We start from the raw sequence: 143,406 nt of genomic DNA, 5'->3' as shown, positions 1-143,406 counted from the left end.
GCTACAAATATCCGCTGCACAATAGGTCTTCATTTTTTTCTTAATGCTTTTAAAGGAAATAAAATTGTAATTGGTTAAACGTAGAAAGAGATCTTGTGTCTCTCACAAAGTACTTGAGCAACATTAGTTGTCTATGTGAGATGGAAGAGGATGAATTTTTTGCCTTGTCAAGTAAGAATGAAATTGCACGACTGGCAAAGTCATTAATGAAAAGACTTTTTAAAGGAACATTTACAGCAGAAGAAGTTCCAAGAAAAGAAATAAAGGATGTCCTTACAGAGAGTTCTGACATTAAATCAGAATCTGATCTGAAGTATGAATTGACTAAAGGAATATCAATTTCGACATCAAAGCCCAGCCTTACGCATGCAGACAAAATGTTTGCTTCTCTAAGGAAGGAAAGGAGCTTATGTGAAGCAACGCATTCTCTCACTCCCAGCTTGAAGATGCTTTTAGACGCACTCATAACAATTCGACCAACATCTACAGACAATGAAAGAAATGTTTCCACATCAAGTGTATTTGTTACAAAGTGAAGATCACGATTGTCTGATCGGGCAATTAATGCTCTATGTTTCTTAAAGTTTCATTTTAAAAATGACAAATAAAAACTATTTGAAGTATTTTTTTTAATTTTCAAAGGAATAATATTTGCATTTGTTTTCTGTTAATGTGTAATTTAATAAATAAAATATTTAAATGAGATTGGGAATGTTAACACATTGTGTGATATATGTAAAAGCTCACTGTACACTATAAGGTTTGGTAAAATAAAGTTTGTGTTAATTACATTGTTTATATTTTGAGAAAGTCTGAAATATAACAGAAACCTAGCCAAAATGATACCGTAGCGACCCGTTTACAGCGCTCAGGGCAAGAGACGCACTAGTCGTGAAATGTGAAATTCCGCTCGACCTCCATTTAGGAAATTTTATTTACTTGAGTTTTGCATCGACCTTTTACATATAGGAGTGTCTCGAAACCTCTGAAAGACTGAGCCGGGGCCATGAACCCAGGTTGCCCTACCTTCTCTACAGTTTTTCTGTTTATTAACATTTACTGTTACAGCCATTGTTACAGATGATCAACGAAAATTAAATAAAAAAGATTATTTGGGGAATTCTTAAGAATTCTCGGGAAATACGATTTCCTGTTCTTGAGTCCCAAAGGTTCCAAAATGTTGGAAATTTGGAAACCCTACGGAAAGGGGAGGGAGCAAGACTTTCTTCTGTGTACATTTGCATACTACTTGATCTTTGAACCATGCAAATGTATTACCTGCCAAAGTCTGAATGTTAAAAACAGCTTACCCAAGATCATGCACTATTTCCCACATTTGTGAGATGCTTTTACCTGGTGAGGTGTAAAAGGCTTGGGGGTGGTGTGCAAAGTGAATGTAACCAATGCACAAACACAGCACTGAATCATACGGTGAGAAAGACGCGTCTTCCTCTTTCGTTTCTCTTCAGTCTTCTGAACTCATCAAGGAGCATGTCTCTGTGAGATGCGAGTGGGATTTTAACACCTCTCTAACTCCTGGTATACTTACTGCCTTTTTAACAAAGAAAGCAGGCATCAAGCTTAGAGCCGTGGCCAACAGCAGTGGCTAGCTAGCTACAATGGAATCCTGTTCTTTTCTCTTCCTGAATTTACTCGTTCTAATTATCTACTATGAATGGCAAGCGAGGCTGGCTTTCCATTTACAAGTCACATGAAGCTTCCTTTTCCAGATAGGTGTAAGTAAAATGTGAGTTTCTCTAAAGAAATACACTATGTAAACCCTAATACCATTGCTTTGTGACCATGGTATTATCAAGAGCTGACCCTGTGCCAGAAACTGCTAAGAGCTTCCCAGGAATTAGGATTCTCCACCTTCCCGCGCCTGTGAGGTGCAGAGGAGGACATGGCAGGGCAGGGCGGGTGTGGGCTGTGCCCCAAGGTCACTGGTTAGCTGGAGGTGGAGCTGGGAACTTGAGCCCAGGCGTTTGGCCTCCCACAGCACGCACCCCCTCCACACACCCCCGAGGGACCCAAGCCGGGGGCCTGGTGAGTGCAGACCAGCCTCCCGCTGCACGCAAGGCTCAGGCTTCATGCTGGACAGCTTCCTCTTCTTCTTCCTCCCAATCTCTGGCTCCCTAAAGCCAAATGGTTTCACCTCTCTCTCCACCCCCAAACCAGAGTCACACACACACACACCTTCTGCAATTCCACCCAAGCACCCAGTCTCCGAGAACTTTCTCTCCCTGCACTTTCGGGCCCTAGGCAGTGGCACCAGGAGGACAGCTTTGCTTCTCCCACTGCCATGCCCTGCTGCACAGGCTGCAGGCTTCTCTCTCCATCTAGTGTTGGCAGCAAAGCCCTCTGCTGCCCCCCTCCCCGACCCACACCACTGCTGCACAGCCCCTCAGGGCCTCTGTGCAAGATAACTGGATTTCCCCTCTTGTCAGTTTGCAATGAAAATGTCATGTGTTCAAGAACGCAGGGAAGAGGGCTTCGCCCCCACTCAGTGCCTGCAGCCTAGAACTGGGACGCTACAGAGGCCACCTAGCCCCGAAGCTACAGCCAGCACCTCATATCGTCCCTGTGACCTCGGCCCTCACAGAGCTGATCTGGTGTCACAGTGGGTCCCAGCAGGCAGGAAGGCCTGTCCCCTCCCTGTCTCTCTCTTCTCTGAATGAGCATGGGTGACTCCCCTCCTCTCTCTGGGCCACCAGCACCCTCTGCACAGTCAAGGTCCAAACGACCCCCATCCCCCCTGCCATCGAAACCACCTGGAGGGCTTTCCAAGAGGCAGGCTCCAGGTATAACCCTCAGCACGTCTGAGAAAGGTTACAGGGCGGCCTGGGAGCCGCACCTGTACAAGCCTGTGGGTGACCCTGACAAGCAGCCAGAGGAGCGGCCGTGCGGTCTTAACACCATGTCAGTCACACAGCAAATCCACCCTGTCCTGACTCCCGAGACCGGCAACAAGCCTCTCCGCGTCCAGGACCACAGAGAAGCAGCTGCGCTTCTTCTCTAACAGCTGGGGAGGGGGTGACACTGGTCTTAACCACCTAGTACTACCCACCAGGGGTCCGACGTGCCCAGGACATTGTGGCCACTTGGGCCGAAGCCCACAGCATGCGAGCGTCTGTGCAGGAGGTGCCAGGGCTGGGGTGGCCCCTCCTTCCCATGTCCTCTGTCCATCTCTGTCACCTACCATGCCAAGGGTGGTCCCCAAGGCTCCGGGAGGCAGGAGGGGTGCAGATCATCACCCCTTCTTAGAGATGAGGAACAGGGCTCGAGAAGCTAAGCGAACCATCAGAGATCATGGACCCACAAAGCAGGGCACGGCCTGCAAACAGGCAGCCTCCTCGAGGGCCCAGCCAGCCAGGGTGGGGTAACGCCAGGTCAGGTATCTGAGGGCAGAGGCTGTGTCTCTACACCAAGGCTTCTTCCTCAACCCACCGAGCTCGAGTCCCCAGTTAGGGAGTCCAACACCCTGCTTCTGCCAAAAGACCAAGTCTGGCCCCAGTCGCAGGGAGAGGGGCAGCCGAGAAAGGGCTCCTTGGGGAGCTGGCAGAACTGGAGCCGCTGTTCTCAGGCTTGGTGTCTCTTCTGGGGAGATGGAAATGTTACCCCCACCTGCAAGCTATCTGGAGGGTGTGGGAGAGCTCAAAGAGCAAAGAGCTTGGAACTTATAGAAGGAAGGGCCCAGGGGACCTGGCAGTCCAGGAGATGGAATAGGACCAGTCAAACCCGGCAGCTCTACTTACCAGGAGGCCCCAACCAGGGAGTCAAAATAACTCCATGGAGGGGAGGGGCTCTCCTTTCCAGCCCCCCAGAGGCATCGAGGCCTGGTGGGATCCAGCTGTGGCTCACGTTGGGTGGTGTGGGTAGGGGCAGCTCTCCCTGAGGCAGCCAGGCTGCAAATCCAACCTGACACAGAGACACAGGGCTTTGCGGATTAGCCCTGGAGATTAACAGAAACCTCCCCAGAAATCTGCCCTCAAGGCAGCCCAGTCTGGGGGGTCCTGTCACATAGCTGGCGGGGGTCGGGGGGGGGGGTAGGGTCCTAGGCAGAGGAGGTCCCACCCTCCTCAGTAGCCTCCAGCTAGGACACCCACTGGGCGAGGTGGCCCTCGGCCTCACTCAGAGGCCCACCGGGGTCTGCATCAGGCCGCTGGAGTAAAGAGCTGCCACCTGATCACGCCACATTGGCACCGGGATTCCTCAGTGCGCAGGGGGCACCTCTGAGGGTGTTCACACAGGAGGCGGGGAGCTTACAGCGCACACAGGCTGCACCACCCGGGGGCCTCCCCTCCACACGCTGCGTCGGCCTACAGGCCAGGCCGTGCCAGCACACTTTCAAACCCTGGACTTCGAGAAGTGGAGCAGAGCAGAGGTTAGCAAACTCTGCCAGAGCCCGGGGGGCACAGGGAAAGTAGGTTGGGGAACGAAAAGTCAAGAGGTGGGTCACTGGGGATTGTGTCATTTATGATGGAGCTCACCCAACAAAGAGGGCAAGACACGGCACTTCTTTCTCAACTTCCTCTGAGCCCAAACCACTTCCCGTAGGCTGGCAGACAAGTCTCTGGGGAGGCCGCCTCTGCCCCAGTGTGGCCACTGCTGCCCGGGGCTCATCCTGCCTCCCAGTGCCTGCTGGGAAGTGAGGCACAGGCCCTTCTCCCCACGCCCACGTGTCCTAGTCAAAAATCCAGGGAGGAAAGGACCGGACCCTCAGGTCCCCCCAAAGGGCTTGGAATTGGGGACTAGAAACTGCATTCTAGAAAAAGACACAGTCCTCAGCCCTGAATTTCTGGACTCAGATTCATATCTTTTAAAGGCATTTTACATGTTGGGGTCCACTTAAGATTTATTTCTTCAGTCTCGCAGCTTTGCAAGGGGGGAAAAAAAAGGAAATCCCAGCCAAAGACACACGTTGGTGGGGTGGGGGCGTTTTAGGGGAGGGGGACGCTGGACGGCTGCTGAGCTAGCTGGGCAAGAGGAGCCGCACAGGGAGTGGCCGGGATCCTGGCCAGGGCTGGGCACCAGCCCCCGTGCCCAGGCCCTAGAGGAGCCTCTGGGAGGCACAGCGTCCCTTCCATCTGTGAGCCCCACACCAAGGGCCCAGCACCTTCCCCCAACATGCCATCACAAAGGGAACACACATTCCAACAGCCGCTGGGACATGCAGACAGAAAAACACTGAGAAAGGAGTCCTGTTCTAACACCAGCACCACAGCGCTCCCCAAGAAGGCCTGTGATGAAGGCCACCAGCCCCCCAAGAGGAGCAGTGGGCACCTGGCCTGGGGGAGAGGGTGCATTGTGGGAAGCGCAGTACGTTGTCAGGAGGGATAGAATTAATCGTAGTCTCTCCACATACATCATCCCATGACTGCTTCCCCAACGCTGGCCTTTGAGAAGCACCTCCAAACCCCAAAGGATCCTAAGAGAGTGAGAGATCTGGTCCCTGGGTGGGGGGAAAGTCCTCAAGTTCACCCAGCCTCTCTGACCTTTAACCCTCAGCCCACTGTGAGCCCAAAGCCCTCGGCCACCCAATGCCACTCCCACCCGTGGGCAGGGCCTCATGCAGACCCAGGGCACCCCAGCCACAATTCAAAGCCTCCGCTCACTAAAAGCAGGGCACCCTCACCCCACATGCACTGAGCAAGTCAGCACCAGCACCCGGGCTTTCTATGGCGCGTGTGCTATGAGAACAGAGGCTACAGGCGGCTGAGAAAGGCTGAGCAGCCCCTCGGCAAAGGAGACCTGCACCCCGGCTGCCCCTGCACCCACAGCTTATTAGCCATTCTAGCCAGAGGGCCCCTCCTGCAAGGCCAACCTCGCGTCCAGCACCTCAGAGCGGGCCCAGAAGTCACCCAAGCATCAGACAAGGGGCCAAGTGCAAGCTTTACCTGGACCCCCTCCCACATCCCAGAGCCTGTGGAGAAAAGCTTGGAAACCACGCTCTCAGGTCAAATGCCCACTCCTACCCTGTTCCCGAATCCCAACCCCCTTCGCCACGTGTTCCAGACTATGTGTCGCTGTACCATGAATTATGAATGTCTTTACATGGACTCATCTTCACTTAAATTTATTTATTGAAAACACCACCACAATAAATAGAACGCCAATACCACCGGTCATGAACAAAAGGTAGCCAATAAAAATATACCATTAAAATGAAACAGAGCTATAAAAGTCTGGAAACTTCTCCCAGCTGCCCGACGCCCAGGGCCCGCTCCCGAGTAACAGAGGCAGTCAGCATATGTTCCAGGGGCACGAGAACATACCGGCACCGAGCGGAGGCTGCCTTCTTGGCATGAAAGGATTGGAAGAGAATGGAAAGGGAATCGCTCTCTGGCTCTGCCGTTGTGCTGAGTGCAGGCCCAGTACTACCTAGAAACACCTCAAGGCACCACTAGACCCCCTCCCCGTGTGCCTGCTCTCCCACCAAGGCCCAGCAACTCCCTGTACCCACGCCTGCCCCTCCGCAGCGGTCACCGCTGACTCAGGTGGGACACCAGGTAGACGAGGCCCACCAGCAGGAGTCCACGCACGCCGAGCATCATGAGCAGGAAGAGGAGCAGGATGGAGGTCACAGGCTCCACAGCGTGGTTGCCGAGATGCCACTGGGGGAAGCCCATGTTCACCAGCTGCCGGTTGAGGTCATTGAAGGGGGACTGAGCAGCACCCAGCCTGGCCCCCCCCTGTTGCTGCCGGGGGCCAGGACCCCCCAGGGGTGCACCATGACCCCTATTGAGAAAGCTCTGGAAAGTGAAGACAGAGAGAAACAAATGAATCTAGAGAGAGCTTCCGTGGAGGTGAGGTGCCAGGCAGAGGGGAGCCCCCCGGGCTGGGCCCTGCCCACCCCCCCAGCCACCCAGGGCCACGTCCTCCTTTCTCAGCAACCCCCAGATGCCACCCACAGGAAAGCCAGCAACTGAGTCACAAGCTCTCAGAGCACAGGAAATGCCAGTCGGCATTCCCCGGGTGGTGCCAGGGAGAAGGTGCCCAGGACGGAGGAGAGAGGAGGGGGTCCAAGCAGTTGGATTATGGGCCCGAGCACTCAGGCAGGCATTTTTAACACTCCTCACTCCTTCCTTTAAAATCAACATCGTGGCCACAGGCTCATCTCCTCTGCTTACTCCCCAGCTTCTCTCTCATCCAACAGACTCTTAAAAGAGACACTGGCTCCAGTGGAGTTTGCTAACCAGGTTAAGGGAGAGAGCGCTTGGGTTTGAAGTCTGGGAAGGTTGCCCAGAGGAGAGAGATCTGGGGAGACAGGGACTGGACAATAAATCCACTGGAGTTTTCCGCAAGTACTGACACCCTACTCCACCCCACCCCGGCTCTCTGCAAAGAGAACATCAGGTTAGAGAAGGTGAATGGCCAGCAGGAGAGCTTCTGGGAGCTAAGGAGTAAGTGGCACAGAGGACGGAAGCCAGCTACTCCCCTTCCATGGGGGGACTCGCCTGCCATGGGGGCCGGGTGCCTACCTGTCGCGGGGTGCCACTGTGTGGCGGGGTAGCAGTCCTGACACGGGGGTCATCGTCCTGCACGATTTCCCCATTGGCCAAGATCCGTACCATGCTCTCAGGAGCTCGGGGTCCCTGCGGGGCTGACCCTTCCTCAGACCTCACAAAGGCTGGAAAAAGAAAAAAAACAAAAAAACAAAATACAATTTACTCGAGCTAAAGAAATGCTTGCTTTCCATGGGAACAACTGCATTCTGGGTGCTCCCATTGGTGAGCCACGCTGAGCAGGTGTTGTGTCTGATTAAGAAAAAGAAGCAAAATAAATGCCAGTCGTTTGCCAGACAAAAATCTTTCATATCCTGAGTCCACGGGGGAAGCTATCCAAAGGATCCTTGGAGAAAGAGGTCTTCTTATTAACCTCCATCAGGCACAAGGGGAAGAGACCCCTTGCTGGGCCCAGGCACCGAGGAAAGTCTCCTGAGGCTGACTCATCTCAGTCCCCCGACACTTCTGAGGCAGGTCCAGCTAGTGACCTGGAGACGTGGCAGCTGGACGGAGACCACTCCTCTACAGGCGGCGGACAAAGGCAGTGAAGCCAGAAGTCTTGCCCTCAGCCATGCTCTGGATGCCACACAGCCAGGGCAGGGCCCCAGGAGCCCCAAGTCCTGTTTCCGCTCACGGTTCAGTGTGTTGTTCCTTCAGGGGCAAATGCCCGCACCTGGGCCTTCTCCCCCCAGGAGATCCATGCCCACCGCAGATCCACTGCCTGGCAGCAGACGACACCGATGGCAGGAGCCCCGGCGTGGGGAGCAGCGGGCCTTGCTGCAGAGGGCACACCCCTCACCTGTGCGTCCCCTCGGGTACCACCAGGCCTTCCTTTGCTAACAAGTGGGCAGGGCCAGCCTTCCCAAAACACGGGATGGGGGCTGCTTCTGTGGCTGTGGGGAGCCCCACTGCGCAGACCCCAAGGGCGTTCACGGGCCAGAGGTGGGGGTGGGGGCCCTTCCAGGCCTCTCCTGATTCTGTGTACAAGCCATTTTTTCTCAAGGGACAAGCCAGTTTTCATGTAAATTCTCGAAAGCATTTGCGACACACACGCCAAAAGGGGTTAAGCGCCCCCTTTCTCTGCGGCTTAGAGCCTGACACAGACGGGTCCCCTTTTTGAAGCCTGCTGGCCCCTGCAGAAGGCCAAGTGAGTCCTGGTCGTCCTGAGTCCCTTTGTGCTTTGTCATCCCGCCCCCGCCGGGTGGGCTGTGGGCGCGGCCAGTCCTCCGTACACCTGACCCTGCGGATTGGGGGGGATGCACCCGGGGCCTGAGGAGACGCGGGCTCCGTTTCGGGGGCGCTGCCAGCGCCGCCGAGCCCAGCTCCGACACCAGGCCCGAGCAGTAAGGGAAGGATGCGCACCCCCGCCCCACTCCCCAGGCCCAGACACCCACCTGCAGGCGCGGCTCCCCGGCGCGGCGCCGTCCACTCGCCGCGGCTCCCAGTCCGCTTCCTCCCACCTGACCTCACAGGAAGCGCGCGCGCAGTGCTGCGGCCCAGCGGGCGCAGCGCCGCCCTCTGCAGGCCGCCGGGGGAACTGCAGCTGCCCGGCCCTGTGGGTGCTGCACGGGGCTCGACCGGAGAGGAAAGCAGGGGAGGGAAGCAGGAGAGGACCAGAGGGGCGGGAAGGAGGAGGGAGAAAAGAGTATGAGGAAGAGAAAGATAAGTTCAGAGGAAGAAGGCGAGGAAGGAGGAGGGAGAAGAAAAGGAGAAGGAAAGGGAAGCGGAGCCCACAGAGAAAACCCAGGACGTGGGGGTGCCCCTGGCCGGAGAGGAAAGGTGAGCAGAGGCTCAGCCCACCGGATTAAGTTTGCTGAGCCGGCTCGCTCCAACTCCAGGGAGAAAAATAACGCATGAAGCACAGGGCAGGTGCAACTAACTAACTGCAGCATGAAGGAAGGCAGGTTCCTGGAGGAGGCAGGCTTTGAGGGTAGGGGGGAGTTTGCCTGTCAGGCTGATAGGGAGAGGCACTCCTGGCAAAAGGAATCACCTAGCAAAGGAGTAAACAATCAACATCTTCCTCTCTCCGGATGCTTTTGAATCCCCACCCCGATTTTCATATGTTGTTCCCTGTGGACCTATTCACCAGTGGGAGAGAATGCTGTCCCCACGATCTGGGTTCAGGTTCTGGACTCTGGCAAATTACTCAGTTGCTCCGTGCCCTCATCTGCCAAATGCACATATACATAACAGTTACCTCACAGGACTGTATGAGGGTCCCTGACACACAGCAAGTGTTGCTAAACATTAGTTATAATTATCAATCAGTGCATGTTCCTGAGGGTAGTCATATTTATTGAGCATACCGTGTTTCCTCGCGTGTTTCCTCGAAAATAAGACCTAACCAGAAAATAAGCCCTAGCATGGTTTTTCAGGATGACATCCCCTGAACATAAGCCCTAATGCGTCTTTTGGAGCAAAAATTTATATAAGACCCGGTCTTATTTTGGGGGAAAGACGGTATATTATGCCCCAGATGCCCACTAGCCCCTGGGTGAGGAGAGCAGAAAGAATATATCAGGAGCCTCTACAAATAATAAAAATATAGGCAATCAATTAAAATGTAGGCAAAGGATTTCATTGAGCAAATTACAAACGAATAAACCCAAGGGGTCAATAAACTCTTGAAAAAGTGCTCAGTATCATTAGCAACTAGGGGAATATAAATTAAAATCATGTGGTATATAAACCAAAAACAACCAAAGAACAAGACAAATGAGAAACAAGAACTCATAGACACAGACAATATTTTAGTGGTTACCAGAGGGTAAGGGGGGAGGGGGTGGGAGATGAGGGTAAGGGGATCAAATATATGGTGATGGAAGGAGAACTGACTCTGGGTGGTGAGCACACAGTGGGATTTATAGATGATGTAAATACAGAATTGTACACTTGAAATCTATGTAATTTTACTAACAATTGTCACCCCAATAAATTAGAAGAAAAAAAATTAAAATCATCGTGAGACTACCACACGCTCATCAGATAGACATAATTTAACAGTCTGACAACAGCAAGTATTGGTGATGATGTACAGCAATGGGAATTCCCACGCACAGCTGGCAGACGTGTAAATTGGTATAACCGCTTTGGAAAACCATTTAGGATTGCCTAGGAAAGGTGAGTATTTGCATTCTTTATGACCCAGGACACAAATGTGACCCAGAACATTCATATGCACAAGATCCTGTGTACAAGCATTGTTCATAATAGAAATTGAAAAACAATTCAAATGTCCATCAAACTAAAATGGATAAACTGTAGTAGACCTGTACGATGGAATGCTATATAGTAAAAAAAAGACTATGAACTCTAACAACATGCAACACCATAGTTAAATCTTAAACATACTATATTGTGACAACATGGATGGATCTTGAGAGTATAATGCTAAGCGAAATAAGTCAGACAGAAAAAGCAGAGAACCATATGATTTCACTGATATGTGGTATATAAACCAAAAACAACAAAAGAACAAGACAAACAAATGAGAAACAAGAACTCATAGACACAGACAATAGTTTAGTGGTTACCAGAGGGTAAGGGGGGTGGGGGGTGGGAGATGAGGGTAAGGGGGATCAAATATATGGTGATGGAAAGAGAACTGACTCTGGGTGGTGAACACACTATGGGATTTATAGATGATGTAATACAGAATTGTACACCTGAAATCTATGTAATTTTACTAACAATTGTCACCCCAATAAATTTAAAAAAAAACATACTATATTGAACCAAAGAAACTAGAAGCAAAATAAATCTTACTGCATGTTTTTTTATATATAAAGGTCAAAAGAAAGTAAAGTTAAATTATATTGTTTAGGGGTGCATACTTGGGTGGTAAAGTATAATAAGAAGCAAAGAAATTACTACCAAAAATGTAGTGATTAGTTCTAGGGGAAAGGGAGGAATTGTGCCTGGCAAAGGGCCTGCAGACAGTAGGCAGGGGAGGCTATGAGGTGCTGGCAATATTTGATTTCTTGACTCGGTTGGTGGTTTCCTGGACGTTCCCTTTATAATAAATAATTTGTTAGACTGTAGGGGGAAGAGGGAGGAGCAGAACTGAGGACTAAGTCAGTTTATCCAAGTGGTGGTCAAATAGGTCTACTCTTTCATTAGAGGCAGCCTAGGTAGGGATTAAGTGTATGGCCTCTGGTGCCAATTGACTTGGATTTGAATTCTCTGGGTCTGCTACCTACTTGCTGTGTGACCTTGTACAATTTGCTTAACCCTTCTGTGCTCTGTTGTCTCCTCTGTAAAAATAGGGATGATAATACTTCCTAACGTGAAGTTAACACTTAGACATGCAGTAAACAGTATAGGAGCTTTGTTAGATAAGCGAAAATTCATACATTCATTCAACATAAAATTCCTCGAGTACTTGCGCTGGGTTGGGCCCGTCAATAAGCCTTTCAGGCCAGGGGAGTTGGGAACAAGGGGGCAGCTACAGAGCTCTCAGAAGTGGGGCTCCCCATTAGAGTCATTGTGGCTACCACCCCAAAATCCAGGTCAGATTACAAGCTTGGAGCACGCTGAGCCCACGGGCTGCCAGGGGGTCCCAGTTGGGTGTCCCAGCTTGGGGCAGCCCTGCAGGGAGAGGAAGCCAGGCAGGCCATCGCTAGCTGCCTGTTTCCACAGCTGGGCAGGGGGGCTTCAGGCAGTCTGGCACCAGCACCCAGGCAGCTTCTTCTACTCCAGGGCTCCAAAGAGTGGAGGGAGATCAGACTGTGAGAAAAGAAGAGCAGGGAGAATGGAGGCAGCCAGAGGGTCTTAGGTGCCTTTTATCCCATCCACAGAGGGAGTAGAAACAGAAGCGTGGGGGTGGAGTGAGCAAAAAAGGAGCCAAAAGCAGAGAATGAGACCAGCCCAGCCGAGTGCTTTTTGTGGGGTCTTAATTAAGCCTGGAGGCCCCATTGTTCCTTTCAGGGTGGAACATATGTTCAGGGCCTGGCTGAGGTTTGGGACTGAAATTTCAATGGTGCTGGGCCCTATGGCCTGACAGAGGAGGGAGGGCGGGGGAGGCAGAAGGAGACCGTCCCCAAGCCCCATAAGAATCTATAGCATCTCCCAGAGGAACCTTCACTGGAACAGGAAATAAAACCACCAGAAAGGGTAGCAAAGCGCCCCGCCCCGCCCCCGTGTGGGGAAATGCCCGTGGGATGGGACAGGGCTCCCTTCACCTTAGCAGGCTGTGTGACCTCCAGTACGCCTCAGTTTCCCAATGTGCACCATTCAGACGGAGCTGGCCAGGAAAATATGATAGTCACTGGTCCTTCTACCACCATGAGCAGGGACCACCCCAGTGGCTGGCAGCCCAACAGTGAAGGACTTGAACTCGAGGTCAGTCAAACTTCCACTCAAGGGCTCATTCTGCAGCTCACCAACTGTGTCACCTTGTGCAGATGACTCAGTCTCTCCTATAAACCTATAGAGTGGGGGTGATAATTCCCATCCTTTATGTTTGCAATGGGACTTGACTGGCATGATTCATGTGAAGCCCTCTGCACACAGTCCCTTGTGGGTGTTTACTGTTGTCAGTAGCCATGGTCACTACTCGTGAATCTTCCCCTCCTGGAGCCCTGGTGACGAAAGAAAAGGGACACAGCCCGTGAGCACAGAGTAGAATACAGAAAAGTACAGTCGCACAGCCCATCCAGGCAACAGAAACACAAGCTGAAGAGGAGGCTCTCTAGATGAGAGGGTTGAATGTCTTGCAAAACTCGAGTAAGACAAAGGTGGGGGTGGCCTCTGGGCAGGGCAAGGGCATTGCAGACAGAGGAGAGAGGGTGCAGCTCTAAGCAGGTGTTTAAGGACAGAGCAGGTTGACCGGGCTGGATGGAGATCCTGGTGGGGTGTAGGGGGACAGGATACTCGAAGTGTTATTTGGGTCAGAATGTGAACCATAAACACAGACAAGCCAGGACTCTGAGCAGCTCTTTCCTTAGCTATCCAAAGAGAGCCCTGGACTCAAGGACTTCCAAGACCAGGCTTCCTCGTAGGCCACTGGGAGCCACGGAAGGTTTTGAAGCCTGCAGGCACGCTGGGGACAGCAGGAGTCCCGCCTGTGCCAAGGGAACTGCAGTTGAGAGAGCCTGAGGGATAGGAGTAACCAAAGAACCCAGAAGCTACTTTTAGAGTGAGATGATCCGCATTTGGATACGACCACACCCAGAGAGCTCCAGTACCAGGTGACGACGACAGCAGTCAAACGAGAACGTCCTGATTCTCCCCATTCTGGCGCTCAACGCAGCAGCTAACGAGGTGAGCAGGAGGAGGGAAAGAAGAGACAAGTTGGTTCTACCTCCCACGAACACACCTGTCCCATGGCAGGGGTCCCAGTCGTTGCAGGTCTGAAATGAGGGATGGGAGAAGCCCTAAATAAAACAGGAGTTTTTATATTACACTAGACTGGACATTCTACTATTTGTAAAAAGGTGCCATTCATTTGTTACCTGTTAGTGATTGGGAAAGCACTGAGAACGGCCAGAGCTTTCACCTAGGGGGCAATGAGAACATGGGAGAGCCAGTTTGAAGGGGCCGTGGGGAGAAATGATGTAGCCACTTTCCGTTTGCATCCTAGCAAGTCCAGCTCATCCAAAACCCGGCTGTAGATACCCAACTACGGAACCATGATTGCCAAGTGAAAAAGAGCAAGGTACTGGACAACGTATAGTATAGTGTCTTTCATCTAAGAAAGGGAGAATATCAATACAAACAAGTCAATAAATTAATTTGCTGATATTTTTAACAATGGAAGGATAAACCAAAAACTAATAAAAATGGTTTCCAATAAGTAGAAGGAAGAGATGGGATTGGAAACTAGACTTCTCTGAAAGTATCCTGTTTTATGGTTTCGACTTTGGAGCCAGCTAAATGTCTCAAATAATTTCAAAATAAAATTAAATAAAAAAAGATGGAAAAATAAAAAACAAAATGAGGCATAGCTACATATCAATGTTATAGCTTCACCACGGATAATTACTCCAAGTGATTTTAAAACACAATAATATGTCACAAGGACAAAAAGAACTTTAAAAATATTTTAAATTGTACTTAGTAACTGTATTTTAGTAATAAATATTACTAAATAACCATATTTCAGTTAGGAGTGTCTCACTCTCCAGCTAATTCACACTGTGCCTCTAGCAATTGATTTAAATTACCTTTAAATGTACCTACCAGTCTGTGGCTCCAGGCATCTGCTCCAGGTAAGCTGATTCTGACTGTGATTCTCTCTATTCACCTGTCTCTCCAGATTTCAGGGAGGCCGTTTGCCTGTGGCTCCAGGCATCTGCTCCAGGTAAGCTGATTCTGACTGTGATTCTCTCTATTCACCTGTCTCTCCAGATTTCAGGGGGGCCGTTTGCCCTATGACCTCAGTTCTCTGAGGGGTCTAAGGTAAGTCATTGATTTTAAGTTTGTTCACCTTTTTGCTTGCTGTCAAGTACGGAATGATGACTTTCAAGCCCCTTTACATGTTGAAGCTGAGATCAGAAGTCCTATCCATAAATTCATGTTGTGTGGTTTTTTTTTAAGTCATTGATCACTTTGCAGGTAGCTAGGTATATCTGTCAGAGTTCAATCAGAGAGGCAGAATGACCAGGAGGTATTTATCATAAAGGATTTCTCCCAGGGATTGGACCTTACTCCGCCGTGGGAGCTGGTTACGCCACCGATGGGAGGCTGTTGCTTGACGTCCATAGGCAGGCGGGTGAGAAGGGAAGATGGACACGAGAAGAGAGAGTAAAGATAAACGGGAACCTATGAGGATGAGTGGGAACCCTCATCAATCTCACCAACGCCAAGCCTCAAACTTTGCTGCTGTTGGTGACATTCAGCCTTTTTACCATGGAATTAAACTCACCCTTAGCCCAAGAGTTAGAGACACTAAGGAGCATCTGGTAGGAGCTCGAAGCTGCAGTCTGGCTCCAAGTCCCACGCTGACAAGATTAACCAGCCAGTAAGGAGAAATGTAGATAAACTGTATGGTACCCTGCCTTGACCTTCTGTGTGTAAAAAATTATAGATGGCTGCCGCTTTACTTGGCCTCCCAAGTCTTGCACACAGTGTCGACTGCAGTGCACACTCTCCAGGGAAGGGGATTCTGGGAAACAATTCCAGCTTAGCTACCTTAACCCAATACAAACCCATCGCACCAGGATACTAATTCATCATTCTGAGAACCAGTCCCTACAGGAATGAGTTAAGCATTTAGCCTTCCTTTCCCATGCAAATTTTATTTCAGGGTAATCCACCAGTTGATGAGGGAATTTTTTCATTCTGAAGCTAACTCATTCACATCTCTAGCAGTCTGTAGGCAGTTGGCCAGGGAGCTTTGGTTCTCTTGGACATGAACTCTCCAGCAGGCTAGCTCAGGCCCATTCACATCATGGTCTCAGAGTTTGAAGTTCAGCAAAAAGAGCAAGTCTTGTCTTAATGAACAAACACTTCTCAAACCTTTGCTTGCTTGCATCATGTTCGCTAGTGTCTTATTGGTCAACACATATCAGAAACAGACTCGTCATCCCAGTTTCAGGGGATGAAAAAATAGGTCCCCATCTCCCAATGGCAGGAGCAGCACTGTCCCCATGTAGAAAGGGTGCTTGGGAGGAACCTTGTCATTTTACCATCTACCATAACTACCTTGCTATAGCCCCCAGGAAATTCTAGCAGGTGTTGTGGTTTGTTTTAATTCAACTTTATAGTTTAAGATAATTGTAGATTCATATGCTTTTGTAAGAAATAATACGAAGAGACCTCATGTTGTTTATTCAGTTTCTTCCAGTGGTAACATTTTGCAGAACTCGAGTACAAGAAGGTGTGATACCAGGATCTGACATTGAGACAGTCAAGATACAAATATTTGCATCACCATCATGTTGCCCTTTTATAGCCATACCACCGCCTCGTTCCTTAGGAACCACTACTCTGTTTTCCATTTCCATAATTTTATCATTTCAAGAACAGTATTTAAATTGAATCATATGATATGTAATCTTTGGGACTTGGCTTTTTCACTTCAGAGATTTATCTGGAGATACATCCAGATTGTTGTATCTAGTCCATTCCTCTTCTTTGCTGAGTAGTTATTCCACAGTTGGTATAACCATCACTCCTGAAGGATTATTGGGTTGTTTACAGTTTTTGGCTATGAAGAATAAGGCTACTTGTGATACTGTGATTTGTAATAAGAAATATGTATTTAGTCTTCATACACTTTTTCTGACACAGAGCTCCTAAAACCCTTGCAATTTCCTAAGTGATAAGAGAGATAAAGTTGTCTTTTGTTATCCATAACAAGCCTCTTTCAATCTCTTTGAAAACATGAGTTCATGTTAATTGGTGATGTATAGAAAGCCCCTAAGGATTAGGGCAACTGGCCAGGGGAATCAATCATATGATTAGGAGGTTGGAACTTTCAACACTGCGTTCGCTGCATCCCACATATTTTGATATGTTACATTGTCATTTTCATCCAGTTCTATGTATTTTTATTTCCTTCGCTACTTCCTCTTTAACCAATAGGTTATTTAAAAGTGTGTTGTTAATTTCTAAGTGTTTAGAGATTTTCCTGTGGATTCAGATCCTTCGTGATTTTCTATTCAGTAGTTCTAGCAGTTCCTGAAAGTGGGATGTTGACATGGATTTGTCTGTTTCTCCTTTCAGCTTTATCCATTCTTACTTCATGTTTTTTAAGGTTCTGTTGTTTGGTGTATACACATTTAGGATCATTACGTCTTCCTGATAATTATGTTTTTATCATTAAGTGATATCTATCTTTGTGTCGAGTAATTTTTGTTGCTCTAAAGTCTACTTTATCTGATCTTAATATAGCCACTCATACTTTTTAAAAACTAATGTTTGCATGGCATATCTCTTTCCATCAGGATGCTTTTAACCTACCTATATTGTTGAATAGTGAGTTTTTTGTAAAAAACATGTAGTTGGGTAGTGTCTTTATCGTCCACTCTCCCAACATTTGCCTTTTATTAGTATATTTAGACCATTTAGATTTAAGGTAATTGTTGATAGGTTACTCTGCCATTTAATTCTTTTTTGTTTGTTCTTTCTGTCTCTTGTTTCTCTATTTCTAAAAATTGTGTTTATTCATTCAACAGATTTTTTGAGCTTCAACTCTGTGCTAAGTAATTCAGGTTTTAAAAATATATGATACAATATATTTGATGAACTCAGGGAAGAAACGCTTCTATTAAGCAGGCAGGCAGAACTTTACAAAGGCAGCTCTGTTTCTCTTCTTGCCTTCCTGTAGGTTACCTGAACATTTTTTAGGATTCCAACTTTACTTATTTAGAGTGTTTTTTAGTGTATCACTTTGTATATTTTTCTTAGTGGTTTTTCTGGAATTACAATATATATGTGTGTCTTACCACAGTATCCTGGTGTTAACTTGAAGTGAAGTGTAGAAATCTTACTTCCATTTAGATGTCTTTACACTTTTAAATACTATTGTCTTGCATATCAGATGATGTTATAATTTTTGTTTCGATCAACATATAAAATTTATAAAACTCATGAGAAGGATAACCTTACTGTTTGTACCCATATTTCTGCTCTATCGCTTGTGTTTTTCTTCTTTCCTAATGTTCCAAGAGAGCTTCTTTTATCATTTCCTTTCTGTTTGGAGAATTTCCTTTATCCATTTTTGAGGATAGACCTGCTAGTGACAAATTATTTTAGTTTTCCTTTTTCTTTCATTCCTAAAGGATACTTTTTCTAGACATAAAAATTGTATTTAGGTTTTTCTTTTCAGCACTTTTTTGTGTGCCACTTTTTTGGGTTTTCGTTTGTTTGTTTGTTTTTGACTTTCATGCTCCAGATAAGAAATCTGCTTTCACAGGAAACGATGTTCTTCTATTGGTTAATGTGTTATTTCTCTCTGGCTGCTTTTAAGATTTTTTTTCTTTGTCATTAGTTTTCAGAAGTTTAATTATGATATGTCTTGGCATAGATTTCTTTGGGTTTATCCTATTTTGGGGTTAGCCCAACTTTTTGGACCTGTGAGTTAATGTCTTTAACCAAATTTGGGGTTATTCAGCCAATCTTTGAATACTCTTTCAGCCCCATTCTCTTTCTCTTCTCCTCCCGTAATACAAACATTGGCTCTTTTGTTATTGTCCCACATTTCAGGCTGGGTAAATTCTGCTGAGCTGTCACAGTTCACTGATTCTGTCCATTATCCTCCTTGTCTACTAAGAAACCTATCCAGTGTTGTTGTTTTTAAAATTTTTGTTATTGCATTTTTTTATGTTCTATAATTTCTATTTGTTTCTTTAGATTCTTTGCTGAGATTACTCTAATTTGTTTCCAAAGAATGTATAGCTTCTTGTTGAATATTTTTTATGATGGTTACTTTAAAAATCCTTGTTGATAATTCCAACACCTGATTCATCTTGATGTTATCATCAGTTGATTATCTTTTCTCATCAAGTTGTTATTCTCCTTGTTCTTGTAGAGAACGAGGTATGGTTTGTGATTTTCAATTGTATCCTGGACATTTTGACTATTATTTTAGAAGACTTTGGGTCCTATTTAAATTTTTATTTTAACTTGCAGTCACTGTTTACATTTAGCATGTAGGTCTTGGTCTACTTTTGTGGGTTCTGTTTCTAATGACAATCTAATTTTCAGACAAATTCACATGGAGGGACATTCTATAAAATATTTGACCAGTACTCTTCAAAACTATCAAAGTTATCAAAAACAAGGGAAGTTTGAAAAACTGTCACAGACCAGAGGAGTATAAGGAGACACAGTGATTAAATATAATGTGATATCCTAGATGGCATCCTGGGACAGAAAATAGACATTAGGAAAAAACTAATGAAATATGAATAAACTATGGAGTTTAGTTAATAAAAATGTATTAATACTAATTGTGACAAATGTACCATAGTAATACACAATGTTAATAACAATGGAAGCTGAGTACAGGGTATATGGGAACTCTTTGTACTGTATTTGCAACTTTTCTCTAAATCTAAAACTATTCTTAAATAAAAAGTTTTATTTTCAAAAATCAAATGGAAATCCAAAGTCTGAAAAATACAATAGCTGAAATGAAAGTTTTACTAGATGGGCTCAACAGCAGGTTGGAGATGGCAGCAGAAAAATTCCGGGAAACTGGTCAATCTGAAGAACAGAGAGAGAAAAATATATTGAAGAAAGTAAAACAAAACTTGCAAGACAATAGTTGTCCAACATGCACATAATTAGAGCCCCAGAAGAAGAGTATAATTGAGGCAGAAAAAATATTTGAAGAAATAACAACCAAAATTTTCCCAAAATTTGATGAAGAACATTGACTTTCAGATCCAAGAATCTTAGCAAACTCTAACTAGGATAAATACAAAGGAAAACATAGCTAGGCATATCATCGTCAAACTGCTGAAAACCAAAAATAAAGTGAAAATCTTAAAAGCAACCAGAGAAGACACGTTACGTATAGAGAATCAATTATCTGAATGCCATGTGACTTTTCATCACAATAAAATGGATGTAAACAAACAACAGAATGACATCCTTAAGGTGCTGAAAGAGAAAATTAAATGTCAACTAAAAATTCTATATACACCACAAACATTCTTCAAGTTGAGTACAAAGTAAAAACATTATCAGATAAATGAAATCTGAGATAATAATAATAATAATGGACCTGGGCGATAAGAAATCCTAAAGGAGGTCCTTCAAGCTGAAGAAAAATGATACTTAATGAGAACTCACGTCTATAGGAAGAATCAGAGAGCACCAAAGATGGTAAATAAGTACGTGAATATAAAAAGCTATGTTATTTCTGTAATTTCCTTAAAAGAGAATAGACTATTTAAAACAAAAATAATAATGTAAAGAAAGCAAAAAATAATAATGTAAGACAGGTTTATAAGACACGTGGAAGCAAAATATATCACAAACATAGCACAAAAGATTCAAGGGACAGGTAAATAGCCTTATACTATTGGAAGGAAATAACAAAAATAAGAAAAAGTTATAGAATTAAGAAGCCAATAGAAAAAAAAATGAGATGAAATACTAAAACATATTTCATTAATTCAAAAGAAGGCAGGAAAGAAACAATGGAGGAACAATAAAATTGAAGGAACAAATAAAAAACAAGTAGCAAGATGATAAACCTACATCCAGCCACATCAATAATTACATTAGAGGTCAACGTATTACATACTCCAGTTAAAAGGCAGAGATTATCAGAAGAGACTAGATTAAAAAAATAAAACCCAACCATATGCTGTCTGTAGAACAGACAATTTAAATATAAAAACACGAATAGGTGGAAAGTATTAGGTTGGTACACAAGTAATTGCGGATTTTGCAATTATTTTTAACCTTTTAAACCACAATTACTTGTGCACCACCCTAATAAATGGATGGAAAAAGATACACAATGCAAACACTAAACACAGGAAACCTGGTGTGGCTATCTTAATGTCAGATGATGCAAACTTCTAGACAGAGCTGTTACAAGAGATATAAAGGGTCATTTAATAAAGTTAAAAATGACAATTAACAATATGTAACAATTACTAAAATGTATGAACTTAATAATGTAATTTTAACATTTATGAAGCCAAATTGACGGGACAAAATTAAAAAATAGATAAATCCACAATCATAGCTAGAGATTTTAACGTGCTCCTCTCAGTAACTGATAGAAGAAGGAGACAAAAAATGGTAAGAGTGGAGAAAATCTGGACAACATTATCAACAAATTTGCCCTAATTGACATTTACAGAATGCTATACCCAACAATAACAAAGTGTAGATCAACTTCAAGTACACATAGAACATTCAAGAAAGACCATATTTTAGACCATAAGTTTTAATACATTTCAAAATGTTGAAAATTTAGAGTATTTCTCCAGTCACAAAGGAATTAAAGTAGAAACCAATACGCAATAAGATATCTAAGGGGCAAAAAAAACACAAATATTTAGAAATTAATAACATACTTCTATATAACCCATGGGTCAAAAAAAATAGTAATTTGAAGTTTAATATAAAGAATTATTAAAAGGAGATTGGGAAAAAGGGGAATTGTCTAGTTAGAGTTAAAGAGAGCCGTAAAGAATATGAGTAGGAAATGTGAGAAATAGCCACCATCCCTAGGGACTGCGTGGAGGAACCACAATGATCCCCTCCCTGGGCCATTCATGGAAGAGGTCTCAGCAGCAGCACTCCACTGCAAAGCCACCATGGGGGTACCCAGGAAAGCTGCTGGCTGCCACACCCAGCTGACTGCCAAGTGCTGCAGGAACAGGGTGCGGGAGGAGCCACCACGCGGAGCTCGCTAAGCACTGGGGAAAGCTCACACGGTAGGGAGAGAAAATCCTGCACTCCTGCCGTGTCCCTCCAGCCCCCTCTGCCGACAAGGCTTATTGACATGGTGCCAGCTGGCAAAGGAGACTATTCCAGGACCATCACAGAGCAGCCAAAGACGATGGATTGGGGGCTGAGAAGCAATAAATTGACCACTGGCACAGTCTCCCAACTCGTTTTTATGTGGCAGAAAAAATTCTGATAATCAAACCTGGCAAAGACTACACAAGAAAATTACAGACCAATATCCTTCCCGAACCTAGAGTTCAAGGCCTTAACAAAACGTTAGCAAATCAATTATAGCCATGTATAAAATGGACAACTACAGGCAGGCACTGATGAACGACAGGGATACGTTCTGAGAAATGAGCATTAGGGCAATTTCGTCATGCAAACGTCATCGTGAGTACTTACACAAAACGGGACGGGACAGCCCACTACACACCTAGGCTGTATGTTGTAGCCCTATTGCTCCTAGACCACAAGCCTATACAACATGTTACTGCATAAAACAACATTAGATTAAATCAAGCACAAGAGAAAACGATGCAATCAAAAGACATGGCAAACACGAGATGTGTGAGGTTGCTGTCCGCCTAACACAGCGAACATTTTATTTTTTACAAGTAGAAAGAATACACCCTGAAATAATGACAAAAAGTATAGTATAGTAAATACATCAGCCAGTAATATAGCCATTTATTATCATTATCAAGTGTTTTGTACTGTGCGTAATTGTACTGCTGTACTTTTATATGACTGCAGCGAAGTAGCTTTGTTTACACCAGCATCACCACACACATAAATAATGTGTTGCACTATGACTTTATGATGGTTACAATGTCACTAGGTGATAGGAATTTTTCAGCTCCATTATTATCTTATGGGACCACCATCATATATGTGGTCTGGCGCTGACCAAAATGTCTTACATGGCACATGATTGTACATCGTGACCAAGTGGAGTTTATACCAGCAATGCAAGGTAGGTTTAACATTTTTAAAAATCAATCAATATATTCACTACATTAAAGAATAAAGGAGGAAAGTTACGCAATCATCTCAGTAGGTACAACAAAAAGTATTTGACAAAATTAACACCCACTCATGATTAAAACTCTAAGGGAACTAGAAATAGAAGGGAACTTCCTCAACCTTATAAAGGCCCTCAGTGAAAAAGCTACCAGTGACATCATGCATACTGGTGAAAAACTAGAGCCATGGAAGAGTAGTAAACTACAGTTGCCACCTTAGGTAGACAGAAAAGGTTAAAAAAAAAATAGCCCAGTTTCTCTTCTTCCCACCCTTTAATCTCCTGTCAGTGTCTCCCATTAGCTGATCCCAGGAAGAAGCTAATTCCCCTGAGAGCCTGGGAAACACAGCCCATGGGGGTCAGCTCCCTGCAACTCAGAGCAGAGCCAGGGAAAGGTAAGGAGAAGATCTTAGGGGAAACATGAACTGTTCCAGGGACATTGCAGCCTGCTGGGAAATGGCCATATCGCTTGGCAGAGAAGAGGGGGCCTTGGTCCAGCACAGCCAGGACAGCTCATGGAAATCCAGCCATACCTTCTTTCTGTCTCAACTCTGGAGGGCCTCCTGCCACTAGTCTAGATCCTCTTCCTCATCCTATAATCCCTCTTCGCACAGCCACCTGTTGAGTCACGAAGTGTACCCAAGTCTGATATCTGAGTATCCCTTCTTCTGTACCATGCTGGGGTCCTGCCCTTCCACGGTCATTCTGAAAACTGGGGTCCCGTCCTAACCCCTCCCCCGCAGGGTCCATTCCCAGCTCGTCTCTGACAGCCCCCCCACCCCCCCACACACACTTGATAAACTAGCCCCACCCCCCCTACCGCGCTCGTCTTGCCTGACACTGAGATCACCCCATCAGCCACTCCACCCTGTGAGTCTGTCTGGACTCAGGGTCACATCAGGACCATCTGGACTTCCCGGCCAAGTCCTGGAACAACCTACAGGTTGCCAGTAGAACTTATGATTTGACCTGTCTTCCCAGCCTGGAGACAAATCATCTCTGCCCCCTCTGTGTTCTCTCCATGCTCTGTTCACGCCTCTGTTAGGGCACTGGCCATTCCTCTGTGAAAGGACTTTTGTGGTGCTGACACTACCCTGACTTCACGTTGGGGGAACTCCTTCCCCACTCTGAGTCCGTGTGGTTCAGGTGACGTGAACTCCTCATTTCCCCCCCTGCTTCATACACAGTATTCCAGGGATGGAGCACACGGCCCAGGCTAAGCCAATCAGAGCATCTCATTCCTCTCGTCCTAGTGACCGATTCAGAGATGTACACACAACCCCAGTCAGAGCTAACAAGACTCACTTATAAAACGAATTTGAGCTGTGAAGGAAGCAGATATATCTGGCAAGACTTATCCTGGGACAGAAGAGACTGTTTCTTTATCAGGACGTCAGCTTTCCCAACACGCCTCAAAGCACATCTTTGACTCAGTTAGATCCATTAGTCTAACCGCTTTCCTAGGACTTGCCCCCCACACAGGAGAGGACCTCTAGGGGCCATGCAGGGCAAGTCTATAGGCTTATTTCCCCTGGTACCTTACTCCTGCTTCTCCAGTGATGCCAAGCCCGGGGAGAGCTTGCGACCACAGCTAACTGGTGACTCGAACGTCATCCTTGCCTACAGCACGAGTATCCGCATTTCCGTTTCTCAGCTCCTTCTATACTCAGCTGTGCTGAGAGTAACTATACAAAACACGTACCGGTTTTGCCTGCTGATTTCCTGTTAGCTTTTGACCACAGGAGACGCTATAGGGAGACTGGGAGGCAGGAAGGGGTGAGAAGGGAGTTGCTCCTCCCTGTTTGCCAGTGTTTGCTGATAAGCAGCACCCCAGCAATGCCCCCAACAGCAGGAACTGACTCCAGGCAAGAAGTGTCCAGCTTCCTGTGGCAATCTCAGCAGCAATCTCATTGCACCCCCTTAGCGATATCAGCACCAGGGCACTGAGCTCTGGCTTCACGCAAACTTCGCTTCAAACGTATAGGTTCTAATAATCCGAACGTTCCTTTTGTTCCCACAATCACAGAGGTAGTAGCTGCCTCCTGTAGTTATTAGTCTGGGTTCCCCAGGTGTAACCTTTTTGCTTTTGCACCGTCAGGAATTTTTTGCTTCCAACACCTGCTTGACCAATTCCTTATATTAAATTCCTTCCGTTGAAGTACCTACAGTCCTTTCTGTTTTCTGACTGGACCTTTTCTTTTTTAATTTTTATTTTGACATACATGACCTTAGACATATGACACATGACACACATGACCTGAGGCAGCTGACTGGACTTGGACTGATTCATCTGTTAAAAGAGTGATCAGTAGACTTTTTTTTGTAAAGGTCCACTTAATAAATATTTTAGGCACTGTGGGCCATGAAGTCTGTTGTGACTACTAAACTGACTGCCTGTTGTAGCACCTGAATGAATGAATATGGTTGTGTTTGAATAAAACCTTTTTTTTTTTTTTTTTTTACGAAAACAGGTGGCAGGTCATAGTTTGCTGGCTCTTGTGTTAAATCAAGACTTCAAAGGAGTCATAATAGGTCAAAGCAGGAAGCCAACCTCCAGATAACCGGGGCCGAGCAGAAGGCTGAGCGTGATTAGATCAACCTCTAACTTTGGGCAAGTCACAGTCTTGTCTTGAACTTTGGGGCCTTCATTTATAAGATGAGGTGGTTGAGCTATTTATTACTAGTACATAATCCTTACGATCTCTTCCAGCTCTAAAAATTCAGTGCTTCTGTCATTATCTCCAAAACACGAAACCTGCAAATGCATGTCTCAAGTCCGCTGCCCCGGAAAGCTGATGCTGAGTTGCAGATCACCATGCAGGAAGTTCATGAGCGAGTTCTCTTAGGACCAACACCTGTGGATGGGAACGGAAAGGAAGAAAGTAGAACCAGGAAGAAGGAGAAGTTGGGCTGAGATGTGGTCTCAACAAAGGCCTCAGTCTAGGGGAAGTTTGGAGCTGGGATGGCCTTTGAGGTTATCCCAAGTTGGGGTGTTGGGGAGGGACTTCTATAGTCCACTCTGACCAGTCATCACACGCAGGCTGCTCCAGGAAGGGGGCGTGACTGCGGGTGGGGTAGCTATATGAAGCCATACTTCTGAAAATGGCTGACCGCTGTGGGCACGCCTCGCATCCAGAAGACTAACTCCTTCACTGCTGAAAAGCAATCCGGGTGAAGAATCACAGCAACCACTGCAGTCCACCCCTTGTGCTGCTCTAGCTCAGATTCACTTCTTTGTATAAGTTCTGAGCGCAACTTCTCCAGAATTCTGGCAGGGTTTCATTCTGGGGGGAAACTCAGAACACGAAGGCATCAGCCAGAAGAAAACAATACCCACGGCTGCAGCTGATCTTGGGCCACAACTGATACACATAACCTCCCTCCTTTTCTATCCCGCCTTGAGTCCTTCCCCCAGAGACAGCATCTCTGCTGGTCTCAGTGGTTTCCCTGATGGCATGACCTGCTTCTCATCCCTGAGAGGTCTAAGTCCCATCACCATGCCCAACTCAGGCTGTGGCTGCTACACTCGTCTATCTACCAACAAAAGTGGGCAAGGAAGTTCCAAGATGCACCCAAGTGGGTCCTCTGGGTAGCAAACCAATTGCTCCCTGCCTCCACTGTGTAACGACAGTCCTGCACCCTTCTAGGGATTGAGATTACTTCTACCAAGACAGTGACTCATCTCCCTGCTCCAAAGAGCTCGATGTGCAGCCTCACTTGTAGTTCAATTGCACTCTTGCTCGATCTCCTGGAAGGGCATTCTCCCTTTGGGTTCATAGGGTCTCTGTGCCCAAAGTGGTGGGAAAGAAAGCTAAATCCCTTAAGCGGGTCATTGAGACTGATAGAAAGTGGGGCTACTCTGGCTTCCACTCTCTTGATTTTTGGAACATGTGTTCTAACGTTGAGTCCACAACACCGTGCAGTGTTGATTTAAAATGCCTACTACGTTCTGGAAGGCAGTGTCCCATTCTTGCTAACTCAGGTGTGCCATCAGCAGGCCATTTCAAGGCTCTGTTTGGCCAGCAGCTTCTCAAAGGTGCCACCTATGACATGACCAGTGGATCCCATGATCCTCACTCAGTCCACTCCCTTACTTTCCATGCTATGACATGAGCCCCTCGATTATACACAATGCAATGTGGGCGTCCTAAGACAGGAGATTCACATTGGAGCTGGAATGCCAGAGAGGCTTCTGGAGAAGTGGAAACAGCTTCTTCCCCTAAGACATAGCTTTGAAAGAAAACGGCATATTTTAAATATTTCAGGACCATTGGCTCCCACTTTCTCCTAGTCTTCTCCCCTGATTCCCTGATCGTCTTTCTTCAGACTTTCTCTAGTGCCCTTGTGGCATGGCCTGGGTATAAAATATGGACCAGCAAGAACTGGCTACAAAAGCAAGGTCAGGGATAAACTCCACAGTATCTCCCTGCCTTGCACTCAGGTTGGTAGTAATCTAAGTCTCATACGTTCTCAGAGCCCTCTGCTGTTTATAGAATACATTCACACACAACACTACATTTGTAAGGACAATGCTTTTTGCACCTATATGAAACATTCAACTCTCCCCCAAGCTGGTTCATACATGGTGTCTCGCTCCAAGATGAATTAAGAGATCCTTCCGTTGGCCTTCAGGACAGCACACCCTCCTGTGGTCCTCTTCCCTCTCTGGCCACGCCCCCTCAATCTCCTTAGCTCCTCCTCCTCTCTTCTGCCTTTAAAGGTTGGCGTTCCTCAGATTCATTCCTAGGTCCTTCTCTTCTCACTCCATGTTCTTTCCCTAAACTATCTCATCTATACCCAAACACTAGCTCACAAGGGTACATCTCCTGCCCAGACCTCCCCCAAGACGTGTGCGGCCAATAGTCCACTCAATGTCTCCACTTGGACATCTCAAAGGCACCAAACACACCTGTCATCCAGTGACCACCATCTCTTTTAAAACTACCACCATCATGCCTATGAACCCTTCCCTAACGCTCTGTTCTGTCTATCGCCAGACTCTGCCCACTCTCCCTCTCAGCTAAATCCACCCATTTCTCTCCATGCTCTGACCCTGGTCAAACCCCTCTCTCTCTCACCCGTACAGGCCTCTTGGTTTCCCCTCTGTTTATGCCACCCTGCTCTTCACATACACACTGATCTTTCCATAAATGTACATTATGAACACAGGAGTTGCCAGTTCAAAACCATTTCGTGGCTTCCTATTGCTCTTGGGGTAAATACCCACACAGCTCTACAGGGCCCAGCCCTACCACTCAGAGCCTGGCCAGCCGTCCAACTTCATCTCAAACCTCTTGCCCTTGTTCTAGGGCTCCCTCCCCAAGGCTCTATGTATCAAACATGCCTTGCTCCTTCCTGCTTCGGGCCTTGACCTATGTTAGTCCTTTCTCTAGGACACCTTCCCTGATGCACAGCTAGCATTGCTCCCTAAAGGGTGTCACCCGTAGCTCTCACCAGGGTTTGTCATCATCTAGTCATATGACTGCTTTGTTAATGAATGCCTCCCCAAGGTGACTGACTGTCAGCTCCTTCAGGGACTGTGATGTTTTGCCCCCTTGTACATCCCTGTCACTAATGCACTGGCCAACCCAGAGTAACCCTCGATAAAGCACTGCCCTGCTCTGAGATGGGCACTATGCTAGCGCTAGACATCTATGAACTCATTTAATCTGAGAACAACCCTAGAAGTGAGTACAACTATTGCCTCAGTTTTGTAGACAAAAGAATCAAGGCCAATGAAATTAAGTAATTTTTCCAACATCTTAAAGAGAATAAGATCCATACACCGCTCAGATTCAAACCTACCTGGCTGACTCCAGAGTCAGGTGTTAATCACTCCCTATACTGCCTCTTCATAGATGAGTGAGCAATCGTTCCCCCCTAACAAAGGAGCAGTCTACATTTCCGCAGAGCTGGAGTTAGAACCCAGAGTCCAGGACTCTTCCTGCCAGCCTTGGTTCCTGCATCTTTGCCTGCAGTGACCTCATCAAAATCTCGTAAGCTTATCATCTATGGCCTGGACCCAACTCTGGCTTCATAACAAAAGCACCTGGGACACTTGCTCAATTTATAGACTCCGAGGCTACCAGATGGCCTATTCTGGGGTAGAAGGCACAGAAGGGTTCTGTAATTCTTGGTTTCGGTACCTGTCTCTCCACTAGACTCTGAGCTCTTGAGGCAAGGGACTGGATTCATCCCCATTGCTTAGCCCACTTCAGACCTCAGTAAGTATGTGCTATATGATTGAAAGGACTTCATTCTGTTTTGTCACAACTTTTATTCAAAGCTCTTCATTCACTCAAAGCCTTGGCACTTCTCTATAGAAGATAAAAATCATTTCTCAAAAAAATTTAAAAAAACCAGAGAGATGACATGACTTGCCCAAAATTGCTCAGTAGTCTTCAGACAACTAACTCTTAATATTTGGGGAAGGGGGTCATGGACCCCTTAAATGACCTAATGAAACTCAGAATCTTCTCCTCCAAAAGATGCACCCATACACAGAATGTTGCCTACCATCTTCAGGGTTTCACAGTCTTCAGGAGCCCTAGGCTGCGGTGAGAGTGGGGAAATGGACAATCCATTGAGGATCTGTACTGTAGCCCAAGGAGGATCCGTTCTTGTTTTCCAATGATTAAGTGTGGCAAAGACTCTTGGTAATAGATTTCCAACGTATAGCTAGGCACGTGGTCACCTAAATGAACTTCAGACTACATTTCCCAACCTTCCTTGCAGCTAAATGAAGCCATGTGGTCAAGCACTAGCCAATGGAAACATGAGCACAAATCATGTATACAGTGTCCAGGTTATGCCCTTAAAGGGAAGAATGTTCCTCCCCTTCTCCATTTCCATCACCCGCACAGACTTGGCTCTGTCACCTGCATCAGAGTTTACAGCAGCCACACGGGTCTTACCAGCCTCTTCCACTCATTCCACATCCTCCCAGCCTCCTGCCTGCTGTCCAGACGCCCAGGTCTCACGTAACCTTCACCTGCCTGGGCCCGTTCGGCCAATCTCTATTGGTGACCCACCATTTACAATGTCCTTGCTAAACTCTCCACACGACACGTCTTCTGTTATCAAGGAGCTTATCCTCTATTGAGGGAGACACAGAACGAGGGACCTCCACATCACACCAGACAGAAGGATGGCTACCAAGTGGGAGCAGCACAGAGCAAGGGCTCTGGGACTTAATCATGGGATAGTGGGGAAAGACTTGGGTTCTGACGTGGCCGCACTTGCCGTATGACCTTGGACAAAACACGTGTCCTTTCTGAGCCTCCGTTCCCAAATATGGGTCACTTTCGTGTTGGGGAGCACGTGCTAGTGAAGGTCCTCTTCAGGCCGCACCTCTGGCTCTCGGTATGTGTCACATCTAGCCCATCATGGGTGTGTGCTGTTGGGCTGTAATTCTTCACAAAGAGACGGGTGTTAATACCAACTGACTCAGGGGAAGAATTGTAGTAATAAATTCCACCCATGATCTTGAAGGGCTTCTGTGACAGCTAACTCCCAAGTGTGTTCTTTACAAGTCAATCGTCATCCTATTTATTCATGGTGATGAAGTCCTAGGGAGAGGGGTCTCCTGGGGTCAACAAGTCCATCCCCCCCCCACCTCTAATCAGATTGCACAAACATTTCAGGCCAGAGAATGGGGAGTCTCTACGGAAAGCAGAAAGGATTCTGTCTCATCTGAAGAGGACTCTCATCGTGTGTATCTGTTAGGAAAGACAGGGTCACCGACAGCCTAAATCCCTGCTTTTCCAATTCAAGCCACTTCCCTGGGCCTAATCTCTGTGACTGTGGGGAACAGCTGGCCACCACCCTCTCCTAATGACCCTTCATAAACATTTATGGAACAGAGGTAAGGTGTGCCCAATTGACCTGGGCCATCTTGGTGTCTGGGCAATTGCATTGACAGGAATTTGATTTGTAGCTTCCTGTACAGACTTGGAGCTCTGCGTGAAAGTGCTCCCTTCTACAATTCCATCTGCAAAATGCACCCCGCCCTCCAAATAAGGTCACATGCCAGGGAGCTTCCAAGCTCGCTATGGTTTCTGGTGGACAAGAGTGAAGGAGCCATAGGCACACACCACCATCTGTCCTCGTTGATTAGCCCACACCCCCTTCTTTGGTAGTTGTTCAGTAAGAGACTAACTGGCTTGGTTTTACAAGGGCAACCCACAGCCTAACAGGGAGCCAGGGTGGATGAGGCATAGATTTGAGGTCAGATGACTTAGATTCTTATTCCCACTCAACAACGATACAAATTGGGGGCCCATGGATGAGTTACATCACCTCTCTCAAGCATCAGATTCTTCCGATGTAAAATGGGACGCTGACCTCTGACCATGCTGTCTCACCAGTTTGATAAGAAATAATAATGGGTGAGAAAGTACTGGTCAAATATAAACCTGTGTCATAATTATTGATGGCACTGTTATGGCAGTTGCTGAAAACAGCAGGTTTCAAAGTGGGTTGCCTGGACAGGGGAGCACATATTCTATAATTAGAACTTCTAGTTATAGTTATTATTATTTCCTGGGTGCAAATTTCTTTGGAGATAGGTTTTATAATATATGTATCAAATAGCTTTCATAAAAGATTGAGCACTCACTACATGCTGATCACTTTATAAGAGTTAGATCCTCTAAGCCCCATGAGGTAGGTACTCTATTATTATACCCATTTTATTGGTGAGAAAATGGTGCCTCAGAGGGAATGAGTCAATAAGCCAAGCTTACACAGCTACTAGGTATGGAAGTTCGAATTGGAGCCCAGGTCTGCCTGGCTCAAAATCCCATTCTCTTTTCCTCTATGTATGCTGCCTGGCACAGGAAGACACCTACAATTTTTAACAAATCGTATTTTGCATGTTTTATATTGTACACACTATATGAAGAATAATCAATAGCTAACATATTTTGCAGATGTGCCTAAAATATTTTTCTGATAGTGCCACATAACCAAAAAATTGGGACCACCTGCTTTAAGGTCTAAGCAAGGGAAAATAAAGCTTATCGCCCCCATAGCAGGTCTGGGGCTGGGGTGAGACAAGTGCAGCACTCACACTCACGGTTATGCAAGCCTGTCCTGGCCTCCACAGCATTGAGAGGGAGCTAGGGAAGCCATAACAACAGAAAGACAAGAGACAGGGGGAAAGTCTCTGTTATTTATTGCTCCCAAACCCTTCAATTCCTGTGCCCCCATCTCCCCAGCTGAGACCTGTCCACCTCCAAAGGGTGCCAGAGTGTAGTAGGATGAAGATCCTGGAGTTTGGGCAGTGGGTAGGGGGCTAGGAGGATGACAAAATTGAGATTCCCTGCCAGCTAGCTGGAGTGGACACAAGGCAAGTGGAATTCCAGTCTTTGCTCTGTGACCTTGAACCTCAGACTGCACTGCTCATGTATAAAATGGGGATAAGGAAAATCTTTTCCTGGCTCCCTTACAGGTTGTGTGAGAGGGTGATTTGCCTCCTTCAGTTCTATATGGATCTTAATGTTATTAACTACTAATAACACGTGGGAAACCGCACTGCACTGTATCTATTGCTTCTCCACAGAGTTAATCTAGAATTAATTCTTGACTCTCCCCACCTTCTGCCCCTGTTCCCTTCCTGCCTTCCCAATCTGATAACTAGAGAGGGATGAGCATCTCACCCATGGTGATCTAAAGAAGTGAGGTGGAGAGATTCCGCTGCCCTCACCGCCAACTCATAACAGTTCCTTTGTTTCTTACTGCTATTGCTTAGACAGAATCCCCACAGGGGTAGGTGGGAAGAGGGCATCAGAGCTGGGAAATGACCACCAGGCAGAGGGCTCCCTTGCCAGCGCAAACCCTGGCTTCTACAGAGTAGATGTCTCCGAAAGGAGAATGCTCCCACCTTGCCCAGTGGATCTCAGAAAGGTTTTGGTTGAAAGTGGATTCAACCAAAAACACAGAAAATAAGGACAATTTGTGTAAGGTTAAGGGAGGCAGCAGAGCTCATCCAGGCTCAGGATGAGGGTGGGGGGGCACAGTTTTCTCCAGAAACAGGCCTGCAGAGAGCAAGGGGCCCAAGAGCAAATGCACCCACCATCCAGCTCCATCCCAGCACCGGAAGAAACGAAGGTCTCAAAGCCAGGTATCAGCAGGCATGCCTGACCTGTCACAGTGGCCCAGAAGTTGCCTGTGCACCAAGAGTTGAAAGATGGAGGGGACAGAGGATGGCTTCTAAAACCCCTTAGTACCTGTCTTTCCCCACTACCACTGGCCCCAGGCCCTCAACTGTTGGTGAAAGATCCATTGGTCAGAAACTCAGATCTGAGAAACAGATTGGGGAGTGGGGGCGTTGCACTCTTTCTGGGTTTCCTCCACCCACAGCCTAAGGCCCATTAGTACCCAAAACTTCTGAATTTCGCAAAACTTGAAAAGAAAATTACAAAGTGTCTCCTCCACGGCTTTTTCTCTAATAGATGGGAAACAGATGTCCTGGTGAAATAATTTGCTCAGAGTGGCACAGGGACAGTGGCAGAGCCAGGCCCACTGTCCCCATCCATTGCTCTTCCTATCATCAGCTGTTAGCAAAGCTCAGATCTGAGAACTTGCATGGACACGCCAAGGAGATAGGCGGGCAGATCTGTGCCAAAAGGACTCCTCCAGGTACCTGCCTGCACCTAATGCTTTAGGTGGACACCCACTTCTGGGAATCCCAGGAAGACCGCGGAGTCTTCAACTCAGGAATTTAGAAGACCAGAGGTCAAGCGAGAGCCAGACATCAGGTAGTGCCCAATCAGCCGGTCCAGAGCTTCCTGCCCTCTCTGCAACCCCAGGGGACCCTTTCCCACTGCCTTTGGGTCGGCGCTCTGCGTCCACAGCCACGCGCTCTCCTGGCTCCCAGCACTTCACCGCGTGGCGCCGCGCTGCGCTGCCAGCATGAGGCTGGAGGCGCCTGGAACTGGCCTCCTGGTCCCTGTTTGTTTCTCCAGCCCGAGCAGGCGCGGAGCCGGGCATATGGACATTTCGCGCTCGCGTCTGTGTCATCAGTCGCATTTTCAGTGGATGCCTGCGTTTGTATTTGAGGCCGGGCGCTGGGAACAAACGTGCATCTGTTAAATTTGACAATAAAGTCTTACAGCGAAGCTGCCAAGATTGGGGCGGCGGATGGGGGCGGAAAGCAGACGGGGTTGGGGAGAGCTGAAGTCTCAAAAGGCGACGCCAAAGTGCCCGGCCCAGGTATTATGTCGGGAGAAGGTGAGGAGAGCAGCTGCTCCTTCTCGCGGGGTGTGTATGGGAGCGGGGGTGCCTGTGTTCCTGTGAAGAGTACACACCGATCTGCTCAACATATGTCGCCACAAATCACTGTCTCTCTCCCCGCTCCCACCCCCCACTCTCTCCTGACCGGGGGCAGAGGGGAGAGAGGCGCTGAGAAGAGGCGCCGCTTCAACAGGTGTCGTGGTGCGCAATGCACCTTTTCACGCATTCACTGTCTCGGTTGGCGGCGGGGACAATGTGGACACTTTGTTTCTCGGCGCTATGCGCCAGCTTCGGACGCCCAGGGGGAGGCGGCCCTGGGCAGGGAGGGGGATCTGGAAATAAAGCCTTCGGGAGCTCCTAAGGTCCTGCACCCTCTCCTCCCTTTGTTCGAGGACTCCCTGGGCCGGAGCTCCCTTGTGCGCCCTGGGGGGTGGCATATGGCGCCCTCTCACCTACCCAAGAAAAAGATCTAGCCACCCATTCAAGAGCGCACGAGGTCCTGAAGCCCGGGGAGGGGGAGTCTCTGAGGGAAAGGCGTCTTTCCCAAAGCGAATGAGGAGCTCGCCTTATCTATCCCCACCCCACCTCCGCCGTCCCCTCAGCTGGGGCAGCAGCCGTTGGGTGGGGAGCAGCGCGCTGAGCAGCACCAGTCTGCGGAAGCGCCCCAGCTCCCGGCAGATGAAATATGGGGCTGGTGAGCCCCTGGAGACCATATGCTTTCAATAAAAGAAGACAAATAGGACCGAGATAGGCCTTGCAGCCAACCTGTTATAAATGGGTGGCAATTGGGCCAATGTACACGGCCCCCGGGGGGAGGCCTGCTCGGTGCCAAATCCGTGTGTCAGCTTCTGGGACAGGTGTGCCCAGGGGCCAGGGGCCAGGTCTCCCCCCTCTGGGTTTATCACTGGCCAAGGTAATATTGTGCTAACTATGAGTAAACAGTCATTGTAAAAAACGAGGGAGAGTTTATCAGAGGCGAACTAGTTGGGGGGTGGCTTAACAATAAAGTTGCCCGCCTTAGGAGCAGGTGACGGCTGGCTGTGGGACTCCCGCGGTAGATGTTTTCCAAAGCACTCCACTTTACAATCTCTTGTAATTATTTATTAAACGAAATCTATTTATTATTATTTTAGCAAACACTGGAGACAGGTGGGGCTTTCTTTTCGTCGTCTCCTTTTGTTTGAAGGGCTGTTTGAAGTGGCCAGTCTCGGCCCGGGCAGCTCGCTCGCCAGATTTTTGTCTTCCCCTCTTTCAGTGCCGAAACGAAGGCGAGAGAAAGACGCCCCCTCCTCTGGCAAGCCATTAGCTATTCAGCCTCCTGTGGCCCCCCCTCGTTCCCGCTCCTTTCTCAAAGAGCCCCCAGGCATTGCTAAGATTCCCCCCCGCCAACAGGAAGGCGGAAGGGCAGGACGCTGCCTTCCTTCTTTTCCAGTCTGCCCGCGGTCTCCAGGAGTCAGGCTGCTGCCTCTCTTCTGGGCCCCCTCAGCCTCCTGGCAAGCCTAGGTCTCAGAAAGCCGAGAGGCACGGGGGCCCTGGAGGCACTAGAGGTGGTGGCTGGCCGGGGACTTCAGGAACAGGCTCTGCTCCCCACTAGTAGAGCTGATTCACAAATACCGCCGACGCGCACTGAGCGGTCATAGCCTGCGCCTCCGCCGTCCAAAGCACAGGGATTAATTTTGGAGAGGGGTCTGTGCGTACCCTACCGCGGAGAGGGGGGACGTGGATCCCCTATCTCTAAACCCCTAGGACCACTCGACCTCCGGCCCCGCCCCCCTGGCCAGAGGAAGGGCTGCCGAGAGTTCTTGCTTGCTGAAAGTAGACCGCTGCCCTCCGCCGCCGCGCGCTCCTCGCCCTGATTTTTGCGCAAAGCCGGGCTGTCGGCGGACTGCAAGCCCTAGGGACCTCTGAGCTGAAGGGGCTCTGGGGAAGCTAGATCAGAATCCCAAGCGGGTCCTAGAATTCTCTCCAATCAAGAAGGTTCCCATGGAACCCCAGAATCTTCCCTGATACGGGAAGCTTGCCCCGCGGCTCTCTCCAGTACCCATCAGCTGCTTGAGGCGAGCTGGAGCCAAGGCGAGTCCTGCCTACTTTTCATCTGAGAGCCACTGCTGGATGAGAGTCCTGGTCGTGGGCTGTTCTTCAGGCCTCTAGGAACCCATAGGGGTGCTTTGATCCCTGATGGCCAGGGATCCATCCACAGAGCCGGGCTGGTCCCGGAGACCTGGGAAAGTATCCTTAGGGCTTCCTGTCTCCGTTTCTAATTTGCAGGATAGAAATCAAGCAAGGCTGGGGTATGAGGCAAGAAAATAAAGATACAGAACATGAGGGAACACTGGCTCCCCTTGGCCCTGAGAGATGGGGCCTCCCTTTTCTGCTCTGATCCTGTCATTCCTCCCAGACCAGGACTTCTGTCTTCTACATTTTGGGGATGTCTGGTTTTGCCTTGAAATAGTATTTTCCCCCAATCAAGGAGAGGTAGCAGGTGCAAAGGAGAACCTATGACTAGGAGCCTGAGGACCTGAGTTCTGTGTTCTAATAGAACTTGCTGTGTGACCTTGATTGAGTCATTTCTTTTCTGGGCCTTTATTTTTCCATCTGTAAAATGGGCCTCAGGTTCTCATTCTTATAACTAGAAGACAAATTTGGAGCAAGTCTTGACCTAAGAGGAAACTGCAGCAAAAAAGTCTGTCTAACCCAAGAGTCTCGGTGGGGTCCCCTTGTTGGTCCTGAGCCTGATCCCTAGCTTCAGTTCCCAGGCAGCAAGGGAAGGTGCCTATACTTAAAGCGCACCAGATGCAATCGAGAGGACAGCGCCTCCATCCTCACATAATCCTAGAGTCCCTTCTCCCTGGCTCCCAAGCACATCCACCCTCTCTCTGCCTTAGAGGTGATTGCATCCTCCAAGCAGCCTGGGCGGGTCGTCTGTAGCCTGTCACTAGGGCAGATGCGCAAACTTACCTCCTCCCCTCACCCATCCCCTCAGTTTCCTAACCGGGTCCTGCTCCCCTCCGCCAACTTCCGGAGAAGCTCAGAGTATCCGGACCTGCCAAAAAGTGAAGACTTCACCGCCTGCAGAGGCTAAACCCGGCACCCAGTCTTCCCAGCCTCAGCTTCCTCCCCCGGGCAAGTCGCGGTCAAGACAGAGGAGCGGAAGCCGCGACCCCTCACCCTGAGTGACCGGAAGCAGAAGACCACGGGGTGTCCGAGGCGGGACAAAAGGGAGGGGCGGGGGAAAGAAAGGAGGGATGATGTGTTCAGATTCATTTCGGAAAGATTTCCAGACGGCACTAACAGGGGCCTTGGACAGTCCCTGCCCTGTGCCCACTGCCTGATCCCCGCCTAATGCCGTGGCAGGAGGCTGGACCAGGTAGCGCTGGCAACCTCTGCCCGCCTGCGACTGGACAGGAAGACTAAGGGGAGAAAGAGTTGATCTGCTTCTCTGCAGCGCCAGCACACCACAGGCGTTTAGAAGGCACAGGACTCGCTGTGAACTCCTGGCCCTCTCTTGACCCCTTCTCACCTGAGCTCTTGCTCCGCAGGCCCTGGCCCAAACGCTAGGGTACTGTCCACGACTGGAGTTGTGGCATGTCCTGGGGGGGGGGTCCCACCATAGGCACCCTCTGCCTCTGGCATGGGTGCAGGGGGGGAGAGGTTCTAAGCGCCCCGCCTCAGGAGTATAAGGCGTCAGCTCAGTGCACAGCCAGGGGAAGGCTGCTCCTCACCCCCAGGCGAAGGTCTCTAAGCGTCTGGGACGTCTGTCTCTGTTGTCTCCCCATCCCCCCACCCAGAATGAAGAGGATCAGTAAAACGTCGCCCTATGCATGTTTCCTAACCTGAGCCATAGTGCAGGAGAGCAGGGTGGCATCGGGAATTAGTGGACGCTTTTCCAAGGTGGTTGTCAGGACAACTGGCTCCTTATTCCATCTCTTGATGTGCGATTTGGGGAAAGCCGCCTCCCTCTCTGAACCTAAATTTCCGTGTATAACACAGGAGATTGACCCACCTACCCTAACGGCTCCCAAAGTCTCCTTTAGGAGACTACGGAGAGAGACTCTGGACTGGTGCCAAGAAAAGACAGAATACTAGCAAAGTAGTCTGGGACGGCCAGACGCCCTGGGCGAGGCTCTTTGAGAAACCGAGAGTTGCTGGGACAGAGCCCGCGGGGAGAAAGCAAACAGAGCGGCGTCCTCCCCCCCTCCCCACCTTGGCCCTTTGTCCGGAATCCAGCTGTGCTCCGCAGGGGAGGAGCGGGCTCGCGTGGCGCGGCCCCCAGGTCCCGGCGCTGATTGGCCGGCGGCGCGGGCAGCAGCGGGGCAGGCACGCTCCTGGCCCCGGCCCCAGCAGATAAAGCGTGCCAAGGGGCACACGACTTGTGGACAGGAAATCCGCCTGGTCTCGCAGCCGAGCTAAGACAGCAACAGAGGGACCCCAATCGTGCTTCTCTCTTCTTGGGGGCTTGGTGGAACTCCCAGGCGGCAGCGCCGGCATCTCAGCTGAACTCCAGGACGCAAAGGCCAGCTCAGCTCACCCCTGCTCTCACTGTCCACCGCTATCTCGCTTTTCGCGCCCAAGAACAAGGTAAGACCTGGAAGCCGCAGAGCGGCGTGCAGAGGGGAAAAGAGGTCCTCTGATCTGGCCTGGGAGTGGGGTAGGTTGGGGTGGTGGTTCTTTCTCGTTTTTTTCGCACCTGGCTCCGGGACAGGGAATTTAGCCCGCGTGACCGACCCACGCTTACCCGTACCACTTACCCTGCCGCAGGATGGCGCCTCATCCCTCGGGTACACCAGCTGTCCAAGTGACCCACGAGACGCAGAAGCTCTTCCCGGACGCCTCCAACGAGAAAATGATCTACATCGCGTCCCCTCCGCCCAGCCCCACTCGCGTGCGGGAGGACAGAGCCGAGGCGGAAGGGGGAGGCTGCCGAGGGGCCGCCAGGAAGCTCCGCGCGCGGCGCGGGGGACGCAGCCGCCCCAAGAGTGAGTTGGCTCTCAGCAAGCAGCGACGGAGCCGACGCAAGAAAGCCAACGACCGCGAGCGCAATCGGATGCACAACCTCAACTCGGCACTGGACGCGCTGCGCGGCGTCCTGCCCACCTTCCCCGACGATGCAAAGCTCACCAAGATCGAGACGCTGCGCTTTGCGCACAACTATATCTGGGCGCTGACGCAAACGCTGCGCATAGCGGACCACAGCCTGTACGAGCTGGAGCCACCCGCGCTGCACTGCGAGGAGCTGGGCAGCCCGGACAGCGGCTCCCGGGGAGACTGGGGCTCCCTCTACTCCCCGGTCTCTCAGGCAGGCAGCCTAAGCCCAGACGCCTCGCTGGAGGAGCGCCCCGGGATGCAGGCGCCTGCCTCCCCTGCCTGCCTGCGCCCTGGCGCCCTGGCTTTTTCAGACTTTCTATGAAGGGGCCTGTCGGGCGCTGGCGCTGGGTGCTGGGAGACAGGGAAGGGGCGCAGGCTCTCTGGGTTGCGGCGGCAGAGGTCCTCATGCGAACTTGCTCCTCCCACATCTGGTTCGCTGACCCCTAGCGGGCTCAGGCGCCAGCGGGGTTAGCCGGCCGAGTTCAGTCGCTCGTCCTCTGCACCGCGCCAACTGCAACCCTCTGCAACCCGGCGCAAGCGGACATTGCAGGCTGCGCGCCTTTTAGGTCCCCTCCGGCAGCCACCCCCAATCTCGTGCAAAAAACAAAACAAAACAAACAAACAAACAAAGACCAGAATGGTAGCACTACACAGTCGGAGACGGCAACTGTCGCCTGCCACCCTAATAGCACTCAAGTCTGTCCCTCGGCCCAACCACTCTCCCCGCCCCCGAGTGATTTAATCCAATATTTGGTCTCTCAGTGTTTGCTCTCTTCTCCAAAGACGCTACTGAATTTCTCCTCTAGTCCCTATCAAGTCCTGGGTATCCGGCCGCTACACTCTGCCTTAATCTACAAAGACGATCCTCTGCCTTCTCCTCGTGCACTTTTCGGAGCCATTGCCCTCCTGGATATCCCGGGGGGCGGGACACCAGGCTGTGAACTGGAAAAGCTCCAGTCGCCCTTGGGAGCGCCTCCTTTCCCCCTCTCCCACCTCCCCCCCCCCCCCGCGACCTGGAGAGCCCGTGTCTTTTTTAAAAAATCATTTTGTAAATTATATGATATCTTTTGAAATGAATTTTTGGTAGGGTAAATTATATGACCCCTTACCTGTTTCACACGTTGTATTTATTGATGAGATTTCACAGCAAGAAAAGTCTGTATTGTGTACATAAGATTATTTAGGGATTGGTGAATGAGATTTTTAAACGAATAATAATAATTTAAAAAGGAACCGACAGAAGCCTGAGCAAGGTGACTGGATTGTGCAGAGGGGACGGTTGCAGCCTCTGCGGCTGAGGGGGGAGGCCTCAGTCCAAAGAGAGGGAGGAGACTTTCGGGGGGCTAGGCTAAGAGGCTGTGGCTCCAGGCTGGAGGCCAGGCAGGCTGTGTTGGGAGAGCCAGTCAGCTATACACTCTTGGAAGGTAAGAGATGGAAGGCTTTTAAGAAATCATTGACCCAGACTCCTTGTTTTATTTAGGGGGCAGCAACTTACTCCCAACAGTGTTCTAGAAAAAAGACAAGCCTCCACTATGGCTACTCACTGGCGCTGCTGGCCCTTTTCCCTCTGCAACTAGCCTGAATTTAGTTTCATTTGGGGAAAGGAGGGAGTAATCACCCCGCCACAGAATCAGAGCCCTCGGAAACGCTGCCAGCGGGTTGGGCATCCCAGGAAGGTTCCCAAACTGCTTTTAAAGGCCTGGCGCGTCTTCTGAGAGCATTTTACTCACCCCGCGCTGGGGCGGCCGCGCAGTGAGTCATGGATCTGAGCGGCGGGGAGTAGACAAAGTGGAGGGTCCAGGTGGAATCTCTGCAACCCCCGGCCCCCCCAGAACACCCAGCAGCCTTTACTGCAAACCTATCAAGAAATTGTTCAAGGTATCCAGGCACTCGTTCTTGATTACTCCCAACGTAGAATAGGATTAGTGCGCGATGGTGACTGAAATTTGTCCCCGGGGGCGCTGCTGAAACGCCGCTACATAGCTTCCGGGACCCCCAGCACCTCCTGGAAGCAGATCTGAGCTGTAAGATTCCCCAGAGTCCGCCTGGCACTCGGGAGCAGGAAAATGGAGAGCCGGCACCCTACCCTGAGAGTTGAACCCCAGAAGCCTCCTCGGATTGGCCCTGGGTGCTTGGGGAAGAAACACCCCCTCACCCCCCGCCCCGGCCAGCCTCTGTGGGGCGCGGCGCCGGGAGCAGTGCCGGGAGCGGGTGGGTAGGTCGCTTTCCAGCGCGTTAGAGCGCCAAGGCGGTGGCTTTGCAGGGGTTAACGCCTCTTTCGTCTGTCTCTCTATGCCCTTCCTATTTCAAATTGAACTTTTACTCTCTCCTCTACAACCATATCCCTAAAGATAGCTCTAGGGAAGATATGTCTCAGTTATCAGGGACCGGATTTGGGGGCGGAAAGGGGGACATGACAAACAAACTAATGAACGAAGGTGTTTCGTTTCATGGCTTTAATCTAGGAGGAGATTAATGAGTTATTGGTGACCTCTGCAGCAGCCAGCGTTCCACCTGGGGCACGCCGGGAGCAGGTGTCAGCAGCTCCGAGTTGCACTCACCAAGTCAGCGCGTGCTACTTGCTGGGCGTTGTGGGGAGGGGTGTGGACAGAACTAAACAGCGGGAAGGTCCATCTCTGCCCTCCAGGGACAGTAGCAAGTATATAGATAAAAGCATTCAAGGCCAAAAAATATTGGTGCTGGATGGAGGTACCAGCCACGCTGAGACGTACCTAGGGCTGGATTGGGAGGTTGGCCAGGGAACGTGGCATTTGGGCCAGGACGAAGGGTTTGAAGAGGAATTCCTGAAGTAGGAAGGTCACTTTTCCTGTGAAAGGCTGTGGGAAGTTCAATAGGTGGGAGATTCCTTTGGCGCAAACTACATCCTGAAGCGCAAGAGTGTCTCTTGGCACTATGTCCAGGTGAACTCACCCACTGCCCAGCCCCTCTCCTGCTTTTGAGGGTGCTCATTAAGGAGTCATTAGTCACCCAACCCACACAGACTGGCCTCCGCCCCACGAATTAAAAAAACAAAAAGTACCGTTTAACCAACTTCATTACTGGGCTGCCACCTTGGGACGGGGGCGAATATGACCCCGGAACTATCAGCTCTTCTCTCCAAATCAGGAGGCGGAGGAAGGTTTAGGGTTTGGTTGAATCACTGCAAAGCTTAGGGCTCCTATGTCCAGAAGCGCTCCATCAATGGGCGTATCATCGCGTTGGGATGAGAAACTTCCCTCCAGGCCTCTTTCCAAAGAGCCTTCCTGAAGAAGGGCTCAGCAACCTTCCTGTGAGTGGCTCAAATAACGAGCCCAGAGTCACCACTACGGCCCCCACCCCACCGGCATTTTGTGTTTACCCACTTTTAAAATCCGTCAGGCAGCTCGAGGTCTGCGCTGAAACCCCACTTGTAAAGCTGCGGAGCCTCCTGAGGTCTGAGGTGGTCGCCTGTGCCCAGCTCCCTGAAACCTGGAGATTCCCAAATGAGGGCAGGAAGGATGCTAGCGAAGAACGCTTCCTCCCCCTCTTCTGCCTTTGTCTGAGCCCCAGCCTGGCTTCCAGAAAAACAGCGACGCCCGCCCCCATCCTACCCACACACCCCCATCCACACACACTAGCAGGTAGATTTATGGTGCCCTGCCCCCATCCCACCCCAACCCCCCAGCCAGCCCCGGCTGGAGAACAATGCGTCCCGAGGCCATTGGAATGCTAATGTCTGGGAGCCTGGCTTCCAGGCTGGCACAAAAGCAGGCGGATCTGGGCGCACGCGACCCCACAGGCCACTCTGCCCCTCCTCACCCCTACGGGCCACTCTGCCTGGCTGCGTGACCTTAGTCAAGTCTCTGAGCCTCAACTAATTCACAGGAGAGATTGGAGGGAGTCCCTAATACTCTTTCACAGGATTTCTGGGCACCTAAGAGGAGGCCCTACTTGGGGTGTAAGGAATGACAGCACCCCCGCCCCCTCCCACCACCACCGAAGCAGTTGGAAAGGACCCAGCATTGGGGACAGTGGGGGGAGACTGTCGGGAAATTCGGCTGAGAACGTAGCACAGAATCAGTGCTGGGTATAATTACATTTTTACATTAATGTAATTAATATTCTTTACTGTGCTCCTTTCCCCTTTCCCCTTTTAAAAATACCTTCAGGTGGTGCTCAAGAAAAGCAGGGGTGGGCACTCCCTAACCTTACCTGTCTGCTATGCCTTCCAAGGGCCAAGAGCAGATAGTGGGGGACTTGAGGCTGGACATTTCTTATCTTAGCTACCCTCTCACACGGCAGGACGGTTACACCTGTGGAAACAGAGACCCAAAGTCTTGGAAGTAGGTGACTTGTCCAAGTCCCTCCATCACTCTGAGTTATCGACACAAGCTAGGATTGTGAGCCTGGCTCTCAGCTACCAGTTTAGAGCTCTTTCTTCTGGGCTGAGTTGTTTGTGCTTTGGCTCAAGCCAGGTCTTAGGGTTCTTGGAAAGCCAAGAGGCTCCCTTGCTCAATGGCCGCTCCCCACAACCCGGCCTCTGGCGGGGTTCCAGGTTCCTGTCTGCCCTCTCTGCTTCTGTGACGCTAGGGCTGCGGAAGCCGGAGAGGGGCCTGCCTGGCTAACCCGGTCCCGCACCGAGGTCCTGGAAGACGGCGGCGCGCCCCTGACCATGGTGCTGAAATGACCGCGTTGGTTCAGAGCGATGGACAGGCCGGCCTGGGAACGTGACATTCTCAATATGTAAACCCACCTGTTAACCGCCTCTGACCACGTTTTCAGGCCGGAGTCCCTAGGGAGCCCCGTGTGGACATGTAGACCCAGACGGTCAGGTTTCCTTGGGTGGTGGAAAAAGCATGGACTCTGCTGCCACTGACTGACTGTGTGACACCACAAGGCTCTTTTCTCTCTGGTTTTCAGTTAGACCCTTTTCCTCTCTAAGGCCCATTTCCCTCACCTGTGAAGTTGGGACAATCAGCCACTTAATTGGGCTGACTAAATGTGCTTGTTTTTAGTGCAGGTGAAGCCACCATACATGGTATTTATTATTGGCACCTTCATTTGTCTCAAATTCTTCCATTTTCTCAGGGTTGTTTTTTTTGGGGGAGAGAGTACTTTTGTATGAATCTGAATTTCTTATGCGCCCCTGTGCAGTGCAAACTGACACAAAGGCCAACGGCCACCCACTCCTTTCCGGCAACCCTTCCCAATTTCAATCTGTCCTTCCTGACCAGGGATATGTCTACCTTTCCTGACCTTGGGCACCCAAAATAAGACATGTACAAAACGGAATTCCTCTCCCGTAACCCCAAACCAGCGCTGCCTCCTGCTCCTGATCTCACTAACTATCATCACCCCGTCATCCATACCAGAAATCTGGGGTTCGTCTTGATTCTCCTCGTTCACTATCTAAATCCAATTAACCTTTAAGTCCTGCTGATTTGTCCCTCTCCCTACTTCTTACAGCTCACTTCTCCTTTGCTTCCTTATGACCACTGCCCTAGTTCAGACTCTCATTCCTCATGTAGAGACCACCTGACTCATCTCTATGCCTCTAACCTCAACACTCTACTGTACCCTCCATGCTGCAGCCAGAGTTCCCATAACATCGAAACATGACATTGTCCTTCTCCTATTTAAAATCTCCAAGTGTTTTCCAATCACTGCTGGGATGAAGCCGCATAGGGAAGGATGGTTCAATATGAGCTGCGAAGTGATGTGAATCAGGGTGTACCTCCCAGCTGGTTCACTATCAGCGTGACCGTGAACAAGTTCCTTCACCTTTCTCTCAATGTCTTCATCTGTAAAGCGGGCATAACAACATTACCACTTCCGGTTTAGGTTCGAGTAAAGCCAGGCTGCTATACTAGCCTCACCAATAATTCAATCGGAGGCGAGCATTCCAGGTGAGTGGGTAGCTCTGCTCCATGACATCATTCCGGGTACTTGCCATCCACAGGGTTGAGGCTGCATTGCCACGGGTCCCAGCCAGCGGGAAGGGGAAATGGAGGAGCCTCACCCACAGTCTTAAAGCTTAGACTCTGAAATAGCACATTTCACTTCTGTTCACCTTCCACAGGAAGAACGTCATCACATGGCCTAACCTAACTGGACGAGGGGTTATGCCTAGGAAGAAGTGAAGAATGGATTCTGGTGGGGAATGAGCAGTCTCCACCACAACAGAGATGTCAGGATCAAACTGATGTCAGGATTAAATCACAGCTGTATCACGCTAGCATTTGTTTTTATCATCATGAATCACTTACTATTATGACCAGTCTTGCTCCACCAGCCTCAGTTTCACAATGCCTTGCCTGCCTTTCACATTTACCCTCCAGAAGTACTGACCTGCTTGAAGTCTTCCTCTTACACACACTTAGATACCCCTTTCATGTTTTCCCCCCACACTATTCTCTCTGTCAAAACCCTTTTTTTCCCTCTTCCCCTCTTCAGATCTCCAATGCGGACATGCCCTCTTCCGAGAAGCTTTCTCTGAACTCTTCCTCCCTCCTTGCTCCTGTTCCCATAATAACCTCTGCATATGATATCCTTGCCCTTTTCAGGTAATGACCTTTTGTTTCTCTGCACCCTCCACGGATCTGTGACATCTTCTTAAGGGCAGGAACTGTGTCCATCTTCCTGTCTTCAATGAGTGCCCCTTCTCAACCATAGGCCACATGTTGTTAGAATGAATTGATGAGTGAGTAAATTGACTAAATGAATGAAGGTAATTGCAATTATTTGTTTAGAAATTTCCATCCTTCCCCTGATTGGCTATCACATAAAGGCCAATGAATATGTGTTGAATGAATGAATGAATGAATAACTTATATAGAGACTCATTATTCTTCCTGCCTCATATGCTCCTCCGCACCAAAATAACTTGGCCCTGGCGGCCTATGGGTCTATTTTAGAAGATGCCCCATCTGACTAGGTGACACTGGGCTATCACAGCAGTGTCAGCGTTTCTGAGATGACTAGTAACAATGCCAATAGTCAGGTGTGGGTGATCCCTCCTGAGACAATCCATGAGAGCGTAGGGCTTCGCATCTATCTCAACTCCAGCACTTTCTAATTTCATCACCTTAAGCAAGTTACTTAGCCTCTCCAAGCCTGTTTTCCCACCTGTAAAAATGGAGAAAACCACTATTTTAAAAACTCATAAGGTTTTAAGAGAATTCAAATGAGATGACAGATATGTCTATACCCTTCATGTTCCCGCCAGCAATTCGAAGCAGAACTCATTATAGGACCCACCCCATCTCCATCTTATTCCTACAGATGATGAGCAAAGAAGGCCTGGGCCAGGACTGACTTGCCCACATTAACCCGGGAAGGGTGGTAGGACCTGCCCAAGCCTGCGGCCTATTAATTATGGAGACAAACGACGGCTCCTGCTATCCTAACGTCATCACCAGCTATACTACCTCTGTTGTACTAGTTATCTCTCGGTGCATAACAAATCACAAAACAACTTAACTATGGAAACAAGAAACATTCATTACATGGGTCTCCTGTGGGTCAGGAATCCAGGCGTAGCTTAGCTGGGTACCTCTGGCTCTAAGAGTCCCAGGGCTACAATCAGGGTATCAGCCAGGAATGTGGTCTCATCTGATGGCTTGCCTGGGGGTGGATTCACTTCTAAGCTCACTCAGGTGGCTGTTGGCAGGACTCAGGTCCTCGAGGGCCGTTGGACTTCGGGTCTCACTTCCTCAGTGGTTTTGGGCCAGAAGCCTTCCTCAGTGTCCTGCCCTCTCCAAACGACAGCTCACAACATGGCAACTGGCTTTCTCCAGTGCAAGCAAACGAGGTGGGAGGACACCCAGGACAGTAGCCACAGTCTTTTTGGAATCTAATTCCAACAGTGACATCCCATCACCTCTGCTGCATTGTATTCACTAGAAAGAAGTTACTGAATCCAACCTATAACCAAGGGGAGGGTACTACACAAGGGCACAAATACCAGGAGGCAGGGATCATTGGGGGCTGGTATCTGAGAGGCTGCCCATCATGTCATCAGCAGCAGAATCTTCACTGCGTGCTTTCCACACCCCACAGACAGACAGACAGACACACCTGTGCACATGTGTGCACGCACACACCTCCCCAGGGTCAACTATACCAGGGTTCAAAAGGGGAAAGCCCTTGATTTGACTCCTGGAGCTAAAACAGATGTATCCCTATCTCCCAGTGCTGGGTTAGCTTCCGAGAAGGGCCAGGAGGGGGGAGAACTAAGTGAGCATTTGAGCCACCCCAGCTGATCTCTGACATCCATTTGCTGTTTTCACAGGCCTCCCCGCCCCCACTCCCAGAGGCAGAGATTTAGGATTGTCTGGGGCCTGGACACCGGTACCCACCGAGGGGAAATTTACTGCCTCTAGAGAACCAGGGTCTGACTTGGGGTCTTGAATGCATCTTTTTCCCCTTTGCCTCTGCTTTATTAGGTTAATCATTGCTTGAATCGGTTGCCATGGTGTGGGCATACCCATGGCGACTCTATAATGAAGCCTGAAAGACTCGGACCCCATTTATCATCCTCAGTGTTTGGGAGGCCGAGAGACTCATTTGCCTCCCCCAGGGTCTGGGCACCACCCTTCTGCCTGGGGCCCTCTGGCTCCTTTTGAACAAGGAATGAACAGGTGGCAACTAGGAAGAGAAGAGGAGCCCCACACAGGTGTAGCGAACAGTGCACTGCATACCCCCCACCCCCCGCCGCCCCACATACACAAACATATTTTCTACTCCAGGAGTCCAGACACAGACCAAACACACAGGCAGCTCTGCCAAACTTTTCTTTCTGGAGAATGGGAGGCAAGACTTAATCTTTAGTAAGAAGGGGTCCATGGCTGTCCTTGGAAGTAGGGAGACTTGTGGGTTGGAAGATCCAAGTGCTGTCACACCCTTTATTCCCTGGTCATAGCTTAGGCAGCACTGCAATCCTGTAATGAGGTAGAAACAGATGGGGCAAGACCCAGTCCGGAAACTGAGGCATACAGAGGTGCAACAACATGTTCAAGGTCACCCAGTGATGGTATAATCAAAGTAGAACCCAGAATCAGTAAAAATTTTAAGGAAAATTTCAAAAATAGAGAATGAATCACGAATTCTCATGTATCCATCACCCAGATTCAACAAGTATCAACGCAGAGCTGGTTCTACTTCCCCATATACCCACCCACTTTCCCATGAACCACCTCTGTGGATTCTTTGAAGAAAATTCTAGACATCACACAATTTCAACCGTAAGTCCTTCCCCAGTATCCCTTTTTGCTCAACACAAACTGCATAATGGAACATAGCAGCTGAAAGCATTGACGTTAACGGGGCACATTCTGGGTTCAAATCCAAGCTCTGCCCTTTCCCAGCTGTGTGACCTTCAGCCAGTGACCTAACGTCTCTGAGCCTCAGTTTCCTCAACTATAAAAGGATACAATGACACCTCTCTTGTAGGGTAACGGTTAGGATTAAAAGCAATAGCACAAGGCAGGTGATCCACCCCTGTGCCAGGCACAGAATAAATAGAGGCTTTTATTGTTTCCATTGTTGTTACCAGTGCACCACCAGCAGTGACTGCAGTCTGGCAGAGGTCAGCTCTTGGCTTCCAGCCTCCAGGTCTCCCGGCATAGTGCCTTGTCACTACTCTCTACCGGGCACTGGAGTCTGAGAACACAGACCTCAACCGTGAGCCTGGCTCCAGGTGCTGACGACCCTCAGCCTCTGCTCACAGCCCTGCTCAGCTCTGCCTCCCTTCTCCTCTTCTTGCATCTTTAGGCTTCATGACCTCTTTGCTCCTTGCCTCATGTATGAACAGGCGCCCATATACCTGCCTGCAGTTTGTGTGTGAGTGTGTGCATGTGTGTCTGGGTGTGTGTGCTGTCCCTGCGTGAGAACTAGCATATTCTCGTGTCTCTGTGTGCTCAGCCTGTGAGGGGGACCCCAGAAGGAGATTGACACCTGCCCTCCTGCAGTTAATTCGTGGTTGACTGACAGAGACCAGTGGAAAACTGGTCAAATGAAGGTGTGAAGGCACAAGCACAATACTGAGAAGTACTGAGACCTGGAGGAGGTGGGGAGAAAACTAAGTTCTGCCAAACACATAAGAGTGAAAACAGAAGAGGCCGGCCGGCAGGGGGCTCCACGCAGGCTTAGGTCATGGAAAGGGAAGCAGCCCATCTGGGTTCACAGTACAGGAGATTCAGCAGCTGAACTCTCCAGGAAATGTACCACCACTACCACTGAACACCTACCATGCGTCAAGGGATACAGCAGTTAACTGGACATGGCCCTGCCTTCAAGCTATGACCTAGGCCCAGACAGCTAAGTCATAGAAGGGGAAGAAATTCAATGCCATGGGCGTGGAGGGGCAGCCATCAATTCTGTGTGTGTGTGTGGGGGGGTGGATGTCTAGGCTAAGAAGCTGGGACACTCGCCTGGGGACCCTGCTCTGCCGCTAACTCTGTGTGTCCTTCAGCTAGTCTCTTCCCCTCTCTGGGCTTCAGTTTCCACAGCTGAAGCCAAAGGTCAGGATTCAGGGATCCCTGAGGCCACTTCCAGCCAGGGCATGAGCAATTCTGTTCCTGGATCCCAAGTCCTTTTTAGCTGCTGCTGGCTTTTGCTCCCATTTTTAAAAAGCAGTGAGTGAGAAGAAGCTGGGGTGGGGGCGGGGTTTATGGGGACTGTAAAGAAATTCCCAGACTGGTCTGTTGCTTTTTTTGTGTGGACAGGGAACTGGAGACTGCTGGGGGTGGGTGGAGGGGAAGGACAGGGATGGAGCGAGGAGGGGGAGAGGAGGGTGCCCACAGGAGACAGAAGAATGAAATAAAGGCAAATCCAACAAAAGGAAGTGAAAAGTGAGTGACAAGTTTGAGGCTGCAGGCCCAAGGCTGGCCAGGCCTTTAGGGGAAAGAATGGAGACAAACGAGCTGGATTTTCATGCTTGGTGGACGGTGAATGAAGAGCATCTTTTAAAACCCTATCAGGAACTCTTTGGATTGTCATTAGATCTGGAGAGGGGGAAAAAGACGGAGGGAGGAGACTGCTGACTTTGGCCCCCTGGATGTGAAAAGATGCCGATTCTCTGCCGGCGGCCGGGGGGCTTCGGGCACTCTCCTTGCTGGAGCCAGGCACGCCTGGGCCCCTCCATGCTTTGGGGAAATTATGTGTTATTCCTAAAGCTCTTGAAATCCAGTGGTGGGCTCCCCCTGCTCTCAGTGGGTGACACCACACTGGAGCTAGGAGATGGAGGGAGGGCTGGGGTAGGCACCACCAGGATTCCGGCTCTTTGTAGGGTGACCAACCATCTGCGTTTGCCCGGGACAGGGGATTTGCAGTGCTGAAACTGGGGCAAACCAGAATGGCTGGTCACCAAACTTTAGGATGGAGCTGGGGGGGTGGGTGGGAGGGAAGGGAACTGACTTGCCCAAGGCCGGTCCCACCCAGCCATGGAGTCAGGGCCGGCTTGGTCTTGGTCCTGGCCTCCAGCTGGCTGCCCAGCTCACCTGCTCAGGCTGGGAGAGAGTAGAATCCCAGATGGGAGGTTTTTTGTTTGTTTGTACATTTTTATAAAAGATGACTGGAAGTACTTGAATATGACTGGATATTACATCATAGTACAGAATTATTAATTTCATTAGGTATAAAAAATGGCCTGGTGGTTGTTTTTCAAAATGTCCTATTATTTAGAAATGGACACTGAAGTATTTACAAGTGGGATGATAGGCATCTGGGATGTCTTTTAAAATATTCCACGCACAGAAAATAAAAGTGTGTGTGCAGGATTGGGGTGGATGGGCTTGGGGAGAATAGATGAAACAAGGTTGGCCATGGTTGTGGAAGCTGAGTGACAGGTGCATGAGGACACATTATTCGATTCTATATTGTACATGTTTGAAAACGTCCCAAGCCAAAACTTAAAAAAAGGAAGAGGAGAGCATATCCGAGGTGCGATGCAGCAGTACTTACGAGTCCCGGCTTTAGATTAAGAGAGCCTGAGTTCAACACGACGCTACCTCTTTGTGGGTAACCTGTAATATGTTGCTTAATTGTTCTCACCCTCAATTTCATCACTTGTAAAACTGGAATAATAATTCTGATCTCATAGACTCATTAACAGAAAGCACTAGGACTGTTCATAGACATAACAAACATTCGATAAAAATTACTTGTTAAAACAAAAAAGGAGAATTGGAGGAAGAATGTGCCCTTTTAGCCCAGGAGAACCCTTCAGAGCTTTGATCCTGGGGTGTGGGTGATTTCCTGGAAAAACATGTTTTTAGTGCAACTGAACTAAAGGGATGTAGGGGCCAGGCTTCTCTCTCCCCTACTCTTTGGACCTCTTAGCTTTGTTCCCTGGAGCCCAGGGGAGAGGGTTGAGTAGGTAAGGAAGGAGTGTGTGTTTAGCAGTCAGACCCCTTACCAGTCACTTCCGTTTCTAAGAACAATCAACACTGGGGGGAAGGAGAGCTCTGCCTACCCTTCTCCAGGGACAGGGCAAATAGGTCATAATCCTCAGATCCCTCAAGCAGGCAATGGGCATCTCATCTGGGGGAACATGAAACAGGAGCGGGTAAGAGAAGCGGGAGGGTTTACGAGGAGATCTGCTTCCACTCGTCTTCACTGAATGTAGCCTGTGTGCCAGGCCCTGTGTGAGTGATGGGAAAAGAGAGGCAGCTGCTGGGTGTGGAGCCACATGCACCTCAGGAGGAGGGAGAGGTCAGATTCCCCAGTGGAGTGTGGCTTTTCCTCTGTCACTTGGCCCATACCTCCTCCTGGAGGCTCCATTTCTGCGAATGGCACCACTGGCCCCCACCTACCCGAGCTGGAAACCTGGATGCCATCCTCACCTCAGCTTGTGGATTCTGCATCTGCAATGTCCGTGGAACCCGCCGTTGCTTCTCCCTCCCTGCTCTCTCCATTGGCTCTTGACTGCACTGTTGCCCCAGACACACAGAAGTCCCTGACTGGAGCCTTCCTGTCACCTCTCCCTCCAGTCCAGCTCACACACCGTAGCCTACTCTTCTCAGTGCAGTTCACGTCTCTCCTCTGCACAGAAGTTTCCACAGACGTGAGAGAGCTGCTTACATCTTTAGTTCGTTGTCGTGGTCAAGAGCAGAGCTAAGGACTCAGGCTCCCTGGGTTAGAGTCTAGATCTGCCACCTACCAGCTTGGTGACTTGAGACAACCTCTTTAATCCTCAATGTCATTTGTGAAATAGAAATAATTATAGTACCTTACTCACAGGATAGTTATAACAGTTAAATATAGGATCCACAATACACAATAAGCATACACTACATACAGTATAATAATATATAAAAGTAGGAGACTGCGTGAGACCATCTGTGAACGTTACCTGCTGCCATTGTCATGGTTATTGTACCTCCTGCACTTTTAAAATTTTTACCATGTTCATATATTACTTTAATTATTTTAAAAAATGACCCATCTTAGAAACCATCAACAAAACAAAAAAGCAACCAACCAAATGGGAGAAGATATTCGTACATGGTGCTTCCAATAAGGGGCTGATATCCAAACTACATAAAGAACTCCCACAGCTCAACAACAAAAAAACAATCCAGTTAAGAAATGGGCGGAGTAGGTGAATACATACCGTGTTTCCCCGAAAATAAGACCTAGCCAGACAATCAGCTCTGATGCATCTTTTGGAGCAAAAATAATATAAGACCCGGTCTTATGTTATATGAGACCGGGTCTTATAGTAAAATAAAACCGGGTCTTATATTAATTTTTGCTCCAAAAGACGCATTAGAGCTGATTGTCGGCTAGGTCTTATTTTCGGCGAAACGTGGTACTTACCCAAGGGAGGTATACAGACATGTGAAAAAATGTTCAAAATCACTAGTTATTAGGGAAACTCAAACAAATCAAAACCACAAAGAGATATCACGTCACATCTGTTAGAATGGCTATTATCAGAAAGACAAGAAATAACAAGTGTTGGAGAGGATGTGGAGAAAAGGGAACTCTCACACAGTGCTGGTGGGAATGTAAATTAGTGCAGTCACTCTGGAAAATAGTATGGAGGTTTCTCAAAAAATTAAGAACAGAACTACCATCTGAGATCCAAGATGATGGAGTAGATAAACACTGTGCCTGCTTCCTTCCATGAACACATTAAAATTACAACTAAATTACAGAACAATCAACCCAGAGAACCATCTGAAGTCTGGCTGAACAGAAGTTTTATAACTAAGGATATAAAGAAGAAGCCCCATCGAGACTGGTAGGAGGGGCAGAGAGGAGAAACGGGCCGGGCCCAAACCTCCATGTGGCAGCTGAGAACCAGGAGGGATATCTCGGCCATGGTCCCCCCGGAGGAGTGAGAGACCCCAGCCACAAACCAGTCTCCCCAGCTGGGAGTATTGGTGCCGAGGAGAGAAGCCCCCATGTCTGGCTATGAAAAACAGTGGGAATCCCATCTGGGTGGGACGTAAGGCGACGGGAAACCCAGATGTCTTCTTAAAAGGGCCGTGCACAGACTCTCTCACTCACAGGCACTCACCTTGGGTTCCAGCGGGGACTGTTACTCAGGGGGTCTCAGAGACATACAGTGGGGAGACTGAGGTGTGTGGCTTTGAAGCAAGGGCTAAAAGACAGTCACCATTTTCCCTGTGTGGGGGCCTCTTCTTGTGCCCCCACACAGGGAAGCCAGCAGGCAGGCGCCATCTTTCCTGTGTTGAGCCCGCCCCCACAGGCCAAATCTGAATCTGACTGGCCTGGTGAGCTCTGCCACTTCACCCTGCTGACTGAACACCCTCCCTACTCACCTGATCTGGCCCCCAGTGACTTCTTTCTTTGCCCGAAAATAAAGGAAATATTGAAAGGAGACATTTTGATGACATTTAGGACATCAAGGGTAATACAACGACAGCTCTGACGGCCATTTCAGAAAAAGAGTTCCAAAATTGCTCTGAAGGGTGGACTAGGTGCTGGTGTCAGTGCATATCTTCCCAAAGAGAGTACTTCAGAGATGACCATAGTGATATTCAGCAATGAGGGATGCAGCACTTTTTCTAGGATGAGTTCGCCAACTTCATTGTCTGACCTCATACAATGGAATATTGCCTGGCCATGGAAGGAAATCTGTGGCAACATAGATGGACCTGGAGGGAATTGTGCTGAGTGGAGTGTAAGACGAGAAAGAGAGATGCAATATGATTTCGCTTATATTTGGAATCTAAAGAACAAACGAACAAAAAAAAAACAGAAACAAACTCATGGATACAGAGAATATATTGATGATTGCCAGATAGGGAGGGTTGGGGTGAGTGAAAAAGGGGAAGGGATTAAGAAGTACAAATCGGTTGTTATACGGTAATGAGATGTAGGGTGTAGCATAAGGAATATAGTCAATAATATTGTAATAACTATGTATGATGTCATGTGGTACTAGATTTGTTGGGGTGATAGATGAGAGAAGGTTGGGGGGGCAGGGTGAAAATGTGAAGGGCTTAAGAAGTACAAACTGGTAGTTATAAAATAGTCATGGGAATGTAAAGTAAAGCCTAGGGATTATAACCAATAATGTAGTAACAACTACGTATAATGCCCGGTGGGTACTAAACTATTCAGGGGGTTCATTTCTTAAATTATACACATGTCTAACCACTATGCTGTACACCTGAAATTAATATAAAATAATACTGAATGTCAACTGTAACTAAAAATTTTAAAAAGGGGGTGAAAGGTGAAGGGGAATAAGAGGTCCAAATTTCCAGATATAAAACAAGTAAGTCATGGGGATGTAATGTACAGCATGGGGAATAAGTCAATAATATTGTGGTAGCGTGGTACGGTGTTAGATGGGTGCTGGACTGATCATGGTGATCACTTCTTTAGGTCTATAAATGTTGAATGACTGTGGTGTATACCTAAACTCATATAATATTGTATATTAGCTATATTTTATTTTATTATTTTAATTTTTTTAAAATTGGTATCCAAGACAGTTCTTCAAAAACAAACCTGCCCCTTTTTTTCTTTTTTTTTTAAATTAAAACAAATCCTGGAACCCCTAATCCTGACCCCTCCCTCCCCACCCCCCACAAAAAAATTTACAGAGCTACAGCTAACAATGATGTTCATATCTGAAACCATTACTTTTAAACACATAATGGGGAGAGAGGTGAGGACCTGGTGTTCACCTACAAGTAGGACAGAAGGGGACAGGCAGGGAGTAGGGTGTCGCGCAGGACAGACAGGTGGGGCCAGGACGAGCCAGGTGTGTGGGGAAGGCCCAAACATCTCCAATTATCAGTAAAATAAAGAAAAAAAAATGTGAATGAAAAACTCCACCCCCATTAAAATGGCCCCAATGGGGATGTGTGTGTGTTTGTCTGCTGTGGGGACTAAAGATCCCTGGGGTATGGGCATGAGTGGAGAGGTTCCAAATTAGACCAGCAGCGAACCCCCCCAGGGATTAATGCTATACAGCGTTGCCCCTACTGGGGGATTCACAGCTCAGCACCCTCTCCCCTCCTGGCTGCTGGGGGGCGCCTCCAGACAGCCCACAGGCTCAGATCCCTCAGGTTGGGCATGAAAGGAGGGCTGGGGGCCTCCAGCCCTATTAGCTATATTTTAATAAAAATCTTTTTAAAAGAATAGAACTACCATATGATCCAGCAATTCCTCTTCTGGGTATTTACCAAAAAATGTGGAAACACTTATTCATAAACATATATGTACCCCTAAGTTCATTGCAGCATTATTTGCATTATTTGCAATAGCCAAGGCATGGAAACAACTTAATCGTCCATTAATGGGTGAATGGATAAAGAAGATGTGATAAACACACACACACACACACACACACACACACACACACACACACGGTGCCAAAAAGAAATGTATACACATTTTAAGAAAGGAAAAAACTGTATTAAAATTATGCTAATGGTAACCACTTTGAGCACCTCTTGTAATTGCAGAAGTCAAACGTGACTTGTATTTGTTTTTTGTTATCGGTATATATATATTATGTATATTGAGTGTTACAATTTTAGCACAGTTTTTTTCTTAAAATATGTATACATTTTTTGGCACCCTCTGTGTGTGTGTGTGTGTGTGTGTGTGTGTGTGTGTGTGTGAAATGGAATACTACTCAGTCATAAATAGATGAAACGTTGCCATTTGTGACAACATGGATGGACCTTGAGAGTATCATGGTAAGTGAAACAAATCAGATGGAAGGGACAAAAAAAACAACATATAATTTCATTCATAATTGGAATTTAAAACAAAAATAACAAACAACAAAACAAAACAAAAAAACCTCATAGGTACAGACAACAGAATGGTGATTACCAAAGGGGAAGAGGGTGGAGGGAGAGCAAAGTAGGTAAAAGAGGATCAAATATATGGTGACAGAGAAGATTACACTACGGGTGGTAAACACACAATAAAGTACATAGATGTTGAATTATAATCTTGTACACCTGAAAATTATACAATATTGTTAACTAATGTTATCCTAATAAATTTAATTTTAAAAAATTGACACATATTTTCTTGTCAGCAGTATTATCAAATGACTTAAAATAGTCAAACTTCTAGACCCAGAAATTCCTCCTAGAGAAAATCAGAAATTGCATAACAATGTGTCAACAAAGGTATTCATTACACTATCTTTTTTTTTTATTAGCAATTTGGTATATATTTGTCCATGGTTCTCCATTCACATATTACTTGCATGGATGAAATCATTTCATGTATACAATTCTATCTTCTATATTGTTCACTAATATTAACTTATTATTAATATTTCCTCATTATATTGTGTTTCCCTGAAAATAAGACATAGCAGGACAATCAGCTCTAATAACGTCTTTTGGAGCAAAAATTAATATAAGACCCGGTATTATATTGTATTGTATTATATTATATTATATTATATTATATTATATTACATGAGACCCGGTTTTATATTACAGTAAAATAAGACTGAGTCTTATATTAATTTTTGCTCCAAAAGACGCATTAGAGCTGATTGTCTGGCTAGGTCTTATTTTCGAGGAAACACGGTATAACAGTTATTTAATATCTTTTAGCTACAAAATATTTCATCATATAAATGTGTCATAATTTTTTAACCATTTTGGTTTCATTTAATAATTTACCTTTAAATATAACATCAAACACTTCAGTAAACAGCATTCCATATACATGTTGGTCTATACTTCTAATCGTTTTCTCAGAAAGGATTTCTAGACGAGGAATCTGTAACAGCAATTTATTTAGGTAAAGACACTCTTCCATATGATTATTTGACCAACAAATAATTTAAAGGAAGAGAATATGAAAGCTAATCAAGCTCAAAAAAGCCTGTATCCAAATTTTTGGTAAAGTCCTTTCCACACTTGCTTTTATTTTATTTTTAAAAGATTTTTATTAAAAATATAGCTAACATACAATATTATATTAGTTTCAGGTGTACACCATAGTTATTCAACTTTTATAAACCTAAAGAAGTGACCACCATGCTAAGTCCAGCAACCACTGACACCGTACTATCCTACCACGATAAAATTGACTATATTCCCTAGGCTGTATATTACATCCCCATGACTACTGAGTGAGACGGGCCTCATTTCTAAATTTTGTTAGTTTTTTACACTGAGCTTGTATTGTTTTTTAATTGGAAGAAAATGTTATCATTTAAAAGCTCTGATTAATGAATACAGTGAGGCTTCAATTCTTTCAAATACTTTTGGTGGGATGGCAGGAATGGCTTCATTGAAGCGAGCGTTTGTGCTAAAAGCCTGGCAAGGCAAGCCTGGATCAGAAGGGGGTGGTCCAGGTGGTCAGGAACTAAGATGTTAGTGAGAAACAGTAGAAAGGGGTTTGAACTCCTCCCTCTCAACTAAAGGCTAACGACCTTTCCGCTTTCCTCTCCAGTTTCCCTCTGTACCACAAGGGGTTTGAAGAAGGAATATAAAGGAAATTGTACCAGTTCATGGCCCTGGGATTAGATAGGTTCCTCCCATGTGCCCTGAGCTATGGTAGGCAGTCTGGGAATTCAAAGTACATCCAGGGCTCAAGCACCTGGACTGCCCAGGAAATAAGCTTTTCTGGTAAAAACATTTACTAGAAACTGAGGTTGATTTGATTAAATATTAAGGTGATGCTTTTTTAAAATTTGTAACCATTTTTTAGATACGAATCTCTCTGTAGTGGGTTGAATAGTCTTCTCCCTCCAAAAAAAGGTACATCTACCAGGAAGCTGTAAATGTGACCTTATTTGGAAGAAGGGTCTTTGCAGATGTAAGTTATGAGCTCAAGCTGGGATCATCCTGGGGTAGGTGGGCTCTGAGTCCAATGACAAAGTCCTTACAAGAGAAGAGAAGAAGAAACAGATACTGAGACACAGAGAAGAAGGCCACACGGAGACAGAGGAGAGACTGGAGTTGCTATGTAAGCCCAAGCCAAGAAACACCAGGAGCTACCAGAAGCCTGAAAAGGCAAGGAAAGATTTTTCCCTTAGAGCCTTCAGACGGACTATGGCCCTACTGACACCTTGATTTCAGACCTCTGGCCTCCAGAATTGTGGGAGAACAAATTCCTCTTGTTTTAAGCCATCTACTTTGTGACAATTTGTTATGGCAGCCTCGGCAAACTAATATACATCCTTCTGTACCTCCTTACACAGAGCACACACCAAACGTCAAGTGTGTAGCCAACAGTAAAAGCTCAGCAAAGGTTAGCCTCTGCACCTGCCTGTCTTCACGATTAGGGAGCCAACACAATGGTCCATTGTGGTCCAGGTCCATGTACTCCTGGAGCTCCTGAGATATGCCCATCCCTCCGTCACATGGCCCCAGACAGCTGTGGGGACCAAGCTCTTCTCTCTGCTGTCCTGGCCTCAGCTATTCTAGGTTGCCTGGATCTTGCAGCTCTCACCCATTTTCTGGTTTGCTGTCCCTGTCACCTATGGCCTGGGGAGCCAGTTATCCAAGCTCAGTGTGTCTGTGTGCAAAAGAATAAATGGAATCTAAGTTAGGACACTGGGCCTTTCCTTGGCGTGGCATGTGCAAGCTTTGGGTCTTGGAGTTGGTGCCATAAGAATGATGCCAGAGGATGGGAAGGGGGAGGCATCATCTGGAGTCGGGGGAGACCCCAGGGTACCAGCTGGGGGCTCTTAGAAGTACCCATATCAGGGTGAATGCAAACTTGCTGCAGTACCCTGCCTCGGGGCTTGTCAGAGGAGAGGCTTTCTAGAACGACTGAGGTGGTCCAAGTCAGATTGGGGAAGGAGTCCCAGGAGGCCACCTGGAGGAGGTGGATCTTTGAAGGAAGAAATAATTTCAGGACCTAGAAGCAATGACAGTGAAATGACAGTGGGATTTGAGCCCAAAGACCTGGTTCGAATATCAGCTCAGCCACTGCTAACAACTGGTGGATATCCTTCCATATCTATACTCTACTTTTGTCATACTATGCTTATTTTACTTAATATATAACAAATATCTTTCAATCTCAATGAAATATAGCTCTACCTTGTCATGTGAACTGCTATGCTAATTGCTTCCATTTTCTCATCTATAAAAAAGGTAGCATCTGACTTGTTATGTTCTTGGGCTGAAATGAGAAAGCTTGTGGTACTGCAGATGTATACTGGGGGAGGTGCCTGCGTGTGGTTCATGGACATGTACAGATTGGGCTTTATTAGCTGTCTTGCCTGGGGAACTAATGCTCCAAGGAACAGTGTGGGCCAGGGGAGGTGGGGCGATGGTGGCAGAACAGAGTGGCCTTCCTGCAGCTCCTCATCCATCAGTCCTGACAAACCTGGCCCCCTGCAAGGGCTCTGGCCCCAGCTGCTGAGCAACGGCAGGTATGGAGCAGGAGCCCCTCCCTGGGCCCTGGGCACCCTCCTCTTAGGTCAACAGACACAGTGGGCTCTGTCGACCAGGTCGGGACTGCGAAGATTAATGGAACAGGTGCAGGCTGGGTGTGACAATCACCTGGCCTGACAAGGTCTCTCCTGGAGATTGAGTGCCCAACCCAGGCCAAGAACCAAACCTGATGTCATTCATCCTGGTTTAGACATAACTGGAGGTGAGCTGGAGCCAGCTGCACTGCTCCTGCTGCCCACCTTTTCCCTCGTCTCACCTGGCCTCATTCCGTCTCCAAACGTGGAGGGGTATGTAGAGAGGCCCCTGGAGGCCAATTTGTGATACTCAACTTGAAAATAAATGTTTTCCTCATTTCTTCAATCTCCCAAGTAACCCACTGCAGAAAAGTGCAGATTAGCTAAATATTATAAATCATCCATTAATCTCACCACCCAGAGATAACATTGTTAACATTGGGTAGATAGTATATCTCTACCTATCTGTATCTACACACATCCACACCCCACAGCCATGCACACATACATATATGGGGGGAGAGAGAGAGAGAAAGAGAGAGAGAGAGAGAGAGAGAAAGAGAGAGAGAGAGAAATCACGCTATACTTTTTGTCTTATAATCCTTCCTTTATACTTAATATATTTGAATATCTTTTGGTGCCAGTGAAACATAGTCTAATTGCTACATATATTCTGAGTATTCAGGTATAGTATCATATTATATTTAACCAAAAATTCCCTGTTGGATATTTGTTATGTCCAATTTTTGCCCTTTATAAATAACACTAAGATGAACATTTTTATACTTGTACATATTTTTTTATTATGATTTCTTTAGGAAAATGTCCTAGAAGTAGAACTATTAGATCAGAGGGTATGTGCTTTTCAAGGCTCTGATTTGTATTGCTACAGGGTTATGTCTGTGTTTGTTGGAGCCTGTGGACTGTCCATCCTGCACTGGGTGAGGGACAGAAGAAGGAGGAGGGCAGCTTGTGGACAGAGGTTGGAATTGAGGCCAATCTAGCATGAATCCCCCCATCCAGGGGTTTGTCGTCCAGCCTTCCCCCCAGGAAGAGAAGTTGCTGTCCATCCTGCACTGGGTGAGGGACAGAAGAAGGAGGAGGGCAGCTTGTGGACAGAGGTTGGAATTGAGACCAATCTAGCATGAATCCCCCCATCCAGGGGTTTGTCGTCCAGCCTTCCCCCCAGGAAGAGAAGTTGCTGTCCATCCTGCACTGGGTGAGGGACAGAAGAAGGAGGAGGGCAGCTTGTGGACAGAGGTTGGAATTGAGGCCAATCTAGCATGAATCCCCCCATCCAGGGGTTTGTCGTCCAGCCTTCCCCCCAGGAAGAGAAGTTGCTGTCCATCCTGCACTGGGTGAGGGACAGAAGAAGGAGGAGGGCAGCTTGTGGACAGAGGTTGGAATTGAGGCCAATCTAGCATGAATCCCCCCATCCAGGGGTTTGTCGTCCAGCCTTCCCCCCAGGAAGAGAAGTTGCTGGACAGGCAGGTAAGGAGCCCCATGGGCTTGGGAGCGGAGTATGTGGGAGAAGGGGAGGTGAAGTCGAGAAGATTTCACTAAGGGGGTGACATTCCTGTTAGCCTTGAAAGGTGAGCAGGATGGGGCTATTCAGCACGAGTGTTTCACGTGGGGCAAGGGGTGAGGGAAGAAGTGCCTCACATTTTGGGGGGCAGAGACAGCCAGAGTCTGCCCTTAGCCATGGCAGCTCTCCTCTACCAAGCTAGTTGAGTCTTCAAGAGGGTAAATCCTTGTCCCGTGACCAGACCTCACCTGACAATAGAGACTGCCCCCCACACATAGCTTGTGACCTTGAGCAACTCACCTTGAGCAACCACTCTGCCCCTCAGTTTTCCCATCTACAAATGGGGGCAATAGTTATATCACAATGTCTGTGGGGACTGAAGAACATACATGGGTGGGCCTTTGTACATTGCGACTAGTCTAAGGGATTAATCATTACAAAATAGAAGCTACTTTCTAATTTTCTGTCCTAAAAACTGAAATACATCATTTTTCCATGCTCTCATTTCTAAACTATCTTGTCTGCCTCTAGGACGCTGAGACCCAGCAGCTTAGTGGAGAACTCCTAGGACCAGCTCCCACGGGGAGGGAAAGAAAATGAACAATTATTGAGAGTCTATCAAGGGCTGACACTGCATGCCCCGCCTGTCGTTGCATCCTCACTTCATTCCTGAGAGGCAGGAGTTATTATTCGCCCACTGTACAGATGAAGAAACTGAGGCTCAGAGCGTTCAGTCATTCAGCTTGGTGGACACAGCTGGTAGGCAGGCGGGATTCCACCCCAGGCCTGTCTGACCCGACAGCCCTTGAGCCTTCGCTGGGCCAGGTGGCCAGGAGAGCTGAGGTCACTTCAGCATCACTTGGGATAGGAGCCCTTTGGAGTACAGCTGGGGTCCCGGGGCTGTGGAGCTGGAAGGCAGAGACAGGCTTCCATAGGCTGCCCCCCCCAACACCACCATGGGCCTCCTCTGCATGGGGCAGCCAGCTGGCCACGACCTTGTTCCTCTGACAATGATTTAACTACATTCGTGGGGGTGCGGGGGAGGTCTGTAAAACTGCCAGTGGGGGAGAGGTTTTAACTCCAACCTCTTGGCTCAGCCACTAGTTGGGGACAGGAGGAATAGAACCCAGGGAGAGGCCTGGGGCCTTCTGGTTCTGCTTGCATTTTCTGCATGGAGCAACAACAGAGACCCACTGAGCCCACGAACTTGTGTATGTCTTCCCCGACCTAAGTCCAGCTTCCCTTAGTGTAACCTCGGGCAACTCTGAAATATTGTTCCTCCTCTCCCCCGTCCCAACTGGCTACAGAGTATAGCAGAAATCACATGGGCTTGGGAATCCAGAGGCCTGGGTTCCTATCCCAGCTTCTCCACTGTCTATGCAGAGGCTCAGAGCAAGTGCTGCTTGGCAGGCAGGCCGCATGCGTGAATGGTGCTGGTCAGGTGGGGACTGTGGTCCCTGGAGAGGCCACACACCCCTAAAGGGGTCAGCTGCTGCTTAACTCCAGCTTATTATTTCTAGGCAGCAATGAAGACTCAGAGTTTTTCAAGAGAAGCTGGAAATTCAGATTTGCATGTGAAATCTCCCCAGTGTTAGCAACTAACTGGGGGAAAAAATTCGAACACAGTGTAGGCCAAACAAAATAAGTCTAAACGTAGCCTTAGACTGGAATCTGTGCTCTAGACATAGAGGAGCCACGATTAGATATTGTCTCGCCTAACCCTTTTGTTTTAGTTGGGGAAACTGAGGCCAGGTTGGGGGAGAGAGGCCTGACTTGGTTACGGTCACACAGTGAGTTCGTGGCCCAGCTGGACAAGAACCCAGGTCTTCTGCCCTCAGTCTGTGCCTTCGCCATAAGATGCCTGGTTGAGGGAGCCATGGGGAGGCATTGGAGGTTCTGAGCAATGGGTGAGAGGAGAAAAGCTGAGGGCCTCCCTCCCCGCCGAGTGCAGCAGAGGCACCCGCAGTCCTCCGTGAGCCCAGAGGTCTAGCACCCATGTATCCCTCTTCACCTTTTCCATCATTGCTCCCTCCCCATTCCAGGGCTCAAGCCCCTAAGGTCAACTGCACGAGGCAGGTAGAGGAGGCGTCTTGCACCCCTGCTCTGTTAGCCACTGACTGTGGTGTATGACCGGGGGCAGTATCTCAATAAATACGGACGTCTAAACCAAGTAAGAAATGAGACAAGGAAGCGAGGCAGATCGAAACCAAATATCACATTCACTCTGGATGAAGCGACTTCTGAAGAACGTGGCTCATGGCAGTGGGTAACAAACAGGCTTCCTCACAGGGCCACAGGCCATCCTTCACCATTTCACCAGGGCACAGCAGAAACGTGTGCTCCCGACAGGTAGCTTGTACCCAGAGCAAAGGGCTGGGCCACCTGCGCCTGACTCACCTATCAGGTAAGCCACTCAGTGTTCCATGAAGCAGAATGAGGGGGACAGAGCAGAGAGCCCAGGTGCAATATGCTCGTGGGGCCCCCAACACACACAGGGAACATCCAAATTCCATTTTATCTCTGCTGTTGGCTTAGTAGCTATACCTGTTCGCTTAGTGATTGCTCTAGGAATTACAATACGAGTATGCTTGCTTCCAATCACGTATCATAGTCGGCCATCAACTACTACACCATTTCAGGTCTAATCCTTCCATTGTCCCCTCTGTCCTTTGTGCCATTGTTCTCATACATTTTCTGCATATATTATAAACCTCCAAATGTTATCATTATTTTTGTTTTGCTTTAATACAGTTATGTTTTTAAAACTATTTTTCTCTTTACCTATATATTTATCATTTCTTGCTCTCTTCATTTTTGTGTAGATCCATTGGTGTGTGGGAAGAAAATATAAGGTCTATTTATGCATAGGCGTTTCCCGGCTGGAAAGGGTTTACCTGCGTGGCAGAATAGCATGTGTGACAGCCAGCATGACAGCTAGACCCCATTCTCCATGAAGGCAGGGCCAGGATCTTTCTCATCTTTATTACCCCCAGCCCTGAGCACATGGCCTGACATCGCATAAATATTGGTGGCCTTTCCACGATTCCTAGAGAGGGGTCTGTATTGCATTGTTCCGTGTGCCTATCATAACTTAAAGAAATCTCTCACATTGCCTGGAGCCCTTGCTGTCCTCCAAATGAAGGAGGAGGATGTCCTCAAATTCTTTGTTGCAGAAACTCTCTTAGGTGGCACCAACCTTGACCTCCAAATGGAACGGTGCAAGGAAAAGTGATGCCGTCTCCATCATAAATCTGAAGAGGACCTGGAAGAGCCTTCTGCTGGCAGCTCATGTCATTGTTGCCATTGAAAACCCTGCTGACATCCGTGTCATATCGTCCAGTGGCCTGTGCTGCATTTGGCTGCTGTCCCTGGAGACACTCATCTCACAGGTCCCTTCACTCCTAGAAGCTTCATTAATCAGATTCCGGACACTCACCGGCCTTTTGAGAGCAGCGACATCCAGAAGGTCAGTCTAATCCTTCTGGAAGGCAACTCGTCCCAGGGCTGACGACCAGCCTCTCACAGAGGCGTCCTATGTTAACCTGCCTGCCATCGTTCTGTGTAAACCAGTCTCTGCTCTGTGCCATGTGGACACTGACATCCTATGCAACATCCAGGGAGCTCACTCAGCAGGTCTGATGGGGTGGATGCTGGCCTGGGCAGTTCTGCGTGTGTGTGGCATCATCTCCCGTGACCGTCCACAGGAGGTCATGCCTGATCTCTACTTCTACAGAGATCCTAAAGAGATCAAATCGAAGAGCAGGCCACTGCTGAAAAGGCTGTATGTAACCTGGGAGGACTTTCAGAATGAATGGACTGCTCCAGCTCCTGAATTTACCGCTACTCCCCCTGAGGTCGTAGGCTGGTCTGCAGGTGTACAGGTGCCCACATGCTAACAGTTCCCAACTGAAGATGGGAGCCCTGCCATGAAGCTTAGGCCACTGAACACGTAGGAACAACCCGAGTCGTCTTAAGCTGTTCTTCCGACAGCCTCTTAAACAGCAAACAGAAATAAGGTGGATGGAAAGTAAACAGTTTCTAAAATAAATATTTGTTGGATAAACAAATGAATAAATATGAAAAGACAAGGAGTGTTTAGATGAGTGCATTAGTGCGGTGTACGGTACATAGGCAAATAGATGTGGAAGATAAAGAGCAAGGAATATGAGTTTTGGTGAGGGAGGGGCACAGAAATCTAAGCAGGGAGTCCTATGCAATGGTTTGGGTTTAAAGGGCTCTCTGATTGCAGGAGCAAGACTGGTAAGCGACACTTGGTTAAGAGTTTACTTCAATAGTCAAGTATGAAAGGTAACGAAAGAGGTGCCGAGGCCAGAGAGATTTAAGGGGCAGAACTTGGTGTCCAGATATTGGGCTAGTCTGACAATGAGGTGTAAGGAGGTTTGGGTCAGAAAGGGGATGAGAGGTGTCAAGACAGAGGTGGATCAACGAGACCCAAGAGTTTCCACTCTGAGAGCCTGTGACAGAAAATCTCATGATGGGAAGAGACTTTGGAGCAAATATGAGCTCAGTTGATGGTCTCTTATGTTTTTGAGTTGAGACATCAGGTGGATGTGTGAGATAGGCCACGGGATTTGTCAGGGATGGAAATAAATTTGAGGGCCATCAGGGAAGAGATAATATTAAAACACTGAGACGGGTTACAGACGAGAAGGCTAAGGAATGCACCCTAGGCCCACTCGATGGATGGGACCAACACTGACAAATCATACTACTCCAGAAGGCATCTGTAGTCTAGAGACTGTATATATCAAACATGCACACAACCCTGACAAAAGAGGCCTGGGTGGGACCCGTAGGAAAACACAAAGGATGCTCAGAGAAGTAGGAAGAGGCCATGGAGAGACTGGTGTCCTGGAAGCCAAGAAAGACTGGGTATAAAAAAATAGGGCTTTCAACAGAGCCAAATGCCACCAGGAGGTGAAGAATAGGGATTGGAAATGGGTAGATGAGAAGGCAATACGAGGTGAGGTGCACCCGGCCCCTGACCAGCTGGGGTTTTTAAGCCAGTCCCCCAGCCTGCACGCGGTAGAAAAGCTTAAAGGAGCAGATCCCTCCGAAGTGCCTGGCACCGTGCAGAGGAAATTGTTCAGAAAATGCTGCATTTTGCGTTATTGGTGATGATGATTCTCTTGTCACCTTCTCTAAGCTTCCCGGACTGCTTCAGCCTGTGCAGACCTCCCCCTCTGCCTCATTCCCCAAGCATCTAGCTGACTGGAGAACCCTCTGAAGACCTGGGGGTGTCCCTGGGCCTCTGGATCAGACTTGCGTCTTCTTCGTCTTCTTCGTCTCCTCTCCGTCACCATTCTGAGACCATTCTGGAGGAGCAGGGGGAGCAAGAAGTCCCCAAAGCCCTAAGTGGTCCCTGATTGTCCAGTGGAGTGTGAGTGGGGTTTAATCTGAGCCACACCCCCTATCAAGCACTGCCCCTCCCTCAGCTTTCCCACTTTGCCTGAGTTTCCCCAGGGGTGTGGGTGGGGGCCATTGTCATTTCATTCCTAAGGCTAAACTCTCTTGGGGCCAACGTACCCCAAAAACTCTCCACCGGATAGGGAGATGCAGGCAATGTCCCCAGTTTGGAGAGGGCATTGTCAGGGGTGTCTGTACAATCCTGAATCCCCCCAAAGCTACCAGGTTCCTGTCCCTCCAAAGACTCCCATTCATGTGTTCTGGGCAAGAGACTTCAATTAGCTGGAGATTGGGTGGGGGGGGGCAGGGGAGGAAGCCACAAAGGGACGCACTGTGTGGCCTCCAGGCAAGCCGGCTTTTGAAGGCTGATTTGCTCTGGCTGAGCTGCAGGAAGCAAATGCTAATTTCCTCCAGAAGGGAGTCCCATTCCTTTTCCTCCCTTGTCTGAAGGGGAGGAAGAGTGGGAGACTGAATTTTCTTGTTGCCCCAGGACCGCCATCTTCTCCACCTCCCCTAGGCTCCCCACACCTTCTGGCTCCACAGTGACCATCCCACACAGCACAAAAAGCAGGTCCATCCAATAATGCAGTAATTCCCCACTTTGCCTCTATTTCCCTCCAAGCAGTTGGACAACCAAGATTAAGGGCAGCCAGGCTGAAGCCGCCATACCCACGGCCTCCAGGCACAGCCTTTGTGGTACAGCTATTTGAGTCACTGGAGGAGACGGGTGTTCTTCTTAAATCCTCTCGATCCCCCTGGATTAATCCCGGGAGAAATCTGGGTTTGTTGCAGACACTTGGTGACACCCCCTGCCCTACCACTCCCATCCCCTGTTAGCCTTGGGTCCCCAGTTCCAAAGCCCTGGGCTGCCCAACACCTGCTGAGGTTTAACAACATTGGGTATTTGAATTACATTTCGTTTTACAATTTTACTTTTTCTATATGTAGTTAGGATATACTGTGTTTCACTGAAAATAAGACCTAACTGGAAAATAAGCCCTAGCATGGTTTTTCAGGATGACATCCCCTGAACATAAGCCCTAATGCGTCTTTTGGAGCAAAAATTAATATAAGACCTGGCCTTATTTTCGGGGAAATATGGTAATCCTCGTTTTAAATACTAAGTTTACAAAATATACTTTAAAGAAGGGTGAGTAGTTAAGGTGACTATGGTGAAGGCTAAGAGCATACAGTGGGTGTCTGATGACCTAAGTCTGGGAACCCTGGTCTGAAGCGAGGGATGCCCAGGGGAACCGGGCCTCTCCTGTACCAACCCAGGGACCGGGGCTTCCCAGGAAGGCCCTCTGGCAAAGTGGAATGAATTCAAAGCCCTCTATTCCACCCCTCCTGCCTCCTGGCCTATCCTCCACACCCCCTAGTGCTAAGGACTTTGTTCTCTCTCTCTCTCTCTCTCTCTCTCTCTCTCTCTCTCTCTCTCTCTCTCTCTCTCTTTCTCTCTCTCTCTCTCCTTTTCCTCTCCCCTTCTTCCCCTCCCTTTCTCTCCCTAGGCTGTGAGGCCCCATCCAGCCCCTTTGTAAGGTAATTGGATTTCCCCCCTTGTTAGTTTGCAATGAAAATGTCATCTATTCCGGGCTACCGCCAGGGAGGGGCCAAGCGCCCATTCAGTGAGCCGGCCCTGAGCTGTGAAGCTATTCAGGCCTCCCAGCCTCCAGCCGGGCAGCTGCCTAGGCTTCCCTGACAATGCCCCCCCCCTTGCTTCTGCCCCTACAAGCGTGCCCAGCCAGAGAGCAGCCACGTCGTCGGCTCGGGGCTGGGGGAGCTGGATTCTGCGGCTTTAAGGTCACCACCACCACCCCCAGCAAGTAGACGCTAAAAGAATTTGACTTTAAAAGAATTCCCTGCCCCTCTAGTATGGGCACGTGGGAGTGGGTAGGCTTTCCCTATGGGGAAGTTCCATACATTCGAAGACTTTAGGGCCCTTCTGAAGCAGACTGAAGGCTCCAAGGACAGATGCTAGGAAAGAAGTGTGGATACCTGACCTACCTCCCTTAGGGGATTGCTGTATGCGGGGGAGCTGGCCCACCCAGAAGCCCTCTTGGAGCTACCCAACCTCAGCCTGAACCAGCTGCTTGGCCTCAGGGTTCCATTTGCAAAGACAGGGGGCAACATGGCTCACACTGTATTCAGACATCTGCCAGTCCTTCCCCAGGACCTTGTGGGGAAAATGGAAAATGAGAGCGAAAGGCAGTCACGTGAATCTGTAACCTTGTAAGGCTTCCCCCAAAGGGAGAGAGAGAAATCCCCCATCCCTACCCTCACTATTCAAATGGGGAAACTCAAGTCCAGATTGTGTGAGTTCTTGCTCAAAATGGCACGGCTGACAAGTGGCCAAGATAGGTTTCAAACCCTTGTCTGACTCATCCCAAAGCCGGTGTATCTTAATTGCTATGCTTCTGGCTTCAAAAGCAAAGGCAATTTTAGACGGCATTAACATTCAAACGAGGGCCTGGAGAGTCCCACACCTGGTGCTCTGCTCACACCCCTGCTGAAGGGCAAGGACTCAAATCCATTTGTCTGCAGAACGGAGGGCTTTAGGGAAACTCTTCTCCATCTGGGGACTGTGAGGGGCCACACTGGGCAGCTGGAATCCAGTCCTCCAGGGCCTCAAGGAACGGAAGAGGAAGTTACCAGGAGATGGGTGAGGACTCAGCACAAGGGAGACCTTTCTGAGAAAAGATGGAGTGGGTTGTTTTATTGGGGAACAGGGGCCCTGAGTGGAGGCCAGACTACTACTGGCTGGGATTCAAAACCACTTTCCTCCAAGGTGCCATTTGGACCTCTGGAGCCTCTCACCTCACCTCCTGGTCCCCTCATCACCAGGTGACAAATGCACGCTTCTCCATCCACTTGGAGTCTCCCTGGATTCCCCCACATCATTTACCCTCCTACCGGCCGAAGCTTTCTCGGATAGTCTTCCTATCATAAACTGCCCCGGTGAGGAGGAGTCTGCTGGGGGAAAGGGGTGGGCGTTGTCTCCTCCGACACCTCAGGAACTTCCCAGCCATCATCGCTCTTCCATCTCTGTAGGAAATCTTATCTTCCTTTGAGGTGTGCAGTCATAAGCCGTGGAGCATTCTGATGACCCCATATTTACAAGGACGTCAGCATCTGGATCACACAGCCTCCCCCTGCCCCAAAGTCAGCCATTATTCAGGAGAACTTCAGCACCCCTGGAAAGATTCACGTGGTACCTACGTTCCTCAGTCCCAGGACGACCACCTTCGATTCACTTTGGCTGCCCACACCCTGGAGGCTGGCACCACCCGAGCCACCTCACTCTGAAGCTGTCAACTCCCGAGTCTTCCTCGCTGGTATAGACTCCTGGCCATCCAATGCTCTCCTTGAACTCAGGACACAGTCTAGTTGATTTCACCTTCTCCAAGACCCACCCCGGCCCTCCTGGTCACACTGCATCCCCTGCGAAGCCCAGACCCCAAGGTCCATCACCTAAACATCTCTACCCACTTGCCCAGATCTCTAGACCTTAAACCCACCTGTGAGAGCCCCTACCTCGAGCCAGCCATGCCCTCTGGCGTGTTATGCTATGGGTTGAATTGTGACCCCCCCCAAAAAAATTTGTATGTCGAAGTCCTGACCTTTCAGTACTTCAGAATGTGATCTTCTTTGGAAATAGGGTCTTTGCTGATGTCATTAGCTAGGATGAGGTGACACTGGAGCAGGGTGGGCCCCTAATCCATATGAGTGGTGTCCTTATAAAAAGGGCAAGCACACAGGGAGAACACCATGCGAAGATGAGTCATGCTGCCACAGCCAGAAACTACCAGAAGCTAGAAGAGAAGAGCAGCACGGATCCTCCCCTAACACTTCAGAGGGAACGTGGCCCTGCCAACACCTGGATGCCAGACTTGTAGCCACCAGGACATTGAGACAATAAACTTGTGCTGTTCTAAGACACTCGTAATTGGTACTTAGTTACAATAGTCCAGACAAACAAATACATTTCCTAATGGCTTCCCCTGCCTCCTGCCTTGCTCCCTTCAATCCGCCTTCTCACAGCTGCCAGAGGAACGGGCATTAACAAAGTCCTGACCGTCTCCCTCCTGCTTACAAACTCCTCGGTGGCTCCCATGACCGTCAAGTCCACCTTCTGAAGCACGAGCCAGGCCTGCGTACTGCTCCCGCCCACCCACTGTTGGCCCCTTCTTAACATCCTGTGCCCCAGCCACTAGCAAAGTCCCGCGTGTGCTATGGTGACTTTCACATGTCATGCCTGCAGGGCTGAGTGCTCCTCCCCTGCCGTCACCTCATTTGTTCTCCTGAAAGACGCCTGCTTTTTGGTCTAGTGCCTCTCCTTATGAAACTTCCCGAGACTTCCCTTTCTGGGCCCCACCACAGGACATCTGTGCCTTTCCTCAATTGATTTTACCTTTCTCTGTGTCTCAGTTTCCTCATCTGTAAAGTGGGGCTGATAATTGCAATTACCTTGAGGGGACTGTTGGAGGATTCAACAGGTTGGTGGGCTGGTCTCCACACACAGCTGCCAACAATCCACAGTTCTGGATCGTCCCCTCCAACATTGAACCTGGGCTGCCCTGAGACTAATAGAATGTGGAAAGAGTGTTGCTGTGCCAAGCCTAGTCTTTAAGAGGACGAGCAGCTTCTGCTTCACCCTTTTGGAAGGCATGGCCCTGAGCTGCCACAGAAGAGTCTAGCTGCCGCGCTGGAGGAGACGCTACCTGGATAGAACACTTGAGGAGAGGCCCCGAGACTACATGAGGAAGGAGCAAGGACCAGCCCTCCCAACAGCTGAGTATCCTAGCTGAGCCTCCAAATGACCCCAGGTCCAACTGTATTTGACTGTAACTGCAAGAGACACTGCGAGGAAGACCAGCCGAAGAACCGCCCAGCTGAATCCTGTCATCCTATGGAACTGTGAGGGATAATTCAGCCACTGAATTTTGAGATGGTTTGTTACACAGCAAAGAATAACTAAAGCAGAGTTAAACAAGTAATATGCTTAGAACTGTATCTGGCTTACAGTAAACACTGTGCTGGTTCACTGTCCCTTGTCCCAGAATCCTTCCGGCTGTCATGTACCCCCAGCTCTATGGTACAGGGGCAGGAGGCCAGAGGAGGAGAAAGGTGGAATCAGGAAACGTTACCTGGTGGAGGCAGTTCTTGAAATGAATTTGACTGGTGGTTTGATGGCTTGGTACTACATGCCAGGAGCTGGGGTTTACCCTCTTCTGAAGTGGGGTGAAGGTTGGTTTCAAGCTCTTGCCCATCCTCATTGGCCACCATGATAGTTTGAGCCTTCATGGTTCCTTTACGGACCCCAACCCACTCAACAGGCTCTACACTTTCTCTTCCAGGGACCATGTTCTGGTTATCTCCAGGCCTTGGATCCTGTGGGGCACGAGCCAGCCTCCTTTAAATGCTCTGGTGCCTTGGACCCAGGGCTGGTCTCTGATGGAGGCATTTTAGATACCAAGCACGCTAATAGGAAAAATGTTTTGTGGTTGAGGAAGAGGATGGAAGCTCCCAAATTACACCAGATATTCCATTTATCAGCTGAGATAATTTTATAAAGCAATAGTTTTACTTATTTATTATTTGGTTACTCCAGGTAATATTCAGATAAGAAAAGCAGTATAAATGCTTAATTATTTTCCTTTAGCTATCAGGCTTTAAGACAATTAATTGTTTCTCTGTCATCTTCCAAAAGAGACAAATTAGTTTTGTGGGGTTTTTTTGGTTTTTTGTTTGTTTGTTTGTTTTAGCATCATTATGACCTCATGGGTTAAACTTTGATAGACTTCAGTTCAGGATGGAATGGTTTGCTCAGTGGTTAGATAGGCTCTGTTCCAAGCCTATCTACACTGCTCATAACACCAAGGTCACCGGTTCGATTCCCACACGGGCCAGTGAGCTGCACCCTCTACAAGTAAATCAAAGACAACGGCTTGACCTGGAGCTGATGGGTCCTGGAAAAACACACTATTCCCCAATAAAAATTAAAAAAAAAACAACAACCTTTGACAGACTTCAATCCATTATAATTATTATCCTCATTGAAGCTCAGATTGTCCCATTTTGACCAGTGGGGCCTCTTCAGGTTGGCTCCTGATGCTTCTGACACAACCGTAGTAACCTGATAACCTCTCTGTCTAGTATGACATGATGTTCCAGACTCTAATGTTTCCTGTCCCAAACTAGGAATCTGCCATTTTTCCTAAGCCCTGGCTTCTTTCCATGGGAAATAGTATTTCAACATTATAATCCAGGTCTTAGGAATACTCACTGCTGCTGACTTGATCATTGTTCTTAGGTCTTTTCAGTGGACAGTTAGAAAATATAAACAAAGAATATATAAATATTTTAAGATGAAATACTGGATCTTCCAATTCAAATCCAATGTTAGAGTTTTTATTTAACCTCTACGATGTTACATCTGTATCTCCTTTCTTTCATATCAAGATTCCTTGTCACCAATACACAGGCAATGAAAAGTTCAGAATATCCCATAAACGCTCCTGTGCTTCAACCCCACTCTGCACACATAGCAATACTAACACTACCACCAATATGATTATTGAAAATGGTTTAAAGTATTTTTTCATATGCTCTCCCTTCCTCCTCCTGCCCCCATTATCTGTGTATTATAATTATGTAATATAGCCATTGCATTCTATAAGTAACTATATATTTAACATTCACCATCAGTCTTTGTGCTGATGTCTCTGGTCATTCTGCTTCTCTGAAGCTCATTCTCTAATAGATTCCTTAGGAGGGGGTCATGGGAGCAATATGCTCTGAGTTCTTGCATGTTGAGAACAGTTTATCTCTGCTTTTGTACTTTAAAGTAGATAACCAGAGAATTTTTCTTTTTCTTCAAAGTCCAGTAATTTTCCTATAGTATGTTTTTGGTGTTGTTCATTCTGGGTTGATATTCTCAGATATGTGGTGTGTTTTTTTCCAAAACATACCTTCTAATCTTTTTTTTATTATTATTTCAAGGATGTTTTCTTGAATAATAGTTTTTGTACTGTAGCTGTATTTTGGTTTTCTTCTTCAGGGATATGTTGGATCTTCTTTGCCCATCTTCAATATTTGTCACCTTCTTTTTCTCTTAATGCATTATCTGTTGTGTTTTTTCACTGTTATGTTCCTTCTGTTTTAGTCTTAATTTATGAAGTGACACTTTTTCTTTTATTTCTAATTCTTTTCGGGAGTTTGGTCACCACATTTCAGATTTTTCTAATTCTAATTTAAGTTACTCTTTCACATTTTATTTCAATTTCTTAATGTATTTTTTATCACTTTGAAATAGTAGATTACAGTTTTATACTTTTCGTTGTAGGTTTGTTTCTCTGGAATGCTTTTATTGTCTGTAGTGATATTATACTGTTCCTTATTCTCTTTTTCTCTCATAATAAATTTGAGTAAGATTTGGCTTCAGTACTTATTTCTTGGTTGTTTATTTTTACGTGGAATTGGTTTTCCCAAACGTTTAGAAGGAGGCATGGTTCAACATATATTTTATCATATAACTCTCTCTTCTGTTGTTTTTATATAGTGTTAAAAATCTGGTGGCTTGTTTATTCATATTTCCTAGATGTTTCTCTCAGCCCACTTCTATCTGGATCAGCTCTTTACTTTATTGTTCCTGTCCTGAACAATTTTTATGCCACTCCAAGCCTAAATTTATCATGTCTAGTAATATCCTTAGCATTCCTGTGTTAGAATTGTTGATAGGGACGACTATGGAATTCATCAGTATTATTTTTAGCAGTTATTGATAGAAGTGTGTGATCTTTGTCTTTTCTATTACTCTTCACTTATGTTGATAGATGTCCTGATTTTTAATCTTGCATACTCAGAATTTTTGTACATATATTCTTAAGTGAAATTGGTCTATAGTTTTTTTTTGGTACCATACTCATCAAGTTTTGTTATAACGTGGATTGGAGGGGCTTTCGATCTTTCTTAATAATCTGGAACAGTTTGAATAACAGGAAGTTTCGGTTCTTTAACATTTGGTTAGAATTCAACATTTCTTCTCCCTCCTGGGCCCACACTATACTACATTTCTCAGCCCCACCTATTAAACATGTGACCGAGTTCTGGCTAATGAAATGGGGCAAAACAGTCCCCTTCTAGTCCTGGGCCATAAAACCTCCAATTTTCCATCTTCCTTGCTCTTTCCTTTTTTTTTTTTTTTTTTTTTGCAACGACCTTGGAAGCTATCTGTTGAAGATGGTGGAGACACAGGATGGAAGGAACATGGATTCTTGCATCACCATTGAGAGGCAGCCACCCACCAATGAGGAACACCTATTTTGGTCTCTAAGCGCTTAAAAGATAAATTTCTATTGTGTTAAGCTCTGGAGATTTCTATTGTGTGGAAAGTTAGAGTAGCTGTTACTGACTTATTAATACTGTAATCAACCGTAAAACTATCTAGACATGTCTCATTGCCAAGTCATAGATTTTTAACAGCTTTGTTGAAATATAATTCACGTATCAAACAAGTCACCCATTTAAAGTACACAACTCAAAGGTTTTTAGTATACTTACGGAAATGTACCACCGTCATCACAGTCAATATAAAATATTTTCATCAGTCAAAAAGAAACCCATGCCATTTAGCCATCACCCCCCAAACTCCTGTACCCCCACCCTAACCCCACGCAGCCACAGATCTGCTTGAGGCTTCTGTGGCGCTTGTCTCTGTATGTTCTCAGCAACGCTCTGTCCTTATCCTTTTCCTTTACATCCTGGGAATGTTTCTCCATCGGCTCCTTTGTACCTTTCACTTGGTTTTTATACGTTCAGATCTACTATTTATTGCATCGAATGCAAATTGTAACTCACTACTGCATTTTTTATTTAATAGAAGCAGTATTCTCTTGTGCCTAAATAGAGCCTGAAGTACAAATATTCTAATTTTGCAAGTAAAATCTACTGCTGAGGAAGGTTATACTCTGTCACATATTCATTCAACAAACATTTACTGAGCACCTACCATGTGTCTTGTGAAGTTCTAGAACTACAGGGACGTAGGATGCAGCCTTTGCCCTCTCATCCTTCCTTTCCCTTTGCTGCATCTGTTTCCATAGGCCCATTTTCTCCCTCCTAGTGACTGCTCCTCTAATGAAGAGTTCTTTCTATGGGCCTTTGTTGGATGCAGGGATCACCCTGGCCCCCTTCAGATCCTGGTGGAATCTTCCTTGGGTGGTAGATATTGGGGTATGAGGTGCTCTGCCAGGCCCTGGCCAGTCGTCTCCACATGCTGCTTCCCCTTCTGGGTGGGACACCTGTTCTAGTCCTGGCAACATGGGCCGGGAGCCTCTGAGTGGCTCTTCTCACTGGAATTGGTTTCTGAGGCCCACTCATGCTGCTCACAGGGCCCAAATGGTTCTGAGGGGACCTCAGCTGCCTTGCTCCAGAGGCTCCCCAGCGTCGCCCAAATCAGCATCAGGAGGACAGCTCAGGCCAGTCATGAAAACCCCACCCAGGAGGCTGAGCCCCACCAGCCCCTCGCCAATAGTGACTTAGTCTGGGTCCTGGCTAGAAATTGCTGCAAGATCTGCCTCCAGCACAGGCTTAGTTTCTTAAGTGGATGCGGATATTTTTCCATTTGCAGCGATTTCACTAGGTTTTCCTTGGATATTGGAAGGAGGAGGGGCAGCTATGCCAGGTTTACTTTGGCGACAGGAGGAAAGGAAACAGGAGCACAGGGAGAAAGGAGGCAGTACAGCCAGGGACAGGGTGACAGATGGCATTATAGGGCATCCTTACATCTGGCATGGCCACCCCTTGAGCTCTGGAGAGGAAGAGAGAGAGGCCCAGAAAGGGACAAAATTTTGACGAGGCTGACAGCCTGTAAGGTAGTGCATCACCTCGAGACTTGCCTTCCGATGTTTGGGGGGTGGGGGTACAAGGAGCCCAGCGAGTCCCAGGGGCCACATATCAGGCCACTTCCATTCCGTCAGTCAGCACCTGTTTATTGAGCACCCACCATGTACCAGACATGGCAATTTGAGCACTTGGGGAGATGGCAATGCAGGAAGCAGAACTTGTCTGTGGGGGAGACTCATAGCAGCAAAACCAATCAGTAGATAGATAATATATTCCATGACCACTGTATTACGACTGTTGCTTGTTAGTGTGGACTCCCCAGTGTGAGGGGCCAGGGCTTGGGTGCTGAGTCCTCACAAAACACTTGACATGTGTGGTCTCATGTCATCCACAGTGACCCATCAGGCCAGGTGGGGGCGGTTATCCATCTTTCACAAAGGAAGAGATTGTCCTCCCGAACCCAGGTGCCCGCACTGCTTGTTCTGGCATTGAAATCCTGCCACCCTCCCCAGCCTCATTCTAGCCCCTTCTGTGGCTCTCTAACAGCCGGGACTCCCTCTGGTGGTTGGATCATGCCCAGGGCTGAGGCTGTGCTGGCTGAGCCGGGTAAGGGGTTTCACCTGGGGTCCTGTTTGGGATGGGGAAGGCGGCGGCACAGGACCAACAGGTGATTCTGATCAGATGCAGGTGGAGGGCTCCAATCCTGGTCCTTCCCTTTATCCCCCTTCACTGGCCTCTCTTAAGCCCCAGTGTTCTTGCCTGCAAAATGGGAGTATTAGAACACCTGCCTCATTGCTGAGACAAATACCATGTTTCCCCAAAAATAAAACCAGGTCTTATATTATTTTTGGCTCCAAAAGACGCATGAGAGATTATGTTCAAGGGATGTCATCCTGAAAAATCTGCTAGGGCTTATTTTCCGGTTAGGTCTTATTTTCGCGGAAACACGGTATGATGAAGAATACAAATGTGCTAAGCAGGGAGCCCACACACACACACACATAGTGACCTAATGATAGTCAATAATAGTAATCTATTACTATTGTTAATACCCGGTTTCCTAGTCTATAAAACAGGGATGGAAAAATCTCATCTACGCCAACTTCTTAGAATGGTCATTCATTTAACGATTATTTATTGAGCAACTACTATATGCAAGTACGTATAGTATTTTAGACTCCCTTACCTTGTGGCCGGCTCCTTTAGGGTAGGGGATGGGAGGCACATTCTAGCTGTGCCACAGCAGCCTGAACTCTGAGCCATGGAGAGGATGGAGTTTGAGTGCAGGACTCCAAGCAGTGGGCTGGCAGCGCCATCTAGTGGCGACATACAGCCATGGCAGAAGACTTGTGCCTTGTGGCTTCCTGGGCTCTCAGCACTGAAAACTCAGGCTTGCTCCAAGGACTCACAGACTATGGTGAGCCAGGACCCCTTGCTAGAGCTAAAAGTCCCATAATGTTTCTGGGTGCTTCCTATGCCCCAGAAGGATGGTAGGCAGGGCCGGGGCTGGAGCCAGGCTCTGGGGTTCCTGGCAGAGCCCCTTGGCATACAACTTACTAAACTAGTCTGGCCTCAGTTTCCCTCATCTGCAAAATGGATGGATGATCATAAAATAAGACCCTCCACACAGAGAATTGAAGTGAGACTCAGAAGATGGGGGTGGGGGAAATGTGGACGACTTGAGAACGATCTTTCTGGTGAGATGATAGGTAGAACCATGTGAGCTAAGAATGAACTGGGTAAGTTCAGGGACCTGCTGACTGGAGCGAGAGATCAGGGATGAGGCCAGAGTGGCAGATAGGACCTCAAATGCCAGGCTAGCACAGTTTGGAGAAATAAGGGCCTTGGAGTCAGATGTGTTCAAATCCTGGCTGTCCCACTTCCTAGGTGGGGTCCCTAGGCACGTCCTTAACCCTCTTGATCCCCATTTCCTTTTGCATTACATAGTTATTATGGACCATTATGGATGAAAAGAGATGAGCCCAGAGCTGACCTACAATAAGCATGAGAAAGGCGCAGTTGTTACTTGATTGACTCTGTGGGCCGGTGGACAGAGGTCACCCAAAGAAGGGGCTGTCCTCTCAGAGATCAGGAGGCTGGAGTTCACGTGCATGCCAAGGTCCCAGCATGGCCACAGCCCCTCCTAGTATTCAGGCCATGGGCGTTGGCCCATCCAGTCCCCTGGGTTGTCTGGGACAAAGGCTAGGTACGGGCCCGGCTGTCAGCTGTCGGGGGTATTTCCCCATGGATCGTATCTCCCCAGCTCATTCCCATTCCTTCTTTTCCCTCATTCAACAACTCTGATCTGTTACTGCGGCAGGCACTGGGCTAGGAGCTGGGGATACAGTGGGGACTAGACTCCGCTATGCTCCATTCCAAATCCTCGTGGCCTCGTACTGTATTCCATCCATGGCTGCAGCAGGTGTGCAGGGGCCATGCCTAATCTCCAGGCTGCCCCGGGGCTCCTCTGAGGCCAGGGTTTGAAATGCCTGCGTGGTACTCATGCAGGTGCAACCCAAAGTGCAGGGGAGCTCATGCCTGTGGGGCCCCTCTTGACTCATGGGAGTTGAGGGAAAAATGTTCCCCCTCTTTCATGCCCTGGGTGGGGAGTTCATTCACAAGCCTCCTCATTGGGGTCCTGGGGGGTCAGCAACCCCACTGTGACAGCTGATGCAATCACGCATTCTTAGAGCAGCTTCCTCTTCTTCCTTGTTTCTTTTCCCCTTGTTCCTCACTCCTGCTCCCTGGGATCACTTCCCAGACAAATTATCCATATGAAGCATGTGTCTCTAGATCAGCTTTCAGGAGAACCCTAAGCTAAGACAAGTGATGAACAAAATACACAAAAATTCCCACCTTTGTGGAGCTTTTACTCCAATAGTAGACACAGAAAATAAACAAGGTAAGTAAGTAAACTATATAGCAGTTACATAGTGATAAGTGCTAAGAGGAAAAACAAAGCTGGGAAAGGAGACAGTGAATTAATTAAGGAAGGAGTCTGCAGTTTTATCAAGGGTGGCCAAAGACGGTCTCACCAAGGCGGGGACATTTGACCAGATGAAAGTGAGAGCCAGCCATGCTGAGCTCTGAGGGCTGAGCACGTCAGGCAGAGGAAACAACACACAAAGGCCTGGTGCTTTCAAGGAACAAGGAGTCTGACTCTTCGGCCTAAGCAAGGAAGGCTGGGATGGTCGTTCCCTGAGATGTGGAAGACAGCTGCAGGGGCAGCCTTGGGGGGGTATGAGGAGTCAGGATTGGATATTTTAGGTGTGGGTCTATTGCTATTAGACATTCAGGCAGACATGTTGAGTAGTCAGTAGATACATGAGTCCAAGGGAGAAAGGTCATTTTGGGAGTTTTTAAAACCATGAGGCTGAAGGATGTCACCATGGGCGTGAGAAAAAAGACAGATGAGGCCCTCAGATACTAGGAAAGTGGGGGGAAGAACGGATAAGGGGTGAGACTGAGAAGGGCTGGCCACAGAAGAGAAACACCAGGCAAGGTTGCTGTCTCAGAAGACAAACAAGAAAGCATTTCAAGGAGAAGAGGGTGATCAGCTGACCAAGAGCTGTGACAAGTCAAGGAGATAAGGAGAGAACATTGGACTTAACCACGAGGAGGTCACTGGTGATATTTATACGAGCAATTCAGATGGCAGAGTGGGGACAAGAGTCTAATTAGGGAGGTTTGAGAGTGAAGGAGAGGAGAGAACTCAGAGACAATATGTACACTCAAAGTGATTGCTGCGAAGGGAAGGAGAAAAATAGGGCAGTGGCTGGAGGGGTAGTAAGAGCAAGAGAGGTTTGCTTATTTGTTTGTTTTCAGAAAGGACTAGGAATAGCTCATTTATATATGCATGAGAATGATCCAGGTGGTTCTTTGAGAAGATCAGTAAACTTGATAAACCCCTGGCCAAACTAATGGAAAAGAGAAAATTCAAATTGCCAATATCAAGAATAAAGAGACGTAGGCTGGCCCAGTGACTCAGGAGGTTGGAGCTCCGTGCTCCTAACGCTTGAAGGCTGCTGGTGCGATTCCCACATGGGCCAGTGGGAATCCCGCAAGGGATGGTGGGCTGCGCCCCCTGCAACTAGCAACGGCAACTGGACCTGAAGCTGAGCTGCGCCCTCCACAACTAAGATTGAAAGGACAACAACGTGACTTGGAAAAAGCACTGGAAATACACACTGTTCCCCAATAAAGTCCTGTTCCCCTTCCCCAATAAAATCTTTAAAAAAACAAATAAATAAAAATAAAAAGATGTAACCACTACAGATTGTATAGATATTAAAAAGATAATAAGGGAATGATATGAACAACTTTATGTCACCAATTTGACATCTTAGGTGAAATGAACAAATTCCTTGGAGGACTAAACTACCAAAGCTCTCAAGAAGAAATAAACAACCTAAATAGCCTTACATCTATTAAAGAAATTGGGTTTATAGTTTAACATCTTCCTACAAAGAAAGCTCCAGGCCCAGGTAGCTTCACAGGTGAATCTCGTCAAACTTTTAAAGCGAGAATACCAACTCTATACAAACTTCTAGAAAATTGAAAAGGAAGGAATAATTCCCATCTAATTATATGAAGCCACTATTCCTCTGATACCTAAACCGGACAAAGACATTACAAAACTACAGTCCAATAACCCTCCTGAACATAGGTGCAAACGTTCTAAATAAAATTTTAGCAAATCCAACCCAACAATAATATTAATCCAGGGATACAAAGTTGATTTAACATTTGAAAATCAGTCAATGTAATTCACCATATTAACACATTTTAAAGATGCAGAAAAAGCATTTGACAAAATCCAACATCCATTCTTGATGAAAATTCTTAGTAAACTAGAAATATAAGAGAATTTCCTCAACCAATGAAAAACCTACATCTGACATACTTAATAATGAAAACCTGAATGCTTTCCATCTAAAGTCAGGAATAAGACAAGGATATTCAGCCTCACACTTTCCATTCAGCATTGAATGAAAGACAACAGAGAATCCAGAAATAAACCCACACATACATGGACAATTGATTTTCAACAAAGGTACAAAGGCAATTCAGTGGAAAGAGATAATCTTCCAACAAATGGTGCTCGCGCAATTGGCTATCCATATACAAATAAATGAATTTCAGTTAATATATTACATCATATATAGAAACTAACTCAAAATGGTCCATTGACCCAAATGTAATCATTTTACATAACTACAAAAACTTCTAAAGGAAAATATAGGTCACCTTTGTGACATTGGGTTAGGCAAAGATTTCTTAGATATGAAAAGACAAGCCAGAGACCGGGAGAAAATATTTGCAAATTGTATATCTGATAAAATATTTGTATAAAGAATGTATACAGAATTTTCAAAACTCAATAATAAGAAAACAAATAATACAATTTTTTGAAAGATTTAAACAAATGCTTCACCAAAGAAATTACATGGATAGCAAATAGGCCCATGAAAAGATGCTTAACATAATTAATTATTAAGGAAATGCAAAGTAAAACCACAATGAGCTATCACCATACACCCATTAGAATGACTAAAATTTAAAAGACCAACCATATCAACTACTGGCAAGGATGTAGCGGCCTGATACTCTACACTGCTCATGGGGAGAGAAAATCATGCAACCATTTTGGAAAATGCTTTGGCAGTTTCTTAAAAAGTTAGACATGCACTTACCATATGATCCGGCTCTTCCACTCCAAGATATTTACCCAAGAGAAGTGAAAGTACAGTGGACCCTTGAACACCATGGGTTAGAACTGCGTGGGTCCACTTACAAGCCAATTTTTTTCTCAGTAACTAGTCAGTCCTTAGTATCCAAGGGTTTCGATTCCGCAGATTCAACCAATCGCGGGGTGAAAACAGTATTTTTGCATTCCCAACTGCAGATTCCCAACCGCAGATTCCCCGCCACAGATCAAAAATACTGCTTTGGATTCTCGGTTGATTGACTCTCAAGATCCTAAGGGCCACCTGTCCTTAAGTTTTGGGGGAGTCAAAAATTATTCTGGGTGGGCAGCAGGATGGCTCAGTTGGTTAGAGCGGGAGCTCTTAACACCAAGGTCACTGGTCACATGGACCAGTAAGAAGCAACCGCTTGAGCTTGGAGCTGAGCCGCTGGTGAGTGGCCGGTTACCTCAGTGGTTAGAGAGTGGTGCTCATAACACTCAAGGTCACTGGTTCGAGTCCCACATGGGCCAATGAGCCGCGCCCTCCACAACTAGATTGCAAACAATGACTGGACTTGGAGCTGAAGCTGCGCCCCCCACAACTGGGTTTAAAGAAAAACGACTTGACATGGTGACATGGAGCTGATGGGTCCTGGAAGAACACACTGTTCCCCAATATTCCCCAATTAAAAAAAATTATTCTGGGATTTCTTTTATTTTTTTTCAGTTGACATTCAATCTTATTTTATAGTAGTTTCAGGTGTACAGCATAGTGGTTAGACATTTGTATAATTTATGCAGTGACTCACCCCAATTAGTCTAGTACACCCCTGGCATTATACATAATTGTTGTATTCTGGGATTTTCTACTGCAATGGAGGGATTGACACCCCTAACCCCTGTGTTGTTCAAGGGTCAACAGTATATGTTTATTTTTTTCATATTTTTTTAATCAGAAATGACTATGAAATAATAATAATAATAATAACAATAATAATAATCTCATTGATTAAGCATGAACATTCAGATTATGGAGGACCATACAGTCAGTGGAAATAGTTATGTCTATTAAAGACATGTACACAAATGTTCACAGCAGCTTTATTGGTAATAACAGTAACAAATAAAAAAAATACAAATGTCCATCAATAGGTGAATGGATAAATAAGCTATAGTACATCCATACAATGAAATACTACTCAGAAATAAAAAGAAATGGACTACTGATACATGCTACAAAATGAATCTTAAAATACTTAAGTGAAAGAAGCCAGACAAAAAGCAGAGCATATACTATATGAGTCCACGTATATAAAATTTTAGAAAATACAAAGTAATTTAAAAAGACAGAAAGAAGATCCATGGTTGCCTCAGAATGGGGAGGCCTATAAAGAAGGAATTACTAAGGACAAGAGGAACATTTTTACGGTGATGGTTTCATTAATGATATATTTGTCACTCTAAATGTGTGCAGTTTATGTTGAGTATACTAGTTTATGTTAAAAAATAAATTTGGGGGATTTTGTATTTGGAATTTTTATATGAAGCCAGTCTTCCTTAATGCATTTTATTGTTTTTTTCTTACAATGACATAACAACAAACAGGTCCAAAATCAAAGCCCACAAATCTCCTCTAGTTTCACAACTGCTGTGGGAAGCACTGATACCGTCATTTCCTATGTGTGCTATGGTGTAGGATGAGGACTAGTTTTGAGAGTCATTCTTCCATCCTTGTGGGTCAAGATGATGTCATTGGCTTTTAAGCACAAATGGGTGCAATAGGAGCGGCACCCCAACCACAGGACTAAAACAAGTCCTCTCTATGTGCTCCGTTTCCTTTCTGGAGAGGTTAGTGAATGAGGTTTGGACAAAAAGAAAAGTGAATGCTGGCGCTCAGCCATATGAGAGCACCAACCTCTGACCCCTGGTCCACCTAAACAGCAGTGTGAGAGGTAGAAGGGGACAAGGTGACCAGAGGTTTCCGGGTTCCAGGGTAACATGACTTTGGATAAATAGACTCAGTGCAGTGCCAAGCCGCCTCGGTGCCTCTGCGTCCTGCTCCCGTCTGAACACAGAGCGTATCCTCAGACCAGAGCCAGAGAGCCAGGAGGCCATTAGCCAGACACAGAGTTTGACCCTTGCATCCAGAGGTCAAAATGGGGACAACGCAGAGGCTCCAGTGGCCACCCCACAAAGATATCTGCAAGAGGGGCTGCAGCTGTCCCTGGTTTTGCACACCTAGTACCATGTGTCCACATGAGGCAACAGAGGCAATAGAGCAGAGGGGCTGAGTGTCCCATGAGAGTCTACCTGAGTTCACAGCATGGCTTTGTCAGTTACCAGCCATGTGTCTTGGGCAAGCCACTTAACTGCTCTGTGCCTCAATTTCTCCATCAATAAAATGAAGGTATGAGTTACCACATACAGTTAGGAGGGTTAAAGGAATTAATACCTGTAAGATGTTTAGACAAGTACAAGTTTAGACACAAAGTATGCTCGCTAATGTGTTTGCTATTGTTGCATTATTCTATCCTTTTGAAAATCCTGCTCTTTCTTACACATCAGACAACTCCGGCTTGCATACACGGCAGACCAAGCATCTGACCCCATAACTCCTGAGTGTGATGGGTATTTCCCTTAACACCCTTAGATTAAGTTCTTCAGGTCTGGGGCTCTTGCTGTTTGATTTCTAATGCCCTGGCTACTGAGAACCTCATAGAAAATCTAGAACTCAAGTCTTGGGGCAGGAAGCCTTGGGTGGATTGATCCATGCAGGTCCTGCTGTGTCCAGCAGGGGGCAACCAGCACCAAGTTTTGCTCGGCATTACGTACTGTCCACCTGGGAATAAGCTGCTTAGTGGAGGAGGGAGGGTGGCTCTGGTTCTAAAGCCTGTGGGAATTTGTGGGCACTGCTCCTTCTCGGATCTCTGACTTTCCTTGTTCCTCTCTGTCCCGCTTTCTGGAGGAGGAGCTTCATGCCACAGGTGGCTCGGCCGCAGTTTCCCAGTCTGTAAAGTAGGTGTTGTCATCTCTGCCTCCTCCCCTGAGGTTTCCCACAAGCGAATTCCTAGCAGGAAGGGCAGGCTCCAGGCCCAGGCCCCAGGCACAGCTGGGAAAATCCACTTCCTTAAGTAGCAACACCAAAGAATAGGAGAGGCTATTCCAAACCGGGAGCAGGCAGCCTTGGGCCAGCTGCAGATCCTTCTCGGTCTCTCAGAGTCCCAAACTGTTCCAAATCTTTGCCCCAGGGTGGACGCCTTGAATCCTGCACCACCAAGGGGCTAACAAACCCATGTGCAGGGCTTCTGCACCCCCTCCCCACCCACAGAGCACAAAGAAAAGACAAAAACCAAAAAATCAAGTCTTTATTGTTTGATTCATAAACTGGTTTGGAGGGGCAAGAGTGGAGAGCATGGGGAAACACCCAGCTTTGATTAGTCAGAAATTCCTGTTAACTCTTACAAAATGAACGTTACAAAATCACGTAAAAAAACAAACAAACCCAGAGTCAGCAAAACAGCAGCCCTGGGGGAAGGCTCAAGGCACCTGGAGGCTGGGAAATGGGGCCCCCTCACACCTGGGGCACGGCTGAGGGACTGGGGCCTCGGGGGCTGCACGCCTCCGCTCCTTCACCATGAGGCACACATGCTCTCGTCTCTCTACAAAGTCTCTCTACAAATCACGATAAAACTGCCCACAGAGGGGCATGAACACCAGAACCCAAGGCACTGCCAGAAACGAAGCGGCCCTGAGCTAAGTGCTGAGTTGGCCATCCCCGGTGGCAGCCCAGGCCTAGGGAAGGGCCGCCCTTGTTCCCCACGCCCAGCAGTGTGGGCACACACCACCCCAGAGCTGGGGAGGGCCTCAGGCTCTGCCCTCCAGGGAGGCAGTGGCCATGGGAGGCCTGAGCCAGCCACCAGAGCAAACACAGCCTGGACTTTGGTCAGCGCTGAGTGTGGGGAAAGGAGCCACGGTCGTGTCCAACCCACATGACGTGGTGCTATCCTGGCACGGTCCTGCTGGAGCTGCTGCCCCAGGCCAGTCCTAACTGGGGTAGCACATGCAGCATCCTGTGCCTGCTGCTTCCACGCTGGCCTTGGCACCAGACATCAGGAGCCCGTCGGTGACAGAGAACTCCGAGATGATATCCTCCACCCGAGTGATATACAGGAACGTCAGCAGCACCCCCAGGAACTAAGGAGAAGGGGCAGGGTGGGTGAGCCTGCTGGGAATACGGGCAGCCCTCTCTGGCAGTCCGCAGTTCCCGGAGACCCAGCCAGCCAGTCAGGAGTGCTCATAGCACCAGTGACCTGGAAAATCCCCAGAGCACAGGCTTCTCCCCAGCACCCTCACTGCCCAAGCAGCCCTAGCCTGGGTCCTCCTCAGCCCTCCCAGGAAATCCCCGAGACCCTCCCCGTGCCCCATCAGCAGAGGCGTCTCCATTCTGGGATTCCTGTCTCCACCCCAGCTATGCCACTCACCATCTGTGGGGTCTTGGGCAAGTCACTTAACCTGGCCGAGCCTCTCAGTTCCCTCTTCTGTGAAATGGGCATGATAATAGCACCTCCCTCACAGAACTGAAGGAGGCAGTGCTTGTGAAGCACTCAGAAGAGCTTTCCAAGCAATGATACGGCCACTCACCCTCTCCTTCCAGCCCTCCAGCCCTCCCAGGGTGAGCCCAGATTGCTGGCACAAGAGCCTTCTTCACCCCACCTGTTTGGACCTCCTCTGCACCCTGTAAACACCAGCCACACTACTTGAACCCACAGCCCACCCACCACCCCTCCCTGAGAGGAGGGGGGCCCAGCCCACCTGGGGGAGCAGGATGCCCAGCAGGAGGCCCGCCATGATGGTATAGTTGTCCATGAACCAGATGAGCACGGCGTTGGTGCAGCCCCGCACGTAGATGACATTCTGGACGCTGAGGCGCTGCACACGAGGAGGCCGGCTGAGCACCTGCCTGGCAGGGCCCCAGTCCCAGCTCCGCCACACACTCACGCTCCCTTAACCTCTCTGGACCTCAGTTTCTCACAGGCAACATGAGAAGGTGATTCTAGGCCACTGGGTCTCAATGGGCAGTACTGTTCCCTAGAGTACTGGGAACGCTGTAGTGACACTTCTAGTTGTCACAGCGATTGGGGTCGGGGACTGAGAGACTTCAGAGCTAAGGGCAATCCTACTTCACCGACAGTTTCTCTGCCTGCCTGCCTCTTAGATGTCATCCAGGCATTTGTGTGGGTGAAAACCTATCCATAGTTATCTAAAAGCCTAACTCCAGGCACATGTAAAAAACCAAAGTGTGTTGTGTGGTTTTACTACACACTGAATTTTGCAGAAAAACTACCAGGTAAATTAAGAAATCATTATACTTTATTTTGTGCAGAACTTTATCAAGACTTGGTCACCATTTTTAACAAACCATGTCAACTGCAAAAATAACACCCATGGTCTGTAAGTTGTCAACATAACACCCCTCAAGGTCGCAGCTGCAAGCACCTGACTGAATGCATTTTCTTTGGCTGGATCTATCTAGTTACCTGAGCATTTACGTGTTGAAATACGTTATATGGTTGTAAATTGTTTTGTTTCTCTTCTCATCTCAGTTAGATCATGATGTTATTTGTTTTGAAATTGTATACGTAGGTAGGTTAAATTACCTGTGAATTTCATTTCGGGATAATAAGTAGGGCAGTACGAAGTGTTTACTATAAAACTGGCCATTGGGTCTGATGGCCTGAGAACCGCTTTGGTCTATGGCCCTCCAACTTAAATGTGTCAGAATCACCTGCTGGGCTTCACCCAAGAACGTGCATTTCTGACAAGTTCCTGAAGGGGTACTGCTGCTGCTGGTCTGGGACTCACTACTCAGGGGCATCTCAAGTCGTCCTAATTTTGAGCGCCCTTCTCAGCACCACCCCAGCTTCTCTCCTACCTAGTCCAGGGGAGTTGCCCAGGAAGCTGACCCAGGGAGGAGCGCGCAGAGGGCTCTCTGTCCTCCAGGGACTCCTGGGTCCCAGGCTGAGGCAGCCAGTATGAGCAGAGGCAGGTTGGTGCTGGGCACAGGGGCATATTCCTCACAGACAAGCCCACAGCAGGTGCTGAGCAAACCCTGGCAGGCACCCTCTCCCAGCCTGAGAGGTCTTGGCTCCCTGAGCCCTTCTGAGTCTAGTAGGCGTGGGAAATTCTGGCAGTCCTAGCTCCTGTTCATAGACAGGAATGTTGGGAAATCTCAGCAGCCAGGAGTCAGTCCCACCCCTAGGACCCCCCCTCCCCACAATCACCCTGGGGATGCGACAGGAAAAGCAACCTTTCTGGAAGAAAGAGATTTCAAAGACATTACCTCCTTGTCAATAGTTCTGTAGCCACACATGGTGTTGACAACGTCTGTCTGAAACAGAAAGGTGTGTTAGCTAACATATGGTGCTTATTGTCAAAGATACTATTAATTCTCTCCGTTTTATGAATGAAAGAACTGAGGCACAGAACTTTCCAGTAAGGATGGGGATAAGATTCCCACCCAGGCTGTCTGGCTTGAGTCTGCCTCCCCCTAAGACATGCCCAGGGAGGAAAGGTGGGAATGCTAGTTCCATGGCCCTTGGAGGGGATCACACTCCTCCACCAGCAGCAGCCGAGGAACCAGAGAAAAGTGTGCCACCCAAGCTCCCCACTGTGGCCTCCCCAGAGGCACGGCTCTGCTCACGTGACGATGCCCTGTCTCAGAGGTGGGGCTAGGCTCTTCCTGCACCACCGGCTCTTCTGAAGGAAAACCTCAGACCACAGCCAGGACCCTGGCCAACAGTGGTTTACCTGAGGGCAGGGCCAGGACCTCTAACCACACTCCCTGCCCCTGCAGACCCCACCAGTGGTAATGACACCCAAGATCCTTCCTGGGAAGAGAGTTGCTCTCAGCAACGCCCAGCTGCTGATAAATCTAGGCACAGGGAAATCCTGTGGTTGGTCCCGGCCCCCATCAAACCCCTTCCCAGCAAGCGTAAGTCACAGGACTGCAGAGGTACGTCCCACTACGCCTGTGATCCTGTGTAACCTTCTCCTACGAGGTGAGAGAAAGCTAGATGCCCCAGGCCCATCCCTCCATGTCTCAGGGAAAGCTGCTGTGGGGTGAGGGTGCGGCGGTGCCAGCAGTGAAGCAGGAGGGCAATCAAGTGGCAGTTTGGCCTCTGGCATCACGTTATCTGACCCAGATCCTGCTCTGTCACTTATAAGCTGTGTGCCCAGCCTTAGGCGTGCTGCTGAGGGACTGGCGCACGGCGGTACTCAGTATCTGTTGAGTGAATGAATGCACGCATGCCTGAATAGGCTCCTTAGACAACTTCCATAAGCAACGGTGATCAGTGAACCCACCTCATAGGGCCGTTTTGAACACAGAGTGTGATAGACACATAAAGTGCTTATCCCAAGGCCGAGCACACAGAAGAGCACAGGAACGCTGGCTGGAGGGACTTTGTTCACAATCCTGGCTTCTGGAAAGGCAAGGAAGGGCGCCTACTCTCCTTCCAAAAGAGCTGGACCTCAGACGTCATCCAGATCAGTCTAAATGGCAGGGCCTGGTGTGTGGGCAAAATAACCTCCCTCAGTCTCAACTGCGCCCAGGTGCCCTGACACCCAGCATCACCCAGCATCTGCTAGAGTCGGTCAGCATTTCTGGTCCTTCTAAGCCGTGAACATGGACCCCATGGAGAGGGTCAGGCTGGGAGAAGGCATGATGGGAGTGGGTGCTGTCTGCCTCGTTTGTTCACTCACTCGGTTATCCATTGAACAAATATTAATGAAACATCTATTATGTACCAATCACTATTCTAGATATTTGAAATATAGAAGAACAAAACAAAGCCCAAGCCTTCATGGAATTTATATTCTAGAAAGGGAAACAGGCCATGAAGATGGTAAGTAAACAAGATGGTATGTAAGGAGGTGACAAGAGTAACTTCATTCACTGTGGTTCCAGCCCTGGAAGTGGGACCTGGCCCCTCAGAAAACATACATGCAACTGGCAGGCGCCTCCCTTACACATAGAACCCAGAACTCTTCCCTAGGTCACAGGGGGACTTGCCTTCTCCTTCCGGGAGAGCTACCCCCTAAGGGTGGGGAGGTGGTTTAAGATGCATCCGTGGTCGTTCCAAAGGTAAAGCCTGCCTGGGTCAGACCACAGAATCGGTATTCTATAGAGACTCCACTGAGGGTCCACAGGCCCCAAGACCAGCTGTGCAGCGGCCTCTTTCATCTGGCACAGGGCCACAAGGCAGGACATCAAGAAAAACTCTTGAGCAGCCAAAAGATCAATACAGCAAAATTCACCAGGGTTACTCATGTGTGCTTCCTTTCACCCTGACCCAGGACTGATGAGCTGGGTTACCTGGGATCTGAGCAGCTAACGGAAAGGGGGAGAGGGGACTTCAGGCATAGGCCCCCAAGGGGTAGCCAATAACAAGTGGATATCGACTAGAATTAGACACAAGATCTCAACAGGCCCAGCAGTCTACAGCCATTTAATGTAGAAGCAAACCGCCCTTTACACCAACAGGTCTTAGGGACACAGTTAGTACACCCAAATTTTACAAGCTGAGGTGCAGCTCTGCTGCTCCAAATCCTCTATAGAGAACCAAGAGAGCTGATGGTAAAGTTCCTGTCTTAAGGTTGGCAGGCTTGAGACCCAGGAAGAGCATATGTTTCAGTTCAAGTCTGAAGGCAGTAGGTCGGGTGGGAAAAATTCTCCCTTACTAAGGGGAGAGACAAATCCCACCCAAATCCTCTATAGAAAGCCTGGTATAAGGCATTTCTTTTAAAGCCAGGAGCAAGAGGAAAAAAAATGACTTCCCTTGAAGAACTGGTGCGTTTTCTTCTGTTGAACAGTAACAGACTATATCTCCTTTTTTCCTTTGGCTGCCAGGAAGCTCTAAGCCACCAAACACGAGGCTCATATCCAGTGAGCCCTTTAGGCCTACATATAAGTAGTTTATATTTTTCATATATATTTTCATATATATTTTTTTCATATATATTCATCTGGTGCTCCTATTTTAAAATATATTTTCCGGGTGGCCAGTTGGCTCAGTGGTTGGAGCATGGTGCTCATAACACCAAGGTTGCCAGTTCGATTCCCACATACATGGACCAGTGAGCTGCGCCCTCCACAACTAGACTGAAAAGAATGACTTGACATGGAGCTGATGGGTCCTGGAAAAACATACTGTTCCCCAATAAAAATTATATATATATATATTTTTTTTTCATGATCCTAATTTTATTGTTAATTTTAGCTTTTTATTCTGTTTCCTGTATGCTCATTCAGATCCTTGGGTGAATAAGACAATGTAAAATAAATAGGCTCATACACAAATGGAACAGATTCTACTGAGGAAGGAAACACCTGTTTTACCTTTAGAGAAAATGATCCAGGTGTGGGAGACACAGGGCGAACAAGACAGTTTTGTCTTACAGAACCAGAGATGACCCAGCCAGGTGACAGGTGCATCCCCACCTCAGTGTTCCCATCCAGATGCCGGCTTTACATTCCATTTCTCTACTGGTGGCATCCATGTTTATCCTCCCAACCTGGACCTCTCCCCCATACAGCAGACCCCAATATCTAACTGGAACATCACGGTCTCTCAAACGCTGTGGGTCACGCTGAGCTGACACCCCCAACCTGTGACCCTGCAGTCCCCCCTCTCAAGCAAGGGTAGCCCCGCCTTTCTTGTGGCACAGGCCAAACTCTGGGAGTCCTCTTCAATTACCACTTTCACCTACTACCTCCCACACCTGATCTGTCAGCCAATCCTGCGGGCTTACGTGCAAAACGCAGCCAGAATCGGACCACGTTTTGCCACGCGCATGACTGCCACCTGGCTCTAAGCCTGTCTTCTCCTGCCTGAGGTGGTGACAGCTGCCCAGAACCCCTGCAGCTGCTGCCGGCAGGAGCCCTTAGGGGTCAGCCCCCTGAGTGATTGTCACGTGTACTTAATTTTATGTGTCAACTTGACCACGCTTTGGGGTCCCCAGATATTTAGCCAAACGTTATCGTCGGGGTTTCTGTGAGGGTGGTTTTCAGTATTGACGGTTAAATCAGCAGACTGAGTAAAGCAGACTGCGCGCCCTAAGACGCGGGGGCCTCATCCAGTCCGTGAAAGGCCTGAATAGAACAAAGAGCTTGCCTTCCCCTGAGTAATGGAGAACTCTTCCTGTCAGACCGTCTTCAGATCCGGACTGAACCATCAGGTCTGCCTGGGTCTCCAGCCTGCTGACTCACCCTGCAGTTCTTCAGACTTGCCTGCCTGCATAATTCTGTGAGCCGATTCCTTATAATGAATCTTTTTACACACACGCACACACACACACACACACACGCATGCATCCTACTGGTTCTGTTTCTATGCTGAACAGAGCCAGCTGGTCCCTTCCCGGGGGACACTGAACTCACGCAATGCCTGTCAGTGTGAGGTGTGACGGCTTGGCCTCCTTGCCGCATTACGGGACAACTCTGACGGATCATCCCCACAGGTTCGGCTGAGCCTGCATCGTAGCTCAGCTTCTCCCTCTGCCCACCCCTGCTTCCATCACCTCCCTCACACCTCCTACTAAACCTCCTGCTCACTAATCGGCATCTCAGAGCCCGCTCCCCAGCCTGAGCTGTGACACCTGGACTGCTGCACTGGCCCCTAACCGACTTCCTGGGGCCACCTCTGCTCCCACAGCAGCCAAGGTCATCCTAGTAAAGCCTAAGTCGTATCTGCCACTCTGCCACCGAAGCCCTGTGACTCCCTGTCACTCAAGGGAACACCAAAGTCCTGATTATGACCTGCGGGGCACCCATGACTTCTCTGACTTTACCTGCTGCTATTCTACCCCTCCACTCCATTCACGCTGCTCCAGCCACACTGTTCTCTGTGCTGCTTCTCAAACTCATCAGGGCAATTCCCACGTCAGGGACTTTGCACTTGCTATTCTTTCTGCCAGAAATGCCCCTCCCCCAGATATATGCATGGCTTACTCCCTCATTTCCTTCAGGGTTTTACTAAGAACCCATCTTCTCAATATCTAAAATTGCTATCCTCCATGCTCCTGCTTTATTTTTATCCTTAGCATTTATCACCTTCTAACATACTCTCTCTTTTACTTACTTATTTTGTCAGTTTTCCCCCACTAAAACATAAGCTCCATGAGGACAGAGAGTTCTCTTGTGTGTTTGCTGTACCCCCAGAATCTAGAAACGTGTCTGGCACATGGTAGGTCCTCAATAAATATTTGTTGAATGAATGAATACAAGTTGGGCTTCCGCATCTCAGCTTGAGCATTCAGGTGCCACTGCCCTGGGTGACAAGGTTCAGGATCGTCCCCCACAGGCCTCTCTGAAAGCCCTGGGCTCTTCCCCAGCACTCCCCATGCCCAGAGAGCTACCTAAAATGGCAGCTGAAATTTCCAAACAAACCTCTCCTCCTGGCCCAGCCTTTTTAGGGCTAGTACACTTGGCACTGGCCTCTGACTCATGGGCAAAACTCCCTACCCAACCCCAGCAGCTACTCAGTTTACAGAATCCTGCCGTGGGCACAGAATGGTGGAGACGTCAGAAGAGAAATTTTCCATGACTATTCAGAGTATGAGTAATTGCAAAGCTCTCTGCCTCATTCCAGTCCGGAAACTAGGCAGGTTTGGGATGCATTAGTCAAACACAGAGGATGGACGGAGCTTCTCATTCGTAAGTCGTGACTGCACAGGACAGCCTCCCAAGTGGCGAAGCGGGTGACAGAGCTGACAGGACCCTGCTGGGGAGAGGGGGAGGCTGGCATTTACATCATCAGACCCCCTTCCACACGCCTTGTTACTGACGATCACCAGGCCCTCAACTCCAGTGTGTACCGGCAACGCCCCAAGCGTAGGCCCTGCTCTGGCCCTCCGGCGAAGCCTGCAGAGCCAGCTGCCCCTGCTAAGCCCCCGGCCTGGAACCTCTCCTGCTCCTCACCTGTTCTGTCCAGTAGTTCAGAGCACAGCTCTGATGATGGCTACCTGCATTTCCTCCCAGCCCTATCATCCTGGAGCAAGGCATCTAACCTTTTGGTGCCTCAGTTTCTTCATCTGTACAGTGGGTAAAATAGTAATACCTACCTCACAGGCTTGTTGAAAGGACTAAATGAGTTAACACAACTAAGGCACCTAGAACAGGCCTGCTCATGGAGAGTGCTCAATAGGTGTTAACTTCTACTCCTAATAAAGAGAAGGCTCCCTACCCCCACCCCCAAGTTTACCCCTTCCGGTAGCCCTTGAGACCCAGGAAGCCTTGGCAACGACCATCACCTGCTACCTACTCCACCCACCCACCCCACCCCTGTCCTGAAAGATGAGAAAGGTGCGTGATCAGCTGGGGTGGCCCCAGGAGCAGTGGGTACCGTGTTTCTGATGCAGCAGGTGTAGGGCACCCCGCAAGCCAGAGGTCCAGGGGCGTTGCAGTCATGATACTGGTTTTTGCTCCAATCTTTGTAGTCTTCTCCGCCACAGCACTTAAACTGAGAGAGGAAGCAAGCAGGAAAGGGAGCTTCTGTCACTGCCGAGGCCCCGGGACAGCAGGAGGGCGCCCTGGCAGGAGATACGTTCATGTAATATATGACGTGGCTCAGCCTGGTGGGGGGAGTCACAGGGAGCACACGAGGCCACACGGGTCTGGTCGGAGCTCTCCACAAGAAGCATGACTGCCCAGGAGGTAGTGAGCAACCCGCCACTGGAAAGGCATACAAGCCAAGCCTGGGAGGCCTCTCGGTGGACTATTGGGGTGGTGACTAAACACTGTAAGGCAAAGTCCCTCCTTGACAAATGGATTCCACCTTCATGTCCCCAGTGCAAGTGCTGGACCAGAGAAGCTGGTCTTTAAGGTCCCGGAGGCGAGGCTTCTATGGAAACCCCACAACCCAGTGGCCCCTGCACCACACTGACCTGCTCCTCCCCGGCCACAGTGCTGCCCTCAGCAAAGGGGCACACAGCCCGCCTTTCCTGCCCTGGGCTCAGGACTGAGCAATGGTAAGGCAGGCGTCATTTTCCCCTTAGTGTAGCAGCTCCCTGCAGCTCCCCTTGTAGTGGTGCCAATGCCTGGGGACAGTAGTAGTCTAGTAGGGTGCGGTGTGTGCCAGGCACTGTTCTGGGTACTAGAGAGAGAGGGTGAGCAAAGCAACACGGGCCCTGCCCACATGGGGCACGTGCCAGTGAGGGAAACAGGAGTAAGCAAGACATGAAAAGGTCGGTGAGGTAGTGCTGTGTACGAGGAATACAGCGACACAGGGGAAGGGAGAGGGGAGGGGCAGCTTTAGGTGAGGAGGTCAGGAAAGGCTGCTGAGGAGACGGCATTGAGTCTGAGACACGAACAACAGGAAGGGCACCATGTGCACAGGTGCCGTGCAGAAACGAGCAAGTTGTCCTTCAGCAGCAGGTGCGGAGGCCAGCGTGTCTAGAGCACAATGAGGACAGTAGAGGGGATGAGTTAAGGGGATGCAAGGGAGTGATACGGTTGGGAGTCCTGGTAGAAACACAAATCAGACACCCTTCCACTGTCCCTACAGGCTTTAGGCTATTAGGTTTGAGGACCTGGAAGTGCTTCTCTGTGGTACAGTGCAAAGGTCATTTGCCTAGCAATCAGACAGACCTGAGTTTAAATCTTCACCCTACCACCCCTAGCTGTGTGACTTAGGGCAAGGCGATCAGCCTCTCTGAGCCTCAGATCCTCATCTGGAAAGCAGGAAGGAGAATGCCAGCTTTGCACAGCTGAGCTGAGGATGACAGAGAGACCGTGCATCATGCACCCAGCATAGGGCCTGGCACCAAGCTTGAATCACCATGACCCCATCCCACCCTGGGAGAAATGACATCTCCAAGCCAGCTGAGGGCTGGTTCCAGTAAAAACATGTTGCTCCACCCAACAGCCAGAGCTGGCAGGCACCTCCTTAGCAGAGAAGAGCCTCCCAGAGACTGCACCTGTTGTGACTAAAGCAAAAGCCTGAGCCAAGGGAGTGGCCACTGCGCGTGGCCCTGGGTGGCCCTGGGTGCGGTGAGATATTGGTCCCCACGGAGGGTTAGCATGGGGACCAGGCCAGCTGAAGCCCCCCAAGGTCATGTCCCCGGAAGTGCTGCCAGGTGCTTGCCCTCACCTAGGAGGACACGAGGACAGTCATCACTGTAGGTGACACTTACTGCTGGGGTCTTACCACACATCTGGCACTGCTCCAAGCATTCCGAATTAAGTCAAGGCAATCTCACCATGACGCCAAGAAGGCACCATTAATATCCCCCCTACACAGATGAGGAACCTGAGGCTCAGGACTAACTGAGATTGATGTGTGGAATCCACCGAGGGCGGTGGCTGGCCCTGCAACTGCCATCATTGCACTGACAAACGAGGGTCGACCTTGGGGAAGAGGGTCAGCACCCCACAGTGCCACCATCACATGGGTCATGGAAGATAAGGAGCGGTCGTGTTCTGTTCCCCCCACGCCAGGGAAATGGAATCAGGGGAGAGCACTGTCCTCAGCAGGACTGCCCTTGACGGGACAGGGCGTGCGCTCTCCACCACTGAAGGGCCTTGGCAGAAGGGGCGTTGTGAACTGTGTGGCTTCGAGGTCACTCCCATCTCAAGGAAGGAGGATCTTTGCCCATTGGCAAGGGCACCCTGGGGCCCTGTTAGGTGACCTTGTTCTTTTGTTTGAGGAGGGGAGGGTCCATGTAACTGGAGAGGGACAAAGGGCAAGGACATTCTGGGCCAGGCGTGTGGGCAGAGGGCCGCTTGAGAAGGTCAGGCACCTCCCTGGCAGACGTGCAGGGCCCACCCTTGCCTCCCCACTTGGCCGGCCACCTGCTCTGGGAATGGAGAAGCCATGTGAGGCCTCACCCTCACCCTCTTGAGCAGAGCTCCGAGTGGCGGACCAAGGGTATGGGAAGCACGTCTCCGAGCCCAGAGCCCGACTCACCTTCTTCTGGACAAAGTCCATGATGTTCTTGAAGTCCAGATCATCGTAGTAGTTCTCGATTCCTCGTCGGATGTTATCATTCAGAAAGTCGATGGTCTGTTTTGACAGAGAAATTACAAAAGAAGAGGACCACAGCCTTCCCCCCGCCCCCTAGAGTCCACCCCGAGATTTGCCAGAAGTCCAATTGGGACAGAGTGCCCAGTGCCCAGGTAGCCCCCACCCCTGCCTGCACGGAACACCCCCTCCTTTCTCAGCCTGAATATCCACCACCTCCCTGCCCCAATGTCCATCTAATGCCTGAGGCCCTCTGCCATGTCCAAGCAGGAGTGATTCACCCTCATTTCCTTTACAGATCAGAGAACTCAGGCCCCAAGACGGTGAGGCCCTGTCTTGCAGGGGAGCGGCGAAGCTCCAAAGCAGCCATGCCAGGATGGCACTAGGCTGTCCTGTTCCCGGCCTGGTGTTCCTTCTGCCACCCAAAGACAGGCTGTTGCCCTCTAGGCCTCCTCTCCCCTCTTCTCTTGCAAACTGAGGCCAGAGAGGGGGCCTGACTGTCCCAGGTCACAGAGCAGACTGCTTAGGGGCCCAGCCAGTAGTGGGAATCAGATGTTCTGACGTCCCGCGTGGGCCAGACAAACGGGCCCCCCACCCAGCTCGAGCTGGGACAACCCCCAGCAGGGAGAGCTCTGGCATGCTGCCCTCTCCCAGTCATGCTGGGCCTTCTGGATCAACAGCCTGGCTGTTGTGCTGAGATCCGGGAGCACAAAAGGCTCCACAGCGGGAAGGGTGGGGGCGAGAATGTGGGCAGCCCAGCTCCACGCTCACGGTGACAATCGGGGCTTTCAGAGCAGGAGGCCGCGTATCATCGGAGATTGTGCTGGCACAAAGGGGGCATTCTCGGCTCCGGAGCCAGACGATCCCTGGGGGAGGCGCCCGCGGCTACACTGGGACAACCGGGCCCTGGGTTCCAGGCCCAATCCTGCCACTGCAGGCCCTGATACAGCTACTTCTCCATTCTGGGCCTCAGTTTCCCACTTGTGAACTGACCCTGAAGGCCTATCTTTCAGACACCTTCCAGGAGTGGGGTTGTCAAACCTCATGGTCAAGAATAGCCCAGGTAGCCAACCAGGCCTCAGGCACTTCATTTAAGATCCAAGCCTCCATTTCCTTACCTGCAAAGTGGGGAGGGCAACTCTCTGCCTCATAGGGCTTTGAGATTTAAATAAAGCTACAAAGATGCTTAGCGGGATGACAGAGTAGGTCTTGTCTTAGTATTGCACTTCTTTTTCTGTTTTTCCAGGAGACACAAACCCTATGGTATCACTTCATACCCATCATGTCATGAGTGAAAAATGGCTAATCCCAGGGGAAGCCAAGGCCCCACGTCTTGCCCAAAAGACGTACTGCAGCGGGGGCATCGTCCGAAGCAAGAGCCGGCCCCTGGGCTGGGACCCCTCACAAACACCCTGCAGCCCGAGAGGCGACATGACTTGTCCAAGGTCACCCTGCTGGTCACTGGCTGAGAGATACTAGAATCAAGGTGTCAAGCTCTCAGCCTGATATACTTTAAGAAGCCAAGATAAGAACCCAGGGTTGTTTGGGGCCATCTCCCAAACCCTCTCCAGGAGCAGAAAGACAGGTACAAAGGACACATTGGCCAAGTCCTTCCGGACACGCTGCTCAAGGCCAAGGTAATGAGGCAACTGGCTCTGGCCAGAAAGAAAACCTCTGCTCATGATAAACAGCCTCCCTGGAGCAGACCTGGGAGCTGAGGAAGGCTGCATGGCCACCCCGGGAGGCCGGGGCCAGGCCTTCTCCCACGCGAAAGCCTCTGCACTCACCTGCCCTTAGCCCTGCCTGGGTCTGGCGCTGGATTCCGGGCCAAGGGCTGGTAGAACAGCTGTTCGCTGGCCATGCAGCCTGGGCAGAGCAGGGACTGTCTGGGCTCAGGCCCACCTTTCCCAGAGGCCCCCAGGTCACGAAACCTTTCCAACCTCGGGTGCCTGCTCCTCTGGGTGATGAAGGCACAGGCCATCCAGCTGGGACATGGCTGGGGTGTGTAAGAAACAGGACACCGGAGTGGGGACAGTCTGCCACCCAAGGTAGGGCAGGGAATGAGCTCATGGCATTGAATGGCCTGCTGCAGGGGGCCCTTGGCTGAGCTGCAGTGCAGGCAGGTGATGCCAGGCGCAGGGACATGTCTAAGGCCCTCTGCATGGGGGTGTGCTGACTGGTTTCCTTCCACTCTCGGGGCACTGCAGACACAGTCCTGAGCCACCATGGCCCTTTGCACCTACGCCGGCCCACTGACGCCTCCCAGCCCTCCGCTGGGTCATGTGCTGTTTGGAGATGGTGGGATGGGAAGGATGAGGGCAGGAGGGCCCGGGCAGGGTCAGCAGAGGGCACGCCCAGTGGTTCAGTGGGGAAAGTCTCTCCCTCCCTCTTTGGCGAGCAGCCCTGACATCTCTCCCCAAACCATCTCAGTCTCAGTACTTTCCAAAGCCACTAACTCCAAGAGGCCTCTGTGAACATCAGGCCTTCCATCTGTAAGCTGAGCCAGGCCCCTGTGGGGACAGGAGGCCTCGCTGGAGGCCTCTCAAAATGGGCAGGAAGAACAGATGATCCCAGGCTCCAAGGGCGGCAGCTGCCCCCGTTCCCATCAGGGACCTCTTTGGGTCATGCTGGCTCTTATGTGTGTGCACTGCCCCTGGCATTGTGTGTGTGTGTGTGTGTGCACTGCCCCTGGCATTGTGTGTGAATGTATGTGTGTGTGTGTATGTGTACTAGAGAGTCGTGTAGGACATTTGAGTGGTCCCTAAGCTGTGATGGAGGGGGTGGGGTGTATGTGTGTATGTGTGTGTGTGAGAGAAAATCCGTGAGGCAGGCAAGTTGTGTAGTTCATGAATGACTGTAACATGCTCTGCTGTGTTCTTACATCTGAAGGACCGGGAGCCACTCAGAGGATGAGCCTCGTGGATCGCGGCTGGGAAGAGAGAATTCTGGCTTCCTCCGCTGCTCCCAGGGCCACCCCCGCCGTGCTCTAAACTCGGTCATGCCAGCCAGGGCCAGCTCCAACAAGGACTAGAAAACCACCTTTCACAAATGTCTGGCAAGGCCTCAGAGGCCACGTGGCCCAAGCTAAATTAAGCAAAGAGTAAGCAAACATCAAAGGCCGCAGGATTTTCAGAGCATGTCGTTTAAGCCACCAGATTCAAGCTACAAAGAACAGTCCTATCTAGTTCTTTCTTTTAAATCTAGTTTTAAAGATACCCGAAGCCTCCTTATCACCCCTCTCAGCAGAGGCATTTAGAGAGTTTGTAAATGAATGGGGGAGTCAAAGGGGGGTGGGCATGTGGCAGCAGCTTCCCCAGGAAGGGAGCCGGAGGAGCAGGAATAGGCCTCTATGATGGAGATGTCCTGGTTCCCTGCAGGCTGCCAGCTTCCATCGCTTCCATATCAGCTTCTGAGGCCCAAGGCTGGGGAGGCCCGCTACTGGCAACCCAGCTGGAACCAATGCCAGCCTGGTTCTCATAACACGAAGCCAGCATCTCATAACACTGAGCTAGCATCTCTGGGCTTCCCTCAATCCCCCTAGAAGGTGGGGACTCATTCCCCAGCCCCTGCTCCATCCCTGAGATGGGCCCAATCTGATAACAAAGGGCCAAAGAGAACCCAGGGAGCCGGAAATAAGGAGAGAAAGCTGCCAGTTTCTCTGGAATAGTTGCCAGACCCTTCCTCATACCTGGCTGAGTTCACAGGTTGCGTCCCTATGGTAGGGAAGGTTATGCTTCAGCTTCCCAGGCATCTGTGGCTCCAGCTCTCAATCCCAATTGGTTGTCCACAGTGGGGCACACCAGCTGTGGTAGTCCGGCTAGATCAGTGCAGGACTTTCTCTCCTTTACTCTGGGAGATATACATGTTCACGTGCTTGGCCAAGCGGGCCTTGGTGCTGTCTCCTTTCTCCCGACCCCTGACCTCAAGGTCATGCCCAGAGACAGCTAGGACAAGTGCCATGATAAAATAAACAGGCTAATTGCTGCCCACTGGTTCCCTGGCCTGGTGTTGGGTGAGACCACGGCACCCTCTGATCAAGGCCAGGAAAGAGGCCACTCCGCCCCCACCCTGGTGGTACACAGAAGGTAGAGAGAAGTAGGCCTGGCATGGGGGCACAGATGCACCAATTACAGCCCAGCGAACTCTGGGTGTCCCTGCTCAGCTCTGCCTAAGACTCTACAGGTAGGAGCTGCCCTCCTCCAACTCTCCTGACATCCTCAAAAGAGGACACAGAACAAGCTGGGGTAACGGGAGGTCAAGAAGGGGAGGACCCAGATGAATCATGGAGGTCATTCACGTTCTCCTCTTACTTCCTGGGGTCAGGACGCTGTACTTCTGCTTCTCATGCTCAGGCCCTCGGGGCAACCTGCTCTGTGCCCAGCCCCTCCATGCACGGCCACTAGACCCTCTACAAGCAGAGAAGCCACTGTAGTCTGACCATCAGGTCACTGCCGACAGGAAAAACCTTATCCAGGGTCAGGGGTTGAGGGGGAGTTTCTTCCTTACACCCAGGAGTCTGTTTATCTTTTGCAGCCTGGCTGTGGCCATGACCTGGGCACCTTCCTGAGAACCCAGTGTGAAGTCATTAGCCTGATCATTTGTCTTCATTCCTCACCACAAATGGATTCTTAGAGTTAACAGGTAGCCTGTGGGGCTGGACTTCTTATCATGTGGCTCAGGGTAATCTGTCTTCTCTTGGTGAGGAAAAAATGAAACTGGGAACTCACCTCCTCCCAGAAGCCGACCTTGATTACTCCTCACATTTTTCTCCCCCTTACACTGCCCCTTCCTGCCACCATCAATAGCCAGGCTGCTCCTTCCCTATCCTCATTGGCCAATCTCTTGTTTTATAAAATCGGATTGCATCAGGACATTATTTTTCTTTATATCGTATTTTCCCCTTGATTATAAAAAAAGAAAATTTTGAAGCTAGGGAAAAATATAAAGGAGAAAATAAAAATCATCCTAGTCCTATCCCTTAGAGGAAATGAGAGTTAATATGTTAATATTTCTATTTCTTTCTAGAATTTTCCAGGCTTATTTTTTTTTCTTGTGGAAATCTTACTGAACTTATAGTTTTGTATCTCATTTTTAAATATTGTGAATTATGAGTCCCAGGCATATAATAGCATGGCCTACTGGAAGCCCCCAAACAGCTGAGATCCCTGACCACCGGTGAAGGTCCTTCCTAGGCTACACGCCAAGACCCTCCCCTGACAGGGCCCAATGAGGGAACACCCTATCCAAGTAGAAGGGACACACTTCACCTCGTGGTGCCCTCAGGGGTGGAGGGTAACTGGAAACTCTCACCCCTGACACCAGCCCTGAAGCATCCTTAGCATGAGGACTAAAGGGTCTCTGGAGGTTTTAACTCGGCTCAGCTCCTTGTCTGGAAAAAAGGAGTGGGGTCACAGCCCCTGTTGATCTACAGGGCACTGGAAAATGACAAATCAGCCCGCCTTTGTGAAAGCACACTGGAAACCAGACTGCTGTTCACTTAGGGGATTGTTTATTAAAACCACTGGTTCTGCTGACTATGACCTCGACCTGGGCACCAGCCAGGAAAGCACTAACCAACCCATAATCTCTGGAAAGCCATGGGCCAGCCAGAAGCCCTGCTGGCTGCACAGAAAAGCATCCCCCTAGACAAATGGAATAAACGTCTCTCTCCCTTCCAGACTGCTGAAAAAGGAACCATTACCCTGGATCTGCCACTCAGAGCAGATGGTATGAAAAGTAGAAAAGAGGATAAGGAAGAAGCAGGTACCAAGACAACCAATGGGGCAAAGTAGAAATCAAAAGGGAAATCAAAAAATATCTTGAGACAAGTGAAAATGGAAACACAACATACCAGAACTTACGGGATGCCGCAAAAGCAGTTTTAAGAGGGAAGTTTATAGTAATAAACATCTACATTAAGAAAAAAAACCTCAAACAATCTAGCTTTACACCTCAAAGAACTGGAAAAAGAAGAATAAAATAAGCCCAAAGTAAGTAGAAGGAAGGAAATAACAAAGATCAGAGCAGAAACAAATGAAATAGAAACTAGAAAGACAACAGAAAAGGTCAACAAAACCAAGAGCTGAGTTTTTGACAAAGATAAACAAAATTGACAAACGTGTAGCTAGACTAAGAAAAAACAGGGAAGATTAAAATAAAATCAGAAATGAAAAAGGAGATATTACAACTGATATCACAAAAATGCAAAGGTTCATAAGAGACTATCACGAAATATATGGTGATGGAAGGAGAACTGACTCTGAGTGGTGAACACGTACTGTGATTTATAGACGATGTATTACAGAATTGTACAACTGAAATCTATGTAACTTTATTAACAATTGTCACCCCAATAAACTTTAATTAAAAAAAGAGAGACTATTATGAACAATTATATACCAACAAACTGGTTAACCTAGAAGAAATGGATAAATTTGTAGAAACAAACAACTTACCAAGATTGAATCATGAAGAAAGAGAAAAGCTGAACAGACCAATAAAAAGGAGCTTGAATCAGTAATCAAAACTCTCCCAATAAAGAAAAGTCCAGGGCCAGACGTCTTCACTGGTGAATTCTATCAGACATTTAAATTAATACTAATTCTTCTAAATTAATACTAATTCTTCTAAAATTCCAAGAAATTGAAGAGGAGGGAATGCTTCCAAACTCACTTTATGAGGCTAGCATTACTCTAATACCAAAGCCAAAGAAGGACATGACAAGAAAAAAAAACCACAGGCTAATATCCTTGATGAACCTAGATGCAAAAATCCTCAACAAAATATTAGCAAATTGAATCCAACAGCACATTAAAAGAATCATATACCACGATCAAGCAGGATTTATCCCTGGGATGGAAGGATGGTTCAACATATGCAATCAATAAATGTGATACATAAACAAAACGAAGAATAAAAATATGATCACTCAATAGATGTAGAAAAAGCATTTGACAAAATTCAACATCCTCTCCTGATAAAAACACCTAACAAATTAGGTATGGAAAGAGTATACCTCAACATAATAAAGGTCATACACGACCAGCTCACAACTAACATCATACTCAATGGTGAAAAGCTAAAAGCTCCTCCTCTATGTTAAATAGAAAAGTCTCTCACCATTTCTATTTAAAATAGTACTAGAAGTCCTAGCCAGAGCAAGAAAATTAGGCAAGGAAAAGAAATAAAAGGCATTCAAATCAGAAAGAAAGAAGCAAAATTGTCTATTTGCAGATGATATGATTTTATATATATAGAAAATCCTAAAGACTCCAGCAAAAAAACTGTTAGAATAAACAAATTCAGTAAAGTTGCAGGATATAAAACTTACAAAAACCAGTTGCATTTCTATACACTAGCAATGAACCACCCAAAAAAGAAATTAGTAAAACAATCCCATTTACAATAGCATTAAAAAGAATAAAATACTTAAGAATAAATTTAACCAAGGAAGTGAAAGGTCTGTACACTTAAAACTATAAAACATTGATGAAAGAAATTGAAGATGACACAAATAAATGAAATGGTGTAACTTGTTCATGGATTGGAAGAATTAACACTGTTAAAATATCCATACTACCCAAAGCAATCAAGAGATTCAATGCAATCTATATCAAAATTCCAATGACATTTTTCAAGAAATAGAAAACAAAAAATCCTAAAATTTGTACGGAACCATAGCAGAACCAAAATAGCTAAAGTAATCTTGAGGAAGAAGAGCAAAGCTGGAGGCCTCACACTTCCCTACTTCAAACTATATTACAAAGCTATAGTTACCAAAATAGTATGGTATTGGCATAAAAATAGACACAGATCAATGAAACAGGACAAAGAGCCTAGAGATAAACCCAAGCATATATGGTCAACCAATTTTCAACAAAGTCTCCAAGAATACACAATAGGAAAAGGATAGTCTCATCAATAAATGGTTCTGGGAAAACTGGATATCCACATGCAAAAGAATAAAATTGGATCCTTATCTTACACCACACACAAAAAATCAACTCAAAATAGATAAAAGACTTAAACCTAAGACCTGAAAACATAGGGAAAAAAATTCCTCGACATTGATTTTGGCCATGATTTTTTGGATCTGACACCAAATGCACAGGCAACAAAAGCAAAAATAAACAAGTGGGACTATGTCAAACTAGGAAGTTTCTACACAGCAAGGGAACAATTAAAACACTGAGAAGGCAACCCGTTAGAGAAAATATTTGTAAACCATATATTCAATAAGGGGTCAATATTCAAACTATGTAACCCTTGCAACTCAGTAGCAAAATAATAACAACAGTAATTATCTGAGGACCTGAATAGATATTTTCCCAAAGAAGACATGCAGAAGGCCAACAGGTAAATGAAGAAATGCTCACCATCACTAATCATCAGGAAAATGCAAATCGAAACCATAATGAACTATCACCTCACACCTGTTAGAACGGCTATTATCAAAAAGACAAGAGATAGCAACATTGGTGAGGAAGAATGGGAACCTTGGTGCACTGTTGGTGGGAATATAAATTGGTACAACCATTATGGAAAACAGTATAAAGGTTCCTTAAAAAATTAAAACTAGAACTACCATATGATCCAGTAATCCCACTTCTGAGTATCTATCCAAAGGATGCTTGAAGATGGAAAGAAATTTGATTTCTCCCGGGACAGAAACAAGCCCTTCAAAGTTTATGCTAGGCAAGCAGGAGGTGCTCTGAGGCTGAGAAGAGGGGGTCGCCCCGATAAGTGTAGGTCAGGAGCCAAACTGACCATCCCCCCAACTATGCGTATGGTGCCACGGGGCACTCAGGCATCGTCCCACCAAATGCCACTCTCATCTTTGACGTGGAGCTTCTAAAACTGGAATGACAGGAACGGCCTCTTCCCTGGACCCTTTTCTTCTCCCAGACGCGCACACATGAATCCGTACGTAGCTTTTCCTGATGTTCCCCCCACACTCTTTGTATAAATATCTACCCTGATTGAATGTGTTCTGTCACCCAGCTTTGACTTCCCCTTTTTCCTTGCATGTGTGTTGACCTCAACTATACGCCATAAACCTCAAGGTACTCATTTTGGTTTTGTTTCAGGGTGAAAATTTAGTTTCACTCAGTCTTCTGCATCCAGGTTTCCAACTAGGTATTAGTCAAGTATTAACAGCACAAGTACTGGGTTAACTTTAGACCAGGAATTGGTGTGGGGGGATGCAAGAATATTTTATTTTGGGTGAAATTTCTATTATTATATATTAAACATTCTTGCTGCAGTGCTGCAAAGCCATAGCAGATTTAAGGTGCTTGTTGAGGGCCGAATTATTCTCCAGTTGAGAGATGAGAGATGTCCTGGGGTTGAATTAAGAGCCCTACCCAAAACTGAAGTGGGATGCGGGACAGCTGTTGTCTCCACTGCCCCACTCTCCCCTAAACCCTCTGCCTTTTAAAAGCAAATCATTTTCACTGCAGTGCTGGACAGTACAGGTATCTGTCCTCAGACCGGCAGGACCTCGGAAGCCTTCTTTGCGGCCTGGCTTTTTCCCCCATCCTGTGGTTTTTCTAAAGGATATTCAGGACTTTGATAATCTCATAGCTATCCGGGCTCTGTTTTCTGAATTTTAAGAACTTTAATGAAAAGTTTAAATTGAAGTTGCTGTTTGTTAACACCCAACGAACGCCCAGCCCTCACGACAAAGCCCTGAGCGTTGTCTTAAGAAAATGATGTGGTCATCACAGCGTCAGTGTCACCTGGTTTTCTACGCTCAGCTCCCCCTGCTCATCTCAAAGCTTCCTGGCTTTTCCTTTGCCCCTCTCACCACTTTGCTGTCCTGTGTGGTGATTGGGTAAGAGAAATTATTACTGCTTACCTCTACCCAACACACACACACCACATATGAGTTTCAAGTTTTAGTATTGCAATAAAAGTACTTCAGGCTGGCTTTCTCAAAAGAAAAAAAAAAGAGATGGAAACATTCTAAGTATCCGTCGACAGATGAACAAAGAAAATGTGAATAAACATATACATATATTTATTTATATTGTAGTTTATATATATAGCCATTGCATATATACACACAATAGAATACTATTTTATAGCATAATATAATATGAATATAATATAATAATTATACATATATTAGTGTAGATATTATATATATACAATGGACTATTGTTCAGCCATTAAAACAAAGAAGAAAATCCTGCCATTTGTGACAACATGGGTAGTCCTGGAGGGTATTATGCTGAGTGAAATAAGCCAGACGGAGAAAGACAAATATTGTATGGTATAATTTCTATGTGGACTCTTAAAAAAAAAAAAAAAGTCAAACCCATAGAACCAGAGAGTAGAAAAACGGCTGCCAGGGTCTGGATGTGTGGAAAATGGGGAGATTGTCAGAGTACAAACTTCCAGTCATAAGATGAACAAGTTCTGAGGACCTTTATGCAGCGTGGTGACTACAGTTCATAACACTGAATTGTGTACTTGAAATTTGCTAAGAGAATCGATCTTAAGCATTCTCACATTTAAAAAAAGGTAGGTATGTGAGGTGATGGATGTGGTCATCATTTCACAATGTGTACATCTATCAAAGCATCACACTTTACAATTTAAATATACTTCAATTTTATTTGTCAATGATATTTCAATAAGGCGAGGGGAAAAGACTGAGCTGTCTCTGTCTTACTGTGTGCTCACAGGCGGCCTTCTTAACCTCTCTGTTCTTGAGGACTCCATCAATATGATGGGAATCTTCCCTCCTCTCTCCTCGGGCTCATCAAACAGGGAGAAAACCCCTGGATTCCAGGGCTATACACAGGCCTGTGGTTAAGGCCCACCCACAGGTGTGTTCCCTGCTCCCACCTGGGCCGGAATACCAGCTGCCCCCATGATGGGTTTGGCAAGAGTCAGACACTGGATCATTTGAGGGATCTGCACAACCCGGTGTCGGGCATCGTGACTGCAAGCGTGGGCTCACTTCTGACAGGAGAGAAGTTGGCTATAGCCCTGTTGTACCTCTCTGACCAGGATGCTTGGGAACACCAGAAACCACGCTATCGGGGTGGGGAGGGTGGAGGCAGGGGAATGACAGAAAGAACTGAGCTGCTGCGAACAAGCCCTGCTCCTCAGGCCCCAGCCCCAACACCAAAGCCGGGAGGAAAACAAAGGCATAGGATTATGGGAGAAACGATGGAGCTCTGGCTTGGCGGTCAGCCCTGCTCAGCCACCAGCTTCTTGTGGGGACATGGGCAAGTCCCTTCTCTAGTCTTCAGGGCAAAGGAACTAATACCGTGTTTCCCCGAAAGTAAGACCTAGCCAGACAATCAGCTCTAAAGCGTCTTTTGGAGAAAAAATTAATATAAGACTCGGTCTTATTTTACTGTAATATAAGACTGGATCTTTATAATATAACATAATATAATATAATATAATATAATATAATATAATATAATATAATATAATATAATATAATACCGGGTCTTATGTTAATTTTTGCTCCAAAAGATGCATTAGAGCTGATTGTCCGGCTGGGTCTAATTTTGGGGAAACACGGTGTGTAATGAGGGTCCACTAGGGGCCAGAACCATTGCAAGCTCTTCCCATGCATTCTTGCATCAAGTCCTCACCCCAAACTCTAGGAGGTAAGGAACTGTGACCCTCTAAGGAGCCTGAGGGTCGGAGAAGTTAAGTACTTGCCCCAGGTCACACAGCTAGTATGAGGCACACAGGGCCTGCAGTGGGAGGAGTGGGAGACCAGGGGCGCTGAGCACCTTTCCAGATCAAAGGAGCCCTGATTCTGCAAACCCTCCCCGGGCCAAGACGCCAGGCATTGCCCTCTCAGCCTTTCTCTTGCCCTCACCCCTGTATCCAGCACAACCATGTCCTCTTGGCACTGCCTCCAAAACATACACCAAATTCTGCCATTTCCACCCCGTCCTGCTGCCTCTACCTCATTCCAAGCCATCATCCCCTTCCTTCCGGGACAGCCACAGCCTCCCAGGTGGTCTCCCAGCGTTCCCCCTTGTCTCTTACTCTCCATTCTCCACTCAGCAGCAAGTAAAATGTAAATCAGATCACATCACTTTCCCATGAAACTCTGCAAAACTTACTCTGCCTTTAGAAGACTCCGAGCTCCAAAACCAGGAACTGAGAACCCACGTGACCTGTGCTGGCGGCCCTCCTCCTCCACCTACCACACTCCCCAGGACCCACCCCTTCAGCCAAGCAGCCTCCGCTCGTCCACACACCTGTGGTTCCCTCTGCCTGGACCTCTGCTCCCTCTGCGTCTCAGCTGGTGTTCTCCTTTTCCTTATTCCATTACTGTCCTCCCCACCTCCACTCCAGCCACTCTCCCATCACCATGGCTTGTTTCTTGTTCTCCGGTTTCCTTTCTCAGCGCCTGTCTCTCCAGCAGAATGGCATTGCCTAGCCTGCTCTCTGTGCACTCCCAGTTTACACACAGTGGGCCCACACACAGTGGGTGCTCAGTGTATTTGTGGCTGATAAATGCACCCCAGGCCCACCTGGTTCCGGAAGATCAAGGCCACCACGCCACCAATGAGCTCGATTATCAGACAAATTCCAAGGATGTACATAAACTGAAAAACAAAATTCAGATATTCACCTAGAGGGGCAGAGTAAGTAAGCATGGTCTGCTCCAAGGTCAAGAGCAATCAGGAAAATCATCTCTGCTGGAGCTCTTACTGCTCCTGGGCCTCTCGCCCCGTCCTCCTGTGAGGACACAGGATGTGGACAGACATTCCATGGGAAAGCCCGTCTCTGGAGCCAGTGGTCAGGAAGAATGATTCAGTTGTCCAAATCAGATTATTATCAAGGTTTGTCCCAGGGCTCCTCAGCGGCGTCTAGGCGGAGAAACACACACCCCTCTCCCAACCCCCACAAGGAGAGCTTGTCCTTGCTCCCGCTAACACAGAGGGGACAGAGCTGGCTTAATGGGCAGGGTGGGGCAGCATTTCCAGCTCTGTGGGCAGAGCCCCTCAGAAGTGGTTTTCCAGACCCCCCAAGTGGGTGAGGGGATAGCTTAGAGGATGCACACCCTACTGCTGCCCTTTATCACAGAACAGGAATTGGCCAAACTGATGCCAGCAACTTCCAGCCTCAGGCAACACCAAGGCCCTGCTTATAGGGGCTTTTAGGGGCTTCCCATGTTAGGGAGACGACGAGGTCAAACACACACGTGGCTACAGAGCAAATGGATCTGCCTACCCAGTACTCTCCGCTTTGGAGAGCCATTCCTGACCCCTGAGGAAGGGAGGCCAGTGGGGCTGACCCCGCCCCTGGCCTCAGGGCTGGCACTTGGCCCAAGCAGGCCCTTCAGAGTCCTGGGACTCTGGCCAGAGTTACTAGGAAAGATTCGCTGGGACCAAGAGCTACAAGGACTCTGTTAGCCTAAGGCTGCTGGCAGCCACAGTAAAAAGAGACTGAGGACATCACTGGTCATCCAGCTGGTTGGTGGCAGGAGACAGAGCCCAAGGGCACGGTTCCAACCCTGGACCCCACATGGGTTTGCTGCTTACATGAGCTAAGGACTCACCATCAACAACTTGTTTTGGGTTTGACCTGCTCTCCTTTGAGTGTGGTTTCTCCCACTTCCAATGAGTCTGGGCCAACACAGGGTGTAAGTAAGTAAGAAGAAGAATATTCAAATGAGCCTTTATAGGCAGAAGTGGAGGTGGCCTGGGCACTCTTGGGCCAGTGTGGACAGAAAGGCTGATCCAGGAAACCCTCTAGAAGAGCTGGTTTGGGGCAAGGACTGAAAAACCTGGGCTGCCCGAGGGCCGTGGGGTGGTCTCCTCAGCTCTCTTGGGAACGCCCAGGACCCAGCCAGCAGCTGAAGGGAGCAGAGGGCCAACTCACCACTTGCAGAAGGCACAGGTTGTCCCGGAGGGAAGCCAGCACGCCGACAAAGGAGACAATGAACATGATGACCCCCAGAAGGATAAGAATGATGGCTGGGGCCAGAAAGGCACTTTCCAGAGTTTTGTATTTCTGCCGCTCGACTTCTGCATAGATCCCCACCGACAGGACCAGGCCTCCGATCAGCTGCAGCAAGAAAGCAGCGAGTGAGAGAGGAGAAGGACGGGCAGTCACTTGAGCTTCCTACAGGGCTGTGGTACCTGCCATTGGGGGTGCTCACCCAAGATGACTGTACATGAGGGAACCTATTAGGGGATGAACTATAGTCCCCTAAAATTCACATGCTCAAGTCCTAACCCCTAGTACTTCAGAATGTGACTATATTTGGAGATAGAGCCTTTAAAGAGGTCACTAAGTGAAAATGAAGTCTTATGGGTGGGCCACAATCCAATACGACTGCTGTCCTTGTAAGAAGAGGAGGTCAGGACACAGACACACACAAAGGGAAGGCCATGTGAAGACACAGGAAGAAGATGGCCATCTAGAAACCAAAGAGGGAGACGCCTCAGAACAAACCAACTCTGCCAACATCTTCATCTTAGGCTTCCAGCCTCCACAACTGTGACCATAAACTTCCGTTGTTTAAGCCACCCAGTCCGTGACACTTTGTTATGGCAGCCCTAGCAAACGAATACAGACCCTATTTGGAAATGCTGTTTTAGAGAAAAATACTGGTGAGTCAGGGGACATGAAACTGGCGAGAGGCTCAGAGCACCCGAGCCTTTGCACAGGCTGTTCGCACTGCCTGCGATGCTATTCCCCGTGACAACCTCACTGCTCACTCCCTCACCTTCCTGCCTTTCCTTCATTGTCACTTGCACAGCCTTTCAGGACCATGTTACTTAAAAGCAGAAAGTCCCTCCCCCGGAACTCCTGATCCCATTTCCCCGTTTTATTTTCCTTCTTTGCACTTACCAGCATTTAACACACGACTTTTTTTTCCTTTCATTTATTTAATTCTTTGTCTTCTCCCCAAGAATCTAAGCTCCACGCCAGGAGGGATTTTTCCACTGGTTCAGGCATCCCCACGACCCAGACCAGTCCTGACGTTCAGGGAGTACAATCGGCCTTTACAATCAGTGTCTGTTAAATGGATGCGAGCCGGGCTTCCGAACAGACCCACGTGGGTTTGAGTCCAATGCCGTCCACCCAGTCTCCTGCCTGTGCAAGGATTCTGACTGTCTGGGGCACACATTCCCAAGGGCAGGGACAAATCATTAGCTGTGCTGGCCTTCCCCATTGAGCGTAGGGCAATGTGGGAGAGGAACCAAAGCCATGCTGCTGTCAGCTAAGGCCTGACCAAAGGAAGTGAGGGGTAATGCAGAGAAGATGCTGGCAAGGTACGTCATGAGCATGAGAATAGCTCCGCTTGAACTAACATCCGGAACAGCGAGGAGGCCGCTCCTGCAGTTACTCACAGGTCTACCTTAAATGGGCTGATCGTGTCCTCCAGTCAGATCCCCTTGACTTCCTTCTTAAGGGCATCAAGACTGTCCCGGGTAAAGGGAAGGGCTTGCTTCCCTAGCTTTGACAAACGGCGAAAATGCCCCAAGACAAACCGACCGAGCTCACTTAGAGACACGGGATAACAGAGGATTTCTGGGAAGCCATCGCCCTCATCCTCAGGCCCTGCAGTCCTCTGTATGTCACAGCTAAGTGCCAGTCCCTTGGTTTGCAAAGATCATCCAGGTTTACTGAGAACCACTCCTCCCAGTCTCAAATGGATGCCTTTCCAACACACTGGGCCAGGAGGTCCTGAAGGCATTGAGAAATGCAACCGTGAGCTACTTGTTAATAAGTTGGCCATAAGGCAGGACACACGCACACACACACACACACACACACACACACACACACACACAGACACACACATACGGATCCCTCTACAGGAAAATGGTGATCACAGTAAATAAAACCTACCTTTGATAGATAAACCAGAGGCTGTCTGGTCAGTTCACGCTCCAAAACCCAGAACATGGTGAAATCATTGTTCAAGGCTGGCCGAAGCCCCATAGGAAAACGGGCAAGCAGATTTGAAAAGCAAAATCCACCCCTTCTGAATGACTGCACTTGTAAGGAATCACTCACTCATCCCTAACCCTGAGCCAGACCCAGAGCCCAGAGAGTCCTCCACCCCAAAGCTGAGGATAATGGTTCAAGAGGAACCCCACAGAGAAGTGACGTCTTCAGAGCCCAGGAAGACGGTGAATTCAATATGCAAGGACACAGTGCACCTGAGAGCTACAGAGGTGGGGGCTCATCCTCCATCCTGATGAAAAGTGTAATTCTCATGCTGTCACTGAACTCACAAGAGAACATCTTAATAGTTGCAGAATGGATTCATGTACTTTTGCGAGTTCTATGTTTCCTGTTGTTAAAAAGTTCTCCTCGCGTAGGATGGACCTGGACCCTAGCCTGTCCCCTTCCCTCGTTCCCTGTGAGGCTATGCTTCTGGGGTAAGGTACCCTGCTTTGGAGATCACCTCCAAAACACCACAGCTGTCACTAGCCCCAATTCTGCGCAGAACTGACCCCAGCCCTCTCCATAAAGGTCGTCAGTAGCTTCTTCTATTTTTACAAGCTTCCCAGAGCCCCAGGGCCCACTCCAGAACAGCCTTGGCAGCAGGAAACAAAACTTCCTTTGGTCTGATCTCCCTCCCTGTTGCAAAGCATCACATTTTCCTTGCTAGCCAGGCTTGTGACATTTCCAGACCACTAAAGCCATAGGAAAAGCTACCATAGCAAATGCAAACCCAAGCCTCCTGACCCCCGCGCCTAACTCCATGTACCCAGCTGTCACAGGCCCATTTCTCCTGGTCCAGCCAGAGGTGCTGCCCCCCACCCCTCACCCTTTGAGTAGCCTGGCAGAGTCCCCGAGGTCACTGCCCACACAGCGCAGGCTGATCTGGGCTCCTTATTCAACTGTTTCAGGGGCGGTGGGCAAGGGGAGAGGCCAGCTACCCTTTCCCAGAACTTCAAGATTTCCAAATGATATTTACATCTCCGATGACATCAGTTTATGTTTCCATCTGAATATAAAATTAATTGTCAATGCCAGCGTGCAATCCCACCCACTCTTCTCTGCTAATTATAGCCTTTCATTCCAGCTCCAGTGCAGGAAGCAAATGGCCTATTTGTCAAGCAGGACAGCTTCAGCCAAACAAGGCTGGGGGCAGGGGGGACACAGCCATGCCCATCTGGGGCCAAATTGCAAAAGAACATGCTGCTGGCAGTCCACAGGCCAGGCCCAATGTCCCAGGCTTTGCAAGCCACATGGCATCTTCAACAAGAGCCCTGTCACCCTGTGTGAAAGGGGCCTGAAAGTCCCCTCTGAGCCCTGCGGCCTGGGACTCCGCTTCCTCCTTTGTAGGGAGAGGCCCAGTTTCACATAGCATCTGGGAAGCAAGAGGCCCCATGAGACATTCTAGCACCTGTGTCTCCTCCTTCAGGAAGCATCTGGTCACCAGTCCCCTCCTCAGACTGGCTCACCCCTAGTTGGGGCAAGTCTGCACTTAGAGGGGAAGTGCAAGGCTCATTTTCACTCCAAAAGGTACAAACCAGGCACCTACTGTGTTCCAGGCCCTGAGGTCACAAGGGGTCACAAAAGTAGATATGGGGTAAGACTGGGGGAGGGGAGATTGAAAGAGGCTGGAAATGCCCTCTACAGTCCTATGGATGGAATTCAGGGGGTCTTTCCAGGGGGAATGGAGAAAAAAGTCATTTTTACTTTGGTTAATCTCCAACGGAAATGTTCCTGGCGTAAAAAAGGTGAAGAGCACATGGTCTATGGGAAGCAAGCTGCAATTCCTACCATAGAGAGGTAAAGAGGGCTCTGGGAATTTGAAGGAAAGTGAGGGGGAGAAAGGAACTGTCAGAAAATCAGGATGGGCTTCCTGGAGGAGCCCGTGTTTCCCGGTCGGCCCCAAGAACTGTTTCATTCTGAAAGTATCTCATGGGGTCCTGAGGCTCCTGGGCTCCGTGTTGGGCCAAACAAAGCACTTTTCTGAGTTTCTAGTTTGAAGGGATGTGGGAAGTAGCTAAACTCCAAGGCCTGAGAAATTTTGCAAAAGATGGGAGCTAGCAGGACTCTGCATCTGGCTGAAAACCCCTGGACTTTGTGTCCATCAGCCCTTCTGCCCCAGGACAATCCTGCCTGGCTCTGGGCTGCGCCTACCCTGCAGACTTGAGTCCTACTCAGCCTGCTCTGTACCAGCTTCTCTTCTGTCCAGATCACAGCTGGAAGGAGCAGTAGAGGTGAGAGAAGAGGTAAGAGTTGGCATTCTCGGCCTCCCTTTATTAGCTCAGTGCCCTTGGCCATGCCACTTGCCCCTCTGAACCTCATTTTCACCTGTAATACAGTAAAGGCTGCTGCCATTTATAGAGTGATTATGTGGCACTAGCATCCTGCAAAGTGCGAGACCTGCATCATCTCCCTGAACCTTCACTCCCTCACACATCAGTGTCATTTCACAGACCAGGCTCAACAAGGCTAAGTGACACAGAACACAGGAGAGGCAGCGTCAGGATGCATGACCAAAACCTGTCTGTCTGGCCTGCCACTGAGGCTTCCAGACGGGCTTTTCACGAAGACCTGGGAGAGGACTGGTCTGAACTGTCGGCAAAATGCAAAGGTGCCAACAGCAGAGCAGCACCGCCAACACGACACTCTATGACTGTTCAGTAACGTCCAATATGGTAATAACTAGCCACGTGTGATGAGCAAGCTCCTAAAATGCACCTCGTGTCCCCGAGGAACTGAATTTTTTATCTTCTTTTAATTAATTTAAATGTGACCACATGTAGCTAGCGCCCACCACACTGGACAGACAGCACAGCTCTAGGGTCCCTCTCACTGATGCTGTCCCTTACCACACTCTCATCGTTCTTTTCTGAAAGTAGACACCACCCTTGTTAACAAATCATGTGCCCTCATCATTTGCCAGTAGGTAGAGAAGGTACAATTAATATTAACTGACTTCATTCAGGAGAAAACAGTCTCTTCTCCCACTTCTCCCACGACAACTCAGTTCCTGTTGTCCCCCACCTCTTGCCCCTAAGAAAAGCCGGAAAGCCCTGGCACTCAAGGCCCTGGCACTGCTCCTACCCCCAACAGATACAGGGCCCATCTGTCTCCCCTTGACAGCTCCAGACCCACCTACAGGGCAGTGTTCTAAGCCGTGGGGCCCTAGAGCCTGGTGCCATCAACCTGGCCCCAGTCCTAACTCCAGGCAGCCTGTGCTTGAGGAACAGGACTCCTTCCAACCCCGAATCAAAGCCAGCCCTTGGGAAAGCAGCAGAGGCTGCCTCCTACGGACAGCAAAGGAACTGGTCCCTGGTCTTTGTCACTGGTACTTGGCTTTCAACTCTGCCTTGACCCTGGACTTCTTTTTTAAAAACTAAAGATCCAGTATCCAGTGCAGAGAACTTGGTTCATTGCAATCCGTGGTCCACGACATTCTCTGAGCCGGCCTGCTTCGGTTTGTAAGGCACCATTTGTTAACCAGTCCTCCTGTCCCCACTGATCTGCTGTGACCCTACTGTCATACTCTAAGGTTCCATATATACCCACGTCTGTTTCTGGCTCCCTTTCTCTTCTATGGATCAACCTACCTACCCCTAAACAAACCTCCCTTCCATAGCGTCTATAGCTTTAGAACACATCTGGCATCTGGTAGGCCAAGTCCCTCCTTCCTGTCTTCTTCGGAAGTATCCTGGATAACCTTGGACCTTGACTCTTCCATATTCATTTTAGAACCATCTCATCAAGGTCCATGAAAAAAACCTGCTGGTGCTTGACTGGAACCACATGGAATCCACAGATCCCCCGGGGCAGAACTGACGTCTTCATCAGGTTTTCCTGCGCATGAGCATGGTTTATTCCTTCTTTATTCATGTCTTCATTATTACAACTTCTCTGATAACAGTGCTCTCTCCACTTCCCGCAAGCTTTTCCATGGCTGTCTAGGCAGAGCTGGGGCTGAAAGTATTTCCCAGGCCGGCCTGAGCAGGCCCTCCAAGGGTAGAAAACACGACCTTAGGAAAACAAATCTAAGAAGCAAAGTGGGCACATAGTCTGTTTCGTTACCCTTCTCTCACCAATGGTGAAGAAACTTGACGTAAAAGACTCCCACATGTTGTCTGTTCTCTACATTGTGAAGTTTCTTAGATGTCTATCTTGTCACGTTCTCTGTCATCCGAAATGCTCTTCCACATTCCTATGGCAAAATAAAAAATAAAAAGACTCCCCCACACACAGCACATTCCAGGCTGTGAAAGAGCTAAGCTGGGAGCTCTGCAAGCCCCAGCTATTCAACTCAGCCAGGGCATGGTGGACTTTCCAATTGAGAACTACATACAAAGCCCCGGGGGAAAGAGCTGACCAAGCCCAGACTCTCCTTGGGAAGTTTGGGGGCAGGCAGATGGGAAGTGGTGTAATAAATAACTGATAAGGATAGTCTGAGACAAGAGGCAGAGCAGTCACTTCCTCCTGGAAAACCAGAGACAGCCCATTGGAGTTGAGCCTTGCCGGATGCACAGCTAGTCTTCACCACTGCACCCTCTATCAGCAGAGGGACTGGCCCAATACATCTGTTGGAGAAATGAGTCTGAGACATGATATTGCTTCAGGTGCCTGTAAGCCCAAAGAAGAAACTGGTGATCCACAACAGAGCCTTCCAAGGTTGAAGGATAAGAGTGACTCATGGTTAATCTAAAAACCACGGAAATAGCCAAGGGAAAAAGGAGAATCAAAAGCAAATCACCTCTATCTCCCTTTCTGGATCTCTCTCTCTCTCTCTCTCTCTCTCTCTCTCTCTCTCTCCCTCTCTCCCTCTCTCCCTCTCTCCCTCTCTCCCTCTCTCCCTCTCTCTATCCACCTTCCATATATCCAAACCAAGAATCAGAATCTGCCTCCCAAGGCTGTGTTCCCATGGTGTCAGGATGATTCTTTTCCCAGATCTCAGCCCTAGGTGGGACCCAAGCCACTCCTCAGGCCAGGCTGCCTCATTAGCTAGAGGCCAATCAAAACAGTGCTCCCCAGAATGTACCCAGGATGTGTCTCTGGCTGTGGGGACCTCCTGCTCAGGCCTCTTAGGGTTGGAGCTCTAGCTAAGAGGCTAGGAATAGGGAATTGCAGACGAGGATTCTGGGATATGGGCTTGGGGACCCTAGGGATGAAGAGCTGTTCAGGGAGGGGGTGGGGGTACTTCCTGCTGCGGTACACGCAGGAGAACACCCTGTGCCAAACCACTGCTGGCCACCCCTCGCCCTTCTTCCTCTGGCCCAGCTGGCTAAGGCTCCAACACTCATGGGTGCAGGCCACTGGCAGGAGTGGGTAAGATGGCCCAGGTTTCCCCTACTCAGACCTTTTAAAAGGAGACACAGGCTCACAGAGGTGTCAAAGGGGCTTTGTCCTAGACAACGGCTTCCGTTTCAGGTCCCATCAGCTTTTCCAAGCCCACACCAGGAATGAGACCAGGTACCCCTAGTCCCCACCTGACCTGGGGTCTTTCCCAGGGATAGCGTGGGAGCTACTCCACAAGACCCAAAGTGAGGACAAGAGGAATTTCGGGGAAGGGGGGAGGCAGGTGGGGTCCCCAGTGATCTTACCTCTCCCTGGCCCTCGGGGCTGTTGAGAGGGAAAGCCACAATAAAGGAGGGAGCCGCCAGAAAGGGAGCAGGCAGTGGGGGAGTGGGCACAGGGGGAGGAAAGGCAATTCCAGCAGCAGGTACCGAAGGCAGTGAGGCCGCCCAGCCAGGACTGCCATTGCCCAGGGGACACCTGGCTGAGTCGGGCATAGATGAATTAAGGGCGGTCTCTATAAAATGTTGGCAATGATAGGGCTCACTAACTGTCTCAGGCTGCTTGTTTTTAATGCTAGATGTAGTTTTACATCTAAGAAAAAATGAATCAAATTACTTTGTAGATAGATAGATAGATAGATAGATAGATAGATAGATAGATATATGCATATCTCTCTATCTATAGATGTACTGGCATACGACCCTGGGTACATTCTGGCCCCTTTGCACAGAATCCCACATCTGAGCTCTTTGCCCCTAAACCAGGGTTGGAAGGCAGAGGAGGCAATCGGATCACAAGTGACAGTGGCTGGCACGTGCAGGGCCTTAAAGAATATGAATTGGCCCATTCCAAGGGCTCACGACTCCACAGAGGTCAAAGGGAAAAGGGAAGAAGTAGGCTGCATCATATATTGGAAGGAGCACTGAATAGGGCCATGGGAGCCCTGGATTTTAATCCCAGCTCTGTCACTAGGTCCCATGTGACCTTGGGCAAGTCCCTGCCCCTCTCTGGACCTCAGTTTGCCTACTCCAAAAGGGAGGCAGGTGGCCGTGACAACGTCTAGAATCCCTTCACTGCTTCACGGAAAATATGCCCCTCTAGACAGCCCCTCCTAGAACCCCAGCCATCAGCAGACTATGGATGTTCCTATGTCCCCTCCTCTCCTCCGTTCTCCGTGGGTCTACCCCTGCTTTCCCACCTGGTCCAGGGATATCGCACTTCTACATGAGAAAGACCCCACAGGGGAAGAGATGTCCTTCCCAGCACACACCTCTAGCACTGCCTCCCATAGCAGCCGTGGAAAGGAGACCGACAGTTGTTGTTTTTTTAAATAATAAAGCCAAATGGGACTAATAACCATCCTCCAAAGCTTAGCTCAAAGCTGTCCTCCCCCAGGAAGCCTTCCTGGATCACCTCAGCTATAAGGATCTCTCTCCGTGTCTGATCACGTATGAAATCAACAATGGGAAGCCCTCGCTGATACTGATATTTAGAGCACTACCTACGCCCATTGAACAAATAATTCCAGGTATTTATTACTTACTGCCTGCAGGGCATGGTGGCAGGACCCAACAACACACAAACCGTCTTTGACCTCAACCACTTCAGTCTGCACAGGCCAAATGCATTAATCCCAGAAGTTCACAAGAAGTTTGGTGGCTCAGCTCCCAGACACTCTCCCAACAGAAGCCACAGGGAAAGTGGTTAGGGCCCGTGCCAGTTCACAGTAGCCTAATGAACCACAGTGCCCCGAAGCGAGATGCCATGGAAAAGTTCCTGGCACCCCGCAGGTGCCCAATAAATGTGACTTCTTTTTCCCCAGTAAAGATGTCGTACTCATGTCACACTGACTTAAATCAGATGCCACAAACTATTTCCCCTTTAGAGGCATTTTGGTCCAAGGATAATTCAGGGAAAGGGGAGTCCCTATTCTGAATTCTAAGGGAGCACTCACTGATCCAACTTACACTTATTAAGTGTCTATTATGTACCAGGCACTGGGAATAAAAAGATAAGACCTAGTTCCTCCCCTCAAGGAACTCAGTCTGGTGAGACATACCTGCACACCAACAGATGCAGCAGAGAGAGATGGGAGAACACTGGGTTGGAGGTAACTGAGTGTACAAAGGGGCCAGAGAAGAGGAGATGCTAAATCATGGGCAAGGCCAGTAAGACCAAGGAGGCTTCCTGGAGGAGGTGATGTTTGAACTGAGTCCATTTAATGCATGTAATGGACAAGTAAAAATTTCTAAAGTGGACAAGAGTTTCAGATGCCCATGAAGGAGCCTCAGTGATAGCAGGTCAACATACCTAGAGCCAAAGATGGTTGAATGGGGGAGGGGAGAAGGCCAGGGAAGCTTACAGAAACCAGACCACCGAAGTCAGGTCTCTCAGGTTAAACCAAAAACTTCATGCATTCATTTAATATCCCTTTGCTGAGAGGTTATTTAAGGCAGTTGTTCTCCAAGTTTTCAGTCTCAGGACTCCTTTTCACTTTTAAAAAATGTTGGGGACAATAGAACTTTTGTTTTTATGGATTATAGCTATCCATTATTTACTACACAAGAAATTAAAACAGACATTTTAAATATTTAACTCATTTAGAAATAACAATAAATGTACACGTTAACATAAATAGCATTTTTTTTACTTGAAAAATTCCAAAAACAAAAAAACCCAACAACTTGAGTGAGAAGAGTGGCATGGCATAGGCTTTCTATTGTTGCAAAAGCTAATGTCTGGGTGATGAGAGGACAGCTGGATTCCCATAGCTGTTTCTCAGTCTGCGGCCACATCAGCATCATGTGCCCCTAAAATCCTCCACTGTACACCCCTGAGAGAACGAGAGTGGGAAAGGCAGGTAACATCTTAGTACTATTATGAAAATGGTTTTGACATCATGGATACCCCCACCGAAGGATCCCTGAAGCGCACTCTGAGAAAGGGGGTGGAGAACATAGCCAGAGCCTCGAACCAAACACAAGAGTTCCAGCTTTGGTGGAGTTCACATTCTAGTCGGGCAGAGACAAACAAGGAAAACATACCGTATGTCACGGGTGTAAGTGTTACGGAGAAAAACAAAACAAAACAGGAAAGGAAGCCAGGGAGGCTGGGGGATGAAGCAGTCATTTTTCATCACAGACATGAGGCGGGAGAGGGCTCTCTCCATCTGTGGACATGTGGACAAATGTCCAAGCAGTCACATGACCTTGCAACGTGCCCATGGGTCCAAGGAAAGCTTCAGCACGATGGGGAGTGAGTGAGGTGAGAGGACAGGGGCAGGGCGGCCAGACGTGCTGGAGTCTTTTAAGCCTTTACAAGGAATCTGACTTTTGCTCTGAGTGGGTAGGAGGCACGACAAGTTTACAGAGCAGTGATCTAATCTCACTTTGATTTTTAAATGAGTTACTCGGACTGCGATGCTGAGAAGGAACAGACTAAGGCATGGAGGCCAGAGGGAGAGCAGTCATGAATCTCCTGCAGTGACCCAGATGCGAGGTGACAATGGCCTGGGCCAGGACGGGCAGGGGAAGGTGGTGAGATGTGGGCAGACTTGATATATTTTGAAGCTGGAATAGGGAAATCACTGAAATAACGTAAGCAGCGGAGCCACACATTCAGATTTGCTTTCAAACGTTCTTTCACCAGAGTCTTCCCACCGCCCCAGTGTTACCCCGCAGCGTACACATTTGTTATCATGGGGAGATGCACATTCACAATGGAGAAGGCTGGCGGTCGAGCTTGACGTGGCTGGCAGTGGGGTGGCCGGACATCATGTGTCTCCGAACGTGGTACCTTGTACCTCCCGCAGCGTCCCCTGTGCAGCACTCATGCAGAAAATGTGTGACCTGAATGTAAGTGCAAGGAGACCCAGAAGCAAATCCAGAACGCTGATGTTTGGCTAATTAATGGGCCTGGAGGCTTCTAGCGAATCAAAAGCAGTGAGGATAGTGTACGAATAGACTGGGGGAGATTAAGGAGACACGTCACGGCCCAAACAATGTGTGAACCTTGAGTGCATCCCGGATTGGGCAAAATATTCCACAAACGACATTTGGAAAACACCTAGGGAAATTTGGATGCGGACTGCATAGATGACGCTTTATTTAACGGTGATGATTTTTCCAGGACGATGGCCGTATGTGGGAGAAGCCCTTTCTGGAAAGCTGAATGCTGGGGTATTTACCGGTAAGGTCACAATGGCTGCAGCTTCCTTTCAGCTGGGTTGGCCAAAAAGAAACGTATTTATTGAGGGGGGGTGGGGAGAAAAGAAAGAGAGCGATTAAGACAAGATGTTAACAATTGGTAACTCAAAGGCATGCAGGTGTTCTTTGAATTCTTTCAACTTTTCTATGAGTTTGAAACAAACAAACAAAATAGTCATTTCCACTAACACAGCGTGACTAGAAACTACTGTTTTAGTGCTCTCCATCTTGCATGAAAGAAGGGGTCTCTCCTGTCCCCTCCCCCTACCCCCAAACGTGGGAACCAAGGGACAAAGAAGCTCTGCCCCACATATGCTGGGAAATGGTGACTTCCCCAAAGCCTCCTGCACACTGGTTGTTTGCAAACACAGCATCTATGATCAGGGCATGTTGGGTGTGCCCAGGCAGACTGCGGGCAGCCGGCCCTGGGTCTCCTAGCTCTTTAGAGCACCTCCCCCAGTGCCTGGCACAGGGCCCAGCGTGTGCAGCTGGTGATTAAGGGTGGGCACTCGGGGAGTTCCGGGTCTGGCACCCAGCCACAGGGTAGCTCTCCTTCCAATGGGAAGAGGGCTTGAGCAGGGAACCCCGCAGGTCAACACCGCTTTCCAGGTCCAGCAAGGCCTTTCCCTCCCACTTTCTGAATTTCCCTGGCAAGAAGAGGGCAAAGGTCCCCCAGCAGATCTTGGTAGATCAAGCAAGAAACACATGGCCATCTTCCCTAGGACTCCAGAACATTCAGGGTCTCAGAGGTAACCCCTCATGTTATTGTTAAAATGAGATCCAATGCATGAGCTGTGATGCTAGATACTGATTTTTCTTTTTTTAATGCACTATGAGGAGCATCTTAGGGACAACGGGAGAAGTTTTAATATGGACTTGGTATTTTCTTAGGCACGATAATGGTGGTGTGGTCATAGCCAAGAATTTTTTTTTTTTTTTTTTTTTTTTTTTTTTTTTTTAGGAGATGCATCCTGGGATATTTGAGGTGAATTGTCATGATGTCTGCAACTTACACTGACATGCCCAAATATTAAAATCATTGATTCTAGTTTCTGGGCATACGGGACTTCATTCTATTATTCTTTCACCTTTTCTATGTTTAAAATTTTTTTTTTACAATAAAAAAGATTGAGAAAGCAAGCAAGATACAAGTTCCATTTCTTCCAAGAGGAGGTCAATTTACAGGTCCGAGTCTCCCTTTGGCCTGGAAAGTCTGTGGCCACCGCCAGGGCCGGCTCACCAGAGGCCTGGGGCAGGCAGCCTCCTCTGGCCTGGAATTAATGCCCTAACCAGATGTTTCACTGCTGACTGGAGCTAAATATAGGCTGTGACAGAAACCTTTCTATTATACATCCAAGAGAGCCTACTAGAAAACAGGGCCTGAGGGCTTTAGGATGAGTTCCTCCCTGTGCTTGGGGGAGAGGCTTGGAGGAAGGGAGAGAAAGGTTCACTTGCCACCTTCAAACCCCTCCTCTGCTTTAAGACAATTAGGACAAGAGAAGATGTGCATAACAAACCAACATCACCAGCTGTGAGAGGAGGTGTTGTGACCCACCCCTCCCTGAGGCTGCACTGGTGTGACTGAGAAAGAACACACACTAGGTGAAGCACTCCGCCACTTAGGAGCTGTGTGACTTTGGACAGGCCACGTCCCTCTCTGAGCATCCGTTGCCTCTGCTGTTAAACAGGAATGATAACAGCAGCCCAGTGGTCATTCACGGTCATTCAGGGATCCCCAAAAGATTGGGAAACTCCTTTGTAAACTGAAAGGTGCTATAACACACAAGAATCCCCATTCTTTCTTTAGTATCTGTAGATACAAAGAATGTGTTAAAGCCTACACCTGACCAGGAGGTGCCACTCTTTCTTCAAATCGACTGACTTTTCTTACTAAAATAAATATGGTCCTGACCTAACCTAATCAACATCTATCTATGAAATCATAGATTTGAGGCACTGCTTATTTTTGTTAATATACATTACAGCTAAAATCATCGTGTGGACCGTCAGGACAAAGCAGATGGATGCTGTTCTGGCCCAACCCCCTTATTTTGCAGATGGGAATCTGAGGCTGAGAGACAGGCTGTCACTCCCTCAGGTCACAGAGCATATCAGCCATGGGTCAGCAGCTGTGAGCCAGGTCTCCAGGCTCCCAGGCCAATGCTCTCTCTACTGCAAGCTGCCCTCCCTCATCAGGAACAAGAGTTCTCACGCCCTGGCATATCCTCTCCTAAAAGAAAAACTAAAAGCCTGTTTCTGAAGGACAGTCACGCTGACTCCATTTCTGCCTTCCTACAGTTCCGGGGAGCCTGACGAGGACCTGGCCCAGGTGACTTGTGCCACTTCAGGACTGCTCCCTCCTTTCCCACAGAGGGTGGCAGTCAGCCCACCTCACTGGGGTAACCTAGGGCCCGTCCCCACTCCAGGGCACTTACTCCTCTAGCAGACCCTTGGGAAGAGTCAAAGGACCGCCATGTGCCTAGGAAATGTTAGATGAGTGACTAAGTGAATAACCCACCCCCAAATGGCCGACCTCTCTTAAAGACATCCTACCAAGGATAAACACCTGGGGTAGGAAGTTACCCAGAAGTCTGCAGAAGAGAAAGAGTGACGCTTCACATCTACTTTCAAATTCCCTAACCTCTCTGTGCCACTCTTTACTTTGGCATAGAATGGACCCATAAAAGTGCTGCCTCGGGGAAGCCGGATGGCTTAGCTGGTTAGAGCTCAAGCTCTTAACAACGAGGTTGCCGGTTCAATTCCCACATGGGATGGTGGGCTGCGCCCCCTGCAACTAAGATTGAAAATAGTGACTGGACTTGGAGCTGAGCTGCGCCGTCCACAACTAGATTGAAGGACAACGACTTGACTTGGAGCTGATGGGCCCTGGGGAAACACACTGTTCCCCAATATTCCCCCCCCCAAAAAAAGTGCTGCCTCTTAGGGTTGCTGGAGGATTAATGAAAGAATGTCTAGAAAACAACTCAGCGCAGCAGCCAACACATAAGGAGCGCTGGTTAACTGTTAGCTTTAAAATGACAAAGGAGGAGGAAGCAGAAAGTACCAGAGGGCAGACAGGGGGACTTTCTCACTGCAAAGGGAAGAGTTTAATGCTAAGTGAGGCCCCAGGAGAGGAGCTGCAGTGGAGAAGGAAGACAGAAACAAACAGGCCCCACTCCTGTCTCGGGGACTGTGCTCCCTGAACTCCTCCTGTCCTCCTCTCATTTCTGCTCTGATCATGAGTCTTACTCGGCTTGAGGATGGGAAGTGCCGAGTGGCTGCAGCTCTGTGGGTGCCTACAGCCCAACTGTCCAGTGCTGACTCAGTGTCTCTGCAAGAGCCTCCTGGGAGCCACCGGCCAGCCCCACCCCGATCACAGAATGTCTGCAGCTGTCCTGACCACGCTGCCAGGACTCAGTGAGTGCCAGCTTCTCAAGGGATAGGGGCAGGGTTGGCATATTTGTATCCTCAGCCCAGCACAGAGCCAGGCAAACCGCAGTCCTGGGTCAGAGGCTGAGTAGAACCAAGCCAGAGACACAGGGTGTCTGCTGCCTGAGTTCTTTCAGGCCCTGCAGAGAAGGCCAGTCTGTGATAAGTCACACATCAGGCCTCTGTCCCCAGGCACAGCAACAGGCCCGTTTACAGTGGGGACACTCACATCCCATCTGGAGAGAATGATACTGGGGTGAATGATACTGGAGTAGTGTCCGTTGTCCCCTCTGAATGATGGAGTTTGTCCCACTGGCCGCAGACTTTTAAAACCAGTGGCACTTGCTATGCTATCTGGTCTCAGCGTCCTCCCCTCTGAAAGGACAGGGCTAGCTGGACCAGATGACCTCCAGGTCCCTTCAAAGTTCGAAGTGCGGCCCAACTGTTATTCCAAGCCACATCTTAACTGCCCCAAATGATAGGTGACACTCCTGTTCTGATAAAGGTTGTAAAGGAATTTCAGATGTTTTATACAGCCCCACGTGGCAAGCAGTTTCAATTTAACTACTTTCAGAACCAGGAAGTCCTTCCCCTGTTTTAACCCCTTTTCATCGAGCTTCCCTTCCAGAGGAGTCCAGAAGAAACAGCCTTTGTTTGACTTGTGTGGATAGACACGGAGCTAGGAGTGGGTGGGGCCACTGGAGGGGTGGGTCATGGGAGGGGTGGGGCTAGAGGCCTCACCCCTGCCAGCCTTGCTCCTCCCCCAGCCCCACCGCCATCCCTTCCTCAGTCTTCAGCACAACCTACAGTAGGGAAAGGTATTTTCAGGGCCCTGCTCAATTGGGCCCCTCCGTAGGAAGGCAACCTGCTGAAGCAAAGGGCTTGCATTAGTTTCCTGGAGCTGCCATAACAAACTACTAGAAACGACGTGCCTTAAAACAACAGAAATGTATTCTCTCACAATTCTGGAGGCCGGAAGTCAGAAATCAAGATGTCACAGGGTGATGCTCCCTCCAGCGGCTCTAGGGGAAGAGCCTCCCTTGACTCTTCCAGCGTCTGGTGGCTCTAGCACTCCTTGCCTTGTGAGTCAATGTGTTCACATAGCCCTCACCTCTGTGTTTGTCTTTTCCTGTCTGTCTCAAAGCTTCCCTAGTCTTTCTCTTATAAGGACAGGTTGAAGGTACACTCAGGTGATCCAACATGGTTTCATTGCAAGATTCTGAACCTAAGTACATCTGCAAAAGACCCTTTTTCCAAATAAGGTCACGTTCACAGGTGCTGGGACATGAACATATCACGTTTGGGGGTGAGTTGAGGGGGGAACACCATTCAACTCGCTGCAGACTTCTCACTGGTCAGAGTCGGAAGTCAAGTCCCCGTCCTTCCACTACCTGGCCGTTAGCACATCACCACGACCCCAAGTAAACGAATCACACCTATCTGGGGTCTGTTTCCCTACCACCTATGGCACCGCTCCTACGGGGGCCAGAACTGAGACTCGAGAGTTCACAACCAGCTTCCCAATCGGATGTCTACGCATCAGCAGTTCTCAAACTGGAGACATAATGAGTGGGGGGGTGGGCAAGTTACAAAGTTAACTACAGAGCAGTGTTGCCTTTAGGGCAGGTAAAATACGATGTAAAGATAATCAAAAGGAAAACAAACTTCTAGAACCATGGACGCCCACCCTCGGAGACAGAAGCCCCGCCTCCCACACAGCCTCCCAAACCCCCAGGCTGGGGGGGCCTCCACACACTTCTGCAGACTGGCCCCACCAGCGTCCGCCCCACCCCCACACCTCTCCTCCTCCCCGGGCTAGCATGCTCTTTCCCTTTCTGGGCCCACTCCTTTGGCAGTGTGCCTCTCCCGAACATACACACTAACTTCCCCAGCTCACAGAGGCTGTCCAGATTGTTGGCAGGGTTGGGAAAAGATTCAGCACATCACTCAGGATTCAAATGCAAAGGAAGTCGTCTTGGAAACCGGGCCAGCCCTGTCAGAATTCCCTCACAGACACGTCATGAGCTGCAGTTTCCACTCCAGCTGCACATTAGAATCACAGGGAGAAGTTTAAAAATTATAGGTCCTGGGGCCCCACCCCAGACACACGGAATCAGCTCTGAGCTGGGGCCTGGACATGTATACTTGTCAAATTCTCTCGGTGGGGGGGCCTCAGGCCACCGTCAAGGGCCACGAAAAAGTGACCCAGTCTCAGAATTCCAAAGCTGGCACCCCATTCTACTCCAGCCAGGAGACTTCGCCCCAACCTGTGACAGGATGGGCTGGGGGCTGGCCTCCCCCCAGCGCCAAGCACACTGCTCCCATCTCTGTGCGCACTGCCCGGCACGCAATGGGTGCACAGGAACTGACCGCCTGGTCCCAAGCACCTCCACAGCGCCCCACACTGCACCCAGCACCGCCCATCCCCTACCAGACGACGGGAAACAGCTTGGGGAGGCTGTGTGACTGGTCCAAGGCCACATGCTGCATCCTGGGAGGAGCTCTCCTGCAGGAAGCTGGAGGGCTCTGAGCCCTGACCAGGCCAAGGCTGTTTTCCCTCGACCTTCTGGGCAAATATTTACTTCCACGTAGGCCAAGATGCAAACACCTCCATTGGTGGGAAAGTCTCCTTTGGAAAAATGAAATAAAACACAGCAGGTACCGTTTCCACAGTGAAACAGTTCTTGTCTCGTGGATGGGTGCAAATGGTTGGTTGTGCCAGTCACATTTCCTCTCAAGGCCTCAGTCTCCTCAGCTATAACATGTGCCCCTGGCTACCCAGCCCCCAGGGCTGTTCTGAGGATCCAAAGAGGTGAAGCAAAGTACGGTGGGGTGATCACAAGACGGCGGCTCCTCCCGGGCCCGCCCGGTCCTCACCACACCCAGTGAGCTTGGGCTCCTGCCCGGCGATGCCAGTCCCTAATGCGTATCAAGCACAAGGCTCTTATACTAACAGCCCTGGAGACATCACCCCATGCAAGCCGGGCCCCTGTGGGAGGTACAACGGTTCCCCCTCCCACAGACACGGAAACTAAGGCACAGGGACCTATCCGTAACTTGTCCACAGTCACGCAGCCAATCAAACTGGCTCCTCACCCTCCTATTCCATCTGTCTGAGATGCCTTTTTATGGCTGGCTCTTTCTCACTCTATGAGCTTCAGCTGAAATGTCAGCTCCTCCTAAAGGCCTTCCAGGACCACCCATCTAATGTAGGAACTCCCATCTCGCCCCACTTGTTCCCTAATTTGCTGTTTAGTACTTACCGTGTTTCCCTGAAAATAAGACTCAGCTGGACCATCAACACTAATGCGTCCTTTGGAACAAAAATTAATATAAGACCTGGTCTTATTTTACTATAAGACCCGGTATAATATAATATAATATAATATAATATAATATAATATAATATAATATAATATAATATAATATAATACCGGGTCTTATATTAATTTTTGCTCCAAAAGACACATTAGAGCTGATGGTCCAGCTAGGTCTTATTTTCGGGGAAACACAGTATCACACGCTATGTTTATTTACTGGTCTGTCTATCTTCCAAGGCCTGGACTAAGCCTTTCTTGTTTATAGTTGCTTCCCAGGAACTATCACAATGCCTGGCATGTACAATAGGCATCAAATAACTATTTGTTGATGGAATAAGCAAACGAACAGTCCCCACCTTGGAAATAATGGCAGGTCAAGACTGGACTCCCTTGTCTTCCACTAAAATGTTGATTTAAACCCACTCAGATCCAAAGGTTCTTTCCGGAAAAGGCTTCTCTTTTCAATCCCCTGTGTTCTGGGCTTACCCAGAAGACATCTTTCCCTGTGTGTGGAGCCAGCTGGTACAGAAATTTCATTATCAGTCCCTTATCTGTTTACTGAGCCCCACCCCAGATTGGCATTGTGAGTCACCCGCAGAGAAGTGGCACTGGGCAGAAGGAGGAAGGAGGCAGGTCATTACTCCTGCTTCTCAGCAACAAACAACCAAAGGCAGTGAGGTCCCAATCCCGTCCTACAACTTAAAACAATCCGTGCCTTACAGGTAGAGAGGGATCAGTCACGGAAGCCTAGACTCAGAACAAAGAAACGTTCTTGGGGCCTCAGTTTGCTCCTCTGCAAAATGAGTGCATTGAAAGATTCTCCAATCCCCTTCCAGCGCTGCCTTCCTGCTTCTCTAGACTCTAGAGACCCCATAGCTGGGCTGGGAAGGGGAGGACTTCTCTGCCCAAGGCCGGAGCACAGGCCCATGGCTGCCAGATCTTCTCTGACAGCCTATTAGTCACGGGAACAGTGGTGACGACTCCAGTATGAAGGCTGCCTCACTTTCTGCTTGAGCTTCGCTATTTTCTTTTTGAAATGCTTGCCTACAACAAGAGGAAAATGGATCTGCTTGAAGAATCGAGCACAGTTTTTAGAAAATTATGTTCATACAAGGAGATACCCTGATGGGGGTTTGCCAACATGTAACAGCGGTTCTTCCCCGGTGGTAGAATCGAACGTGACGGTTACTGCTTTTGCTGCACTTACCTGAATGGCTTGAAATTTTTAAAAACTATGCACACATATTATTTTCACCAAAACAATACAGCTCTTTTCAAAAGTTAGACATTCCTACTGGAAACTAAATCTATTTTCTTTTTCACCTGGCTTCCTCTAGTTCTAGTGCTTAACTGGGAGGCCACGGACCTGGCTTCTTCCAGAAATGCTGTCTTCCACCCACATCCTGAGCCCTGACACCAGAGAGGGACCACTTCTTTCAGGAGAAGGGGGGTGGCTGGTAAAGGTCATAGTGACCCAGTGAAGAAACTGGAGTCAGGCAACCTGGGTCCTGATCTTGGTCTGTCACTAACTTGCTGTGGGGTCTCGAGAGATTCGCTTCCTCTCTGCAGGCCTGTTTTCTCCTCAGTAAAATGAAAAAGGTCACATTAGAGGGGTCTTTAAGGACCCTTCGCATTCTCAGTCTATGGATCTTGGGCACCTAGAATAGAGAGGAAGGTAGGAGAAGAACGGCTAACCGGTACTTAAGCTGATGCAGTGTTTATTGTGTACCAAGCATTGCTCTAAGCATTTAATGGTCTCAGCAACTCTCAGGAAGGTTCTAATATCAGTCATTTTACAGGCGGGCAGGCAAGTGAGGCACATGGAAGTTAGTGGTTAAGTCACTCAAGCTGTGCCTGAGTTGGGATTTGAACCCAGGCAGCCTGGTCCAGAGTCCACACTTTTAACCATAATATAAAGAGTCACAGGCCAAGCTATGATAACAGGGTCCATCCTTGGAGAAGGCAAGGGAGAATTAACGTTGCCTTTGGCTCTTATTACCTCCACTATTTACCCACACCCACTCCCTTCCCACTCACCCCCTAAGTTCTTTTCTTCCTAATATCACTACTAATGTTCCCCATATATATGTACTACTACTAATAATACGAATAATAATGATTAGTCAGCACCTCACTTGTCAAGGCAACAGGCTTGGTGCTTTCTAAAGAGCCAGCATCTCCATGATCAGCCCAGTCCACTTTGCAAATTCAAGGCCTCAGCAAAATCTAACCACTGCTGGCAAAATCTAACCACACACCCAGCTCAGCCTCTAATCCAGACACCGCCAACTCAGATCCTTGCTTACAATACGTACTTTGGGACTCGAGCACCCCAAAAGAACAAGCTCCCCTGAGCACCTCCTGTGTGCCAGGCCCCACGACCAGCATTTGGAAGAAGATATGAATGAACGACACTCCTGACCTCCAGGAACCCACAGTCCAACAAGGAAAAACAGTTGTGTAAACGGATCTCTAGAATACCCTGTGGTCAGTGCTAAAATTAGAGGTATGTCCCCAGTGGGCTGAGGACACATGTGTCAGAATGATTCACCCGGCGTGGTGGGAAGAGGAGGCTCCAAGGGCCTGTGGGTGAGCTCACTGCTCATGGAGACATCCTCAGTAACCTACCGCGGGAAAGGAGCAATGACCTGGGGACAGGATACCTGGGGATTCATGCCAACCCTGCTGAGTGGCCCTGAAACACATCCTCTCTGGGCCTTGAGGCTCCCCGCTGAAAACAGAGGGCAACAGGAGCTCACTGTTAGTTGTTCACGGTCATACTCATATTGACTCATAGACGGAGAAAAGTTTTCATTGCTCAATTCCCTTCCAATCTTCCCGATTACATCAAGGAGCAAACCAGTTTGGGTGCCAGTTTGTCTTTAAGCCTCTCAAATACTTGCCAATCTGCTTTTTGAACAAAGGAGGCAGCCTCGGGTTCACAGCCTACAGCACCCACAATATCTAGCTATGATTTAATAACATTTTGTTTTCCCTGAACTATATCTATTGGAACTGTTACCTGGTATTTTTAATGAGGGCATATTGGTTCCCCATTGGCAGTCATGACATAAGCTCTCCTTCTAAAAACAAATTTAAGTTTAAAGAGGCAGTTTAAACAAATATAATAATGGTACAAGTGACAAAACCTCTATGTAGGCAATTTCAAAACATCTATCAAGGGGCGGCCGATAGCTCAATTGGTTAGAGTCCAAGCTCTGAACAACAGGGTTGCCGGTTCTGTTCCCACATGGGCCAGTCAGCTGCACCCTCCACAACTAGTTTGATGAAAACGAGCTGCCACTGAGCTTCTGGAGGAACGGCCGGAAGGCTCAGTTGGTTAGAGCTCAAGCTCTTGACAACGAGGTTGCCGGTTCAATTCCCACATGGGATGGTGGGCTGCGCCCCCTGCAACTAAACAGCGACTGGACTTGGAGTTTAGCTGCACCCTCCCCGACTAGATTGAAGGACAACGACTTGGAGCTGATGGGCCCTGGAGAAACACACTGTTCCCCAATAAAAAAAATTTTACAAACCATCTATGAACTTTGTAAGCACACATATGAAACCAGGTCGTAGGCTGTTAGACACTTCGATCGTTATTACCACTGGAGGGAAGAGGTAGGGACTGGGATCAGGCACAGGGGGCCTCTGACTTCTGCCGTCCATTCTGTTGGTTGATCCTGGGGGCTCATCATGCACGTGTGTTCACTTTGCAAAAATTCATCAAGCTGTCTACAATTATGATCGGTGCATGTCTGTATGTATATTATACATTTACATACCCTTTAACCCAACAATTCCACTTCTAAAAATTACCCTGTAGACATACACACATATGTGCAAAGCAACTCATTCAAAGATACTCACTGCAGCACTGTTTACAGTAGCTAGAGATTGAAAATAACCTGCGTTCCCCAGCTGGGGACTGATTAAATAAATGTTGGCATAGCCTAGAGTGAATTCTATGCAGCTATCAAACAGAAGGAGGCATCTGCTAGCAGAGCTCCAAAACGTACATGGATTTATCTTTAAGTGAAAATGTAAGGGCAGAACTGTGTACAGTGTGCTACCTTGTGTAGGGAAAAAAGTATATGTAATACATGTACATGTGTGTGCCTAGGGCATCCTATGGCTAGGATATTACCTCAGAGAAGAATCACAAGAAACTGGTAATAGATGCAGACAGGACAGGCCAGCGGAGGGGTAGGAGGGAAGCTCATCACTGATGACTACTCTTTTGTACTTTTAAATTTTGTATGTCATTATTTGATACTAAATTTTAAAGCAAAAAGTCCTACAGCAGGTGCATGGCTATGGTAAAACTAATGGTCTCTTCCAGACCTAAAGACTGAGATGAAAGTGTTAGCACTTTGGGCTTATAAAGCAAGTAACCCTTGGCACCACTCCTCCTCCTGAGGGATGGTACCAGTGATAATGAGCTTTCCTGTAATGATTTCCAATTAACAGCAAACCCAGTCTCGGAAAAATTACTTACGCTGGGCCTCCACCCTGCAGTGAAACTCTGGCACCTGCAAGTGCCCTGGCAGAGCTGCCAGGTGGCTGAGTTCTTGGCATGGGTGGGAAGATTTTTAAGCAGAAAAACTTCCAGCGATAAGAAGTCAAGGATTTGGTAAGGCAATCTCAGTTGGCTGGAGAGAAAGGATTCCAAGTTCTGAGTCCCACCCTGCACCCAAAAGAAGAAGCAAACCAAGGGCCATAGGTGTTTTTCTCTCTGGGAAACAGGGGACAAGGACAGAACAAAGTCTTGACTATTCAAGTGTAGTTTTAACGGTATCACTCTCTTGTATAGAGCGCTTGGCTTGCCCACAGGTCACCATCTCCCCACATCACTAATCCTAAAAAGAGTCCAATGAGGAATGGAAAACAATATTGGTTATCCATTTTACAGATTGGGAAATGGAGGTGCAAGGAGGTAAAGAGACTGGTCAGTGATTACATATGGAGAGAAGGGGTGAAGCCAGAAACATAACCCCCACCTTCTGACTCCTGGTCTTCCCTCATTTTCCTACCTCCCCACCCATCAAGCTTCGCCTTGCCTCTTTCAACTCTGCCCGACAGACAGCAGAGCTCCTGAGGCAAGACAAGCAAGGGGCAGGCAAAACATTCCAGAATCAGAATCGAGGAACCTATGAGGCCATCTGATCCAGCAGTTTTCAACCCTGACTACACACTAGAATTACCTGGAGAGCTTCAATGAGTTTAAATAAATACCTATGTCCAGGCATCTGTAGTGTTTTGAAAACTTTCTAGTGGATTCTGGTGCAACAGTGGGAGAGAACCCAATATTGGATGAGCACTCAAGTCATCCCACACCAATCCCACATACAACATTCTGTCTCCCTCGAGCTTCCACCATGGGTCCATGCTCCATCCTCTGGCCCCCAAACATACCGCTCATCTCTCTTCCACCTGACCTAGACTCAGAGAACCAGATCGGGAACTGGGCTCACCTAGTTTTCTAGAAGGGCAAGTCATTTAACAGTTCTGAGGCCCCAAACAGGGAAGTGACTTGCCTAAGACCTCCCGGTAAGTAACAGAACAAAACTGGAATCGGGATCGCTTGACCACTCGTCAAGATCACATCTACAGAAGGATCATGGGAAAGTCAGGCCTGCTGGCAGATCCAGCAGTTCCTGCGAGCAGAACAGACCCCAGGAGGAGATCTGGAGCGTGTGTGTTTTGGGGGATGGATGTCAATTACTCCTTCTTCTATCCCTGGGCAAGTCTGCCCTGTGGCACACTGGAGTCAGGGGGCTATTCCACAGTGCCAGGGCTGGAGTTAGACTGTAGAATGGTGTCTTCCTTTCTAGGTGGGGGCTAGCCTAGTCCGAAATCACTGTAAAGAAATCCAGTCTTTCACGGGGATGTAAAGTATAGCTTAGAGAACATTGTCGATAATGTAACAACTATGTATAGTGTCCGGTGGGTACTACCCTAATCAGGGGAATCACTGCATAAATTATCCAGATGTCTAACCACTACGCTGTACACCTGAAACTAATATGAAATAATATTGAATGCCAACTGTAACTGGAAAAAATATTTTTTTTTTTTAAAAAAAGGAAATTCAGTCTCTTGGGAGAGTGTATTAAGAAGGCCCAACTTCCCTGCCCATAATAATAAAAACGGCTCACACATGAGCTCTTCTTCACCGGTCCCTGTGCTAAGTACTGTACTTGGCCTATTTCATTTACTCTCCACACCCATCCTAAAAGCTGACTATAATTACTGTCTCTGTTTGCATACAGGAAAATGATGCCTGAGAGAACTGAAGTAACTTCCCCGAGATCACTCAGCTAGAAAGTGGTCGCAGCAGGATTCGAAGGCTGGTTGCCGTCTAACTACTACCATCCTGTCCGGTGACAAGACAGAAGAGGCGGTAAAGCCTAGTGGACACAGAAGTAGTTCCTGGGCACCTAGGAGCAGCCGGAGACCTCTCTAGATGTCGTCTGGCGGAATCCTCCCACCCACTCCCCGAACAAGGCACGTGCATCCTCCTGGTACATCCTCCTTCCCACCAAGAGAAGACCGAGAGCAGCGGGGTAGCATCTTGCTCAGGGGCATCAGGAAGTAAATAGTGGGGACCGGACTGGGAATCGAGGGCCCCAAAGCCTGATCACGTCTGCTCCACAGGTTGACAGGGAAGCAAAGTCAGTAATACTTGACAGGCGGAGCGGACCCGGCGGATGCGGGAACCACCGTCTACAGAACCAGCCGTTGCGCTGCGGCCGCGGAGAATCCGACAGCTAGTGAGCCAGGTGGTGCTCCTCCGTGGTAGCTAACCAGTTCTAACAATCCCGACCCCGCAGCTGAAATTCAAGCTGAGCTCGGCCGCCAGAATTTCCCGGCTCCCAGGGACAATGGGACGAGGAGCCAGGCGTGCCCCCCACTCCGCACGCCCTCCCGGGAGCAGCCAAGTCTGGACCCAACCCCGTGATCGGCGTGGGGGTGGTCGAGGGAGTGTCCCCTGCCCCCATCCCTGGGCCCTACTGGTCACTTACCCAGAACACTGTGGAGTAAATGACGAGCGAGAACTTGAGCCAGAGGTAGGAAAAGCGCGCGCAGTAGCGCACCTGCTCCGAGTCCCCGCGGGGCATCCTGTGCACACCCGGTGCAGGGCTCCCGGGCTCCCGGGCTGGGTCCCTGACTGAGAGTAGCCCCACCTGCGGCTGCCTGCCGGGCTGCCCGCCCCGCCACCAGCGCTCGCTCGGGGACTGACACTGGTGCGCCGCAATCACAGCCAAGGCCCGGACCAGCCAGCCCCAGTGGCCAATGGGCGCCAGGCAGCGGCCCAGCCTCTGGGAGGGGGCGGGATGAGGGCGGGGCTATGGCCCAGGACCCAGAGGAGGATAAGCGAGGAGAGGGGGCAAGGGATTCGCCTAGGACGTCGCGTGCAACTCTGGAAATGCCTGTACTAACGGGGCCTGATAGAGCGTGTACAGGAGCTCTAGGGAGAGAGCGAGCGTGCTAATCCGGGGTACATAGAAATGCATACTCTCCACTGTTGTCAAGAAGTAAAACTATAGGAAAAGGGCAGAACCTAACAGCTAAGGTAAAGTGTGCAAGACGTGAATGAAATAAGGAAGTGGAGTTGCTCAGCCTGAGAGAGGCGGAGTGCCACATTTGAGAAGGTGCAGCAGGCCAGGGTGGGGTGAAGGGGCCCCATGGAGCCGGGGCCCCGAGTTTCCTTTTGTAACAAATCTCCTTTCCCCAGTCAGTCTCTGGAAATCCCCTTCTCAGCGGCCAGGTGAGATCCCGACGCTGCCCCAGCACCATCCTGGTCTGGGAAGCCCTTCTCCCTGCCCTTCGTCAGGCCAGGTTGGCAGCCCCCTTCCTTGCACACACTCAGCCCAGGTCTGACCTGACCTGGCCTCTTCCCACCAGGCTTTCCTCTGCTTGGTGCCAGACATGGCTGTGAGTCGTCTCCCATAGCTACATGGCCCCAGCTTGACTCACACAGTTTCCTTGCCTCCCAGGCCTAGCTCAGCTGGGGTATGGGAACCAATCTGTTTGCGGCTTTCAGTAATTAAATGTGTGGCCCAGAGGTCATGAGCTCAAGGCAGTGCTGGGTGGGGTCCCTGGTGGTGACTGTAGGGATGGCACCCTTGTCCAAGTCCCCTGTCGTGGACCCAGGACAAGCCTCCTGTCATGGACACAGGACAAGCCTCCTGTACACACAGACTCCTGGAGAGAGACAGGCACACAGCCGGCCCAGCCCCCAGGGCTCTGCCCTAGAAGGGAAAGAGTAAGGTTGGGAGTGGGGAGGGAGCAATGTCCTGGCCAGAGAAGTTACAATGAAGTCTTTCCTGGTACAAAAGGAGCAGGTCCTGCAAAGGCGGTCACGTTGGGTAGGGACAGGGATTGCTGCAGGTTACCTTTATATAATTAACTAAGGTCATAGAAGACATCCTACTACAGTGGTAAAGTACTCTCCTGCCCTTCGAGGAGGAGGAAACTAACTCCTTACCCCTCTTTGGGGGACTAGCTTCCCTCACCCGGCTCTGCAGATCTAGTCGTACACCCACTTTCTCAGGTGCTGGTCTTCACCCCCTCAGAGGGCTAGTCCAGCACCTTGCCCTCTGAAGGGTTAGTCTGTCTCCCTTTCCCTGGGGCTTAGCCTTCTAGCTTGCACCCAAACACACACACACACACACACACACACACACACACACACACACACCCCTGTAAGATGCTCTGGGGGATGAGGCTGAGATAACCCTGAAGAGAAAGCCTGGAGCTCTTTGGGGTTGGCACAGCCTTCCCTGGGCTCCTGGGCTCCTTCACTGTCCCTCCCCACCCCGACCCTGACCCCCAAGTGCCGAGGGCTGACCCTCAGCCACATTTGCAAACACTCAGAACTTTTCAACTTTTCCATCCTTTTGCCAGGAGCTCTGGGCTGGGGGCGGGGCGGGGGGGGGGTAGCAGGTCTGGTGCTAAGCCTGATTTTGCTATTACCTTTTTGTGAGGCTGTTAGAATATATGGCATAGACAGTGTGACATCCAAGTGTGAGTGTGACCCTCACTGCAGATTAGAACCACCTGGTGAGCTTTAAATGTGTCCTGATAGCCAAGCCCCAACCCGGTCAAATCAGAATCTCTACCGACAGGGACCTAGCAATCAGCATTGTCTTAAAGGTCCCAGGTACTTTCTACCGTGCAGCCAAGACGGAGCATCACTGGTCTAGAGGTAGTCATGAGCGTGAGGTGGTCATCCGGCATTTTATCAGAATGGCCACACTGCAGCAGTCCCTGGGGGTATGCCGATAAATGTTTAATCACTGGCTCTCCATGGGGGAGGACCCGGTTACCAATTTCCATAGTGTAATAGTCCACTACATCGGATTTCAAGTTACCAATTCGAAGTCGAAGAATCTAGAAGTTAAGAAGAAACTATACAATCACACACAATCAACTCAGCAGCCTCTGCAGGGCTCCAAGTCTCAATCTACCCTTGAAGCTTTACTGATTAGCATAGAGAATACCATGATGAATGCATCAGTAAAATTCATGGCTTATTAATTAGCATAGCAGGTATTAGAAATGAGCTTTCCTGTGGTGAAATTAGTAATATTCAAGATATGTACATTGGCTAAAATGGTTTATCTCAGGGATGATGCATCAGGCTGAATCCTTGAGGGTGCCCTGTCCCGAGCTCTTCTGGTTGCCTGATATGTCCATCAGTCTACGTGAATCCTGCCTCTAGAATGTCGTATCTTCCTTGTGTGGACCCTTCAGGCAAGGTGATAGAACATCTAAAAGGACAGAGAGCTGGGCCTTCACTGACTACACAACAGATGGTATGAACTGGTTTTGGGGCTACTTGCTATTAAATGTTTGTTTTATTAGATATTTGTATGGGTGACGGAATTTGTTCTGAGATTTGTTTTCATGATAACCTGGCATGGAGCTTGTAGGGGGAAATAACTAACTCTCACTTTTAGTGGCTACTACTGTTTACGGGGAAAAAAACCTCAGGATTGTGTATGACCAACTGGACTTGCATAAGTTTGTGTTCGTGCTTCTGGACAAGTGACTCTGTCTGTGCTTCTGTTTCCCCGTCTGTGAAACCAGAAGGTTGGACTATTTCTCTTCCAGCTCTAACAATCTTAGCTCTAGCCCTCACAGTCAAGTCGCGAATGTACGTACACTGAGCTTGTCCTGTGAGTCAGGCCCTGCCCCAGACTGCACACAGCTGTAAACACGATAGACACGAGCTCGTATTCTCTTCTGTTCGGGAGGGGAGGAATGTGGGAACATGCAACATGTATGAAAACAAATACACGACAAGGGTACTTTCGGGTACTGACACGTGCTAAAGATCTGGGAGAAGGGCTTCCAAGGGGAAGAAACAGGAAGTGCAAAGGCCATTAGAGAGGAAGACGCTTGGAGAGGTCTGTGGGACTCATGCACGGGATTGGGGGAGAGTAGTAGGGGGCGAGGTCAGTGACATAAATGGAAGAAGCCCCGCAGCTTTGGTAAACAGTGTAGATTTAGGTACTTCCAGTTTCAGTAAAGATCACTGGTAGTTTTTAAGCAGATACAGAATCTAACTTACGCTTCAGAGGGCTGCTGCATGGAAGATGGATGGACACGAAGGCGCGGAAAGTGGTTAGGAAGCCATTGCAGCAGTCCCAGAGCAAGGAGGCTACGGCTGGGACTAGGGACACAGCACTGGAAATGGTGACAAGAGGTTGCACTGGGGATGTATCTTGGAGATAGAGCCAACAGGGCTCACTGATAAATTGGGTGGGGCACGTGAGGAAAAGAGAAATCATGGATGACCCCCCCATGTTTTCACCTTGAGCAACTAGGTAGATGTTGCTGTCATTTACAAAGGTGAGGAAGATCAGGAAGAGACGGGGTGAGAGGAGGTTGGGTCTAAAATCAGTTACTTTGTTTGGCCATTTGATTTTTGGAGATATCTTTTCAAATTCCAAGTGGAGTTGACCAGGGAACTCAGAGGGGGAGGTTTAGGTTGAATGATATAAGTTTGAGAGTCATCAGATCAATTTAAACCATGAGCCTATATGAGATCATATAGGGAGAAAATGAAGGAAGAGAAGAGAAGAGAGACAAAGACAGACCCGGGGGCCCTCCAACTTTGAGAGGAAGAGGGACTGGCAAAGAAAACAGAGAAGGTACAGCTAGTGGGGTAGAAGGAAAATGAGGTCAGTGAGGTGTCAGGAATGCAAGGGAAAGAAAGGGCTTCAAGAAGTTAAAAGACACGTGCAACAGGATTTAGTGCCCCGGGAACTCCCCTTAATACTCCAAGGTTTCAACTATGTCCTGAGAAGTCAAGTGGGAGCAGAACAGAGAACTAGCAGCTTTGCAAGATGTGGGTCATTGGTGCCTTTGATAAGAGTTCTTTCAATGAGGCAATGGAGACAAAGCCAATTGGAATGGATGGAGGAGAGAAGGACGGGGAAGCAATGGGAGGAAGGTACAGATAACACAGGAAGTATACACTCCCAGGCAGGTAGAGAAAACCACTCACATAGCAGGGAGTGCATGTGTGGAATTCTTCCCAACCCACCAAACAGCCTCTCAGGCCAAATATGCAAGAGCTAGCCTCTATGTGGGAGAATTGAAATGGCCAGGAATTCTTTGCGGCTTCTCCATTGTTAAAGAACAAAATTCAACCGAGTAAATTTGAAGATCGAATTGGCTTTATTAAGCGATTCCCGAATGGGGCAGCATCCGATCTAGCAACTAGAAGGGAGCGTTAAGGAGCTGTAGAAAATGAAGTTGCACAAAAAGAGGGTGGGACTAAGAAGGTAAAAGAGTGGATTACTTCTGGCAAGGACAACTTCCCTGAAGGGAAGGCAAGGCGTCTTAATCAATTAACTAGATTATCTCACTAGTCCGCCTCGGGGAATTTCAGATTGATTGGTTTAAAATTCCACCCCAAGAGGTAGGATGTATTTCCGCACCTCTTGAATCTAGGCTGGCCCTCTGACTTGCTTTCACCAATAGAATGTGACAGAAGTGAGGTTGTTTGAGTCCTAAGTCCAGGAATCAAGAGGTCTTGCAGCTCCTGCTTTGTGCCCTCTTAGAACGCTGCAGCCATGAGAACAAATCTGAGCTAGTCTGCTGGACAGACCACACAATGTAGAACTAAGGTTCCTGGCTGACAGCCACTGACTACCAGGCATGAGTGAAACCATCTTAGAACATCCAACGCATCACCCCCACAGCTGACTACATCTACATGAATGAGTCCAGGCACGACTAGCTGAGCCCAGCCCAAACGTGCCAACCTAAAGAATCATGAACTAATACAGGATCGTTGTTTTAAGGCACTAAATTCTGGGGTGGTGCATTCTTAGGGGGCGGAATGAACTCAAATATCTACCTCCTTCTTTTCTCATCTTCCTCCAGTTCTTCTCCCAAAGTGCTGTACTTTAGAGTCTATACACCAGCGGTGCCCAAAAAATGTATACAAATGGACACTTTGGTCAACGTTGCTCAAGCAGTAGTTCGCCGTCATCAGAAGTGCCTGGACGCTGATGGTAACCACTTTGAGCACCTCTTGTAATTGCAGAAGTCAAACGTGACTTGTGTTCATCTTTTGTTATCGGTATATATTGAATATTACAGTTTTCAATACAGTATTCCTTTCTTAAAATGTGTATACATGTTTTTGGCACCCTCTGTATTTATCCTTAAGAAGAGACTTAAGTTGTCCTTCAGGTTTTCCGTGATTCCTTTTGGGTGCCATCCCCGGGCTCAGATTTTAAACCACTTCTCCTTGGTCCCTTCTCATTTTAAGTCTCAATGATCTCCTTTTATTCCCTACCAGTTATTCATACAGCATCGGGCACTGAGCTGTGCTGTGGACTTTCACGTCATTACCTCTTAATTCCTCACGACAACCCATGCAATTTGATGTGATGAATCCCACTTTGCAAATGAGGAAATTGGAGTTCCGAATGGTAACTGACTTTTCTCCATCAGGAAGTTCAAGTGCTCCGGGACCCAGCAAACAATGTGCCTTCTACTCTCATGCACTTGGGACTCCAGCTATACCCTGGAATGAAATGACTTCACTATGTGATTTAAAAAGCAACTAGGAACAATACATGCAGCTCAGATATTGATTTCAATACTGGTTAGAGTCGCAACTTTACATGGAGTTGTTGTAGGTTATGGCAAGATAATAGTTCCATCAGATTTTAAGTGTTTTGTAGAACAGGATCTATCAAGTCTGGAAAAGCTACAGGAGTTCTTCATAGCCTCTAATGTGAGAAAGGAGACTGTGTATCTGGGGGGTGGGGTGAAGGACACTCAGCCCTTCTCAACTATATTTGACCACACAACTCTATTCTCCCCAGACACTAGTTATTAACAAATCAAAGAACTAGTATCCCTCAGAATGTTTTTTGGGAAACCCATGGGACTGGTTCCTAATTCTTGTGGAGTTAAAAGTGACCTCCTCAAAGTTATGTGCTGTGTACTTAAGAGGAAAATAAAAAAACAACAGATTATTTCTGCTTTGTACTTGACTTTGCAACATTACAGAATTTTCTCTGCTATGATTGTCAGATAACCAGCTCTGTCTGTGATCACACCTCTTAGGGCCCCCTGCAGGGGGTGAGGGATCCAAGATCACTCTGGTGACTCTGGGGTCCAAAA

At 48.6% G+C, this 143,406-nt stretch overlaps 3 protein-coding genes and 1 pseudogene across 10 annotated transcripts; 2 read left to right on the top strand and 2 right to left on the bottom strand.

The window, feature by feature from the left end:
- Positions 1–6,065: 6,065 nt before the first annotated feature.
- On the bottom strand, positions 6,066–9,005 carry FAM241B (family with sequence similarity 241 member B). Of its 5 annotated transcripts, none has more exons than XM_033129801.1 (4): positions 8,900–9,005; positions 7,482–7,630; positions 6,460–6,752; positions 6,066–6,313 (listed from the first exon to the last, which is right to left on the bottom strand). In XM_033129801.1, the coding sequence occupies exons 2-3, from the start codon at positions 7,572–7,574 to the stop codon at positions 6,483–6,485; spliced, it is 363 nt and encodes a 120-aa protein (XP_032985692.1). In that variant the 5' UTR covers positions 7,575–7,630; positions 8,900–9,005; the 3' UTR covers positions 6,066–6,313; positions 6,460–6,482. The 5 variants fall into 5 exon arrangements, with proteins under 5 accessions (XP_032985692.1, XP_032985691.1, XP_032985689.1 ...); XM_033129800.1 differs by having other exon boundaries at positions 6,464–6,752; XM_033129798.1 differs by having other exon boundaries at positions 6,487–6,752.
- Positions 9,006–38,881: 29,876 nt separating this feature from the next.
- NEUROG3 (neurogenin 3) lies at positions 38,882–39,529 on the top strand. Its single transcript, XM_033129832.1, has one exon. It carries the CDS (start codon positions 38,882–38,884, stop codon positions 39,527–39,529), a length of 648 nt encoding a protein of 215 aa, XP_032985723.1.
- Positions 39,530–85,901: 46,372 nt separating this feature from the next.
- TSPAN15 (tetraspanin 15) lies at positions 85,902–136,997 on the bottom strand. Of its 4 annotated transcripts, none has more exons than XM_033130991.1 (8): positions 136,776–136,997; positions 111,435–111,620; positions 110,081–110,155; positions 97,515–97,610; positions 94,953–95,069; positions 88,892–88,939; positions 87,364–87,480; positions 85,902–86,745 (listed from the first exon to the last, which is right to left on the bottom strand). In XM_033130991.1, exons 1-8 carry the CDS (start codon positions 136,869–136,871, stop codon positions 86,596–86,598), a joined length of 885 nt encoding a protein of 294 aa, XP_032986882.1. In that variant the 5' UTR covers positions 136,872–136,997; the 3' UTR covers positions 85,902–86,595. The 4 variants fall into 4 exon arrangements, with proteins under 4 accessions (XP_032986882.1, XP_032986883.1, XP_032986885.1 ...); XM_033130993.1 differs by having other exon boundaries at positions 86,585–86,745; positions 88,892–88,935; XM_033130992.1 differs by lacking the exon at positions 110,081–110,155.
- On the top strand, positions 106,195–107,523 carry LOC117036230 (peptidyl-prolyl cis-trans isomerase FKBP1A-like; annotated as a pseudogene).
- Positions 136,998–143,406: the final 6,409 nt, after the last annotated feature.

This window comes from Rhinolophus ferrumequinum, chromosome 16 (genome assembly GCF_004115265.2).
Source record: "Rhinolophus ferrumequinum isolate MPI-CBG mRhiFer1 chromosome 16, mRhiFer1_v1.p, whole genome shotgun sequence".
In the NCBI taxonomy this organism is placed as follows: Eukaryota; Metazoa; Chordata; class Mammalia; order Chiroptera; family Rhinolophidae; genus Rhinolophus; species Rhinolophus ferrumequinum.
Note: the sequence above shows the minus strand (reverse complement) of the source record. Positions and strands in the feature narration are given on the sequence as shown.

Coding starts and splice junctions, on each gene's coding strand:
- FAM241B (XM_033129797.1), bottom strand. CDS start 7,574: ATGGTACGGATCTTGGCCAATGGGGAAATCGTGCAGGACGATGACCCC. Junction 6,753..7,481: donor ACAGTGGCACCCCGCGACAG/GTAGGCACCCGG, acceptor TTCACTTTCCAG/AGCTTTCTCAATAGGGGTCA. Junction 6,314..6,524: donor GCGTGCGTGGACTCCTGCTG/GTGGGCCTCGTC, acceptor ATTCTCTTCCAA/TCCTTTCATGCCAAGAAGGC.
- TSPAN15 (XM_033130991.1), bottom strand. CDS start 136,871: ATGCCCCGCGGGGACTCGGAGCAGGTGCGCTACTGCGCGCGCTTTTCC. Junction 95,070..97,514: donor TGGACTTTGTCCAGAAGAAG/GTGAGTCGGGCT, acceptor TTCCTCTCTCAG/TTTAAGTGCTGTGGCGGAGA. Junction 88,940..94,952: donor CCTGCTGCATCAGAAACACG/GTACCCACTGCT, acceptor TTTCTGTTTCAG/ACAGACGTTGTCAACACCAT.
- NEUROG3 (XM_033129832.1), top strand. CDS start 38,882: ATGGCGCCTCATCCCTCGGGTACACCAGCTGTCCAAGTGACCCACGAG.